At 43.8% G+C, this 144,179-nt stretch overlaps 1 protein-coding gene across 1 annotated transcript; it reads right to left on the reverse strand.

The window, feature by feature from the left end:
- Positions 1-2,088: 2,088 nt before the first annotated feature.
- Positions 2,089-92,978, reverse strand: PTPN1 (protein tyrosine phosphatase non-receptor type 1). Its single transcript, XM_088472208.1, has 9 exons — positions 92,765-92,978; positions 21,679-21,769; positions 18,717-18,817; positions 17,812-17,910; positions 7,211-7,348; positions 5,633-5,842; positions 4,854-5,015; positions 3,873-4,099; positions 2,089-3,698 (listed from the first exon to the last, which is right to left on the reverse strand). Exons 1-9 carry the CDS (start codon positions 92,825-92,827, stop codon positions 3,497-3,499), a joined length of 1,293 nt encoding a protein of 430 aa, XP_088328334.1. The 5' UTR covers positions 92,828-92,978; the 3' UTR covers positions 2,089-3,496.
- Between the last annotated feature and the right edge of the window lie 51,201 nt (positions 92,979-144,179).

Genomic DNA, 144,179 nt, shown 5'->3' on the forward strand with positions numbered 1-144,179 from the left:
GGGACAAGCATAAAAACTAGCGAAATAGACTTCTTAGGGGTCTGCAAGGATGGGTCAGGTGTTTTTGGGATTGCAGGTGGATGTAGCAGGTACGTTTTTGAACTTTTTTAAACATTCACTTTAGAAACATTAAAATATGCTAACACCCATTTTCAAGTACCCCAAATTTGACTGAACTACTTATTTTCACCAAAAAATACTGCTTAATGCCATTCTTCTCCACTTTTTCAAAGACGCTAATAAGAAGCAATTTAAACTACTTAAATACCCCAAACACTTATTAGGGCTATTACACATCTACATTGATTCACTATGTTAGTGCATCTTTTTTTGGGGTACAGACTGATTTCCCCACTTCTGACAGTACTTTCCACCTGTTCCGCTTTCACGTGTTTAGGAATTGAATATAGCTATAAGTGGGGACGCGCACGAAAAGTTTTCGCCTCTGAAACAGGAGAAGGAGGTGGAAAGTCGGACAGGCGAAACTTCTGACTTTTCGCCTCTAACGGAATACGGCCCCAAGTCTGTAAATTGGCAGTTATGCTGGGTACACACTGATTCAATTGAACGGCCGATATATCGTGTGTGTGTAGGTCAGTGTGTACGGACGATATGTATGTGAACAATGTGGTTCACAGACATATCACGTTGGTCGCGCAGCACAGCTCATGGCAGATATATCTGCACATTGTGCTGTGTGTACGGGCTGTCAGACAACCGCCCGTACACTTGCCGCACAGGCCAAGGCAATGGGACTCCTGGCCAGACTGCAGTGATGGTTGTTCAGTGTATATGAACAACGATCATCTACAGATATATCTGCAGATCAGTCGACCTGCAGCTATATCTATCTTTCAGGTGTGTACCCAGCTTTAGGAGCGGATGAGTTGTTACTTTATCTCTCTCCAAGACTTCGTACATAAACCCCTTGGACTTTTGCACATTGCAATGTAGGGAATGCCTTCAGGCTTATGCATCCTCCCACTTATAGCCCATTTATCTTGTTTGTAAGTATATCATTATTTGTATGGAGCATTCTGTTGTGGCTCATACTACAGAACAGCCCATTGCATCTCTGAAAAAAACTACAAAAGAGATGATCTCTCTATTTATATATATTTCTATATCTCCACAAGAAAGGACGATACTCCGGGACTTTATCCAGCAAGAATAAAAAAATATTTATAAATTCGTATTACATGTACCACCAACATTTCGGTGCACCGTCTTGAGGGTACTGTATAAGATCATGTAATGTAATATTGAAATACAAACATTATCGCGTTGTGATTTTATAAAGTACACTGAAGACGTTGCACTAGCTACACCAGAATGTTGGTGATATATGTAACATGAGTTTATTAAATATACTTTTAAAAAGAAAAAATACGATTAAGTCCCGGAGTGCCGTCCTTTCTTGTGGATGTATGCTGTACACAGCCAAATGGTGTTGGGCAGTACACCACAGCAGTTTGCATTTACTGAACTGTGGGGGGTGTCTTTACCAAGTCTTGAATGGAGATAGTGAATGGAGATAAAGTACTAGCCAATCAGCTCTTGTCAAGTAACAGTCCGTGTTTGAAAAATTACAGTTAGGAGCAGATTGGATGGTACTTTATCCACTTTATCTCCACCCAAGGCTTAGTAAATAGACCCTTGAGTGCTGGATTGCACAGATTGCTTTTTATGTAACTTCCTTTGGCAAATATTAAAAGTGAAGTGCATAAGAAATAATAAGTAGTCATACCTGTTTATATGACTATTCTGTTTATACAATGGTGCCACAAAGCCTGCTTTCAGAGCTCACCATTCTAGAGACTGGTCATTGTTAGTTTTCGCTTTCCCACAATTCTTTTATCTACTCCCAGCTCCCTCCTGTGAGCCAGATTCATGTGGGATATTGCTCCAAAATAAATTAGTTAAGGGTAATTGTTAACCATGAAGACAACTCACCCATCGGACCTCGGATCGCGTATGGAATGTTTTGGTTGGATTTTATGATCTAATTACAAAACAAACTCCCTTTAATACAGCACTTGGCTTATAAAATCGCCCACAATGAGTAATCATGTTGAACACAGAAAGATGGAAGGGAGAATAAAACTTTTTATTGGACCAGCACATAATACCAACACATTCAAGTGTCACAAGTGCATTTCTGTATTGCGTCAGGTTTAAACAGTATTGTAGAGTTCACTAAATATTATTATCCACCCCCGCCCAAACAGCGTTGGTTACACATCCCAACACCTGTACTGTGTATAAATGTAAAAGGCAGAAGAAAAAGCTTATACAAATTATAGACACGACTGCCATACATCAGACAGACACAGACCTTCCGTTGTGGTGGTAACTGAAACCACGTTTACATAAGACAGTCCCAGTAAGTGGTTTGAAACTCCGAAGCACCAATCATGGGATCTAAGAACAGCCACAGCATAAATATTGGCTTCGCTGGCGGAGAGAGGTTCTTCGACAATAGATCTCACACTAGGCAAAACGCGTGCAGTGCGATGTTTTAGCACTCCACTTCTGAGGCACCGTACGGTTGAAATGCTGGTGGATAACTCCTTTTTGTTTATTTGTAGCATTCTGCAGGAAAGCATGTATCAGTCAGTACTACAGTAGAACGTGCAAACAAAAGTCCAACATGTAACACAAAATAGAAATAAGAAAAACAATTAATGGGGAAAAAAATACTGTTTGCCCGACACTGAGCAATAGGGGGGGGGGAAGCTACTTTTCCTACTCTTTACAAAATGTGTGGAAATGACAACGAAGCCATTGTAACAGTTATATCGAGGTTAAGAGTCAGGCACAGCCCACAAGCTCAATTCAATTCCAAAAAAATGAAAATCTTCTATACAATTTCTGAGCCACTGCTTATACCCCATAGTCAAAACCTATAATAATACAAACCCCCCTATCTTCCTCGAAAGAGAAAATAAAAAATACATTCCTTTTATGTGTTTGATTTTGGGAGGGGGACATAAAGGCGAGTGAGTCCGATACAAAGAACCATTGATTAGGTTACAAGAAAAAATGTCACATGCTTGTATATCACTTGTGACAGAAAACATAGTAACACAAAATAAAAAAGGACACTCTTGTGTCTTCTTAAAAACAAAAAGGGAAAAAAACCTGATCGAAAAGTAAAAAAAAGCCCCTACAACAACAACAACAACAACGTGTTGTTATACAATTATTTTATTCCAAAAAAGAAAAAAAAAAATATTTGGCATTTTCTGTGTTTACTCCTGAATAGATGTAGGCCCTGAGATGTGAGTAATCTCTCCTTGGGACTTCAGGGCTCCTCGAGACCCCTTAGTGCATTGAGACTCTTGAGCTCGAGAAAAGTCCAGCTGTTAAAGCTTAGATCTGTGAAACTGAAGCTCAGCTTTAATATTTCTTCTACTCATAATTTGTTTGCAATTATGTCTCACTTGCTCCTGTGTGAAGAAATCTATAACAGACAGGGCAGAAACTGGAGAGTCCTTTAATGGTACCAAACTCTGTAGCAGAGGATAGCTCCGGCGGTCAGCACAGTGAACATGCAGATGTTTAGCACCAATGACTTCCATTCCTGGCTGTCACTTTTGTTATCTATGTTGTCAGACTTGATCTGTTCTTCTCTGTCAGATGAGGAGTGGATTTGATTGCCAGCATTTCTTCTTCTAAGTTCAGTGTCTTGACGAGTGCTGCAGAGTCAAAACAACATTTAGTTTTAGGAAAATAATTCATCATAATATGAAGATGTATAATAAATAAATACTTTTGATGGCAGTCCACATACACATCCTACAGTGGAAAAACCCTGTAAAAAAATCGAGTGGGGTCACAGCGCCACAAAGGCCAGCACCTAGCGCACTTACCTTTCAATTGGAGGTGGAGGAGGAAGGTGGGCTTTTCCATCAGGTACACTCTCCTCCACTGTACTGACTGCTTGTCTTATCACCTCCTCCACCACCTGTTGTGAGAAGAACTGTTCGTGCATTCTACCATTAAATGAGTCTGTGACACGTTTGGGAGGCCTGGGTGGAGGTGGAGTATGCTCTGGTGGAGGATCCATATCTTCATTGGACAACTCTTTCCATTGTTCCTGCAACAGCAACAGAAGCAGTTAATGCTGTGATCTGTTGGACTACAACCCCTCTTCTTACCCAGACATGAGATGCTGGAGCCTAAAGGTCTTAATAAATTAAAGGTGATGGAGTGTACGTTTTTGCATTAAAAGTTACCTCCCACCCCCCCCCTTTTAACTGATGGAAAGTGGTGTACGGTATGGAAATGTTGTGGTGAAGCTGATTGAGGCAGACATTGGTTCTGCCATGCACGGATAAGTTTGTGGTAATGGTGTGGATCGGTTGGCTGTGATCGGTGCCTAAAATAGAGTTCTGTATATCAATATACCAGTAAGATGACTCCTGAATAGTCTCAGCCAAAGTTACATCAACATATATCCACAAATCAGACATCCACTACTTTGGTGCCATTTCTTTCTAGTCACAGACTTAAGCTGGCCACACACTAGAACAACTTACATCCAACCAGCCAACTTGTTGATTGGTTGGAATGAAAATCTGGTAAGGAATGGGAGTAAATGATGATCAGAAATTTACTCCTAAATGCCAGAAAACAGATGAAAATGGTCGTCAGACAAGTTTGTTAAATGTTTGATTTAAACTATTTGTTTATACAACAGTTTTGGTCCATTTTTCAGCGTCTGGGAGCAAGTTGCTGATTGTATTCCTTACCAGATTTTCATTCCAACCAATCTACTAGTTGGCTGGTTGGACAGATAATCTTTAGATGTGTGGCCAGCTTTACTCTGGCATCCTATGCACTGAACTCACCTGCACCGAGGAGTCTCCCATGATAAACTTGGCCCCTTCAATCACAGCTAGGTAGGAAAATCGCAGCTGATCCGCTGTCTGTATGAGACCCATTCTGTATTTTCTCATTTCCAGCAAGACCTGCTTGATTTCCACAGAGGACGGATCATTTCGTTTGTCCATCTACACAAGGTCACAACATAACAGAAGAAAGTATCAATCTGTCCAAAAATACTTCAATAAATTAACAGTACATTATATATGTTACAAAGAATTAGCTCATTATTTTATATTCTACTCATTGAGGCACGTTTATGACAAGTTCACACATTGTTCTCTCTGTGGGCACGAATAATTCTGCTTACATCTCTAATAAAAATAAGAAGGTTAAGAGTAGTAGATGAAACTGACATGGTAAACATTCTACCAATATACGGTAAGAGCTAGGGTAAACACATACCATAACTTCTCTTTTACTTACATTAAGTACAGAGCCAGCAAACAACAAAAACTGATCCTCCTCTGGCACACATTATTCCTCCTTCCACGACTCCCCCATTGTGCCGGGCATACAAGGACTTGTACAGCCAAAACCCACCAAATGTATCCACCCCATCCCCTCCTTTTTGACAACAGGGAGTTGGACTCTTATAATATTGACCTCCAGCATTATTATAATGTTTTGAAACTACTTTACCAGAACAGGACTTTGGGAAAAAGAGTTCTGCAGCATCACTGATGCTCTTAACTAAGTTTTATTTTAATAATAATTGCCTTTAAGACAAAGTAGTCATACTTACCAGAAGTAAGCAAGTGTCCGCTAAACAGAAGGTGCCCGACCGGCCAATGCCAGCGCTGCAGTGTACCACTATGGGCCCGTGCTCAGGGTTGAGAGACCCTGACTCGCGCACCTTAAAGAGGAAGTTAAGGAATGATGCCGGAGATTCTGGTACCCCAAAGTCCGGCCACGTGGTGTAATGAAAGTGCAGGATTTCTCTGGTCTCCTGTGTCTGTAAATCAATGTTAAAGGATTGTAAATAAAATGGATCATCATGATGTTAAATAAATGTCACACACATACAATTATATTGTGCTGACATTCAGTGCCCAGAGAGTAGAGAGTTTGCTATCTGCTGTGTCTAGTCAGTCATGTGTAACCTTATCAGATTAATTGCTTTTATTAACATCAGTCTTTTAATCTTAAATTTTTACAGCTCAATATTATTTGAATGAACCAAGATATTTTCTAATGCTGGGTACACACTGGCCGATATATTGGCCGATCAATTGATCTGCCAATATATCGTGCACCCGTCGGCCAGTGTGTACAGACGATATGTCTGTGAACTACGTCATTCACAGACATATCGCATTGGCTGTGCTGCACAGCCAATGAACAGATATGTCTGCAGCCATATCTGTCCATCGGCAAGTGTGTACAGGCGATCAGCCGATCGCCCGTACACAGGGGTGCAGAGAGGGGGGCTGGGAGACTGTCAGAGGCTGCTAAAGCAACAGCCCGAGCAGTCTCCTAAGCCAAAGAGGGAGCGATCATGCTGATCGCGTCCCCCTTTGGCTGTGTGCCGGGCTGAGGGGCACACAGCGCCCTCCTCCCCAGCGTCGGAAATAGGGTTTTCCCCCCCAAAGGGGGTGTGGCCACGGCGCCTGCAATTAGGCCACGCCCCCTACCCGCCCCCAGTCCGGCTCGACCCGTTGCAGCAGCAGATAATGGCCGTTCAGTGTGTATGAACGACCATCATCTGCAGATATATCTGTTAGGTGTGTACCCACCTTAAGGATGATATCCAATTAGCCCTGAACATTATTCGGGCGCTAATGGCTTCCCCAAGGCTATCCAATTAGCCCTGAAAGCCGCAACTTATCTGGGATTATGTTCCATACTGCCTCAGGCAAACAGAACAAAATAAACCAGGAACGGCCCCGTTTTTGTGCTGGCGATTGCGAAAAGACACATGTTTCACGGATCCTGTGTGTTTTCTCATGAAAATGGGAAATTTTTCTTATGAAGAAAAAAAAAAAAACGGGCAAAAATCGCGATAACAGCCAGTTTCTTTCGTGAGAAAAATTATCGGGGCTAGTTGGATACGCCCTAAATATGCTAATATCATGCCCCCCTGGAGGGGAGCTTATTACCTACCTTTGCTTTAGAGGTAGCCTGCGCCCAAATTCTACACTATTCTGTGAAACAACATAAAAAGAAATGACCTTTCCTGGAAACCTTTTGTATATTTAATCATTGCTCCAGTAGAGGCGCCAATTGTTCTGTAAAACTGATGAATCACTTTTGCAAGCTTGAAATTCCAGCATTACATAATGTTCATATATACCATAGACATCTGAGAACTCTCACAACTTACATCGAGATTTTCCAGCTGCAGGACACGGATTGTGTAATACGATTTGACGTCTTCAGAAAGCAGGGTTAATTTCAAGTTCGCATCTTCAAATACCATTGGACTGTCCTCTCTCTTTGGCCAATACTGGGCACACTTGATCTATAGAAAATAAAATACATCCTCTAAGCTCTGAGATGGAAAGAACGCGGCAGAAACAGAGCAACCAACAGAATTACTGAACCATCTACCACTAATTGATGCCAGAGTGTGATTATTTCAAGGCTATGCTTTGCTTGTTTTGTGGAAGAAATAGGAAGACACTGCACATGGTAAATGGATTAATCTGCACCATATGTTACATTAATACGAGGCATTCCACGATTCCTAGTCGGTTTCATACATTTTCTGTATGAAGAATGATATAGCATTATTTATCATCATAGTCATGCAACAAAGAGGACTTTGGTGTTTACATTTTCTGCAACATTCAAGTTCTATAAAACGATTCTCTCTCCATGCCCTGGGTTTGCGTTGCACGCTACATGTACATGAAAAATCGCCTCCTAGCTCTGAGTGTGTCAGACCAGTCAAAGCAGAAGACATTGCAAAGTCTATAACCCGCAGTGAATCAGCAGTTTACACAGACTTATAAATACCTCACTAGGACAGTGCATTCAGGAAACATGGATAAAAGTATTCCAACCTCTGATAATCCCCCTGTAATTTCAGTGTGTGGAAATTATACAATTTCCAATAAGGCTGGTGTAGGGAATCATTGGGATTACCCTGCAGGGGAGACAGGTCTGAACTGTGACTACTCAGCACCAGCAAAACCATTACTGCGTGTTTAAGAATGAACAAGACTACAAAACCATAAATACAGAGAATGGCAGGGCTCACAGAAAAGTACACCTACTGTTGGACACCATACATACAGAAAATCACATGGATGTACAGTGATTATACAGAATTAAAAAGGTGCAAGGCACAGAAGAAAAATTAAGGGGTCTATTTACTAAGCAGTGTTAGGAGACAGAGTGAAAAGTGATAAGAAAGTGATAAACCACCAGCCAATCAGCTCCCAACTGTCATTTTTCAAACACAGCCTGTGAGATGACAGTTGGGAGCTGATATTTTTATAAACAAATTTTTTATTGACGCGTCAAGTGTCACATTTACAGACATCACAATGAACAATAATACAAATGCAATGATCACAGTAGTTGTACAGTAGTGCAAATGGTGTATATATTATCTGAACAGCAGAAGAGAAGAACCAATAGGTTCTATTTACATATGAAATAATTGCCATACATAAGAAATTTAGAATAGTACAACAAATCATTGTAAGGACATAGTAGAAATATAAATAAACTAGATCGCTAACAATCCCCCCCCATACTCCACCTTATCACTTTCCACTCTGTCTCCTAACACTGCTTAGTAAATAGACCCCTAAGTGTGTAAGAGGGGTTAAACGTGCAAAACGCATCAGTGCAGCAAAGCTGCTTTCTATAACAGAAGGGAAGTGTTTATTAAATCATTACAAATATAAAACTATTCTCCATCTATAGTTTTTATAAACTAAATGGATAATTAAACAAGGAATTAGCTTTTAAGGATAATGGTGCGGGCAAGTAATTAATTATTTCCCCCCCTTCTGGTCTATGAATTCTGAGACGCAATTATAAAGCCCTAGTATGTAAAGCTAATGTATCTAACTTGAACACTGGTTGCTTAAATAATAAACTAGATGTAGACTGTAAAAGATAATCAGCAACAACTTGTACGATTTACAGCCCTGTACGTGGAATTGCACTCAATACATGTCAGTACAGGCAGCTGTGAGACCAACTACACAGTGACGCCACACACTAAACACTGCCTGATATATGAAAGGTAAATTGTAATTTCCTAACAGTCATTGCTGTCATTCTTTGAGGATTGCTGGAATTCCTGCCTGAAGCTCTAATCGTCATCCCTTCTCTATGTAGCAGTGCTTCCTGCCATCTCCCGAGCCTCCTATGATGTAGACACACCAACACCATGCATGTACTATACCCAGGAATATATCCCAAGCATAAAGCAATGGCGAGTCAGCCCGTCACTGAACAGAAAACACATCATTATGCTTACTAACATTACATGAAAGTGCAAGTAACCAAATGCTTTAATTATCTAACTTGCACTAGACATTTAAATGCTAACTGCAGTTTGGTTACTGTGGTTCAGTTCATTTGACGCATGATTTTGTTAGACTCATTATAGGGCATCAAAGTTGCCATTTGCCCAGACCGTAATGTGCAGTGTTTGACCAGCATAAAACAGTTAATCATCATCTTTGGCTTTATACTGAGGTGCCACAAAGCTCTGCAGCAATAGACAGTTTGTTACAAAATCATACAAAATACAACTCACACACAGAACAAGTGAAGACGGGGTTGACAGAGGAGGTACAGACACGAAACAGTAGAGAGGGAACTGGTCATGAAAGCTTACAATCTAAAAGATATCATAGTGCAAGTCAATAAGAACTGACACTTCTTTTATACCTACTGTAGAAGTTAATTGAAGTTTACGATATGAGATGTCTACATTTGTCTCAAATTCATCTTGCACAGAAAATGTTGTCAGATCATATATGCCCAAATTGGCAAACCTTTCTCAATGCAGTTGACGGATGGCCAAGATCACTGGTCATCAGGTAACTGTGCTGATTGGGCTCCTATATTTTGCCTCATCATTGAACAAATGTATCTGACCACAAATACAGCCCTCTGGCCCAAACAAAACTTGATCAGCTCTAGATTTACCAATAAAGAAAATCAATCATCTGTTTGCAGTCACTAAAAGAAACTCTTTACTTGAATTATGGTGTATTCCCAGATTTAATCTGGGTCCTCAATTAAGATGGATTACAAATAATGGTCTTTGCAGCAGCTGGAAAACAAGTTCTGGTAGAACATACTGTGACCTGAAGCTCCACAACAGTTATCTATGCCTGGTCTAAACATTTTGTCAATTGCAGGTGACAGAGAGCCCTCTGATGTACAAGATAAAAATGGCTGCTCTCCTGGTAGTAATACTGTGCTAGTCACACGACAAAAGTGGAGCACAACAAGAGATGGTTCACTACGAAAGAAACCAGTTGTATGCCTCAAAAAGGATTATGCAGACACATTTAACAGTCAGTGTTAAAATAAATTAGGCCAATTATTACATTTGCAAACCTGCATGAGCTATACAGCAATATGAGCAGAGCAAGCAATTACATATTAGCAATTGAGGTTGCCATTACAGGTTATGTTTTTCTAAGCTATCAGCAATGTATGAAACAGTTGGGGTGACGACTGTGGTTTCTCTGCCATGTGTAATTCATCTAGCAGCAACATCATTTCAGTCCCTGCTGCCTGCAAATATCATTTGTATGTTGGTAGCAGAGGGAATAATGCGAAACCCAGTAACTCAATTCAAGATCAAAGATACTAAACAGTGTTCTGGAGTGAGATACTGGCGGAAAGAGCAGCAGCACATTAAAAGGACTATACCCATAAATCGGATTTTCCATTTAAGCTTTACTGATTTGGGATCATTGTACTGTATGCTATGGATCACCTTGTCTCTATAAGAACCTTGTACAGCAGTCAGTGTCACCTGCTGGTAGCTCTTGCTAGATTCACCAGTTATACTTGTAAATACTACGTAAACTATAGACAACGATATAAGCTAATTAGAAGCAATGCAGCCACCTAATGTGCCTCTATAAGAACCTAGAACAACAGTCAGTCTCACCTGGTCATGTACTGTATCTTGTACTAGCACTCATGCATCGTGGTTCAGACTACTAAAGACTAGGCACGCTATTAACGCTATTAACTAATTATTGATCTACTATTGTATAATTATAGAAACTTTGAACATATGCCTATATCAATTGGTAATATCGCTTGATTCATTTACTCAATTATCCCAGCCCAGACTAGCACCAAAGACTAGACCATCAAGTAAGTTGTGATAATACAGCCAGCTAATTTCTTGCTGCATATACAAAAACAACAAACTACTGTAAAGGTGCATACACACGTAACGATTTTGTAACCAATGATTTTCTGCCAGATTTTCCCTTGAAAAAGTGAACGATTTTTTGAAGTGTAATGAACGATATTTGGAACGATGAACAAATGATGTTCCTTCACTTAATGAAAATTGTCATGTTGGACAGTCTGAAATGGATGATAACTACAAACGGGAGTGCGCATTTGTGATTATCGTTCATCATTATAACTCATAAACTGAACGATTTTTCTGAACGAATTAACGATGTCGTTATCGACAAATCGTTCAAAAAATCGTTACATGTGTATGCACCTTAAGAGTTAACAAGTAAACAGCAGAATCCAACAATACAAGATTAGCTTTAAAAAACTTTTATGCAAAAAGGAGGTATCAACTTCACTTAACTTTCTTTGTAATCAGTAATCTATTTAAAAAAAAAAAAAATTCTTTATTCATGAAATGATCAAAATACAAAGATGGACAGCAAAAACATTACAATTAACAAAAGGCAAGAAGTAAAACAGCAAAGTTTGAAGAATAAAGCAAGGACCAAGATCATTGGATCCATCTTTCAATTTTCGGGAAGAAAACAATGAAAGGAAATAGAAGGATAGGCGAAACGGGTGGCGGCTAGTAAAACTAAGGTGATATGAGGAGGAAGAGAAACAAAACGCAGAAGATCCAGGTGACTTATAGCGAAGAAAACAATGGGTGGCAATTAAAGTGAGAAGGACAAAGTGGCCCTGATTCAGAGCCAGACGCTCTGAAAGAGCGCTCACTCAGAATCTGGGCGTTTTTTTTTTTTGTGTGGGGCCTCCTGGCTGCTCGCATAGCTGTGGGTGACCATCCACAGCTATTGCGAGCGGCCAGGATGATTGTCGCGATGGTCAAGACCATCGCGACCATAGGGCTTGAGACGAGACCCTTGTGGTAGGGTCTCGTGGCCGCAAGTCCCAGAGAGCTTCTGGCTCTAAGAGAGCCGGAAGCTCTCCCGATGGTCGCGATGGTCTTGTGATGTCAGTGGGGCCGCCCACAAACGGCAGGCGTTCGCTTGGGAACTCCTCCGTTTGTGAAGCCACCCCCCGGCCACGCCTAACACACGGGTCGAGCTGTCACTCACCATCGACAGCTCGCCCCCTTTGGTGCGAGACCCGGAGCGACGGAGCACCCGTCGCTAGCTGGGTCTCGCACATGCGCACGACGGAGCCGGCTCAGTAGTGCGCATGCCCAGTGGGCAAACATCGACCTGGTTGCGAGCGCTCAGTGCTTGCGACGGGGTCTGAATCAGGCCCAGTGTGCATGTTTTAAAAGAAAAATTTTGAGGAATTATGTAGGATGCTAGTCATCATCTCCATGCAGTATGTGTACCAGATTATTTTTAAGATTGACTGCACTGGGGGGTTATGCTGATCAGTCTACCACAAACTGACAGAAGCTACATGTCAAATTAATTTATATTGGTGGTACATGGCTGAAAGAATCCCATGAGACAGAAGGAAGAATTTGGTAGAGAGAGGAATATCTATCTGTAATAATGACTGTACTAGAGTGTTAATATAATTCCAGAAGGCCTGGAGTTTGTCCCAAATTCACCAGATGAGGTTGAACAAGCTTCTGCAAAGCATCCCCCAGGATACACTTGATACATCAGGGTTCATTTTATGAAGTCCTGAAGATTCTTAGTTCCACCAATATAGGAGCTTTTATGTATTTTCACAAATGACACTGGAAGCCACATTCACTCAGTCCCAAGCAAACACACAAGGTTTAAGGTCACCTACAAGGTAGAGACCAGCCTTTTAAGCAATGCCTGACTCCAGCATAGTGACTCAATGGTGGAATGTGGATGAGAAGTTAGCTGGTCTTTGACTTTGCCATGGAAGTGTTTACAACTGGAAACTACTCGGCACTTCGGTAATAATTTTACTTGTGGTAGGTATTTTTCAGGTGTTGAGCTCTAGTTGTGACTCAACACCTATCTGTTATGGACAGGTCTGTGTCTGTGAGATGTGGCCTGGACCCAGCCCATGTGGTCAAGAAGGTCGCTCTGGCACCGAAAGGCCTGCAGCGCCATTTTGAGTGTCTAATCGGCGCTATGTAAAAATGTGACAAACATGAAATTAATTGTATTTGCTTTAAGCCATATTATTTTGCAGAGCCAGGCCACAGTCTGACAGCTGCAGTAAAAGGGGCGATGTTGTGCCTGAGTAATGCCACCATAACTAGTGTTTCTTCGCCATTCTAACAGCTTATTGCGGGCATCGCTGAATTGGCCCCATGTGCCTTCAGTAAACTTTGTTTAAGAACATACATTTAGAGCCTCTTAAATACTCTTTTTTTAACATCTATATAGGACAAGCGTTCGACAGCCTCCATAGACAGAGGGGTCTTGATATGGCTTGTATCCCCATTGCCATAATAGAGGCGGTTAACCGGACCATGATATAGGAAAGAGAAAAATCTCTATTGTGCTGAAGTATCCATTCATCAGTTAGGAGAAGGATATTTACTCATTCACTGATATCCTGTGTGTTATGCTCAGGAGAGTGAAACACCTCATGGCTGGTCCACACATCATACAGGTGTTTGGGCACATGTTCTGATGCAGTAAAGAGGTTTCCTTTGATGTAAAGAAAAAAAAAAAAAACTTCTTTTGGAGCAAATAGCTGTAGAAATATGTTTTTAATAAGGAAGTCTGTGAAATTAATCTATGTGCAGATCCTAATCTGTAGGGAGGAGTTTTCCTAAGACTTCGTAAGGAGATCCGGATGTGCACAATTTCAGGAACCCCGCTAAATCAGATGTTATAACAGTGTGACCTCATCTTGGAGAGCCCTTTGGTACTCTTCCTAGATGCTGCGGGACCCGGCGCTACAGGGCAGACGGCTTCGGAGTATCAAGAAAAATGGCCCGGCACTCAGACATGAAGGCGACCTAAGCACCCTGGCAGCATAGAATGCTGGCACACCCGACATGAAGGTGGCTCTGGTGTTATACAGGCGGCTACATGGGAAGCAGAGTAGAAGACTGTCACACTGCACGTTCCTGCATTCTCTGACCAAGGAACAAGGTAAGTGTTTAATAAGCAGGTGGCAGGCGGACAGGGGTATCTTTTGGTGCGGTTTAGCTAATAAGACAAATAGGGTGGGGGCTGGGATGCCGCAGAGGCTAACACTCTGTAATTAATCAATGTGGCAGACGCGCAGGGGGTTCAGAGGGTAGTCCCACAGGACTGTCATTTAGTGTTCAGTCGGCACCTTACCTCTTCCCTACCCCCAGCACTTGCCTGCACCTAAAACCCCTCCTTGCCCCCCCAGTACTGTCCCAGCTGTTACTCTTATACTCTTCCTATCCCCAGCACTGTGTGCCCCTAAACCCTTCCTTGGCCCCCAGTACTGCTACCCTTATCCCCACAGCACTGCCTGCTCCTAACCACCTCCTTGCCCTAGCTGTTACCTACCCTTATCCCCCCCTACCTCCAGCACTGTGTGCCCCTATTCCCCTCCTTGCCCCCCAGTACTGCCCCAGCTGCTGCCCCCCTAGTACTGCCCCTGCTATCTACACTTATCCCCATCCAATTTCCAGCTCTGCGTGCCCCTAACTCCCTCCTTGCCCCCCAGTACTGATCCAACTGCTATCTACACTTAGCACCCTTCCTACTCCAACTGCCACATACCCTTACCCCCTTCTACCACCTCCCTGCACCAACTGCTCCCTGCCTCAACCCCCAGCTCTAGCCCAACTGCTGACTCCCCTTACCCCCCTCTACCCCATGTGTTACCTGCCTCCAGAACTGTCCCAAATGCTGTCTGCACTTACCACCTCCATATCCCCAACACTACCTTCCCTTACCCCCAGCTCTATTCCAACTGCTTCTTGCTACCTGCCCCCATCACTGTTCCAACTGCTGCCTGCCCTCACCCCCCTCCCTACCCCCAGCACTGCATCTGTTGGCTATGTGAGATCAAGGCAATGTAATATCTTTAATGACTTCACATAGTGTATGTGTAGGGCATGTGGGGTGGTCTGATGCTATGGAGCTCAAAAGCATAATATGTGATAGGACCCAAAAACTGTGGAGTAGGACCCCAATCTTTTAAAGTGAGGGGTCCCTGGGACCAACAATTTTTTTAGCAGAGCGTGATCACTACTTACACCGTATTCCTGTTCATGCGGTAAGTGATCTTTTTCTGGCTGCATTTTAACGATCCTATTGATTTGGATAGGGTCACTATCATGGAGCCAAAAATTGAGATATGAGGTCAATTGTAAGCACTGTGCATGCACAAGAAAAGGTCTGTATAAATTCCCAGCTGTAAACATTTTTACATATTTGAAAGTAAAACAAATATCTATAACAAAATGTCCAAGTCTTGCTATATAATCAGTCAGCTGTGTGCGGCCCATATAATTCTTAGCACAAACAATCTATGGGTGAACTCTTCTCCATACATGCAATACAGAAACAAAATCACTCCATCTGTAATTTATGTACAGCATGCAAAATGGTAGTAGACACTGTAGGGTTAAAGCAGCAGTAAAATACAGAGATCTGCCATCAAGACAGAAACAAACTCGGCCAAGTTTAGTTACAACATGTAATTTTATATAGCTCCAAGGTGTCATGGCACTAGGGATTTGTTGATTCGGGATGGGGACCCTTGGGCTAGCTGTAGGAGCTGGAGTGTGGATGAAGCTGGCTGGTTTAAGAATCCTCATGCAGGTTTATTAGTAGCAGAAGACTGATGCTGGAGCTTGGTATAGGATACAAATGCAGACTAGCAGGATTACCTGCGACAGCAGGATAGTGTAGAATGTTCAGAGGCAGACTGCAATGAACTAGAACTGGATGCGGCAAGTACAATTGAGTCAGGCTGCAGCTAAATATTCTGTGAAGCAATATTGGAGCAGGTTTTTTGGACAGCACTAAACAGAATGCTGGAAAAGGTTTTCTGGATAGCACTAAAAACAATGCTGTGAAGCAATGCTGGAATATGTTTTCTGGATCGCACTGATACTGAATCAGGAGCTAGCATACATATCCTCAGAGAGTGATGTTGTTCTGGCAATTAGTCAGCAGTTCCTGGTTTAAATAGAGTGGCATTAGAACCGATAGGCTGGATGAATCATGTGCCCAGAGTTGGTGTCTGTTTTGCCAGAGGATCATGTAATAGTCTGCAAGATGGCGGTGCACGTGATGAAGTTGGAACTGCATGCTAATAGGCGAGTGCCCACAGGCCTTAAAGATGCCAGCAGGGACATGGGTAACAGGAAGGTAACAGACCTGAACGTAGTAACAGGGACTCATATCACGTGACACATGGTAGCCAATATCATGAAAAAGGAATTGAATCATTTCATCTAATCAGCCATTAATACCCCTTTCAGACATACTGAAATTCCCGGGATTTTGGCCTGCCTCGGCCAAAATTCCCGGGTCTCATGTCTGTGTGAAAGGTACCTACCCAGGAACACGTTCCCGAGTAGCCGCTCCTGCAATCGACCAGGGTTTTTACCGGGACTTAAGTCCCGGGAAATTACCCTGCTTCTGTCTGAATGGTGCTACCCGGGAATTTACTACTCCCGGGCAGCACCAAGCAGCTTTTGCATGCAGCTGACAGCGCAGAGCGTCCTATAGGACGCTCAGCGCTGCTGCTTTGAGCTGACAGCGCAGAGCATCCTATAGGATGCTCAGCGCTGCTGCTTTGGGCTGACAGCGCAGAGCGTCCTATAGGACGCTCAGCGCTGCTGCTTTGAGCTGACAGCGAAGAGCATCCTATAGGATGCTCAGCGCTGCTGCTTTGGGCTGACAGCGCAGAGCGTCCTATAGGACGCTCTGCGCTGCTGCTTTGGGCTGACAGCGCAGAGCTGCTGCTTTGGGCTGACAGCGCAGAGCATCCTATAGGACGCTCAGAGCTGCTGCTCACCACCCCAAGCACCGGCCGGCTGTGCCACAGCAGGCCGCCCGCACTCCCACAGGACCACCAGGGAATTAAAATAAATGTTAAAAAAAGAATAAAAAAAAAAAAACTGCATTACGATTGGCCGCTTTTGGCTGCTGAATGATGACATCATCATCATCAGCCAGAGAGGGGATAGGCTAGGAGGAGCAGATGGCAGAGAAGAGGCAGGTAAGCAGAAAAACCCTGCTCTTCTCTGAAAGGGGTCTACCTGGGAATTTCCCGGGTAGACACTGTAGTGTGAAAGGGGGGTTTCGACCAAATACCCGGGAATTTGCACAGGAGAAATTCCCGGGTCTGAGCAGGAAATTTCCAGGATTGTATATCTGAAAGGGGTATAAAATGTTTTTTTTTTTCTTTGTTCTGGAAATGAAGTTAAGTTGTATTACATCTGTAAGAACTAGTGAACCCTAAAAATGACCCGGACTCCTTCAGCCATGTCAGAGAAATGTTTGTGTAGTTCGGATTATTCCATTAGCTGCTCTAGGTCAGCCGGCATGTCCATCAGGTAAGTGCAGCTTAGACAACAAATGAAAGGCATGTCCATCAGGTAAGTGCAGCTTAGACAACAAATGGAAAAGTTATCTTGGGAAAAACAATACTTACTGATCCTTTTTCAACAACTCTGTTCAGCATGACAACCCCACTGCTCTTCTTCTCCCACACCATCTCCCAGAAGTGACCACAGGTATTTGGCAATGGACCCTGAGCACAAAAAAGCAACAACTTATTGTTTTACTTGAGTGAACACAATCAAAGAAATAGGCAAATGTAGATAAACTTGTGAGTGTATAATCGAATACAAGTAATGTGAAAGGAGAACATGATTTAGGAACTAGTTTACAATCATGTAATAATAATTTGATTTGCATCCATGGATGTGGTTCTGTCATTCAGGGAACTCAAACTTGTAAAATTAGTATAAAACAGGTTTAGGCAGAGCCTGCACTTCTTCAGCTGCTGAACTACAAGTCCTAGAATGTCTTGCCATCCCTAAAGAAAACTGGCATGAAAAGAGCCCTACACACTCCCTTCTGCAGCCCTGGATTTGACATTTTTTTGGTGGCCTGTTATTTTAGATAGCCTGGCTCCATTTCTACAAACAAGATACAGTATTTGGTGTGGTCTTGGTGTGAATTATTGTATAGTAGTGCAAATGCAATGATGCATTCTGTAGTATCCAATACATTGCAAAATACTGTACATACAGCGCACAGGACTAAATATATTTGCTCTGACTTTCAAACAAAGACCGCGGTCAAAGTACTTTACATGCTAGCAAAAAATGGGCTCAACTATAAACTTTTTTTTCCCCATTACTATAATTTTTCAGACTTTTGCTATCCCTGTTTTACTGTATCCATTCAGGTCTAGGAAACACTGAATACGGCATTCCTGGCCTGATATTCCCATAAAACAACTTGATTCCATGTATCAAATACAGATAAAATATATAAAAAGCGTTACCAACTGTATGCAGTCCCTTTGATATTCAATCAGAAACCACTTACCTGTGTCAGTATGTAGCTTCGCTGTGCCTCCTCCATCTTGATCAAACTGGCGTTAATATAATCATTGTCCTCTCTGTGCAGTTTTATCCGGCTATGATCAACTGGGAGAGAAATGTAAAATGAGACAGCCAGATCAGGGGATAATTGAAGCAAAATGGGATAATATTTAGCTATGCAATGAGAGTACTTCATAACACTTTTATATTTGGAGGTGCAACTTTTTGAGGTCAATTGCTGAGAGTTGACCATGATTGTGACAATGCACTAGCTCTCATTGTTTCATAAATGTCACAGCAACTTTCATTACAATAAGGTGCTGATTTGTGCAGTGGATATAAAGAATATCTATTCCATGCCATGTAATAACCTGACCAAAATCAGTTGCATCATCACATATGCTGGTTAATGTGGTAGAAAGATGACAGCTACTGACCTTTAGTAATTGTCTAACGTTCTGCATTACTGCTGTGATACTGTAAATAATATGGTTATTCAAGCTGGCCATACACCAGACCTAGTTGTTTGTTCAACTAAAATGGTGCTCAACACATTTAACCAACTTTTTCATCAGACCAAACAACTTCTATACAAATTGTGATGTCACCGAAATGGACATTCAATTAACCGCACAACCCAGCGGAAGTACTGTGGCCCATGCCATGGACCACAGAGGCCTCACAAGGCACGTCGGAAACTATAGCCAGTGAAGGAGCAGAGGCAGTTCCAGGGAGTGGAGCTCGTTGCAGTAGCGACAGAAGTACAGCCGTAACAGCAGTGGACAGAGGTCCCCTTGAGAGTCTGGAAGCTGTCCCAGAGCAAAGAGCAGAGTGTGAAAAAAGTAGTAGGGGGGAGTTGGAACACACAAGTTCTCTTCAGAGAAAAGAATGTGAGAAAACCTCTCCAGTAATTAGTGCGATTATATTTTCTCCTTTTTATTTTGTTAAGTTAAGTGAACTCACCAAAACTCATTACCACAATTACTCTACTATATCGAACATTTATAGGTACACCTAATATACACAAAAATGCTCTGTGAAAAAAAAACAACAACATTGTATTCAAAAGGTCAACTTGTTTTTTCCCACCAGCTGTTTGGTGACGAACAATGCTGTTTCCAGCATGATGGAGCACCTTGCCACAAGGTAAAAGTGATAACTAAGTGGCTCGGGGAACAAAACATCGAAATTTTGGGTCCATGGCCAGGAAACTCCCCAGACTTTAATCCCATTGAGAACTTGTCGTCAATCCTCAAGAGGTGGGGGGACAAACAAAAACCCACACATTCTGACAATCTCCGAGCATTGATTAGGCAAGAATGGGTGGCCTCAGCTTGTGGCCCAGAAGTTGATTGACAGCATGTCAGGACAAATTGCAGGGTTCTTGAAAAAGAAGGGACAGCACTTCAAATATTGACTCTTTTACTTCAGTATACCATAGTAACATCTGACAAAAAGGTCTAAAAACAGTGAAGCAGCAAACTGTGAAAACCAAATCTTGTGTCATTCTCAAAACTTTTGGCCATGGCTGTAGATCTATTACCCCTAAAAGTTATGTGCCAACAGTACTTGATTTAACTTTGACTGAACTAGTACATTATGATTGCACTAGTTTTGTTTGTGAAAAACAAACATTAAACATTCATTATTTAACATTATACAGTATCAGATTTTTGGATGCACAAAAATTCACTGAGCATTTGTTTGAAGTTCCATATCTGGCAGAGACAGTGGGGGAGATGTATTCTAGCGGCACACATTTTGCCACTATGAGTGATCCAACATCGCCTCTTTACCGAGGCGAAGCAGGAAGCAATACCGATGAGATGTATAAACATCTCATTTGCTGGAGTGGGGCCCCCTCCGGCGATCCCTGCCAGAGCACACAGCGCATCAGCTTAGTGCTGATGTGATACGCCTCCTGGTTGGCTCCACTTGGCATGCGCGAGATATTGCAAGATTCGCAAAATGTCACGAGCAGTCTGGAGCCCGGCAGCCGCTGCGACAGATCGTTCCCCACTAGGCTGTTTCAGCAGGGCACCGCATTTTGCCCTATTTCTAAAGGGCAGAAAGCACCCTGCCCTCTGGCGCGGCGCCCCGCTGAAACAGTCGTCAGGTTCTGTCCCCTCCCGAGGGGCGCAGTGTCCTGCAGGTGGGGAAAACGGTGGTGCAGCGGTCATCGCCGGTGAATGGATGCCGGGCGCATGCCATTCACAGTGATCGCAGCGTTTGGAGGCTGCCCGGTATGTCCATAAGTGCCAGGCACGCCCCCAAGAGGTACGAAAAGGGGACACGTCATGCCCCCTTTTCGGGGGCACACGCAGAAGTGTCCTTTCTCTATGTCCGGTGCCGGAACTAGAGTGAACACTAGGGACTGCGGGGTCCCTGCTGCTGTGGTGATAGGGCAAGGACAGTTGCAGCTGTCGATATAGATAGCTGTCGGAACGGTCAGCACCGCTGACCGTTCATACATTGCCCATTACCCTATCTTGTAGATGGCAGCACCGATAATGACATAGCACCCCAGTCATTTACCACCTAACCCCACAATAATACATAAGCTGCTCTGCCCCTTCATACAGTACATCTCCCCCAGTGTGAGGTGAACTTAAAATGAGGAGAATTAGAAACAGGACATCTCCTATATTTTCAAACTAGCAATGATTTAAAATACACTCTTAAGATCAATGATCTGAACTCCTCATGGGGCTCTGCATAATCTGAAGTTTACAAAAGTATTTAAATATTAACTTGGCTTAGGTTTTGTGTTTTCCTGTTGCTGAATACACAAACAAGTATGCGTGGGAATGTATTTATTTTTGTCTTTATTGCACCCGGAGATCCTAAAGAGAATATCAGAAGAGAGCGTTATGAAGACAAAAGGGAGAGAGGAACTAGGCAAAGGTCTAAATAATTTACTGCAGTATAAAACCAAGTCAAACCTATGAGTAAAAGCGAGGACTTACAAGGACTAACGTCTCTGTAACGATTACGGGATTTATTTTCAGGCAGTCTGGCCACTTTACATGGAAAGTCGCTGGCTTCATGTCGGATTTCCTGCAAGAGAGAACAGGAAGCTTTTCAGGTCCCCAGTGCTTGTCAGTGCGAATGATGATGATGATTAAATAAAAAAAAAAAAAAACACAGCGATATTCCAGTTAAGGAAGTATTTAAAGGATAAATACACACTATTTCAAGTGCGTGTGTAAATAAATATTATATATATATTTATATATAAAAAACACGTTTGTCCCAATAGGGTTCAACAAGATTTATATTTGCATTTAAGAAACACAAGATACAAAATTAGCTTAATAGAAACGAGAACTAAACGGTTGAGTCTTCAGTCTGTTTTTGAAGGATTCCATGAGTTGGAGTCGTAAACCTAAAAAGCTTGACCCCCAAATAAATTAAGAGAAATTCTAGGTATGGATAATAATCCTTCATCTGCAGATCGCAGTAAGCCAACAGGGCAGTAAGGAATCAGAAGCTGCTTCAGGTACCTTGGGCCCTGGTTATGTCAGGCTTTGAAGGCCAGTAAGCCATTCTTTAAATAGATTTGCCATCTTACAGGCAGAAGAGAATGGGTTATGTGTGGCAGAAGCGAGGATGGTTAGTCAACACCTTGTCAGCTGCATTTTGTACCAGCTGCAAGCGGTGCAATTCTTTTGCTTGAAGACCCAGATTGAGGGCATTGCAGTAGTCTAAGCATAATGATACCAATGCATGTGTGACTTTAGGCAGATCATCTGAGGGAATTAAGTACATTTATACATACATAACATTTGTTTTTAAATATTTTTTTTTACTTTGACCATGTTGTTCAGGAAAGAAAACTACCTTAAAAAAAAGCAAACAAAAGCTATTGAAATTAGGTGCATTTCCCTTTAATAAATATTATGACAAAGCACACATGGGCTTGTTAGACCCTCAACAAATTATTAGTACAATTATCAGGATAAAATCACTAGAAAACTGACACAGATATGGCTTTATACACCATGGGGTAAATGTACTAAGATTCGAGTCTGATCGAGTTTTTTTTTTTTTAAATTCTATTGCCGAAACTCTGGTGATTTTCCCGTTTTTAAACTCACAAATTTACTAAGAAGTGAGTTTAACTGAAAGTGAGTTTTCCGATGGTGAAACGGAACAAGAGCAAGTTTAAATGAGATTACTCACCCAAGGTTGCAGCGTTTTCTCTCTGCAAAACTCTCAGCCAGTCCTGGTTCCCAAACTTACAGGGAACAAAACGAGTAGGGTTCCACCGTAATTTAGGAACCAGCATCTGGCTTCAGGGCCAGTCCTGGTTTTAAATATAGGGGGAAAAAATGCGTAGGGGTCCCCCTATATTTAAAACCAGCACCAGACCCAAACCGACCGGAGTGTAATGCCACAGCCAGTAGACCCTATTACCGAATCTCCATGGCCAAAGCATTTGCACCTGTCCGTCTCTATGCCCTATGCTACAGAATATTATAGATGGCCAATACCACCACCAGAAACAGCTATCCGCCGAGGCCATAAACACAGAACTAAGGGCCATATTTACAAAGAAGAAGCTTACTTACCAGTGGATTTGAGTTAAACTTGAAAGTGCTATTAATATTCATTGCAACACACAAATAGACAGATCTGGCCACACGACCTATCCCCCAAGTGTCTGGATCTATAGCTGTATAGACAAATTTGACAGCTAGTGCAATCAGAAACAGTGGATTCAATTCAGCGGAAATTTGGGAGCGCAACTAATTTTCATGAAGCACGCTCTCGCACCTCTCGCAATTCAATTTTTAACGGCCATTCCAGGGAATTGTTGAGTGTTAATTGAATTCTACAATTCTACAATGTACAACCTGGAAAAAGTGTATGAAAAAATGAGGAAAGCACCCTGAACCCCCCAAAGTATTTGATGTTCTTAAAAGGTGTCAAATGGTTGATTTTTAAATTTTTTTTTCTTCTTAGTAATGGTGGAAAAATGGCAAATCAACGCCTGTACAGTAGTGGTTTCCAAACTGGGTGCCGATGCACTTTGTAAAAAAAAAAAAAAAGTTGTGCACCATCGTTGCAACTACTGCAAAGTGGAATTTCTAATTGGAACTTGCATTTCTTGGGTGCATGCATTTGTGCGATGTATGCAAGTTTCATGAAACAAACTTACTCGAACGGAGCGACAATTACATTGCTCTATCAGGCGATCATTAGTTAAGGAGCTCGATAAAAGAATTGAATTGCTCCCAACAATTCTTTTACTAAATAAACATATTAGCTAGAACTTATATAAACTTATTGTGCATATTTTACCACCACTTGAATTTTAATCTCCAAACTTAAAAAAATAAATAAAAATAATTTGGCATTAATTCTAGGCTTAAAGTACAGATGTGTCCTCATACAACTAGCCTCCTTGCGCGTTAAACAGCCCTTCTAATCGCGCCATGCAGTGGCGTGACTCTGTAGCGCCGAGCGTCTTTTTGTGCGACTTTTTACCTTCAAATGCGTCTTAGCCACACTGCGGGTGTATATGCCTGCGAAACACTACGTTACAGCCACTGACACTATAACGTAGCATTTCACATGCAGTTACATCCATAGATGCAGAGAAAATGGGCATGCTGCATATCATTTTAATCAGCAGAAGCTGCTTGTCCTAGCTATTCGCATCACTGTGTGAATAAGACGCATTTGTCCTTAATAGAATACATTTCCAGTCTGACACCTAATAACTTACCATAGTGTTTGGTGCCCTTCTTTTTTACTTTAAATCAAGGAAATGTTATTACTTTTAAACAATAAGGGGGGAATTCTATTGTTTTTGCCAGCATTTCCACACCCTCCTGAGGAAGCGAGTGAAAATGTGCGATAAGTCCTGGTTTGGACACCCTTAACCTGCACTTTGGATTGTTTTATGCAGCTAATCCAGGTCTAATTGGGCACAAGTACTATAAATTAGTGGGCGCTCAAAAGCAATTGAATTTCATTGGGCACCCATTGATCAGCGCGCCTTTAAAAAACATTGAATCGCCCCCAGGAAAACACACAAAAAAGTATAAAAATAACAGACATACAAAATACAGTCAAAAGTAAAGAGGCAACCTGAAATCAAAAGAGGATAAAGCAGTGCAATTTTTACTTAAAAAAAGGCATAAAAGCAGAAACAGGTGAATGGATGCCGGGCACAAGAGTGACGAAAAGGGGACGTGTCATAAAACACGCCCCTTTTCATTGGCCACACCCCCTTTTGGGGGGCTCGCGTGCCTTTGCTCTTGGTCCACCGCTCTGCCTGCCGCCGGACATAGGGGCATATGTATCAAAGCTTGATGTGAGATAAAATTGTGAAATATATATCACCAACCAATCAGCTCCAAACTATCATTTCTTAAACACAGCCTGCAAAATGTAAGTTAGAAGCTGATTGGTTGGTGATATATATCTCACATCAAGCTTTGATACATATGCCCCCTAGAGTGAACACTACTGAGGTACTAATTAAGTCACCTGTGTTCAACCATGGATCTCTCTAAAACCTGAACTGTTGGGGAGCCTTAATGACCACGTTTGGGAACCTCTAGCATAAAAGAAAGAAAGAAAAATCCTGTGGAAACAGTAGTAAGTAGTGTTCCCTCTAGCTCCGGCGGCAGGCAGGGCGCCGGACCTAGAGAGGGCAATCTTGTGCGCGCGCCGAAGGCGTGTGCGCGCCCAAAAAGGGGGCGTGGTTATGAAAAGGGGGCGTGTCTATAAGACGCGTCCCCTTTTCGTCATACTTGGGGGCGTGCCCGGCGCTTACGGACATGCCGGGCAGCCCCCAAGCGCTTGCAGAATGGGAGAATAGATGCCGGGCGCAGGCGTCTATTCTCCGGCGGTGACCGGATCACTGCATGTTTGTCCACCCGCGGGACACTGCGTCCCGCGGGTGAGAACGGCTCCCGCAGGCTGTTAGGGCAGGGTGCTTTTTGCCCTCCAGAAGGAGGGCAGGGCGCCGCGCCCCGCTAAAACAGCCTAGCGAGAACACTAGTAAGTATGCGTCGACTAAAGTCGCGTATCCATTTGCCGATTAAGCAGAGTGATTGAACGATTACGACATTGTAATCGTTCATTAATCGTGCATAAACTCTGGAAGTTTAATGTTGAAAACGACCAGCTATGCCCGCTCCCGCTGGTCGTTTCCGACATCAATCATCGCCTGAACATGCCGGTCAATCTGCTGATGACAGGTTGGCCATGTTCGGGGATGAGGGAGGGTGCCTGCACTGAACAACATATCATTCAGTGTGGGCACCTATAGGATGAGGAATGACTGAACGATTATGATGTCGTAATCGTTCAAACATTCCTCAGTCGGCAAGTGGATACGCACCTTTAGAATTACTGTTCTGAATTAAAATAATACATCATATAACATCAAATGGACACAGAAAGGATGCAGGGTATGACATCAGGGAATCAAGTAAATACAGATCAAAGGGAATTATCTCAGCACAAACCTAATCCTCACCAGCATCAATGGTCCAGAATGTTATGCTATTTGTGGACTGCATTTCGAGTAGTATATACAGTATACATGTCATGATCAACTATCATTCACAGGTGTCTTCCATTTAATTTAGTTACAATGATTCACCCTTGCCAGTATGGAGTAATCCCTGTGTGTGGATTTCCCTCTTTCTATTACCATAGTATGGTTTGTATGGCATACTTCTTTATTATGCTTATCCTTAGTCCCATAGGTTTTTTATACACTGATTTCTAACAAAAGACAGTCTAACGAAACTATATATACCCACATGTGAGTTTGAATCAATCTAAGGCAGGGGTGGGCAATAATCAGTCTTCCAGCTGCTATAGGACTACACATCCCAGCAAGTTCTGCCACCGTTTTGCTATCAGGACATGCTAAAACGGAGACAGGACATGATGGGATGTGCTCAACAGCAGCTGGAAGGGCCACTTATTTCCAACTCCTGATAAGGTCTACTTAATTTGTGATTAAATCTTTATGTGATATGTACAATATTATTGACCCTATTGTGTTTTAACGTTTGTTCATTGATCGCTTTTTTTTTTTTTTTTTTAATCTCACTCCATTAATTATAAAAGTATTACAAAAATAAAAAAGCATGGGATACACTAGATACTCCAGTTATCCTAGTTTCACTATTATAACAGTATTTGCATAAGATTAAAGCAACATCAGTGAGAACCCCCTTGGGAAACAATGAAACCATTTAACTAAATGAAGTCAAATTCACCACAGAAAATAAGTGAAATAACTCCTGCAGCTCCATCTCTGTAATTTATGTTGTTACACAGGGGCCTATGTATCAAGCCGTTTTTTTACATACAATTATGCAGAAACTACAGTTTCTGCATAATTTTATGTATTGATCCTATGTACTGATAGCACAATGCAGGAGGTTTCACAGAAATCTCCAGCAAAGTGCTAAGTAGCACTTCAGATCGCAGTTTTCAGTATTATCAATGAGTACTACGATCTAACCCCTATGTACTAAACTCCAAAAACCGAAGCTTTTCGGATTTTAGCCCTGGTAGTGTACAGCATCTGAAGATGGTGTAAACTACTGTTTTCCTATGAGGGCTCCAGGAGCAGGAGAGAGATCTTTCGATCTCTCCCCTGCAGCCACCGGCCAGTTCCGTTGTGCGCATGCAGTGTCTGCTTCCCCTGTGGGAAGATTTTCACTTCAGTGAAAGACTTCTCCTAAATGCCGGGCACATATCTCGGGGACAGAGGTTACCGCAACCGATGTCCCTGTGAGTTCCCCGTGGTACATAGCCGGGATATTTTCATTTTAAAATTAAAATATTCCTGGCGAGTTAGGAACATAATAATCGACAGTACCGCAATTATTATTACATAGACCCCACAGAGTTAAAACCATGCTTTTGTTTCATTGTTTGGATTTCATTCTACTTACAAAGCTTAGAATGATGCACAAAACTGTATCAATGGCGATTCAGTTTCTCGTTTAGGAGTGAAAAGCAGAAGTTATGATGAGGTATGCGACAAGAGGTTAATGAAGAGTGACTTCTACAGAGGATGTTTTGGGAAGTGCAAGTAGACCTTCCTCCTCTGGGGCTCGTCATGCGTCATTTATGTAAATGTGGTCATTTATGGGAAATATCTCAGCAATATATAGACGGATGGCAGGAAGATTGAGCAAGCTGCATAGTGAAATATCCTGCTGCAGACCAGCAACAAGATTACATACAGAATGATAGCTGCAGTGTGTGAATCTTACTTACTGTACATCACACCTTACCATATACATGTACAACTACAAAATACCTTAAAAAAAAAAAAAAAGCAAATTCCTGGCAATATCAATCCTACCCACTCACCTATGGTACCAACAGCTATACCCAACACAGTTACACACAATATATTGCTTTATTACAATTAAAGTGCCTGCATACTTAACATTGGGTAAGTAGTGCTAGGAACATATTAATTATGGAGGATTTTCCTCAGAGAATTACAAACAATAGGTATGGGCTCATGTAATGGATATTAGGTGGGTAGTCCAAGGAGTTGTATAAAAATGCTGTAAGTTATGGCAACCCATCAGAACATTTTTATTTTTAAAACTGGTATGGAATGGAATGACAACTACAACCTGAATAATTGCTTGCTGTGAGCATCTGCATAGTAAATGCAGTGTTACCAATTCTGATAAATGCTTTGCAAGGCGAGCTTTAGCAGCCGGAGTGCAGGTTCCTACATGTATGAGTGTCACAGTAGTCATTGGAAAGGGAGGAATGCAAGACAAAAATCCCAGAAATCTAGCACTTACTAAGTGGTAATAGCAAGCAGCATTTTAGTGCAAGAAGACGGTGACTTTGTACATGTCAGCTATCAGAAGATTTGACAACCATATTATGTTTTCCAGAAAAATATTACCGAAAAAAAAACCTAACCTGAATGATAGTTTATTTTTATGAATGCCAAATGGAGTATATTCAACCTGGGTTTTGTTTTCAATAAATGGCAAGAGAATTATAGGAGGGTAAAATTAACTTATTGGCAACCAAAAATGAAGTATTCAAAAACATTCTCAGCTTTGAACTAATCATATGCAGCGCTGTACATAGAATATGTAACCATTACCCATCGGGCCATTTTGTCAGTAGCTAATAAACTTGACCATATATTTTTAGCGTGTTGGAGGAAAGAGGAGCAACAGATAACACACGCAAACACAGAGAGAACATACAATAAATCTGTCTTTCAAAGGAAATGATAATGGAACAATGTTTTCTAGACACCCTCCTCTAGCATTTCTTGTACTACTGCCGGTGCCTGTGAGCCTCAATGGTTCCTGAATAATGAATCAATCTCCCAAATGGCTCCCTCAACAAATGTTGAAGACACAGAAAAAGTGTAGCTACAGATGTGCCCTTACACATCTTTGCTGCAGTCAAGCCAAAAAGCCCCTCTCAGTACAGCAGGTCCCGTGAGACTCTGCTAGCGCCAGGCGTCTTTTTTGACAAAAATGCACCAAAGTGACAATGCGATGTGACTAGGAAGCACCAGCAGACTGTGCTGATTAATTTGATATGCGACACTTGTATATCTGTGTTCAACTGAGTCCCTGAATATGTATACAAAGTGCTACAATGTAGCGCCACAACTTTTTTCCACTCCAAGTTCCATTGTGCTTCTTAAGATGCATACACACGGTACGATTAAAATGCACGATATGTACAATAACTATATCGTTCATATCGCGCATTTTTCTGTGCCTCCAACCCACCTACGACCTGCGATGCGTGGGCACATATGGACGGTAACTATATCGGCCCATGCATGCAGGCTAACCTTGTCTTTCTGACAACAGTCAATAACCTTTTGCCTGAGTATTACCTCCATCAATACTAGGTTTCCATTGGAAAAAAAATAGGATTATGGTACTTACCGATAAATCCCTTTCTCCGATTCCACAGGGGACACTGGAGCCTCAGTACAATGGGGTATAGGAGTGTGTTAACCGGGAACTGGCACCTTTAAATAAAAAACTACTGGTAGCTAGCTCCTCCCCCTCTATACGGAATACCCTTCTTTCTGAGGACGGCCCTTTCAATAGCCAGGCTGTCAAACGAAGCCGCCTTAAGTCGCGATAAACAAATGGATCCTGACGAAGGAGGTCGTCCTGAAGAGGCAGTGGCCACGGCTCGTCTATCAACAGATTCTGTATCTGGGAGTACCACGCTCGTCTGGGCCAATCTGGCGCTATCAGAAGCACCTTAATCCCTGCGTCCACTGCAGCTGCCCGTGGATCCCTTGTTCTGGAGTAGTAAACTGGTAGTAGGTGGTTTAACCTTGACGCCATAAGGTCGGCTTGAGGACAGCCCCACCTCAGAGTTAGTTGCTGGAACACCTGAGGATTGAGTGACCATTCCCCTAGATCAGTGTTGGCTAACCTTGACACTCCAGCTGTTGTGGAACTATATATCCCAGCATGCCCTGCCACAGTTTTAGCATGCCCTAATAGCAAAACTGTAGCAGTGCATGTTGGGTTATGTAGTTCCATAACAGCTGGAGTGTCAAGGTTAGCCAACACTGCCCTAGATGAACGTCCTGCCGACTGAGGTAGTCGGCCTCCCAGTTTTCTACTCCTGGGATGAAAATCGCAGAAATCGCTACTGCGAATTCCTCTGCCCAAAGCAGAATCCTGGTTACCTCCCTCATGGCGGCTCTGCTTTTTGTGCCGCCCTGCTTGTTTATATATGCCACTGCAGTGGCGTTGTCCGACTGGACTCTGATGCCTGCCCCTCCAGCAGCGGATGCGCCAGCTGGAGAGCATAAAATACCGCTCTCAACTCTAGGATATTTAGGAGCAATCTGGCTTCCTGATGCGTCCAGTGCCCCTGAAAATTCTTTCCCAGAGTCACTGCTCCCCAGCCCCTCAGACTTGCATCCGTGGTGAGGAGGGTCCAATCCCACACCGCAAACCTTTTCCCCGCCCGCAGGTGGGAAGGGTTCAGCCACCAAATGAGAGATGTTCGAGTCTGAGGCGCCAGGAGAACTCTCTGATGGAGAAAAAGGTGGGATCCTGACCACTGGGAGAGGAGAACCAATTGAAAAGGACGGGCATGAAATCGTGCATACTGAATCGCCTCGAAGGCCGCCACCATCTTCCCCAGAAGGCGAATTCAGAGATGCACAGAGACTCGGCGATGTTGTAAGACCAGGCGCACCATATGCTGAATGGAGGCAGCCTTGTCTTGAGGCAGGAAAACGCTTTGCTGCACTGTGTCCAGTATCATTCCCAGGAATAGTAAACGTTGTGTGGGGATCAGGGAGGACCTTTTGAAATTTAGTATCCAACCGTGTTGTAGGAGGATGCTCTGAGTTAAGCGAATGTCCCTTAACAGCCGAGCTTCCGAAGAGGCCTTTATCAATAGATCGTCCAAGTATGGAACAATGACGACCCCCTGACCATGCAGTAGGGCCATCATTGCCGCCATAACTTTTGTGAAGACTCTTGGAGCTGACGAAAGTCCGAAAGGTAGGGCCTGGAATTGAAAATGCGACTCTAGGACCGCAAAACGAAGAAAGGCCTGATGGGGATGTGGAGATAAGCGTCCTTTATGTCTAAGGTCACCAGAAACTCGTTCCTGTCGAGACCCGCAATAAAGGATTGGAGAGATTCCATCTTGAATTTGAAAACTCGAAGGTGAGGGTTTAAATCCTTGAAATTGAGTATGGGTCTCATGGAGCCGTCCGGCTTGGGCACCACAAACAGGCTGGAATAAAACCCTTGACCTCTCTGATGGATCGGAACATGCACTATTACCTGGGACAATAACAGTTTTTGTATTGCCCCTAGAATTTCTCCTCGTTTTTCTGCAACCAGAGGTAAACCGGTTTTGAAAAAACAAGAAGGAGGATGGGCCCTGAAGTCCAATTTCAGGCCGTGAATAATGATGTCCCTGACCCAGGCGTCCTGGCAAGACTGGATCCAAATGTCCTTGAAACGTAAAAGGCGCGCCCCCAACCCTGGGATCCCCCAAATGAGAAGGAAGGACGTCATGCGGCAGGCTTGGAAGCTGCCTTGTCCTGCTGAGTATTGGAGGCGGCTGATGCTGAAGCTCTACCTCGGCCTCTGGAACCTCTGGAGAAGGCCGGACCTCCTCTGGAACGCCCCCTAAATCTTCCAGAGGCACGAAAGGATCGAAAGGAGGGACCCACCAAAGATCTTCTAGTAGGAGGAGGAGCTGCAGATGGGAGGTAAGTGGATTTCCCACTTGTAGCTTGTGAGATCCACTTATCTAATTCCGATCCGAAAAGAACCTTCCCAGTAAAGGGAAGGGCCTCTACCGCTCTCTTGGACTCTGCACCTGCCTGCCATTGACGCAGCCACAGAGCCCCTCTAGCAGATATAGCTAATGCAGAAGATCTGGCGGATAGATTACAAATGTCCTTAAAAGCTTCTCCGAGGAAAGCAGCCGACTCTGCGATCTGTTCGGCTAACTGAATCAAGTCGTCAGATTGCGTACCTGTCTTAATCCCCTCTGCCAGCTGCAGCGCCCAGGCTTCAATGGCCTTAATCACCCAACAACTGCCTAGTGCTGGCCGCATCAAAACCCCTGCAACTGTATACAAGGATTTCAATGTGTGTTCCATCTTCCTATCTGAGGTTTCCTTTAGGGAAGCACAGTTTTCTTGGAAAGACGGGCTACTGACGGGTCCACTGCTGGAGGAGTTTCACATAATCTCCTACTGTCAGGTGGGAAAGGGTAATAAGACAGATATTTCTTAGAAATTTGAAATTTTTTGTCTCTGTGATTCCATGCGGAAAAAAGAATCTCATCCAGCTCTTCAGATGCCGGAAAGGTAACAGACTGTTTAAATCTTTTACCAAAAATCAACGGTTTTTCTGTAACCTCTAAATCCTCTACATGCAACACCTGGCGTACTGCTGAAATTAAAGCATCTAGGCCCTGAGATGCAGGTTCGGGGTCTTCAGGAATGTAGGTTTCCTTTTCCTGAACCTCGCCCTCTTCAGTGTCCTGCAACTCCTCATCTGACTCATCCCAGTGTAAGGGATTATGAATCAATCTCTTACTAAGGACTTGAGCAGGAGAAGAAGCAGCAGGTGGAGCCTGGGACATTGCTTTTTTAAGTCCCTCTACAGATCTGGCCAGAGAGCGAGCCCAATCTGGTTCAGCTGCTGTTTGTCTCAGCCTCTCCCTGTCCTTACGAGCTGCTTCCAGCTCTGATGACAGATTTGATATAACTGCAGTCAATTGTTCAGACCACCTAGGCTGGACTTCAAGATTAGTATCCTGAGGTAAAGACACACATTTATCACAAGGTAAGGAAGCATTAGATTGTCCCTGTGTGAATTTTTCACCACAAGTCTTGCATGAAAAAGACTTCTGTGCTGCTTTTGACCCCTTGGTAGACATGTCTGTTACAGACACCACACCCACACAGAGAAAAGGACAGTAATGCAATAACAGATTTTTCAATCACACCACACAGAGACCTGAAAGGGGCACAGAGGGAGATAAACTATAATGCTTGCAGCGCTAAGCGAATAGTGCTGATAACAAGAATAAAAAATGCAATTGCTGATACAGAGAGTACTAGCCTGACTCCTGCACAGCTCTCTCTCCACCCTGCAGTGCATGTGCCTTGTGCTTAAAATGGCCACCAGGGTCCTTCTGGAAGCGCTGAGGCTGCTGGGAGGCAGGAGCAGAAGGGAAACTTAGGCTCCGCCCCCCCCCCGCTATGGCGCTCTCAGCGCTAGCGGAGCGCACTGTGAATGCCCGCCTAAATAGAAGTCCTGGCTCCTCTGCTAACCAGGGAGCCAGGAAACACTAACCTTAGCCCTGCCTGTGCTGCCGGCGGCGGGCATATGCTACTGGGTCCCGTGACGTGCACTGCATGCAGCGCGTCTTTGGGAACCCTAGAGACTGAGGTCTCTGTAGCAGGAGACCTCAGCGCAAACCGCATGCAGCAGCGGTGAGGATCTCCCCGGCAGCTCCCTCGTCGCAGACAGACAGGGGCAGTAGGCTACCTGTCTGTCCTCAATGCTTGAGTATTTTTCCGGAGCCCTAAGGAGGCTTACGTCCAGCTCCCAGGGCACATTTTTTAGACTGACCTGGGGGGGGAGGGGGGTATAGAGGGGGAGGAGCTAGCTACCAGTAGTTTTTTTATTTAAAGGTGCCAGCTACCGGTTAACACACTCCTATACCCCATTGTACTGAGGCTCCAGTGTCCCCTGGTGGATGAAGGAGAGAAAGAAAAAAAGTCTGTAACAATATAATAAGTTAACCATAAGCTATACAAATTGGTGGCAGCCATTCTATTGACTGAACCATTACTTAAATTGGTAACTACACTGAGGAATGATGTGCTTTTGTAGCCTAGTGGATAAATGAGTCTTATTCTCATATATATTGACTGGTTCAGCGGGACGTGGTCTCAACCCATTGAATAATAACCATATTATGCTTACAAGTTTGGTCTAATTTTGGGGGAAATTCAATTAAGCGGAAGGTGAATAGCGCCGGGAAGTTGGTCCCGGAGCTCTTCAATTCACTGAGCTGTTTAGTCCGGCTATTACAACTTTAGTCGGAGAATGCTGGTTTCCGCGACATAACCTGGATGTTTAGTGGCAAGAACCAGCATTCTACAACTAAAGTGCCGACCACGAGGTTGTTAGCGCCACAATAAGCCAGAAAACAGCCTTGTGGCCGGGACAGAGGGTGCGAGAAGAAATCCTTTAGTCGGCCTAACAGCGCGCTGAATTGAATAGCTCCGTGAACTCCTTCCCAGCGCCATCAACAGCATGCTTAATTGAATCGCCCCATTTGTTACAGTTGTTTTTAATTGTAAGCACTGTGGAATATGCAGGCACTATATAAATAAAATAATAAATAAAATAAATACTCATGTCACTAGTGTAAGTTATTTTAAAATTAAAAATCACTGGCGGCGATTCAGCCGGCAATGTGATTTTGCGTGTAAAAGTCGTCTCCAGCAATCTTGCAATTCCCCTCGCGTTACAGAGATTGGGAAAAGGTGGGGAAAATAAAAATGCCAGGACACAGTGCAGAACCTCTGGTACACCACTGACAATGAATAACCAGGCATTTAAACAGAACAAAATGGCTATTACTGGCAAGACAGTGTTCAGATGAGTTTCTCTAAAAAGCTAAAAAACTGAGTAAATTATTGCAATTATGGGAAAGTGCTTTTGAACTTGCATGATTTTTCTGACTTCCTTTTTTGCCTTTAAACCATGTAAGTGCCAAAAAATGCAGCTAAGTGTCAAATCCCTTTGGGATAGAGCATAAAACATTTGACATAAAAAACATGGCTGATAGCTCTATTCATTTAGTAAGCATTACAGAAGGACTTGTACAAGACTGATGAAGCACACCTATATTTGGAATGAACATCCGTAACGGGATATGGTCAATATCCTGACAGTCGGGATGCCGATGCTTAGAATACCGTTGTCAGAATTCCGACAGCTGTCAGAATCCCGGTGCCAGCATCCCAAAGGTAAGTAGCAGGGTGAGGGTTAACGTTAGGTAGTGTTCACTCTAGCTCCGGTGGCAGGCAGGGCGCTGGAGCTAGAGAGAACAACTTTGTGCGCGCGCCGAAGGCACGCGCACGTCCGGAAAAGGGGCGTGGCCATGAAAAGGGGTGTGTCTATAAGATGCGTCCCCTTTTCGTCATACTTGGGAGCTTGCCCGGCACTTAGACACGCCGGGCAGCCCCCAAGCGCTGCAGACAGTGAGAATAGATGCCGGGCGCATGCGCCCGGCGTCTATTCTCCGGCGGTGACCGGGTCACCGCACATTTCTCCACCCGCGGGACACTGCGTCCCGCGGGTGAAGACGGCAGCCGCAGGCTGTGAGGGCAGGGCGCTTTTTGCCCTCCTTCTGGAGGGCAGGGTGAAGGAGGGCAAAGCGCCGCGTCCCGCTAAAACAGCCTAGCGGGAACCCTACGTTATGCACTAAGGGGGGAGGCTTAGGTTTAGGCACTAGGGGGAAGGTTTGGTTTAGGCACCGGGGAGAGGTGGAAGGTTAGGATACCTACTGACAGGTGTCTGTAACCTAACCCTGTCGGGATGCCGGCGTCGGGATTTTGACAGCTGGAATCCTGAGCGCCGGCAATCCGTACCCAACCCTCTGTAACATCCCTTCCGATGAAAGGTAGATCTACAATATTTCTGCAGCACAAGTACAATGGCCGCTCCCAGTCAACATAATAAAATGCATAAAGTGGAGAAACAATTTTCTCTCTGTAGATTAACTTTAGTATAAATGTTTTACTGAGTATTTAGGGCAAAATAAGAAAATAAACACAACTTTTTAACAGAGTACAAAGTAACAACAGTAGATTCAGTTTTTCTTTAAGACATTTAAAACAGTTTACTGGAACTTTGCTGTAAACCACAATAACCCGAGTTCTCAGTAAAACATAAAGAGCAGAGATGATAATTTTTCTATTCCTGGAAAGCAGATCGGTCAATAAGATTAACATCTTATTAAAGGGCAGTTATATGAAAGAGTCTGCACAGGCATATTTGGGGCAGGCATAAAATGAGCTCAGTCTGCATGCAACAAACTAAAAAGGTGTTCCTAAAACTTTCCATTTCAACATCCAACCAGAGGCAGCATAGGGTTGGAAAACCCTGATCCAGAAATGTATTTTACTGCCTTTCAGATGTTTTTTGCCTCTGTAGATGGTAGAAATAATCCAGGGAGGAGGACAGCTTGGCGTCGTTACTTGTAAACTATCCAACACACCAGAGGACTGTCTATCTGTCCATGAAGTTTAGTAAATACGACAAGACAGGTATAAAGGGCCACCTGGCAATGAAGTTTGTCCTAGAACTTTGTGAGCCCTTACAGCTTGAGAGAGTTCAACCACCCAAAGGGGGAATTCAATTCTGTGCGATGTCTGGCTGCATGTAGATATCAGCCCGTTACGTTTGTGCCGACAAAGGAAAACCTGCGACGACAATGGACGCAATGTGCCATTGCAGACCACCACATTGCGTTAGATGCCAAGGAATTGTTAGGTCAACATGAGAATGTCCACATGATAGAAATTTTGAAATGCAGTATGTCGATATTCATCCCGTCTACATGGATATCATGTTGACTTGATGGAATGTTGACCTGACGCCCCTGGTGGCCCATGGTCACTTACATGGTCCCAGCGGCTGCAGCAGCACCAGCATCTACCTTCAGGTCCTGGCTGGCAGGTAAGCAGCAGTTCCGGCAAGTATAATCCCTGCTCCGCCTAAAGGGTATGTCTTAGAGGAGCCCGTGACACTTTGCAAAGATTTCAAATATACTTATCTATATGCCATGGGACCCTTTTCTCTGCACCAATAAGCTCCCTGTAGTATTCTGGCTTCTTAGGCAGAAATGGATGCAGTAGTGTTTACTACCAATTCCAACCTTCACCATCATATCTAAAAAGTGAAACAGCACTAACACGTACCACAATATTATTTTCAAAAGTCATAACATGGGAAAGGGATGTGGTGACAAAATGCAGATAGAAAATTTAAATGTACAGTAATACAGCCAATAGATAACAGAAATATTAAAGACTGGTAACCTTTAAACCTCTTTAAAAGGCATTGTGATGTGTGTGAGACATTGACTTCTGAATAACTTGTATCTGGTTTATTCCTAGTTTCTGTAACTAGGAATAAATGTTTTTTAAAAGGACAATTTTGGAGTTAATATACACTTGGTTTCAAGATGCCTGCATCTGCTTGTATCCTATAACTACCAGATAAGCGCTTATCACTTATCACACCCTGGCTGTCCCAAATTTGATCCCAGTATCTCCAAACTCACCTTCAGCTTGTCCATAGTAAGGAAACAGTGGGCATTTAGCCATCACCATCCTGGAGCTGCTCAGTTACAGATTATGGAGCATGGTGGTGGTAGCAACATAGGGGGGGGATTTAATTAGCTGTGGTAACTTACCGCAGGCTAATTGATCCCCCAAGGCTATCCAATTAGCCCCGAAGTCAGCCCACAGCACTGCACTTAATGCATATTTCTCTTCTCTCTGAGCTATAGTTATCGGGTGCAAACAGTAGCTTAACACAGTAGTGTTAAGGCCCGATAACAGATAATTTATTGGGCAAGAAAAAAGGGCTGTAATTGAATAGTCCCGGGTGTTAAAGCCAGAGGCTACCATCTTTCTTCACCTCTGATAAATTATCAGGGCTAATTGATTTCTTGCCTTAACCTCTTACAACGTAGTGGGAGAAGCCACTAACAAGCAGTTATTGATGGTGAAGGGGAATCCATATACCAGAGCTGCCCATCCAATTACAGTGACAGATCCTCTTTAAATGTCTATTTAGCAACCCTGCAAGAGTTGGTGTGTATAAGAGAGCGAAAGATAATCTGGTAAAACAAATACTGGAGATCAGAAAACAGAAATGGGGCCAAGAGCAGCCAATGGGTCTAGAACCCTGAGGTATAAACCTGCATAATAAACAAGGTGTGACAAAATGTAAATTTTCCTCTTACATACACAGCATCTGCTACCAAGTTTTCTTACTACCACCTCAAATCTGAATATATATACATCTGTCTCCTTCCAACAAGATTGCTTAAAAAGGAGTGCAGCGCTGACTGCAGATGGTACAGAATGTGGCAGCCATGCTCTTAAACAACCATCATTATTGCCAGACATAAAGCTCTTATCAGGGAACCTATCATATTTAAGATTATTTTGGTTCCTCATATCACCTACATTGGTAGCACTGCCAGTCTCAAAATTAATCAAGTTCTCTGAAGTATTGTGGCGACTTGAGAGAGTATTTCAGACATATGCACAGGATGGCACATTCTCCATTCAAGCTTCTAGGAGAAGAGAAGCATATAAAGCCCAGTGGATCCCTTAACATCTATAAAGTGCCACCTGTTTTGCTGCTCCCTCAAGCTGGAAAATCTCACCTACAGCTGTCAGTTTTATTACAATATATTGACAGAAACATTAAGGCAGAAGTGATCTGAATCATATGGGAGAAAATCTCTGTATAAATATAATTTTTATTTCAAATCAAATGCAAAATAAAGTCACATATTGCAAATATATGTTAATAAAGTTAAAAGTACTGTTTTCAAGCACAACCTATCAATTAAGTAATAATCTTTCTTACTTGGAAAAAAACATTACAACAGCAAGCATACTTCATGCATGAAACAACCCAGAGCTTGCTGTTCTTAGTGTAAAGTTACAAATGACAGCCTGTGAGCTGAAGGCACTGGCACAATATTGGTGAATTATCTGCTAGATTTAAAGCAGCAATTATTTAAATGACACAACTAACCTGGTTTTACCATTAAATTTAATGCTGCTTTAAATTTAGTGACTAAAATAGTTCCAGGGCCTGCAACTCGCAGGAAATTACATTCGGACCAATCCTCAGTACTGTCATCTCACAGACCTTTATGCCAATTCTATCATTAGTATGTTCACGGGCCGATTACCATCCAAAACCACAATATTATCTCATCATTGAGCTGCACTTTTTAGCATAGCCAATACCCAACAAGGCAGCATTAAATATTCATGAGAGTACAGCCAATCAACTTGTTAGGAGCTAGTGATATACTTTGCATGATTATTGACTGTGACCATAAAACGGGCAGTTCAATGTGTATAGGCAACAGATATGGTTTAACAATGTTTAGGCAAAATACCCTCGCAAATACTCAAAGTAAGGACCCTCTCCGACATTGCAATTGTTGGTTTTTCAAATTGTGAAAATAGTCTTTATTTGGAGAATAAACAACTCTCAGTCATGTATCAATCTGTTCTTCACAGCGGCTAACAAGCTACTGCCATGTACAGTAGTAGTGCCAGCCATTGCTTGAATTAAAAAGATGGGTCCACTTAATTCTCCTAAGTGACATGGAATAAACCAGTTTGATACATGTGTAACAGACCAAGCAATGCTGCATTCCACAGACAGAGCAGCAAAAGCTCCCTTTCTCCTTCTGCAAGAGGAGCACTGACAGTACAAGCTTAAACTTGTTTTTTTTTATTGTACAAGAGAATCTTGGATCATCTCCAGTATTTGTATAGGTTTCTCTGTAGAAGTGCACAGGAAAAAACCCATTGTACAGACCTGAATGTTTTCCTAATCTGCAACAGGCTGTGAATCTACTTCAGAGCAAATAAAGTTACTGTTTCAGCTAAACAATAAATGAAGGGTAAAGGATAAATTCACATATGGAGAACACTACCCACCTGGCATGTCCTGACACCAGGTAGTGGAAAGGTTTTTGCTCTGCATTACCTTAATACCACGGCTTCACAGTTCCTATAGGCTTCATCCCACCAGCTGCCAAAGTGTATTATATGAATTAGAAAGTCTAGGTGGCACATGAAGGAATGACCGTGTGCTTTGGCCATAAAATATGAAAGTCCCAAATACTAAAATGTGGAAATTGTAATTTGCTGCCAATAACTTATGGAGCATACACACGGTCAGATTTGTCAGATTTCTCAGATCTGTCAGATGAACGATTTGACAGATTTGTGACTGCATTAAAATGAATTAAAATGAATGGAATCGTCCAAATCTGACTGCAAACACATCAGATGTCAGATATCGTTATCTGACCATCGGGAACGCGCATCGTTCATCGTCCATCGTTCAGGCATGTCAGATTTTCCTTCAGATAGGAACGATTTTTTAAATAGTTATCGTTCAGATCTGAAGAAAAATCTGACCATGTGTATGCAAAATTAGAAATACATGCTTAAAGGTCAGATCCTGGTGGAGCTCCCAAGTGAGAGCCACGGATTGCATTCAAACCAGATCCGTTTTATATACAAATACCACTCTAATATTCTTATTAATCTAAGACATAAGCTAGGGCTGCTCTTCACTGTAACCAGCATTAATGGTGAAAACCCCAGGTAGCCAACTATAGTGAGCACCAGTTCAAACAAATATCACAAAATGGAGTTGTTAATGCTGATAGTAGGTGGGACATTATTTGACTACAAACCATCTTTAATACAATGTTAATTTTAAAAGTCACAAAGAAGTGGAAATTAACAGTTACCATGCTATTCTATGTGCCTTGAATAACTGACGAGGCCTCAATTATTTCTATTTGGTAATCTTCTATACAAGTCTCTGCCTGTTCTCCAGAAACACACTTCAAAGAACCATTGAACATACAATTAAAGATTTTTGTGAAGCTCTATTACCTCCCCACTCTACTACAGACAGCTGACGTTCCCAAATTTCTAAAATGAATAGGTTAAAAAGCTTAAAATGCTCCAATTTGGGTGCTGTAACATAACCGGACACAGTGGGGGCAATTCAATAGCTATAGACGCCCCCTGCTGGGCATCTATACGAATAGAAGCCAGATGGAGCAAATCAATTGTTGCTCCGTTCGGACTCCTAAAGCTGCGAGGGGGGACACATTCCTTCTCGCAGTCTGCTGAGGAGCGATAAGAAATGTGTCTCAAGTCCGTTTTTTGGGGCGCCCCGACGGTGGTTTGGGCGCCCTAACCACTACTTTAACCATTGGCTAAATCCGGTCCTTGTGTCCTTTAGAACTACTTATGGGCGCCAGAATGGAGAAACAATTGAATTGCTCCAACGAGCGCCTATTAGTATAGATGCCCAGCAGGGGGCATCTATAACAATTAAATCGAGGCCTATGTACGAGTCAACCAATAATCATAGTGCATCGGCCAGAGTGGTCGGTTATACAATGTTTTCTAGAATATGAGAATAATTATTTCCTAACTTGGCAGCCTTCTGCAAAGACGTAGAAAAGATATTTCATGTATATTATTAATTGAGCAACCACCATTTGCATCATATGCAGCAAGGCAAATACATAAAATAGTCAATTGTGAGGACAAATGTTGCTACATCATTGGTGAAGGCCGTTAGTGGACAAATCTGTGCTTTTTAGCAGTGGGAACATGAAAGCCCAGTTTCTTGGTTACCACATTACATAAACATCACATACAGGTCCTACAGCATACTTCCAATGCAGAGATATGGTTTGTTGTACAGGTCACTCTCATGTGACTATCCCAGCACCCATTCATTTTATGGCTGAAGGGGTCTTTAATGTAGCACCAATCATGGATCATACGTACTACTATATGAATGCCCAGGGTTTGATATGTTTAAAAAATGTAAAACATTTCCCGTCTATGTAAAACCACTTAACTAGACTAGAAAGAATGACTGCAAAACTTCAGCAGATCACATTTTTTTTTTAATTTTAGGTTTGTTTCACAGAAATATTTTCTTGGAATGGTGAGCTGTAGTAGCATATTCATATGCTAAAGTACAAAAAAAAAAGTTATTTATGCAAGTAAAAATTATTTATATATTCCTGCCGATAGTATGGTGGCACAGTGGATAGCACTGCTGACACACAGCTGAGGAGGTGGGTTAGAATCCAACCTAGCCATTATCCGTGCAAAGTCTATGTTCTTCCAGTATTTGTGTTGGTCTCCTTGTGTATAAGCTTTAACTTGGCATGGACGATAATAATAATTAAATATTTTGTATCAAAAACTCCATGATATGGTGGGGTGATACAAAATAAAATCAAGCAAAGTAAAAAAAAATATATATATATAACAATTTAAAACTTTGCATTAAAATTAGAAAATGTAGCTGAAAAGGCACAATATACCCAGACAAAAGCAGCGATAACCGCAGACATCTATCCAGTCTACACAACACACTCTGGCATTACAAAGTGCTAAGAAAATATTTCTTTATACATATACTTGGGACTTGACTTTATTTTTGCTGCTTTGAGAAAAATGCCCCACGTACATAATATTAATACACAGGGATAGACTACAGGCCACTTAGGCCTGGGGCTGAAATCGATCAAGGGTCTATTGTGAAAAGAGGAGAAGCGGTGACCTGTGCTTTGTGGGTGTGGTCTGTGCCAGTACATGTACACCCCTTACACTATTAGTCCCAATGTCACCCCAAATTATTAGAGGTAAAAAAATTGCATAATTTGCAAGCAAAACAGAAATACAATTTTAATACATATGATTTATGGCCAACTGGGTGGCTAACTAGGCAGCTAGACTGTATTATGCAGTCATGACGATGGGCTGATTTATATTTATGTGGAGGCCTGGAGCTGTAGTCCCAACAGCCCCTTTGTTAATCTGGCCCTGTTTATACACTGAAGTTTTCAAGAAAGAAAAAGTACATCATAAACATTGCCAACATTTACCTCTATCACAAAGGTTTCTATGGGGGCGTTTCAATTCAACGTAATGCTGAATAGCCCTGGGAAGGATTTCCCGGAGCTATTCAATTGACCGCGCTGTTAAGTCCGACTAGAACCACTTAAGTCGGAGAATGGCGGTTACCGTGCCTTAACTATATAACTAACTTAATTATTTGGTTGCGGTAACTGGCATTCTCCGACTAAAGTGCCGGTCGCGAAGCTGTTAGTGCCGCACTAAGCCGGAAAATAGCATTGTGGCGATTTCTGCTAACACCCTCAGGAGGTGCGAGAAGAAATCCTGTAGTTGGACTTAGCGCAGACAATTAAATAGCTCCAAGAACTCCTTACTAGGGCTATTCAGCAACCACTCCTTTGTGTCTGTCAGACGCAGGAATACAATTCAATCTAATTGTTCTAACCATTCAGAGAATATAAAAAGGGGCTTCATCCAGAATTATTTGCCTCCACTCTCCTGTTTAACCTCTCCAGTATGAGGAATGATCCTGAACTGTACAGTAACAAAATCCTTTCCTAGTTGACTTGGAATGGGACCAGCATGACTCCTCTGGAATTTCCTATCATTTCCCTTGCAGCTAGAGGACAGGGCTGTTCACAAAATGCTTTTCTTAGAATTCATGTTATACCAACATCCGATTAGAACTGCATCTGAAAGAATAAAGATACCTATTTTATGATGGTGCACAGCCTATTCTGCCCACAGTGGGACATGACTTGCCAACATCCTCATCCTGTTCTTTCAGCAGCATGCCCTTTGAACCTTTCCAGCACATTTAAGAGGAACGTGCATTTTCGGATGCATTTCAACCAATCCAAAGAAGAAATACAAATATACCTATAGTGACCAGAAATAATCAATGCTCTATTGTCTGCCCACTACTATGATTAATTGAAGACATGCATTAGGTTAAACTGAGCATTGTAGGAGATAAATGTAAAAGGTTAAACTGGATGAAGCAGGGATCCTTTAATATTAAGCTTTTAAGTAGCACAGGGCTACACAACATTTTTATCCAAGTCCAATAAAACTGGCTAATAAAGGAGGTGTAATATATGTGGCAGTCCACCATGAGCACAAAAGGAATTATATTTGTTATAGCGCACAGTGACCCCACTGATGAGATTACAGGAAAACGCTAATGAAGATATCAGACAAGCAAATAGCAGAGTTGGTCATTGACCATGTTCCTGTTAATAGCATAGGTTACGACGCCAATTGCAAATGCTGTTAGCTATACTAGGACAACTGTGCTGTAAAATATATATATTTTAAATATAACTACACAAACAAACACAGTAACAATGTATACATGTCTTTACTTGTAAAAACTTGGACAGCACAAAACTGCTTGTTGACAGTTAAAAACCAGTAGACAATGCGAGGCAAATATGCCACAGGTAACAGTACAAGAGGCCCATAGCAACTGCATTCCAACCGACATTTCTTCTAGTGAGATGAAAGCAAACATCTCTCCATACAATTACGTGAAGATACATTTATAGATGTTACTAAGCTATGATCTATTCAAACTTATACAGTATGTTCTAATCAATGTAAGTTATTCACTGAATATAGTGATATTGGTAATTTTAGTAGCAGCTTTACTCAGATAAAAGCAGGAGAAGGTCCTTAACTTTTGACCAGGAATTCAACACTAGTCACCTGGTATTCAAGAAAGCTTGGAGGGTGATAACATTGTGAAAGATAAAGTGCCAACCAATCAACTCCTACCTGTCATTTTTCAAACACAGCCTGTACGACGACAGTTAAGAGATGATTGGCTGGTACTTTATTCTCCCACAATTCATGAATACTCCCCCAAGCCACAGTGCACTCTCTTATACCCCTTTTACACCAAAATCCCGGGTCCGACCCTGGAATTTGAACACTGGTCAATCCCAGGTCGAACTCGGCTTCAGACCCAGTTTACACTGCAACTTGACCCGGGTTATTCTCGGGTTTGCCCCGTTCACACTGAACCCGGGTAATCCCTGCTTTTCTCTATAGAAGTCATTAAAAATGGTCTGTTTTACGGTCTGACAAAGATGGTCACAAAAGAGAGGGGTGGGGACTGATTACAGCATTGCTACAGGGTGCTGTTCTGGCTGTGGCAGGCTGTTGCGTTTGTGGCTGCTGGTCAGGCTGCAGTTCTGGCTGTGGCAGGCTGTGTGCCTGCCTGCTTTTGTGGCTGCTGGTCAGGCTGCTGTGGTGCAGGAGGTTAGGCAGGCAAGCGATGGCTTCATGTGCATCTCTCTGCAGGGCACTGACAAATTACATCATCTGCCAGTGCCCCAGAAGCTCCAATCAGCATCTTTCAGAGCTAGCCGGGTCAAATAAGCAGGGTAGCACCCGTTCACAATGCCGCATGACACGGGAACAACCCGTGTTCAACCCTGCTCTCAACCAGAGTAAGATTTCCAGGTAAATCAACCCGGGAAATTTTTCTGGAAGCCGTTCACACAGAGCATCGACCCGGGTCACAATAACCCGGGTTATTCGGTTGGTGTAAAAGGGGTATAAATAAACATAATGACCAACTGCAACAGGACTCTACTATTTATTCTATTTAAACCCCTCCAAGTGCATGATTATTAATAAGGGTAGGGACGTGTTTACTGAGGTTCTATACTGTGTCCTAACATTTTTATCTTAAAACAACGGCTTGAGGGGGGTGCTAGAAAAAAAACAAAAAAAAACAATTTTACTTTGACAATTGTCTTGTTTGGAATTAAATTACAAAGAAATTGCAGACATGTCTGCTACCTGCAAATTAATTTTGCGCAACCAATTTCTCGGCAAATCAAACAGAACTGAATCACCCCCCTAGTTTGGTCATTCTGCTAATGATACTAAAATTTTGAGAACAGCAGCTTCATGTGAATTACCTTCCACCTTACAGTTTGTCTCTATTACTGACTGAGGGCCTGATTCAGAGATGTATGGTAATGCCATCTCCGCTGCGATCGCGTGTGCAATGCTGTGCGAAAATATGCTAAATGTGTTGAGACGTCCATTGCGGCTGTGCAAATCCAAGCATCTGCGTACAAAGCAGCAGAATCGGTCGCAGATAATTAGATGATCGATCTTCTGAATAACCCTATGGTCACACAGAATGACCACAGGAACAGAAGCGCTGGAGCCACTTTTATTGCATACAGGATCACAGGCTGTGAAATGCCCCGAAAATGGTCGCGTTAGTACACGCAATAGTAATTACTGATAAACCATGGAAGCTGCGGATCATCGGTAGCTTTGTAAACTTGACAGATCGTAAATCTACTCCCAAGTGTGAGCTAGATAGAAGGGCAAAAAGCAATGAATATTATATTGTTCTATGCTTTCTCGCTTTGAGTACTGGTTGTAGCCCCAAAAAGAGGCTAGGAGCCACATACATTTTCCCTACTCTGCAGTCTTACCTTAAACCTCCACTCTCAATTGCCTGATATGCCATCCTCCACCAGTACGTTATACTCCTCCACTGCCACTGCAAAAGGGTCTTTGAAAAAAAAAGCTGGGAATTCAACCCTGGACGCAACCAGGGTTTAACCCGGGAAGGGTTTGGGTAACAGTGCAAAGGTCATTACTCAAACTAGCGGATTAACTGCCTTCAGTAGCGTTCGGAGAGGACATCTCAAAGCATCCATTGAAACGCCGGACGACCCGGGTCTGGTGTGAAAGGGGTAAAACCCGGCTCCAAGCCAAGCTCAGTGTCCCAGGTTGGAGACAGGTTTTCGGTGGAAAGGGATATAAATGTAAAAGGTTTTTCAGTTTTCCCGCCACTCTAATGGATGAAAAAGCGGGCACCTCTAATTATCCCTCAGCTGAAACACAGCTATGACTCGCATATAAAGAAATGACTGTAGACAGAAGGTGTGATGGTTGCAACTCACAATCATGAGCATTGGTGATTAATTCTTTGATTGTCCTGAAATAAAAAAGGTGGTTTCCGCACGTATATAATGCAAACATAATACCAGGGTTGAAAAAAAAAAAAAAAAACTTTTTTTTTTGTTTACACCTTTTTTTTTGCATTAATGTTTTACTGGAAAAAAAATAATCCTGCATAATAATACTGTAAAACATTGCTATGTATTACAGGTTGAGTCTCCCATATCCAAAATGCTTGGGACCAGGGGTATGTTGGATATCGGAATATTCCGTATTTTGGAATATTTGTATACCATCTTGAAATGTCTTAGGAATAGGGCCAAAACCTAAACACAGAATGCATTTATGAATCATATACACCTTATACACTCAGCCTGAAGGTAATTTTATACATTATTTTCAATAATTTTGTGGCTCAAACAAAGTTTGTGTACATAGATTAAATTAATTTGTGTTTCATATACACATTATACACAGAGCCTGTAGGTAATTTTATACTTTATTTTTAATAATTTTGTGCTTAAACAAAGTTTGTGTACATTGAACCATTAAAGCAAAGGTTTCACTATCTCAGTCATGCTGAAAATATTCTGTATTTCGGAATATTTGGATATGGGAGACTCAACCTGTAGAAATCTTGATCAACTATGATTTAATGGTTTCTAACCAGGGTTGGGGAAAAAAAAAACCTTAGTGTATCCTCTCAGCTGTTTTAGAAGGGATCCTGTTTCCAATCTTTTGGAGTTTAGAGGTGGAGCTTCGATCCCAAGTACAAACTAAATTAGTTTGTGTGAGATCTAAAGATTATTTTGCCCCCTAGACTCGGACGGTAGAGCTTGGAGGGGACCAAGTTGCCTGCACTTTTAATTGTAGCTCTAGGTTTATATTTTTTTTCTGTCTGGTTATATAGAAAATAAATATTTCAATAGTGTCTACAACTTTATGATGGTTTGCAAGTGTTACACCTTTTACAATTCCCAGATGTTTGAATAGATACAAATATAGATTTTTTTATTCTTAAAAAAATAAACCCTTGTTGCCTAGATGAACCTCCCTTCCTACTTGGTACCACTTACCTCCACCCATTTCCTCAGGATAAATCATATTTATGACCGTCCAATCCTTGATGTGCTTTACAACTGTATCTAATCTACTCCCATGTCAATTTTTAAAAGGGATGTGAGGTTTTAGAAATGGTCTTTTATTTTAGACATAAAAAACAATTTAAATGGTCGAAACGTAATAAGACAGTTGGAAACCAGAATTAAGGAAGATTGTGTGTAACCTCAAACAAGTTCCCCATTCCTGAGATACATTTGTTTTTGCTATTTATAAAATTGCACAGGTTAACAGCAGCATTGTGTGATTAAATAAAGTTTCCCAGTAATTAGTGGAAAGCGGAACAGGCTGTGGAAAGTCCGGTCACAAGAATTTGTATAGACAACAAAGAGGTAATTGTGTAACATTTATTATAAAAATAATAATAATGCATTTTACAGTATAGTTTTAACACCTTTATTTTAGAACTCTACTTAATGTAAATGATCAAGAGTAATCACTACATGCTCCCAAATTAAGGTGTCTATCCACTAGACGATTAAAATGAGCGATTGAACGCTAACGATATCGTTCGTTCGATAATAGTTTGAAAATCGTTTGCAGATTGTTTAAAAATTGGTCTTTTAGACAGCTATCATCGTGCAAACATGCTGGTCAACCTGACGATAACGTCAGGTTCAGCATGTTTACAGATGATTGATTGTGCCTACACTGAGTGACTGCTCGTTCAGTGTAGGCACATCACAGACTGACAAACGAGTGGATAGACACCTAACGCCACTGGTTCCACTTGGTATGACATCTTCTTCCACTAGACTACCATACGATGGGATTTGGACTTTGCCTCTCACTGGTCAACAGATTCGAGATCAGAGAAATAGCAGCAGATAATTCCACAAAATAAAAAATAAAAAAACTTGTATAACGCATTTGGTAACAATTAATTACAAAACTCACCCCTGTAGCCAAAACTCCTACTCATCTGCAATGAACAAAAGAGTTCAGTTAAGAAAGTAGAAATATGGGCTCGATTCAATTGAACGTGAATTAAATAGCGCCGGGAGGGAGCTCCCGGAGCTATTAAATTCAGTGCGCTGATAGGTTGGAGAATACCCGTTCTCCCGCCCCTCGTGCCTTAAACAGGGTGTTTAGCTGTGAAAACGGGCATTCTCCGACTAAGCTGTCCAGCGCGATGCTGTCTTCGCGGCGCTAAGGACAGAAAACAGCATTGCGCCTGTACTTTTGTCGGATTTCTGCTCGCACCCAAAAGCACCAATGTATGGGCACTAACCAACTTTCTGTTAACTGGCCTCTTGGGTCACCAGTTGAAACATAAGATACTACAGGGTTGTAGAGAAGGGACACAAAGACAAGACCAAAAGTTAGTCGCCAACAGTAATTGTTTAGGCACACTTGTTATCTGGTTCCTGGGATTTAGCTAGCCCTGGCCTAAATGGTCAAACACAGAAGCCAAGTGGGCATACACTTTATTCATAGCTTTTAATGTTTCATAAAGCCTTGTATAAGCCAATTCAAGCTAAGTTACTCACTTAATAACTATGTTTTTGAGTTTGTACCCACAGACCCAAGGAGCTGTCAGGGGTACAAAATGTGGTTGAATATGGAGAACCTCCTGCAAAAATGTCTGAACATCAGGAATCAAGGCCAACTTGGGTTGGAAGAAAATAGATTAAGCAGAGACCTGGACCTTCAAAGATCCAAAGCGAAGGCCCGCATCCAAGCCTGACTGTAGATACCGCAAGAGGCGGCCCAAACGAAAGACGAGGTAGACAAACCAAGCCACGTAAGATTTCCAAATACGATGATAGTGGGCTGAAGTCACCGGTTTCCTAGCCCCGAAGCATGGTAGGAATAACAGCCCGCGGGATGTCCTTACGTCTCAACAGCTACGCTGTCAAACGCAGCCGCTGTAAGTCGGGGAAGCGGAACGGACCCTGTTGAAGGTCTGGCAGTAGCGGCTGAGTCCAGGGATCGTCTGCGAGGAACATCTGCAGGTCGGAGTACCAGGCCCTGCAAGGGCAGCTCGGAGCCACCAGAATGACAGTGGCCCTCTCCCTCTTGATGCACTTGAGCACCTGAGGGAGAAGGAGAAAAGGCGGGAAACCGATAAAAACAAATTGGAACTCCCACCGAGCTGTCAGTGCATCCACTGCCGGATCCTGGGTGCGGGAGCAATAACGAGGACGTTGATGGTTGTGTCTGGACGCCATGAGATTTTTTTGAGGCGTGCCCCAACGCTGAACAAGCTGCTGAAATACTTGAGGATGGAGATCCTAGCGGCTGATGCAATCAGCTTCCCTGTTGTCTACCCCTGAAATGAAGACTGACGGACAGCGCTGCAGTGGAACCACAAAAAGATTTGAATATATTACCTCTTTGCGCTGGTGAAGTGGAACCGGCATGAGAACCTCTGACTCCAGGAGTTTGGCGATAGCCTGCTGAAAGACCTTCCTCTTCAAAGCTGAGGATGGGAGACCGGTCGTGAAGAAACCAAGAGGATGAAATGCAAAATCTGTTTGGTAACTCTGAGAGACCAGATTTCAAACCCAGGCGCCGGAGCAGGTCTGTAACCATACGTCCTTGAAACGAGAAAGACGAGTTCCCACCGTGGGGGCCCCCAGCTGGACAGGCAGCCCGTCATGCACTGGTTTGTCGACAGGCTTAGGGCCCTCCCTCTACCCCTTGCTCCTCTAGTAGCAGAGGAGGAGCCTCTTGCACGACCTATAAATCTAGTGGGTAAAGAAAGTTCCTGAATAAATTCTCCATGGTATAGAAGCTGAAGAGGAGGAAGAAGGCTGGAAAGCCGACTTGCTCCCCATTGCCCGAGAGATCCACTTGTCCAATTGAGGGCCGAAAAGAATATTGGCCTTCAATTGGAAACTGCATAGTTATATGGAACTTCTTGTCCGGATGTTTCCAAGAAGCTGAAAGTTGTTCGTCGAGCTCATGGGAAAAGGGAAAAGTAATAGAAGACTTTTGTGTTTTAGCAAAAAGGGACGCCTGAGCCGGAGACTCTACGTCAGTCACCTTAAGAACCTGACGTACAGCGATAATGATGGTCTCCAATCCCTGAGGGCCCACATCCACCTCCTGAGGAGAGCTCGGAAGGAGCTCCTCATCTGAGTCCTGTAAAAACTCTCCTTCCTCCATAAGGGATGACCGGTCTTCCTCCGACTCTTCGGACTGCAAAATTGCCAGCAGAGCTTTTTCTCTGGGCGGCGGTTGTGGTGGTGCCCCTTGGACCTGCGAGGAGGAAACCACCTGAACCAAACTTACGATAGACCGGGCTAAGGCTTGAGCCCAGTCCAGCTCAGCTGTCTGCCAGGCCGCTAAGGGTCCTGAACTGGTACAATGCGGTCTAGATGCTAACTCTGCTAACTCCACAGAGAGATCAGACAGGATGCCAGTCAGAGTACAAATCCAAGGAGGGGAGGGGCCCTGGACTGGGGTAGCCCCAGCAGGAGCAGGTTCCCCCGAATCACAAGAATCACATAGCAGAGCCCCCGTGTATTAGAGTCTATATATCCATATTATTTGAATTATTGTGTGAGCCCATCATCTACCTCATTTGATTAATCTCAATATATAACTTATGGTACTAGTTTAAAAGAGCTGTTCATCTATTGTACCCCCTCTGAATAAGCCTGAGTGAACTTAAGAGTTACACTTCTTATAGGTATAAAGCTTCTGTGAAAGCCATACTTAGGAGCATATTCAATTCCAAGCGAAAAGTCACGGATTTTTCGCATGCAGGACTTGTCGCCAACTTCGCTGGTTTTCAATGCGGAAAAGTATCGCGTGCGTGTCCGCTTTTTGCCGTATTCAATTAGAAATCGGCGACAACAGGAGCCGGCGATACTAATAGGTGAAAAGTACTGTCAGATTTGGGGAATTCAGCCTGACACCCCCAAAAAGTTTGTGACATTGGGGATCACTCTAGATGCCCCCAAATAGCCCTGCTGAAGGTATTTGGGGTACTTACATGCTCTCAATAGCTGCTAATTAGCGTCTTTGCAGAAGTGGTGAAGAATAGCATTTAGCAGTTTTTTTTTTTGCAGAAAATAAGTAGTCCCTGCAAATTTGGGGTACATGAAAATGGGTGCCAACATATTTTTAAGTTACAAATGTGTACTTTTATAAATCGCTAAAAATCCAACTGCCGCAAGCACCTGCAAACTTAAAAACACCTGGGGCATACTTGGGGACCCCACTGGAGTCTATTTCGCTACTTTTTAAGTTTGTCCCCACACTTTGGACTTTTTCGCCTCCAAAACGAAAAAGTACTTTTTTGGGGGATGACCTAAATACTTTTTTCAACGCAGTTTACCTTTAGGGGACTGTCACAAGGGTGGAAGGGGGGTTCCCACAGCTTTGCACCCCAAAACCCAAATTCTGCACGTTTTTCGACACCTATTCATAGGCAAAACTTTTTCGTAGGTCCCATTGTATTGAGTTTCCGCACCGGCAAAAGTCTTTGGAATTGAATACGGAGGAAACTTATCACATGGTGATATGATGTCACTCGCAATACTTTTCCGTAGAGATAGACTTATCGCGGCTAATTGAATACGGCCCTTAGATGGCAAATCTGTACCTGCCGTAGGGCTGTTGCAAGTTTTTATGGTGCGACCAATGGTGGCGTCCAAAGACGTACCTGGAGGTAAAACAGCATCTACAGATGCTCACAGTGGGCGTCTCAGTCCTTGCACATTCCTACAACAGAGATGGGCTTTGTTGCAGTATTTGCATAAAGTCAGACGGGCAACTGCCAAAAGCCTAGTTGCATCTGAGTTTACCTCTGAATCAGGCCCAATGTGTCAATAATGGCAATATAGATTGAAACTATTCCTGGGTTTTCTGCCTACAGAAGAATCAATTCCAACAGTGGTGTGCAACTGCCCAACATCATTTTACGAATGAAATGTTTCATTTACCTACAGCTGAATATTTGCGATTTAACCATTTTCTGTGGCTAATTGCATTTTGCTGGTGTCACGTAGCATGACTATTTTAGGTATAAGGATGTTTATTCCTTTAAATAGTTTATTCCATGAAAATTTGTGTTTTCCAGTGATCGGTCAGTGGAAGAAACCATGAATTCCGATCCCCAGCATTTATAAACATACTGATAGAGTCTGCTACAAACTGCTATCCCCCACAAATAAACAGATCTGTCGCCTGTATCCTCTTACATTTTTTTTCCGATAAGCAATTTAGTAACAGTTAATCTTCCTAGTCCTTGAAACAACCAACAGTTTGTGTTGCATGTAGAACCAGTGATAACCTTCAACTGTTCGAGGTAAAGGAAATCAATGCACTTCCACAGAAAAATACACATTTCTTTTGAGACAGACGCAAAGAAATAACTACCAGAGTAAGTCATACATACAATTCTGGACAGGCCAAATGGATTCTTAGAAAATGTATTTATGACCAGCTCCAGATTCAGTCTGCATTTCTGTGTATAGAACTACAGTATATGCATGCAAGCACATCTCTGCGGCCGGACAACCTTTTCTGTATGCTTGGTTTGATACTGATCATCACCATCAATGTGCACTAACAGCCTTATCCTTAGAGTAAAAGATCTAAGGATGAAAATATGCTGAAAATATGCTAATTTATGCTTACACACAACTGTGTGTAGACCAGAAATCTAGCGACACGATCTCAGGGAACTTTGCCTACGTGAGAACACCATGTTAAAGCCCAGTTACTGTATGATTCTGTTTCGTCCACCGTAGCGTATGTTTATTTCTGGAGTATGCACAAAGAAAATGGGATTTTGGTACCTACCAGTAAATCCTTTTCTCTGATTCCACAGGGGACACTGAAGGTGCTTAGGAGATGGAGAACAAGCGGAGAGGAGAGTAGAACACACAATAACTGAATCAAACAACATACGGAACAAGCCGAATAGGCAGGCCAAGAGCGCAGAGGTGGGTGTCCAGTGTCCCCTGTGGAATCAAGAGAAAAGGATTTACCGGTAGGTACCAAAATCCCATTTTCTCTTTCATCCACTAGGGGACACTGAAGGTGCTTACGCTGGGGACGTCCCAAAGTTTTCCCACGGGCGGGAGCGCTCTGCGGCACCTGCAGAACAAGGCGGCCAAAACGGGATGCCAAAGTAGCAAACGTATCAAATTTGTAAAACCTGACAAACGTGTGAACTGAAGACCAAGTGGCCGCATGGTATAATTGTGACGTGGAGGCTCCTCTACCGGCCGCCCATGACGCACCCAGAGAACGTGTGGAATGAGCAGAAATGGACGAAGGAGGCCGACGGTCGGCACTAACATAAGCCTGATGAATAGTCAGCCGGAACCAACATGCCAAAGTCTGCTTAGACGCTGGTCAACCCCTCCGAACAGCATCATAGAGGACAAAAGGCAACTCAGACTTACGGATGGATGCTGTCCTGGCAAAATAGATGTGGAGAGCCCTAAACACATGCAAGGTAGAAGAATCACCAGAGTCCTCTACCAACGATAGTACCACAATTGATATGGAAAGCCGACACAACCTTAAGAAGGAAGGCGGCTACCATACGGAGTTCCGCCCTATCAGCATGAAACACAAGGTAAGGTGGCTTATAGGACAGAGCACCCAATTTCAAAACTCTACGAGCCAAAGCGAGAGCCAGGAGTAGGACCGTCTTCCCAGACAGGTACTTAAGATCAACCTCTTCCAAAAGGTTCAAACATGGGCGACTGAAGAAACAAACACTAAGCTTAGGTCCCAGGGAGCTATTGGAGGTACAAAAAAGAGGCTGCACGCGCAAGACCCCTTGAAGAAATGTCTGCACCTCAGGAATGAGGGCCAATTTCCTTTGAAAGAAAATGGAAAGGGCAGAAACCTGCACCTTTAAGGTTCCCAGATGAAGGCCAGAATCCAGGCCCGTCTGAAGGAAAACCAGAAACCAGGACAAATGAAAAGTCCTAGACGGAAGACCCCAAATGGAACACCATGAGATATAAGCACGCCAGATGCGATGATAATTCACAGCCGAAATTGGCTTCCTGGTGCGTAGCATGGTGGGAATAACCGCATCTGGGATTCCTTTGCACTTTATGATATCGGTTTCAAAAGCCACCCCGTTAAATGCAGCTGTGCTAAGTTGGAGTGTATGAAAGGGCCCTGCTGTACAAGCTCCGGGCACAGGGAAAGGGGCCACGGATCATCTGACAATAGGAACCGAAGGTCCGAGAACCAACTTCTCCGAGGCCAGTTCAGAGCCACGAGAAATACAGAGGCTGACTTCTTTTATCCTCTTTAGAAGACTAGGAAGAAGTGGAATCGGGGGAAAAAGGTAATGGAAGTCGTAGACTCACGGACTTGTCAAGAGCGTCTACTGCTTCCAGCTGCAGATCTCGAGTTCTTGACACGTATACTGGGAGCTGACGATTCAACCGTGATGCCATGAGGTCCACCTGAGGACATCCTCATCAACGTATCGGCGTGTTGAACCCATCTGTATGAAGCTTCCATTCCCCGGGATCGATATCCTGTCGACTTAGGTAATCTGCTTCCCAGTTGTCCACTCGGGATGAATAACGCCGACAGGATTACTGGTTCTCGGCCCATGGCGGTATGTAAGTGAAAGGCGTCATGTTGTCGGACTGAACTCTTACCGGACGAGCCTTTAGAAACTCTGTTGCCTTTATCAGAGCATTGTAAAATCGCTTTGGAGGTCCAACACATTTATGGGCCACTTCTGTTCTAGAGGGGACCATCGACCCTGAAAGTGGTAATCGAGGACTACTGCTCCCCATCCTCGAAGGCTGGCATCCATTGTTACGATGATCCAGTCCCACACTCCGAATCTTCTGCCCGCTAACAGATTGTTGGATTGTGTCCACCAAAGAAGGGGCCACTCTGGTAACCGGGCTCAGATGGATCTGTCGATGTAGAAGCAGATGAGACCCTGACCCCTGTGCTAGCAGGTCCAGCTTCAACACCCTGGAGTGGAACCGGCCAAACTGTAGTGTCTCGAAAGCAGCTACGATCTTCCCCAAGGGACACAGACAAAGAAGTATTGACACCTTCTTTGGTCTGAGGACCAGCTGAACTAACAATCGGATATCCCTGGCCTTGTCTGTTGGAAGAAAAAATCCTCTGTGATTAAGTATCCAATATCATGCCTGGAAACAGAAGTTTCTGGAGCGTATTGAGATTCGACTTCTTGGAGTTGATTAGAGTTGGATTAGAGTGTGATATGTCAGTAAGGCATGATGTGATAGAAGAGATACCAATGGAGCCTTGAGTAACAGGTCATCCAAATAAGGGGTTATGTTCACTCCTGATGACCGAAGGAGAGCGATCATGACTGACATGAGTTTGGTGAAGATGTGGGGAGCCGAGGATAACCCGAACAGCAATGCCTGAAACTGATAATGATCTTTCAATATGGCGAAGCGCAGAAAGGGGTGTGGTTCCCAAATGGGAACATGGAGATAGGCATCCTTGAAATCCAGGATAGTAGGAACTCCCCTGGTGCCAAGCTTGCTATGACTAACTGCAGAGTCTCCATTTTTGAAATGATACATCTTCAGATACAGAATCAAGAGGTTTAAGCTGGGCCTGACTGAACCATCCAGTCTGGGCACTACAAACAGGTTTGAGTAAAATCCCAAACCTCGTTGATGCTCTGGAACTGGCACAGGTGATACTATTAGAGACTGGATTGCCTCCTGTAGAACCCTCTTGTCTGCAGGTACTGGAAGACTCGTAGTGAAGAACCGAGGTGGAGGGGGGACATCGAAGGTACTCCAGGGAAATTAGTCTCCACGGTTCTAAAGAGGTCTGGTTCCGAACTTGTTGAAATTTCTGCAAGCGGGCTCCCACCGCAGAGGACCCCAGGTGGGACGGAAGACCATCATGCCACCTGTTTCTCAGCTGGTTTAGGCTCCTGTCGAAAAGCAACAGTGTGTGGTCGACCTCTACCTCTGCCGCTTCTTGCTTGCGTGGGAGCATCTCTGGCTCTACCACAAAAGGAATGTGGCGCACGAAAGAAATGAAGGTCCAGTGTAAGATCTTCTGGGAGCCGGAGCAGTAGAAGGGAGGAAAAAAACTTTACCCCCATCCCCCTCCAATTTTCGGGCCAAAAAACAAGTCACCAATGAATGGTGAACACTCCACCGCATGCTTGGATTCTGCGTCTGTTTTCCAAGCGCGCAACCAGATGGCTCTACGGGCCGTCTCTAGAGGCTTCTCCCAGGTAAAATGCAGACTCACGTATGTGTGCTAGTAGACATAATTCTGCTCTGGAAGGACTTGGGTCCAAACCTGTATCAACTGGTCCGCCTGACAAACCACAGCCCTGTTAACCCAGGCGGTAACAAGGGTAAGTCTAAGTTGAGCTTCCACTGCAGTATAGATAGATCTTAGTGTTGTCCCATTTAGAATCCGAACGGTCTTCTAGTACAGTAGCTCCTGCTACTAGAAGTGCTGTTTTCTTAGAAACGGGAGATAGACGCATCTACATGAAGAGACGTTTCACACTTTTCCAACCTGGACGATGGAAAATGATAGCCAGCCGGAAACCGACGTGGAATTTTGAACCGCTTATTCGGCTGTTTCTAGGTCACAGAAAGCTGCTGTGACAACGGAAAAACAGCCGAGTACATGAAATAATTCATACTCTGGGACGCAGGAATTATATCCTTAGGTAAATTGAGGATATAACTGACTGCCAAAATTAGAGATTCCACCCCGGGAGAGGCGGACTCTAACTCCCATTAATGGTGTGAATTGGAGGGTACAGACACCACTGTACCCATAACCTGTACCATAGTGTCTAGAGACCTGGTTAACCCAGCCACCCAGGGAGGAAATAGTAGACGCAGATATGCGTGTACTGATAACTAATATCGAGACCTGCGTACCTCAGCTAACTGTCAGTCATAACTCCTACCATGTCAGCGGCCCTTGGAGGTGAGTTAGTAACTGCCATAGATGGATCCATTGTTGTACAAGCGTCACATGACGTGGACCCAGCAGCATGCGTGTTACACTTAGAACAGACAAACAGCTTTTGAGAAGACTTTGTGTGTGGGGGAGGTCGGAGTGGGAAATGTGCAGCCATTACTCACTGCGTTCCCCGGAGGCTCTCACAGCTGCAGCACACTCTTTTTCTTGTTAAGAGTTGGGCTGTGGCGATAAGGAGCTATCAGTGCTTTTGTAATAAGCACTGTGCACTCCTTCCTGTTCTACTAAGAACAGGGCGCCAGGTACCCGGACCCCACCTTTAGAGAGGTGGCGAAGGGTACCTAATATAGTGCAAAAGGTGTACAAAAAATAAATAAACCTAAAAAAATAAAATAATAAACATATATGTGTTGCTGGATCACAGCAGATTGTGACCAGCTCCAAGAGGCACATTTTCTAAACTGAGGGCTGATGGGGCATAGAGGGGGAGGAGCTTCACACTACTAAATTATTTAAAGTGCCAGCTCCAGCTATCCACGCCTCTATACCCCAGCGTAAGCACCTTCAGCGTCCCCTAGTGGATGAAAGAGAAAAACACGCGAGATAAGCTCTTCAACGAGAACTGCATTCAACTCTGCCTGTCTGATACGATGTATTGTCACTATGCGATGTGCTATAAATTAGGTGGCTCTATCACCACAAATGTTATCTATAGACCAATTCTTCTGTGTTATGGTGGGTACACACCTGACAGATATCTGCAGATGATGGTCGTTCATGCACACTGAACGGCCATCATCTGCTTGTGCCCTCGGGTCCCGGCGGCCAGGGGGCGGGACCCGGTGGCTGGGGGGCATGTCTGGGCCGTGTCCCCCTCCCTACGGCTGCCGCTGTGTGTGTACGGGCGGTCTCCAGACCGCCCGTACACACCTGCCGATGGACAGATATGTCTGCAGACATACCTGTCCATCGGCTGTACAGCACAGCCAATGCGATATGTCGGTGAACGACAGTGTTCACCGACATATCGCGGGTACACAATGGCCGACGTGCAGCAGATATATTGGCCGATCAATTGATCGCCCAATGTATCTGTCAGTGTTTACCCAGCAAAAGACTTATAAAGACACAGGGGACCAACACACAAGCAATTCAAAATACATAAAATACAGTAGGAAATTATTTTAGATTACCTGGTGATTGAGGACTACTGTACTATCACAGCTCTGTCCTTGCTGCGGGGGCTGCCAGCTCCAGGGCTGCACGCAGGATCTCGCAATATTTGCGAGATCCTGCACATGCTCAGTGGAGTCGACCAGGACTGAGACACAGCGCATCAGCACTAGGTAGGGATCGCCGGAGGGGAGAGTTACCACTCCCCCGCTTCAGCCGATGAGATGTTCATACATCTCATCGTTGATGCTTCCTGCTTCGCCTCAGTAAAGAGGCGAACCAGAAAGCGTTCTAGCAGCACGTGCAGCTATAATACATCTCCCCCAATAGCTCACCAGGTGATAAACATGTATGTATGTGTATATATATATATATATATATATATATATATATATATATATATATATATGTGTGTGTGAGTGTGTGTATGTATATATTTTAGGCACTATTTCACTTGAAATTACATGAGTGAATCACATTTAGCAATGTGACACAGTGCATGGATAGGAGAATGCGGCTTCTCAGATATTAAACTGGAAACCGTAGCAAGCTTTCTACCATTTGCCTGGTCTACAAGATAATATAATTTTGTTCAGTAAACAGCAGTTTTCTGGTCTTGAGCGCTCTAGTCGCCAGCAACTCATGGTTAAGGCACCGCTACCTCAAAGTAAGCACTACACTGGCATTGTAAAACCCCACATTAGAAAATACTCTAAAAGATCATTCCATTAGCCATTTTACCACCTATTGTAGCTTTTTTAATCTATTGCATATAATGCCTCTTAATTTACATATTGCAACCCAGTAAGAAAATTCTGTAAGATCACAAAAGTACAAACCCTAGGGCCTTTAACCTCCCCTTTCTGTGTCAAAAGCGATATCTCCATAGAGTATTTATGGTGACCTTAGCAGCTGTGGGGATGTAGTAATAATGGCAACATTCATAATGTCGACTTTGTAAAAATGACGACATTATTAAACTGTTGGTCCATGTACAATGCAGACATGTGAAATGATCGACATTTTGCATGGTCCGGACGGGGAGGGTTAGTGACACTGTACGAGTGGAATGTTAGCGTTACGCTACGGGAGGACAGGTTAGGGCTTAGCGATATACTCACTGCCGGAAGCGCCACTGGAAGTCATCCACACCTGACCCGGAAGACACCTCTAGACCACCAGGAACATTTTGTAGAGATTCTAATCATGTTGACATTTCATCAGTGTTGACGTGGTCAACATGCTGCAGGTCAACATCAATGTCAACAAAACATACCATACCCATGTAAGGGAACCTGCTTACTTCTCATAGAATTAAGATATTCTTTGTCATTCTTTTAGAGTTTTTCTTCATCTCAAAAAGCTAGGGGCTAGTACACTGTATTTTGTAATTATTCCATGCCTTAAAAATAATAATGGGATACTTGGGAAGAAAAGCCTGAAGACATGCATCCTGCATAAGGATCGAAAAATTATTCCTGATTTTTCTTAACCTCATACAGTATATGCTGTATTATGTTTTCAGGTAAATGAGACTCCAGTTAAAATGATCGTTTCAATTGTTCAGCTGCTGTATAGCTATTGCTTTACTTTTATTTTTGTATCCATACTCTGTAAATTCAATATTCCCTCCAGAGATTTTCAGAGATGTTCTCTCCATTTCACACAAATGCTTGGGTTACTAATCTGGGAATGATGCCCCTTCTCAAAGTTCAACATCACTTCTAATACTGGCATCTGAAAGTGCTTCACTGTACAGAAGTTGTACTTACTGTGCATCAAATGACCTTCAGGTACATTTCCCTATTTTCTATAGTGAGTACTTTCATAATGTAGACACTAACTTGTTTATACTGGTTTTCTATTTGTAGCTGTGCCAATACAAATGTCAACATCTAGTGTCAAGAATGCATAGTGTTCTTTCCAATGTCCCTTTTTAAAAACCTTAACAAAATGTGCTTAATCTAGGATATAAGACCTCAGAGAAGGGACCTTAGGCTGTAAGACAGAATCAACTTTAAGAGAAGGTGGAGGTAAGGGGAAAAACGGGAAGCCCAGTAGCTGAAATTAAACTCTTATAGATTTTGGTAAAGTGATAGTACACTGGGAAAAAACCCAGTTAAAAATTTGCCAATCCTTCTGGATATTACCCACCAGCCAAAGCACCGTCTAATTCTTCCTTACAAAACAATTTCTTGCTATAGAGTAGCCTGGAAGCTTCCATTCTGGAATCATCCAGGTCCTCAACAAGTTTACAACAATGTATTTTCTTTTTACACTGCCCACTATCGCCTTCCTTAAGGACAACAGTCTTTTCCACAGGGATAGGGATTCATAAAAAGTCCTCTGGTGCAAGTAGGTGACTGGTTCTACAGCCAACATATGAATAAAATAAGGGAGGACAGTTCACCTAAAACAAATCTTGTTCCCTTTGACTCAGTAGTACAGATTTTAAAGGGCTTATCCACATGAGAAGTTTCTCAATCTGCCTCAGAAAAAGCATGGCACAGAAATTATGCTCAGTCTAAAAGTCCTAAAACAAACATTCTGTGTGTAGTTAACAGACTCTTTTTCCCCTGTCTGCATTATGATCTATTGATAAACATTTCACTCTTCAGAACTGTGGGGCTGCAGAGGTTTTTTTCACACGTTTCTCATATCTGTCCCACTCATCCACTCCATCACCCATTTTTGTCCCCTTGCCGCACTCCCCATCTCTCTGTACCTCATCTCTGTCTCACTCACCAACCTCCCATCTCCTCTCTATACCCCTACCTCCAACTCATCTCATAATCACCCTGCCTCCTTATCTCTCATTTCTGTCGCCCTCGCCTAATTTCCCTGGATCTCATCTGAACGGCTCACCTCCCCCCATCTGTCAACTCCAACCATATACCTACCTTTAGGTTTCACTCAACTCTGGTCTCGCTGTCTTGTGCCCCCCCCCACCTTCCCTATCTCAGTCCCCTTCACTTTCCATCTCCCTCTCATCTCTGACCCTAATGTGAGTCTCTCCCCCTGGGGCATGTTGAGGGAGTTCCAAGGACAGGACTGTTCCCTCTTGTCTGCAACCCCTCTCCACAGCGGACCGCAGGTGGGGGGGGGGGGTGCTGGCTGTAGCTGTTGACAGGAAGGAACAGTCCTGTCCTAACAGCGCTGGGGACAGAAGTGAGGAAGAGACTGAAAGTCTGCCAGCGAGTGAGACAGGCACTCTGACACTCCCTCTGCATAAACTCCTGCCGCTGAAGGAGGGAGAGGAAAACAGAGCTCCTTCAAAGTAGGGGCCAGTGCATTTTTATTTATTTTGTTACTGTGGGGGACAATGTGCGTGTAATTACTATGGGGGGCCAAAGTGTTTGTTTTATTACTGTGGGGGCCAATCTGTGTAATGGGGGCCAATGTGTGTAATTACTGTACTGTGGGGGCCAATGTATTTAATTACTGTACTGTGGGGGCCAATGTGTGTAATTACTGTACTGTGGGGGCCAATGTGTGTAATTACTGTACTGTGGGGGCCAATGTGTGTAATTACTGTACTGTGGGGGCCAACTTTGTTATTACAATGGGGGCCAATGTGAGTAATTACTGTTGTGGACAATAACAGTAAGGGACATTTCTTTATTACTGCAGGGGACAATTTTTTGCTGTGTGGGGGGGGCAATGTGTGTGCTTGTTTTTCTGTGGGGGCCAACGTGCGAGTAGTTTTTTCCCATCGGGCCAACGTGTGTTTTTTTATCATGGGGGACAATGGGTGTGTTTTTTTTCCCCATGGAGGACTGATGGTGTGCCCCAGCAATTTTAAAATCTTGTTTGGTGTGCCGTCAGTTGAAAAAGGTAGAAAATCACTGCCATATTTATTTTAGCAAAACATATTCCATTTCTTTATCTATGGGTCAATCCAAATAGGTGCGAGTTGGATCCTGCGAGACACAGGGCCCGATTCTTGAATCAGGGCGTTTTTTTGTTTGTTTCGGCCTCCTGGCCGCTCTCAAAGCTGTGGGTGACCACCCACAGCTAGTGCGAGCGGCCTGGCGATGGTCGCGATTATCGCTACCATCGGGCTTGCGTCGAGACGCTGCGGGAGGGTTTCGGCTCCCGCAAGCCCGAGTGGACTTTCTGCTCTAATAGAGCAGGAAGTCCACTACTGACATCATGAGTGATGTCAGTAGGGCCACCCACAAACGGCAGGCGTTCCTAAGGGAACGCCTGCGTTTGTGCAGCCACCCCCGCTCCCAGCCTACAAAACAAGGCTAGGTGTCAATCAACATTGACAGCCGCCCCATCTTGTAGTGAGCCCAGGAGCGACGGAACTGCCGTTGCTCGCTGGGGCTCGCACATGCGCCCGCCCGAGGTGGCGCATGCGCAGTGGGGGAACATCGACCCGCTTACGAACATTGTGCGCTCGCGAGCGGGTCTGAATCAGGCCCACAGTGCAGAACCCTCTGGTACATCCCTCCCAATTAATAATCACACAATTGGTGGGGTTTAAATAGCATAATTTGGCCAATGACAACATATCAGTTTTCAGGCAAATTTCTCTAAACAGCTCAATAATGGGGTAAATGATGTGGAACAGGTATGTGGAGATGTAAATAAATAGCTCCCGGGCACTTTCCACATTTAGCCATAAGGCCGCACTTAGGGCCTGATTCAGTACAGGACGGAATTGCAAAGCTGCACGCAAGCAGCTTTGTAATTCCGTCCCTGCAATTATGGTACTGCAGGAGGAGTCATGCCTACTGCATGCATTACTTATCCGAGCTGCTTCCAAGGACGCATCAGATCATCGGCAATAACATCGGCCAGCTAAGTTACCCATGGGGACATGCAAGCTGGCCACCGCAGTTACAAAAAAAACAGGAAATCTCAGTCAGCTGACGAAGCTCCTAGCAACAACGGCGACACGTCTCCGTTTTGGGAAACAGAGGCAGTCGCCGCCCCCTCCCGCCCACAGACAGCAGCAGACTGTCAATCACTTACAGTCTGCACCGATCTGAGTGCGATCACGCTGGACTGTACTGCACATGCGCAGTGCGGGTACGGCACCTGCGCAGATTCCCGACCATCGTGCACTCCTAAACCAGGCCCTTTCTAAGGTACGAGCAGAAATCCATGTTACATAGGGTTTCCAGGCCAGTCATGACCTAACCACTGCATCATGCCCAGCAATTAGCCCTGGAGCTGCAACTTAACTGCAGAATCATTTCAGTTTGGGGGCTATTTATTATGTGGGTACCTGCTGTGACCCCTCTGTTTAGATTGCAAAAATTAGTCCCCATAGCTTTCTATGGGGATTGCAAAAGTGGCTAATTTACTAAGCTCAGAAAATATTAGCTTTTCAGAGCTTGGCCTACATATCTCATGCCATCTTTAGATGGTGTTAGACATTCTAGCCTATATGCTACAGTATTGCATTTTTTAATGGAGAGGGATCTACGGATAGTTCCATGGTACCCTAAACTTTCACATTAATGGCCACAGCACAGAAAACAAGCTGAGTGTGAACCCAGCTACATCACTTTAATATTTACACTGGGAAAAGTAAAAAACACAAAAACTTTAGAAGTTTGATTGGTGTTTTACCACTTATTTTTTCTGCTAAGGACCTGTGTCGCCATAGTGCCAGGCCGCCAACAGTCTTTTTACAACAATATCTTTCTTGGGTAAAAGTAGCAGCATGATGTCATGAGGCACAAGAGATTTGAGAGATGACTGAGGGACAGATGATTGCTGCCAGCTGACTTCCCTACGCTGAGAGTGGCATGTATTAGTGTCAAAGCAGGAGTGTGAATACAAAAAGACTTCTGTATTACAAAGAAGGAACCAGGAATAAGGGACATGTGCAAGTGGACTCACTATAAGCAGCCTAAAACTAATATACACCAAAGCCAAAGTGGCACATGAAGTGAAATAAGCAGTAAGCCCAATAAAAATATTATTATGTAAACTGCTAAATTTATTTTTGTTTCTTTTTAAAGTGGGACCGCCAAGTACACACTGACGGCTTTAGTGGCGTCACTAGCTCCTAGTAAAATGATAGGCAGCATTCATTTAACAGTGTTCTTCCCTGAAACTCCGGACAGCAGCATGAGGAAACAGGGGAGTGATAGAAGCCACCGTCTAATTTAACCAGTGCTTGAAGACACAATACCACCACACCTCAGAAGTCTGCATTGTAAATCCGCTCCCGTGGTCTTCAGGATAAGGAATAATGAGACAAGGGCACCCATAGACAACGTACCAGAGAGTTAAAGTTATATCACACTTACATAAATGATTATCACCCACTAATGGGACATTTCTCGAAAAAGCGGTTGCAATGCCTACAGAGGAGCAGTCGGGTATAAACATCAGCCACACTCAGGCAGGCACCGCAAATCGCCAGCAGGTTGGCGCTAAGACAAATTATACTGTAGGTGGAGAATAAGCCGCATCTTCCAAGTAGGCTACAGCGCCTTGCTGCTGCGCCTGCTTTCCAAGGAAGGTGGTGCCCTAGCCATTACAGTGCTTGCAGCCCACCTCGAGCACAGTGTGGGTCGGGGCCCAGTGCAGTGAGCACCTCCAGCCCGGGAAGTGTAAGAAAAATGCCGGACAGAATGCAAAACGAAAAAGACCCTGTGGAGGACACTGCATAAATAACTGTTCAACCCACAACAGGCTGCTTCCATCGTGTGCAAGTGTCAGGTATTAATTGGACAAAGCAATAAGCAAATGTACTGTAATGTAGTCTATATTCTCTTTATGAGCAGCTCTGAATGAGAGCAGAGGGTGCTATATCAGACCTGGCCAATCTATGGCTCTCCAGCAGTTGTTAAACTGAAAGTCCCAGCATGCATTACCAGATGATCGGTGAGAGGGTATGCTGGGACTTGAAGTATCACAACTGCTGGGAGAGCCACAGGTTGGCCAGGCCTATGCGAGCTACTTCCTTCACCAGTAACTGCTTACCTCCACTAACACAGTTCACGCATTTCTCCAAAGCACAGTGAAGAACATCCTCTCCCACATATGAACACTTAGTTCTTTATTTCCAGATCTGCTTATTTCACACGGTCAAACTGTACGGTTTTTGCAAAAATTCAAGCATGCTCAAGTCAATCATTAACCAGAAACAACTTAAAATTATGTGTACAGACAAGTAAAAATTCCAGACACAAGAGAAAGAAAACAGGTTATCTGATAGGGTACAATTCTAAAACTGCTAGAGAACAACTCAAATAGGGAAGTGAACATTTAAAGATGTATTTTTTTTTGTAATTCATCTCTTGATCCTGATTGATAGCAGTATTATTGTCCTGATTGATAGCAGTATTATTTTCAAACATTGCCTTTCATTTCTTATGCAACTTTAAAGCCCAGACACACAGGCATTGGATGAAAATAAAACCTGATACTTGGCCTTCACTAACAGTGTGTTCTCAGGCTCCCTTAACACTGCTAATAATATTTGCAAAGAGAAGCAAATAGGTGCACACAGTGCATGTGTACGGCTTTGCTCACTTACTTTTTAGGTCGATCAGCATTTGAATTTCTAACTTCTACATCCTTCTGTACAAGCCCTTGCTGCAGTGGTTTCCAAGCTCTTTCAGGGGTTCCATCGATTGGTGTTGCAGGACCAAATCATAATTTTTTATGGTCAATATGATAGTCAAAATCAGTACTGGGGGTTGCCAATCATACAATATGTGGACAAACAGAAGTAAGGCCCTGTCCATCACCACATATCTGAACCTATAGATGAAAATTTACTTAAGTTAATAATTTTGCTTAATTTCTCAATACAAAACTTTAGGTCTAAGTGTGGCATGAAAAAAATGCCGATACTATAGAGCACAGCGATTCAAAAAACTTTGGGAACCACTGACTAATGCTGGTTACACACTGCACAATATATGGATTGTACAGCCAACGAACGATATATATTTTTCAGTGCATCCACAGGTGTGTACACACGATAAATCTATGACATTGTTCACAGATGTATAAGAATTCAATCGTTTCCAGCCCTCTTCGCCTCGACGGAGCTATTCAATTCTTGCTCCTGTCGAGTACGATCAGCTGCCAGCGCACCATTTCAGCTCGCAACCTCCAAGGAGTGCGAGCTGAAATGGGCGAAAAGTGAGCTGTGTGATCGCGCCCAGCTCTTTGGTCGAGGGTAGCCGTTTTATGCGGCTAAACCTGACCTCATTGAGTGCGATCATCGCGATATTCTAATCAATTGAATCTCACCCCTCGATCTCCCGTCACTTTAGATGGGAGATCAGGCGCGAGAAAACAATTGAATTCCGCCCATAGTGTCAACTGTGTTACATAGCTGATGAGATATATCTGAAAGATAAATCATGCACATCTGCCTGTGTGAGACAAATGTGACCAGTTATGCTGGCCGCAGGAATTAGCAACAATGATATCACAACTGGACGGGCAAATTTAAATGCTCATAGAATATTAGATAAACTATCTATAGTATAGGTGCAGCTCACTCACAGGGGATACCACAAATTCCACAAAAAACAATAATAAAAGAATATGTGAATAAGCGCTCCCACTGTTGGGATTAAAAGTCAAATGCTGCATACACATGGTCAGATTTCTTATCAGATCTGAACGATAATGATTGTAAAAATCGTTCAATGCCAGGGTTGCAAAAAATTGGATTTTTAAAAAAAAAAAAAAAATCAAAAACGGATTTGATTTAAATCAGATTTTTTTTGTACTTAAAAAAAATTATTAATAAAAAAATCCTATTTAAGTAAACGTTTTAAATGGTTAACGTTTATTTAAAAAATAAAATAAAAAAAAAATCCCATTTAAATCAAATAAATCCGTTTTTGATTTTTATTTTTTTTTTTAAATCTAATTTTGTGAAACCCTGGTTCAATCGTTCATACCCAGTGTTCTCCCCAGGCTGTTTTCTGCGGGCGCATCGCCCGGCAGAAACAGCCTACTGCCCGGCACTTTCCCCCGCCGACCCCTGCTGTGTAACGCTGGCCTCTGAAGTGACCGGAGGCTAAAGAAGCCTCCGATCGCTTCAGAGGCAAGCATTCCTAGTGATGCAGTACGCGGGTGACGTCATGACGTCACTCGCAACGTAAGGAGCCTGCCCCGCGCCTCCTGGATCTAGTTAGATCCAGTCAGAGCGAGGCAGCGGGAATGCGAGCGCGAGCAAGTTAAGGTAAGTTCTGGGCTGAGGCTGGGACCAGTCTGGGGCACTGCCTAAGGGGCACTCTTTAAGCCTGGGGGCACTGCATAAGGGACCAGCCTGGGGGCAATGCATAGGGGAAACTATTTAAGCCTGGGGGCACTGTATAAGGGGCCAGTCTGGGGGCACTATTTAAGCCTGGGGGCATTACATAAGGGACCAGTCTGGGGGCACTACTTCAGCCTGGGGGCATTATATAAAGGGCAAAGCAAAACTACAGAGGGCACTGTATAAAGGGGAAAACTACAGGGGGCACTGCATAAAAGGGGAAAACTACAGGGGGCACTGCATAAAAGGGGAAAACTACAGGGGGCACTGCATAAAAGGGGAAAACTACAGGGGGCACTGCATAAAGGGGAAAACTACAGGGGGCACTGCATAAAGGGGAAAACTACAGGGGGCACTGCATAAAGGGGAAAACTACAGGGGGCACTGCATAATGGGCACTTTTGCCTGAGAGCCAGTGGGGGATCAGCCTGAGACATGTCACGCATAAATGCGAAGGCCCCCCACCCGGCTACGTCTTGATGCCACCCCGGCTGGAAAACATTTCTGGCGAGAACACAGATATCTTTGACATGTTGGGCATGCATCGACCAACAATACGCGTTCCCATATGTCAGATAACGATATCCGACATCGATTTGCAGTTAGATTTGGGCGATTTCATTAATTTTAGTAATGTCAGAAATCGTTCACAAAATCGTTCAAATCGTTGTTGAAATCATTCAATCGTTATAGTTCAACGAAATCGATGATCTGACAAATCTGACCATGTGTATGCACCATAAGAAACACTGCACAGTTCCTTTCAATCTCATTTGGAGAGTCTTCAATCCTCCTGGAAAATCTTTCTGATTTTTGGTTCCAGCGTCACTTAGATCTCAAAAAAAAAAAAAATCAGAAATAGATGCTTCCCATAGTGTAAAACTATTTTCCATTTATTGCACAAAGTTAAATATGTGTCAAGACTTACACAGTTGAAACGCGTTGGTGGAACAGGAGGACTGCTGCCTTAAGGGGACACTGGAAGGTTTTCCATCTGAAACCTGGAGGTGCTGTACCCAGGACTTAACCCTTAATGCTTTTCACATGCCTTTATCCAAGGTCCTTTCTGGTACGCGGTCATTTCTATTGGTGGAACGAATACGTTTTTAATGGTTTATATATTTACCTATGTGCAATAAATGGAAAAAAGTTTTACACTATGGGAAGCATCTATTTCTAATTTTTTTTGGAAGTCTAAGTGACGCTGGAACCAAAAATCAGAAAGATTCTCCTGGAGGATTGAAGACTGTCTCCAAAGGGGATTGAAAGGAACTTTGCAGTGTTTCTTAGACTTTTAATCCCAACAGTGGGAGCACTTATTCACATTTTTTTTTGTTAAAAGTTAAATGCTCGCCCAGTTGCGATGTCTGGCCAGATATATTGAGTGGCTGATCAGTAAATGTGTATGCTTACAAAATCGGTCACTTGGTCGGCCACTGCATTGGTCAGGTGTGTAAGTTAATACTGAAACCTAAGGGGGGTATCCACTAGGCGATTTTAGCAAGCGATTGCACGATAACGATGTCGTTATCGTGCAATAGCTTGCAAATCGCGCATGCATCGGGCATGTTTTGGTCAGAAGCAACGAGCGATGCGCGTGCACGCTGGTCGCTTCCGGCATCTATCATCGCCCGTACATAATGGTCAACCTAACGATCTCGTCAGGTTCAGCATGTGAGGGGATGATGGATGTGCCTGGACTGAACGAGTGAACGTTCAGTCTAGGCACATCACTAAATATACAATCGAGAGCACGATTGCAATGTCGTAATCTAGTAGTGGATACTTGCCTTTAAAGATTACTGCTACAGAAAAGCTACAATATTGTTTCAACAATATAAATTAACAACAAAAATCCTGGATTCTTGCCAAGTTGAAGTCATTTGACATCTCCAACATACTAATAGATGGTTGCAAAGAAAATATAATTTTCTCATCTGAAAAGGAAATGTAAAGTAAGCTCTCTCAGTTGGGGGATTAGACTTTCCATAAAGGGTGGCCTTCACATTGAAAACCTATGCTGCATACACACGGGCTGATTTTCCTGAGCGATATAAACGATAACGATATAGTTCAAGGATCATTCATATTGTTCATTTTCATGCAGTGAACGATCGACCAACGATGCGCGTTCCCACATGAACGATATCTATGGTCGACCGTACATCCAGGCAACCTTGGATGATTTTGTCAAGATTTGCCTGTAAAGACATGACTTCACTGAAATGTCTATCATAGATATCAGTGTACACCCAAAATAGTTTGCCCTGCACTACAGAAAGTTGGAGGGAAATCTATCAGCGATACCTTTGGTTGTGCAGCTTGTACCATGTGTATGCAGCATAAATCTGACTTCTGTCTTTTTATCCTACAATGGGAAAATAATGAAATGTCACTTGTTAAAAGTTACAACAATGGTGTCTGCCTAGTTACACACTTCCATATCAAATATGTTTTCCCATAATAGTACAGTTTCGCAACGTAATACTTAAGTCAGGTATCAACTGAGTTATGTAACTAAACGCTGCCACCTAATTTAAATTCCTATCATAGTTATGCATTAAACAAATCAACACTAAAGGTTATAGAAGGAGCCAGTGTTGTGAAATAACACCCTACCATACTGCAACAAGCTAGATATAGCCAAATGCATGAAGTTTTCCATACCTTGAAAAGTGATGATGTTGTCAGACGCTGAATAATTATTCAGCATTTTTTGTAAACACGGCCATAAAGATTTTGGAAAGCTAGGTTCAACAAAAGAAAAGTATATGAATACATTTCCTCAGAATATATGATGAATCATGAAGGTTGACTGCTTACATCTTTACAGACTAAGGGCCGTATTCAATTAGAAGTGAAAAGTGGTTAACTGCTAAAAAGTATCGCGGGATTGGAACTTATCTCCGTATTCAATTCCAGCCGGTTTTTGTCTATGCGGAAAGTAAATACAATGTAAAAAGATTCGCCTCTGAATAGCTTGTGAAAAGAAGTGCAAAATTTTTATTTTTGGGTGCAAAGGTGGTTAAACCACTCAGAACCCTTGGGTCAGTCCCCAAAGGACAACTGTGTCAAAAAATCCCGGTGAAAAACTTAACACCCCAAAAAAGTACTTTCATTTTGGGGGTGAAAAAGTACAAAGTGGGAGGACAAGCACAAAAACTAGCGAAATAGACTTCTTGGGGTGCTATAAGGAGGGGCCAAGTGTTTTTAGGATTGCAGGTGCATGTATGAGGGTGTTTTTTTTTACATTTTTTAAAAGTTCACCTTAGAGAAATGAAAATATGCTAGCACCTATTTTCAGGTACCCCAAATTTGACAGGACTACTTATTTTCACCCAAAAAACTGCTTAATGCTATTCTTCACCACTTGTGCAAAGACGCTAATATGAAGCTATTGAAACAACTTAAGTAACCCAAAAAGTTTTATTAGGGCTATTCGGACACATCTACATTGATCATGCATCTTTTTGGGGCTGATTTCCCCTATTCTGACAGCACTTTCTGCCTGTTCTGACTTCACCGCTTGCCGTTTCCGTGTAGTTTGAAATTTAATATGGCGAATAGCGGGGACGTGCACGATAAGTTTTCGCCTCCAAAGCATGCGATGTCCGCGGAAAGTCAGACAGGCAAAACTTTTCCGCGGAAACAAAACTAATTGAATACCGCCCTAAGCCTAGGAAAATAAGAAAGGCAAAGACCTGCTTTTCCTCCACGTAGTGTAAAAAAAAAAATTAAGCACAGAAGAGAGGACAAATCACTTGTCAATGAGATGTGGTGCTAATGCTTCTCAACAAAGTCTTATTACACTATGCTTCGCACCAAGGTCTTCTAACACACATACGGTCTTGCCATTACAGGCAACACTTTACCTCCAATTTTAGGACCGCAGACTAAATGCATTGTGATTTACAAATGTTGTTCCCTACTATACAAAGGGAGATCAGGTTTCTTTACAAAAATAAAAATAATGCATCAGTGCGACATTCCACATACTTGTTCATTATTGCAGTACTGCAAACTGAGGAGACTCGCTGGGGGGGGGGGGGACTATTGCTTTTTAGCACGCTTCTCAGTAATGGGCGCCTGACAGAGCAATTCAATTGTTGATCCATACGTGCGCACATATCTGCAGGCGTTGACATTCTGCTTGCAGCCTCATGAGGTTGTGAGCTGAAATATGCGAAAAGTCTGGTTTGGGCACCATAACCAGGACTTTAGACAGTTTTGTCTGATTTACGCGGCTGAACCTTGTGCTTTTGGGCGAAAAAAAGGGCGATAACTAATGGGCGCCCAAACAATTGAATAGCTTCTTTGTTCACCCATTAATTATCTCCGCCCAAAAAAACAACTGAATCGCCCCCTCTGATAAACATTTAGTCACATGTGGCTACACTTTAAGAGAAAGGGATGATCCTTGAGATGACAGCTCTTGAGGTTATATAAAAATAATGCAAAAGCAATAACACCATTGCTCTAAGCACTGTCAGGTGCTTAAAATATCTGGTCACCAAGCACATCCCCCACCTTCTCCCCCTTTCTAATAAATAAATCACTTTTGCTGCCTCCCAGCGTCCATCTGCTTTGCTACTGGCTGAAAATGTCATGCTTCTTGCCCCAACCTGAAGGCCAAATTATAGGAGATCATGGCAGGAAAAAAAAGGAAGATCTCCAGCACGCAGCTATGGCATATGAAAGGATTAAGAGAGGTCCAGTTAGAGAGTATATTTAAAATTATATTTTGGTGACATATTCTAGGTTTATGAACAGATTCTAGCCCCTACTTTTTGGTGTAGATTGTTCGATATTGGACCAATTTCTTGTGTTTTCCGACAGTCATTGTTATGGTATGTTATGTTATGATAATTAAAGAGACTAAAACATTTTCCCCATCCATTTCCACTACAGTACTGCAATTCATATATTCCTGATTTTGAAGTCTACCACATCATCATCCTCAGTTAGAGGACACCTTAGTGGGTAGTCAAGGATGGTGCTAAAACAAAAATTTACTTCCTTACAAGGGCTAAAATAACCCCATTATTTTAACATTTGCACTCCATTTTAAATTATATAAGCACATCTTTCCAAGACTGACATGAAGAGTGCAGTCATGTGAAACTACATTTTGCACAAACTAAAGTCATAAGTCATCCAATCCTTTTTGCGTCACCTGATGGAGAAGATATTGTAGTAGAAATTAGATCAGCTTCCAAAATCTCAGTAATCATCCAGTTGACAAAAGCAACCCAGCAGACATTCTGCTAAGCCATTACAGGTGCTCATACAACTAGACTTGCCTCTTGAAAGAAGAGAAACCAGTATAAAAGGTGCACCCGTCACACACATTGGGGGGCTGCTGTCGATGATGAGCGCCCGATGGAACAATTCAATAGTTGCTCCATTCAGGCCTGATAACCGCCAACGCTTACATTTTTGTTCGCCGCCTCCTTAGGTGACAAGCAGAAACGTGCAATTAGTCCATGGTTTGGGTGCCCAAACTCCCGTTAGGGTGCCCCAACCAGGATTTCAGTCGGATTTAGCCATTTTACGTGGATAAACCTGGTCTACTAGGGCACGTTAAGCATCATAATTGTTGGGCACCCAAAATCAATTTAATTGATACACTGGGCGCACATTAATTACCACGGCTAACTAAACAATTGAATCACCCCCATAAAGAAGCAAACCTTGGTATGGTCTAAGAAATGATGAATGTGCTACCTTGGTATGGTCTAAGAAATGATGAATGTGCTACCTTGGTATGGTCTAAGAAATGATGAATGCGCTATGACGTAATATACTGTAACTAGATCGTAGTTCATTGGTAGTCTACATTTTCAATAATAACGTTTGAATAACATTTTCAGGAAAGAAGAAAAACATCATATCCAACACAGGAAAACAAAAGAGACTGAGGTGGAAAACCTACTGTAAAGATTCCACAGACAAAAGAATCTGAACACAAAATTCTAATTATTACGGATGCAGAAGTTAGAGTAATGAGCACTGCAGCAATGAGCTCAATTTGTTTTACATATGTTTATGTACAATGAACAAAGCACAGCAAAGGGCTCCCAACAGCAGCCATATGCAATTTAATTTCTATCTGATATCAAAGAAAAAGGCATAGAACACATTATGGGAGAAAAGTTAGCAAATGCTTGAGAAGAGTTGGAGTGTGTGGTTAAACAAAGGTTTTACCAGTTATGTAAAAATTTATGCAATTTTCCACATTAAATACATGTGAAAATCCAGGCACAAATGTAGCCAATTTTGCCACACACAAGGCCCGATTCACAAGCGGACAATGTTTTCATGTCTGCGCATGTGTCCTCATTGTTACTGCACAAAGACGCAGACCGAATTGCAGGAAGATTCATTTCTGGGACGTAACAGCGGTGGCTAGCCCGATGTGGGAGTGTCGCTGTCAGCTACTGCATATTAATACGCAGTTGCACTCACCTCGGCGCCCATGTTCAGAAGGAGAAATTGTACCTGCCATAGGGTAGGTGCAACCCCCAATGGTGCATATTAATAAACACGGTGGCGGATTTGCAATGCAGCCGGTGGTCGTCCCTGTAGGAAGCCCATCTGCTGCGGCATTAGCATAAAAAAAACAGATGCGGCTGCAATAGCGTCCACCTCTGAAACAGGCCTACAACCTTTTGGCCTTGGATTACAGCATATCGCTAATAAGTACAATAAAATGTATATATTGTACATTTAGTCTTCCCACTAGGCTGTTTTAGCAGGGCGTCGCGCCCTGCCTGGTTTTAAAACGGCAAAACAAGCCCTTACCTACCTGCTAGAACAGCCTGCTGAGTGTGCGGGGTACCGTTCCCACCCGCTAGCCGCAATGTCCCGCAAGGGGGGGGAAATTACCGGTGCAGCGCTCACCACCAGTGGATAGATGCATCAACTAACAGTGAGGGGAGTGCTTGGGGACAGCCTTGCATGTCTTAAGAGCACACACCCACACACCTTTTCTTGTGGCCATGCCCCCTTTTTGGACGCGCTCCGATAGTGCCTTTTTTACGGTACAGCACCTTGCCCAGCGCCGGACATTATACCCTTATTCGGTCTTATCAATGGCACATAAAATGCAGATATAATGCTACCAGATAGTACTATACTCAGCACTAAAGCGGCCCATACACGGTGCAATATGCCCGGCATATTGGGTGGTCCCACACATGGTGCGATGTGGTGGCCGACCACCCGATATGCCGGCACCTTCCTCCCTCACCCGTATAGCGCAACATGGGGTCGTACATTGCAATTCACCTAATCGAGTGAATTTTCCGTAAGATCCGTGGATGCGATGTACGACCCCATGGAAGCACGCACGGGATGATGTCATGCCCATACACAATACGATGTAGCAGCTATATCGCACCAATCCATCAGATCGGCTACTATATCGCACTGTGTATGGCTGGCATAAGTCAATATCTGACATACTCTACAATATATTGTGCTGCATTATTGACACTTCTAAAGGGAGAGAAATATCACCCAACTACAAGTGTGTAGCCACATGTCCCCGTTTTCCCGTGACATCAAGGGACTGGAGAAAAATAGTAGCACAGTGAAGGAAACTTATTTATTACCAGTTATTTATATAGCGCACACATATTCCGCAGCGCTTTACAGAGAATATTTGGCCATTCACATCAGTCCTTGCCCCAGTTCAGCTTGCAATCTATATTCCCTAATTGTTGTTGGGAGCCAAGTAATCTACCAGTATATTTTTGGAGTGTGGGAGAAAACGGGAGCACCTGGAGGAAACCCACGCAAGCACAGGGAGAATATACAAACTCCACATAGTTACGTAGTGGGAATCGAACCCATAGCCTCAGTGCTGTGAGGCAGTAATGCTAACCATTACACAGTCTGTGCTGCCCCGTCTGCCATCTATGAAGCTAATCCCCAAAAAACACATTTCTTCCTTCTGAACTTAAGGCATGGGGGGTGATTCAATTCAGCTCGATGTCAAATAGCCCCGCTGTGAAAACAAACTAGAACCATTTAAATCAGCGAATGCCGGTTACCGCGCTTTAAGCGGGGTATTTAGTCGCGGTAACCTGTATTCTCCGACTAAAGTGTCGGCCGCGAGGCTGTTAGCGCAGTCCTAAGCCGAAAAACAGCATTGCAGCAGGCACTTAAGTCATATTTTGCACCCAACACAATAATGACCCTCACAGCACAAGTCATTTATTTTGCACCCAACAAAATACTGATCCTCACATCATGTTAATGTATTATAAGCATAAATATGTTACGGGCTTCTAGATGCATTTAAATGTGGCTAAACAACAACAAATGGAGGGGGGGGATTAATTTGGCACAATGTTCCACTTATTCACACATATTGGGCCCTTACGTTAGTGCTGACATCGGCAGGCTGAGGCTGCAATATGCCGTTCTGGGAATTCAAGAGTCACAATTTACATCAAAGAAACTAGTTCCAAAGCACTGTGTGGGGTTGGTCTGCTCTCCCCGTGCATGAGTGGGTTTCCTCTGGGTGCCCCACGTTCCTCAAAGTTCAAAAACAGACATTAAGGTTAATTGGCTTCTGGCAAAATGGGCCCTAGTGTGTTGTGTGTGTTCTGGCAGGGAAATTAGTGTATGTTCCAATGGAGCAGGGACTGAGGTGTTTTCTCTACACAACAATGTGCAATATAAAAGCTATAGAATTAATAATATTGATAATAAAGCAGACACCTTGACTCAGCAGATTTGTCTAGCCCTTAAGCTGACCTTACATCAGACCAACTTTCCTCCAACTAGTTGCTGATTGTCATTTGCTCCCATGCATTTCCGATTTCATTCCAATCAACCAACTAGTTGGATGGTTGGAGGAAAGTTGGTCTGGTATATGGCCAAGAAAACAGTAATACAGGGTGCAGGGCCATCGCAGGCTGTATGCTCTGATTCATGTAGTCTATCAAGGTCTGTAATTGTGTATGAGAGACGCAGCAACAATCTGCCACCGTAAAGTCCCTCAATTGACTGTTGAATGGTTATGGAGAACACTATCAGGTGTTGCTCCACAACATCCCTTAAATGCCTGACAGGATTCCAAACTGGTGACTGAAAATTACATATGTATAACATCAGTGTTACCATCAAACCAATGAGTAAGTACATATGCTCTGAGGGTATAATCTGTCTGGAAGACATCAAAGAAAGACATGCTTCATCGAAGGAGATGGACAAGGTTGATTACCATACAATAGCAATTAGTATTATCGAACAATCACAACCCTTAAATGTTGTAAGCAAGCATTCAAGGCTGTAGATTCTTTAGTTTGAAGTGCACTCATTCATTACAGAATACGGCGGATGATTAATCTGACACAACATCCTCACCTGCACACTTAAGGTGCCTATCCATTAGGCGACCTGAAAGTCTGAAGGTCCAGCGTTCAGACCTTCAGGTCGCCGAGGTACGGGCGCCGCACTGAACGGCGTTCACTGAACGTCATTCAGTGAAGTAGGCTGGCCTATCTCTGAACATGCCGAATCCGACGAGCGTCGTCGGGTTGACGTGCATGTTCAGTAGATAGTCGGGGTCGGCAAGGACCAAGTGTGCATGCGCATCGCTGGTCCTTGCTGGCTATCCATTACCCGACTTTGTGAACAATGCGACCAAAACCTCCTGCTTTTGGTCGTATTGTTCACAAAGTCGGGTAATGGATAGGCCCCTTTAACCTGGGTACATACTAACAGATACATTGGCCGATCAACTGATCAGCCAATGTATCTGCTGCCCGTCGGGCAGTGTGTACCCACGATATGTCGGTGAACGTCGGTGTTTTTGCAGACATATCTGTCCATCGGCAGGTGTGTACGGGCGGTCTGCACACCGCACGTACACACACAGCGGCAGCCGCGAGGAGGGGGCGGGACTCGCAGCAAGACACAGATGATGGCTGTTCAGTGTGTATGAACGACCATCATCTGCAGATAGATCTGTCAGGTGTGTACCCACCTTTAGTGCTGCAAAGAGCAGGTGTGGCAAGCACAACAACACAATTAGGATAACCTGGGCATTATAATGCTCATCTAAACATTTATGATCATCACTCCACATTCAAAAAAAGGTTACATCTTGCAGCCATAATAGTCTTTAACTACAGGCAAAAGGGATAGTCCAGACCAAACATTGTATTGATAAAGATTTCCTTAATTATATAATGCGCAATACCTGGGTGAAAGCACTTGCTTTCAATCTGTATGGTATCGCCATTCTGTTATACCCCTTTTACACCAGAGCTAAAACCCGGGTTATTGCAGGGTTAACCTGGGTAGCTCCATGGTGTAAAAGGGGAAAGGGTTGGATTGCCAGGTCGAGTGACCCGGCAACCCAACCCAGGTAACTTGCAGGGTTTAACACCGAAATAACCCGTAAGGGTGACCTGGATCGTGCTACATGCCTGCCGATTGGCCGGCTTCAGTGGCGCTTGGAGATGACGTAATCTCCAAGCGTCCACTTCAATGCCGGATAAGCCGGGTCTCTGCAGACCCAGCTCCGGTGTGAATTGCGCCGATTCGGGAATATCCTAGGTTGGCGCCGGGGAAATTCCAGATCTGATCTGGATTGGAACTCTGTTCCAACCTCCGGGTCAGATCCGGTATAAAAGCGGTTTTACTAACAAAGTCTGCAGAAAGTGGCAAAACACTAAAGTAGAAATCATCACTATTCACTACTGAAGCACATTCACAAAAGATGATATTGTTAGATGCAACAACTTTATACAGCCTTTGACTGCTTACAAAAATCAGTGATTTGCAGCCAAGTACTGTTGCTTATAACACAACCTATAGTAAATGCATTACACACTTGAACACCTCCATAACAGAGAAATGAAACTGGCACATACAACATTCACCACAAATGTGCTGTGCCATCAGAAGCAATTAAGAGTGACATATTACTGGAACAGGGCTCTGAGTGGTGCTGGTGATGACAGCTTGCTATGTCTCAGCATCCTAATTACCCGAGAGAAGGGACTGCTGACATCAACACATCCGCACCTTCTAAGAGCTGAACTGAATGAAATTAGCAGCACATCAAGGACAATAAAACCAAGACAGTAAGCTGCACATATCACAATGACAATATTCTTCAAAGAAAAACTGAAACCAATTAAATGAGGCTGTTTTACGCATCTGAAAAAGGCCACTAAGTCCCAAACAAGAGCTGATTCAAAATGAAAGTGCACAGTGATCTTGGCAAAATGCAACATAATATAGGTATTCCTGCTATATAGCTGAGTGCAAACTATTGTTTTCAGGAAACAGCAATTATGGACATTTGTATGGAGCCTTGCGGTGTGCACTAACCACTTAACTTTTCTAAAAAACGCTCAGAAATTGTTGGGGATTTTTTATGAGCGAATTAGGTGAAGAACTACTATTTCAACTTATCTGAAATGATATCATTAAAGAAAAAAATTGTTTTTTTTTTAAATATTTGTAACAAATCGTTTTTTGAAACATCGGACCTCCATCGGAACACCTGGAACATTGGGACTTTCCATTTCAAAGCGGCTTCAGGCACCAGGTACACTTGGGGGCGAGTGGTGTTTGGTTTACCATTTCCCAGCGGCTGCTAATCTCTGCAGCCGCTGGGTGGGGTATCCTGTTGTGTTGACCGAACAGCAATGATCTGCAGCATAGCAGACACTGGGCGAGGATGCAGGCAAGCAGAAGGACTGGAAGGTCTCTCTGATAGCAGCAGCTGCAGTAAGATTCTCTTCCTGCAGCCGCCCACGCTGTTTACCTGACTGGTCGAAATATTGCGACTGGATCAGATAAAGCACCGCCTGGTGTGGTCGGAACAATGTGACCATGCCAGGCAAGTGGTTAAAGGATTTACGAATAGTAAAAAAGTATTCCCCTATAATAAGCTAGTGTTCATTCTAGCACCCTGCACCTGTCATAACCTGTGCAGTTCCTCTTTCCTGCCTGGAGTGTCACATTCTGTTCTGATGCTTCTAGCACACTCTGGTCTGTATCTTAGCAGTTTGTTGCATCAGCTGAGTGTGCTAGAAGAACCAGAGCAGAGAGCGACACCCCAGACAGGAAAGAGGAACTGCACAGGTTGTGACAGGTGCAGAGTCCTCGAATGAACTATAAGCCATGCTGTATCTGAATTCCCTATTTTGATACTAATGCAAGCAGACAAGAATATTGGCATTGCATTTGAAACAAAACTCCACGCAAGTATACTGCTAGGTACATATGGTAGGCAAGAGATCCAATGATCATTATACCATGAAACTATTATTATCATCATCATCATTTTCTTATATAGCACAACATATTCCATTGCGCTTTACAACTGGAAACATTAAAAGAACAAAACTAAGTAATAACAGGCAGAGGTAGGAAGGCCCTGCTGGCAAGCTTACAATCTATAGGACACAATAAAAACTACATGCTGCGGACACAATTTTTCCTGTGATAAATAGATACACTTGTGACACTATACATTGCGATACGTAGTCTTTTGTGAGCAAACCGTTAGCACCAACATATTCCCGATATGTCTGCATATATTATACATTTTTAATAAACTACCCATTACAGATATACACACACACACATACAAGTCATTAATCCTACCACTATATTTTCATCTGTGACACAAGGACACAGATCAATAACTACAGAATAACTCTTGCACACACTAGTGTATTGGAATACAATAAAATCAATCATTAGCCTTTTCTACAAACTCCTTCAAGCAACATGTGTGACCTGATGAGAAGTATTGCAAGACCTTTTTTTTAATAAGATGCTTCATTCAAGTAACAATTATGTATACCTACTGGCTTGAAGCTTATTTCAAGAAACTAATTTACTGTATACTAACAGCTTCTCTTACTATTTTGGTCCTTGAATGATTCATGTACCAATAAGTTTATTGTGTGGATCTCTTGGCGTTAAACATAGCACAACCTGCAGCCGATTATATCATTATATGCAGATATCTGTGCAGAGATCATCTGACTCGAGAACTGTAATCTGTGGCCAACTCTCTCTCCCCGTAAAACCCTTTTTGTCTCCCAGTAATGAAATGGTTACAGTAGCAGGTATGTTACGGATGGCCTGGGGAGATGGTAATTCAGTATTTAATTATTTATCACTTCCTATACTAGGGGTATTTAACATGTGGCCCTCCATCTCTGTGGAACTCCACATCGCAGCATGCTCTGCCACAGTTTTGCTACTAGGGTATGCCAAAACTGTGACACGATGGGATGTGTAGTTCGAACGTAGCTGGAGTCCGCATGTTGCATATACCAGTCTATACCATTGATTATATGGCCCCCTCTACTGGCCTCAAGTTTGCATTCCCTTTTACATTGTATTGTCTGTTTATTACACGTCTCCTTCATGTTTAGCACTATTTTCCTGTATTTATTGCATGTGTGGAACCTGCAGATCCTTTCCCTATGTTCTATTTCTCCCTCTCCCCTTTCTTTTGTTCCCTGACATTGCTTCAAGACACCACTCAGAACGGGCTTATAGCCTTACCCTGTCAAAGTTCGTGACTTCTGAAACTGTTGTACGCCCTGGTCTCCATCGGGGCTATTCAATTCACATACAGGACTTTAGCTCCCATGCTAATTGCCCAGGATCTATTCAATTACTACCCGCGACGGCCAGTACTTCCCACAATAATGCCCGGGGTGAGCTGCCAAACATGATGCAACTGTCATGTAGCAACTAAACCCGAACCCTTACTTAACGCATATTTCTGTTTGTACCTGCAAAAACCTGTGATAAGTGCAGTCTCAGGGCTAGTCGTGGGAAGTAATTGAATAGCTCCTGGGCCCTTATCCCGGGAGCTAAATTCTCGCATAAAAATGTAATTACCCCCTAGAACAGGAATGGTAGACAATGCTGCCACTCCTGTCCACTCACAGAACCTTGATAGGCCTACTTAGGACACCAGATCTTGGATCCACCTTTTGACTCCCCTATCTATGCCATGTTATAGCATTGTTAACTCTATTGCTCAAGAGCTCAGCCAGTGTGACACCCATTGTTACGTATGGGGCTGCATCTAGTTGCCTCAGGTGTCATCACGTCCGCCTTTTCATGATAATGGGAGTTTGGAGCCTTACTTACTGCTGTAGGTGACCCTGATCCCTTACAATAATCTGGCTATATCACTGAGGCTCTCTCACCTGCTGGTGGAGGCTTTCTGCTCTACTGCATTCCATAAACTAGCATAGGTTCCTTAACAAGGAGGCGATAGATTTATCCTGTTTTGGTAGCAGCTGAATGCTGAGGACTTCGGCTGTTCCCCTGACCCCGGAACTAGTCACTGACTGCTCTGTGAGGATGTGTTACCTACAGCTGTAATATGTGATTGGGTATTCAGCACTGAAGCATGTAGTTTGGGTGTGCTGATACATGGCTTTGGACTTTCCTTCATCAAACAAATTTCCAGGTATGACTTTAATTAACATTCTAGAGCTAATTAAAGAAAAGTTGTGAAAGTTTTTGTCATTTTTCATAAAAAGTTTGTGAAAAAGTTGTGTGGGGACTGATAATACTTACGTCTTATAGCAGAACACACTTTCCCCACCAGCAGCTACAATTTTTATTCCGCTGCCCGACGTACCAATTGTTAATCACACCTCTTAGATTGTAAGCTTAACTGGACAGGGCCATCTTTACCTTCCATTTCATATCATTATATGTATCATGATTATCCATAAATGTAAAGTGCTTAATAAATAAGCACTACAATAATAAGTGCTACAATAATAATGGTGTAGACAATGATCAGATTCCATATAGGCAGGATTAGGATGTGTAGTTTGTAGATAAAACAGGATTTTGGTACTTACCATTAGATTCCTTTCTCCGATTCCACAGGGGACACTGGAGTCTCAGTACAGTGGGGTATAGAAGTGGGATAACCGGGAGCTGGCACTTTAATAAATTTGAATAGTAGCTAGCTCCTCCCCCTCTATACCCCCCCTACAGGTCAGTCTAAATAAACTGTGCCCGAGGAGAGCTGGAAATAGAATAACAGAGGAGAAGAGAACTAGAACATACATAAACAACAAGCAAATATGCAAACAAATCAAGCAGACCTTGAAGAAAAACTTGACTGTCCAAACCTGGCAAAATAATAACAAGTGCAGATGGAACAGCGCCGGGTGGGTGTCCAGTGTCCCCTGTGGAATCGGAGAAAGGGATTTAACGGTAAGTAACAAAACCCTGTTTTCGCCTTCATCCACTAGAGGACACTGGAGTCTCAGTACAGTGGGGACGTCCCAGAGCTCACATCCCGGACGGGAGAGCGCTGAGAACCCTGCAAAACAGCACGGTCATATGGTGAAGCAGTAGCCGCAAACGTGTATAACTGTAAAACTTAGTAAAAGTATGCCGGCCCGACCAAGTGGCCGCTCGACAAAGCTATGTCAGGGAAACCCCGCAGGCAGCCGCCCACGAAGAACCCACCGAGCACGTAGAATGCGCTGTGATTGAAGTAGGTGGTTGCTTTGATGCAGCCAGATAGGCTTGTCCGATTGTCAGACGAATCCATCTAGAAATAGTAGCCTTAGAAGCCGACCAGCCTGGCCGTGCCATATCATATCGAACAAACAGCGTATCCAACTTCCGGAGGGATGCTGTGCTATCAACATAAATCCGAAGAGCCCGGACAACATCTAGGGATCTGGAAGCCGAAGACTCCTCTTTAAAACACCGGTACTACGATCGGTTGATTGATGTGAAACGCAGACAAACGCAAAAAGGATAACTGCGTCCGTAGCTCAGCCCTATCCTCATGATATATTAGGTAGGCGGACGACAAGAAAGCGCCCCTAGCTCAGACACACGCCTAGCAGAGGTAAGCACCAACAGGAGAACCACTTTCCATGATAAAAATTTTAATTCCACTGTTTGTAAAGGTTCAAACAGGGAAGATTGGAGAAAAGAGAGGACCAAATCTCATGGGGCCGTAGGAGGTACAAACAGAGGTTGTAATCTGACAACCCCTTGTAGATAAGTCTGGACATCCGGTAATAATGCTAGTCGCTTTTGAAAGAAAAATCGACAAAGCCGATACTTGAACTTTTAAAGATCCCATACGAAGACCTGCTGATAAACCAGCCTGTAGAAAAAGAAGCAGCCTGGCTAAGTTGAGTTCTGACGGTGGTGCACCCTTGCACTCACACCAAGCAACATATGCCTTCCATATGCGATGATAGTGCTTAGGAGGTAACTTCCTTTCTAGCCCTTAACATAGTAGGAATCACCCTGGAAAGGATACCCTTCTTTCTTAAGATAGCCCTTTCAACAGCCACGCCGTCAAACGAAACCGCTTTAAGTCCTGATAAATAAACGGACCCTGTTGCAGTAGATCTTCTTGCAGAGGAAGAGGCCACTCGTCGTCTATCAGTAGAAGACGTAGGTTGGAAAACCAGGCCCGTCTGGAGCCACCAACAGACCTTTACCCCTTCTCGTTTGATTCTTTGCAGCAGACGAGGAAGGAGTGGGAGTGGTGGAAACAGGTAGACAAACTGAAACCGCCAAGGAGCTGTTAGAGCATCCACCGCCACTGCCTTGTCCTGCTTTGGATCCCCTGTCCTAGAGCAGTAAAGTGGCAGTTGATGGTTTAGTCTCGACGCCATAAGATCTACCTGAGGGAGACCCCAACGCTGAATCACTTGTTGGAAGACCTGCGGATTGAGCATCCACTCTCCCGGATTAATGTCCTGTCTACTGAGATGAAAATTGTTGATATCCCTACCGCATATTCCTCTGCCCAGAGAAGAATGCGGCTTACCTCCCTCATGGCGGACCAACTCTTGGTACCACCCTGTATTTGATGTATGCCACAGCCATGGCGTTGTCGGACTGCACTCTGATGGCCTTGCCCTTCAACAGAGGATGTGCCACCTGAAGAGCATAGAACACGGCCCTTAGCTCCAGAATGTTTATGGGCAGTACTGTCTCCAGCCGAGTCTTCCATGAGTCACTGGCCCCCATCCTCTTAGACTGTGGAGTCTGTGGTGAGGAGAATCCATTCCCAAAATGCAAACCTCTTGCCTGCCAATAGGTGAGAGGAATTCAGCCGCCAAAGGAGAGATGTTTGAGTCCTGGGTGACAGTTGAACTCTCTGGTGAAGGAATAGGTGGGACCCTGACCACTGAGAGAGGAGGTCCAGTTGGAATGGACAGGCATGGAACCTCCCGTATTGGATGGACTCGAAAGACGCAACCATCTTTCCCAGAAGGCAAATACAGAGGTGCACTGACACCCTGCGATGACGCAGTACCAATCGCACCATGTGTTGGATGGAGGTGACTTTTTCCTGCAGAAGAAATACCTTCTGCTCCACTGTGCCCAAAATCATCCCTAGGAAAGGCAGACGCTGTGTAGTCTGCAGATGAGATTTTTGGTAATTCAGGATCCATTCGTGTTGCAACAGCAGACTCTCAGGGGTATTCAATATGGGTGCGATAACATAGTTTTTGCGTTAATATCGGAGCTATGACGTCATTATCACAGGTTTTAGTTTTACACTGTCTTCGATATCAAAGACTTATCGCAGTTTTGAAAAGTCTTTGATAAAAAACGGGGATAACTTTTCACCATTGAATAGGTGTCGAAAAAAAGTGCAGAATTGGGGTTTAGGGGTGCAGGCTTAAAAAAAATAGCCTGCACCCCTGGGACTGACATTTAAAAAAGAACTGTGTCAAAAAAAGTTTTAAAAAAAAAAATAGGGGCACCCCAAAAAATTGATTTAAAAATTGGGGTGCAAAAAAAAAGGGGGAAAAATTGTTTAACAATAGGGAAATAGGTTCAGGGCTATTCTGCAAGTATGCGGCAGGTGTTTTGAAGAATAGAATTATAGCGGCAGGTGCGCAAATGCAGAATTTTTAAAAACTTACTTTAGGGACATCAAAATATGCTAGTACCCATTTTCATGTACCCCAAATTTGATGGGACCACTTAAAAAAACGAAAAAAATAACCTAAGTGCTCTTCTGAATCACTTCTTCAATGTCGGGAAAAAAACACCTGCTGCGGCTATTTAAATCCCCGACTTTCAATTAAAGGCTAAAACGGGGTTACCCATAGTGTTCCCCCATGTTTTTACAACTTTAGGGGGGTCTTACAATTATTTTAAGGAAAAATTTGTAACTTTACGCAAATCCAACTTCGGAGTTTCCCGTTTTCGTTAACTTTATATTGAATACGGGGATAAGCGGGAGCGCGCACCATACTTTAACGCAGGTAAAAACTCCGATATGAAACGTTAACTTCGACAGTGAAGTTAACGTTTCATATTGAATACCCCTCTCTGTGTTACCCGGATGTCCTGCAGTAATTGAGAGATTGACGGAGCCTTGAGGAGTAGGTCATCCAAGTAAGGGACGGTATGTCTAAGGATACGAGAAACTCGCCCCTCTCTAGCCCTGCAATGACGGATTGCAGGAACTCCATCTTGAACTTGAAAGTCCGCAAATAAGGATTGAGATGTTTCAAGTTCAGAATGGGTCTCACCGAGCTGTCTGGCTTGGGAACCACAAACAAGCTGGAATAAAAACCTTGGCCCTGCTGGTGGATAGGGACATGCACTATTACTCGAGAAGACAGTAGCTTTTGTATTGCCTACTGTATAACAACCCATTTGTCCGCAGATGCCGGCAAACCGCAAGCAGCGGCGGTGAGGTCTCTAGGCAGCTCCAACGAAGCAGACCGGCAGGGGCAGTGAGCTGCCTGCTCATGCTGATCAAGGATCCATTGATTTTTAGCAAAGAGCTCTTGTATGTGACCAGCTCCTTTGGCACACTATTTGGCTACTATTCAAATGTATTAAAGTGCCAGCTCCCGGTTAACACACATCTATATGGAGACTCCAGTATCCCCTAGTAGATGAAGGAGAAAGTAGATTTATATGGCAGCGATGTCACTAGTTTGCAGTGACTGAACATGCTGCATTTTCATTTATATTTATTCAGCGGAAAATAATCCTGCCCTCGCAGTGTAAAGCTGGCATGTAAATTTGAAGTCAGAAACCGATCAGTGAAATTGAGGAGCCAGATGGATATTTTTAAGGTGCCAGGATTGATGAACCTCCATTTACATCAAGGGGTGCTTCCAAAAGTTAAGACGCAAACATTACATTTTGGCAAATTGACTACCTGGCTCCTGGTATTTGTAAAGCCTTGTTAACAATCATACTCCCAAATCAAACAAAAAAAAGTGTTAGAACACAATTATCTAGCCGATCCGCGGTATATCAGCGGATTGCCCACGTAATTATAGAGTGTTTTGCCATGACTGACCACTAAATGGTCTGTCAAACATGCTGAAATTATCCATCAGGTCTGAAAGATTTCATAATTAGTTGGCCGTATCTGGCAGCATATTCACTGCTGTGGCTGACATTTCCCATGTTCCTTCATAGGGGAGAAACAAGGAAATGTTTCCTACCCTGTGAAGAAATGCATATATTGTGACCGTAAAGTGTGAAATCTGTATGGCCACAATATCTGCTGCTTTTAGCTCATCGGATTTAGGGGACGATTCATGTGATTGAGCCGACGGCTGTCAGTGCTGGGCACACGTTGGAGCAATTCAATTGTTGCTACTTTCTGGACAAACAGCGGCTGCCGGCGGATTTTTCTCCCCCCCTCCTGAGGAGGCATGCAGAAATGTGTGAAAAATCTGTAGTTTGGGCACCCTAACCAGGACTTTAGACAGGTTTGGCTACTATACGTGGCTAAACCCTGTCTATCTGTCAGTGCAATAATTAATGGGCACCCAAAACAATTGAATCACCCCCAACATGTCCATCGGTCTGATAGACATTTTATTTCACAATGTATGCCCAACATAAATTTAAAAAGGTTTGTAATAGTACAGTACAAACAATAGTTTCCAGTGATAATAATGTAAACACATATCTCTCAAACTTCTATGGGGGCGATTCAATTCAACGCGATGTTGAATAGCCGCGGGAGGGAGCTCCCGAAGCTATTCAATACACCGCGCTGTTTGGGCGTGCTAAAGATTTTTTCTCGCACCCCCCTGGGGATGCGAGAAGAAATCCGACCAAAGTGCCGGGCGCGCAGCTGTTCTTCTGCATAGCGCAGCGCTAACAGCCACACGCCCGGCACTTTGGTCAGAGAATGCCGGTTAACGCGCCTTAACACCCTTGTTAGGTGCAATAACCGGCATTCTCCGACCACACAGCGCACTGAATTGAATAGCTCTGGGAGCTCGCTCCCGGCGCTATTCAATTCACATTGAATTGAATCGCCCCCCTATGGATTAATTTTGTATTTTAGATTTAAAGTTAATGCAGGGATATATGTTACCACATGAAATGTGATGGTTTCAGTTGAGAACATGTGGATTCATTGCTCTCGTCACCACACAGAAGTCAGTTCACCTCACAGGGGGTTAGTGGAGCATTGCTTGCATCACCAGACATACAGTCAACTAGGAAAAACACTTTTGGTTTTCAAATGACAACAGAAAACACAGGCAGGACCCTTCAAAATAAACCTTGTGTAAGACCTGTGTAGAAGTTTTGTGTATGAGAACAATATTTCACTAATATGAATTCCACTACAGTGGTTTAATGAAAATAAAGTAATTCCCAGCAGGTATGCATGTAAACATTGGGGGGGGGGGGGTTTAATTCTTGGCAATTTGTCACACAGTGCCTCTGGTACAGTCATGAAGGCATTCAACAGCACTGTATCTTCGCCCAGTTTTCCTCATTCCCCATAGAAGTGCGCAGCTAAATAAGCAAGGATTCAGTACTATTATAAACATAAATGAGTTTGTGCTCCCGAGATGATATAATTGCAATATTTTAAAGCGTTTTAATGAACTGCATAAGAATAATAAAACCATGGCGAAGTGAATTTTGTGGGGGGGAGGGGGGTTAATTAATTTCTCGGAGCAGGCATGTAGCTTCCAGGTTAAGTGTCCGGAGCTATACAATCCGCAACTAGCGAATCTCTGCTCACATCCTCTTGAGGTGAATAAAGAAACCTGTGCTAACTACTGCCTCGGGGACTAGTTGGGGTAACAGCATTGCGCCCGCCACTTAAGCCGGGAGCTGCACCTTAAAGCAGCTAAGCCCCGTGCATTAGTCACAGTAAGGAGCATCTCATGGCGTGAAGTGACAGGCGCGATGCAGTCAATTGAATAGCTCCAGGCACTTAACCCAAAAGCTATATCCCCAAGAAAAGAATTTAATTAATCCTAGAAATTCAAAACTCTTATTCCTAGTGAAAGCGACTTAATGGCAATTTCAAATTGCAGCCTCCAGATGTGGCAAGCAGAAATGTGAGAAAATTCGGTCTGTTTGGGCACCCAAACTACCATTTTGGCAGTGCGCCCAATAGTTTAAACGGGTTGCATTTGGTCAATAATACCCTTTTCAGACAGAAAACCAAATTACCGGGTTAAACATTTCAAACCAGTAATTTGATTTACACGGAACCTTTTTCTGTCAGAAAGGGTCATCCCAGGTCTAAATTCCAGGGACTATAGACCAAGGTATTTACCAGGGTCGGAGACATGGGAATTTAGTCCCTGGTTGACCCTTTCAGACAAAAGAAATACACGTGTAAATCAGTAATTTGCTCTTCTCTCTGAAGGGGGGGGGGGGGTACAGACAGAGATTGGCAATACAACTCGGTATGCAAATGTCGTGAAAAATAAGTAATGGACACTCGTGCCTGCAGTGACAACAATTGAATAGCTTTGTCAGTTGCCCATTCTTTTAAATGCACAAGAAACAATTGAATTCTCTCCATAGAATGAACACATGTAACGAACACATGTAATAATAATCAAATGTAAAGGTTATAAACAGGCAGATCAATCAACTTACTGCCAGCAAAAGATGAAAATCCAGCAGTACCATACATTTCAGAAACATGCATGTAACAGCCATTTGACACATTTTAAGAGCCCAAATACTTTAATTAGGGCCACTCATAAACATGCGGTTATCTTTATGAGTTTTGCTTTTTTTTTGCGGTACAGGCAGATATCCCCATTTCTACCTATACTGCTCGCAGGTACCATACCACCGCAAAAAAAAGTTGTTAAAGCCATATAGATATTTGCCTTCACAAATTACTGTTAGGAACACAGATTTACAAGTAAAATCACTAATAGATTCAGCTTCATATTTACAAATTATAAAAAAAAAAACAACTTGCTGGTAAAGGAAAAAAAAACAAATGCGGGATTGCAAATTTAACATATATAAGACTTGTCACATTACTGGCTTATTTCAGTAACTTTAACATTTTAAGATACAATCAGAACAAATGAGATGTACTTGATGTAGCCAATTAGAGCATCAGAAGCAATTTTCTGCAGAAATGTTATTAATTTTCCTGTGCCAACAACAACAAATGAGACTGAAATGATGCAGAACTATTAAGACATTCTGTAATTATTCTAAAAACAATACCAATAGCAGCTATTGATTGCTTATTCAAATGAGCTCCGTTTGCAAAATCTAATCTGAACATCCCAAAAGGATATGGCGGTAGATATCAATGGAGCGGCTGTAACTCACTTACTCAACACAGAAACGGGAATCACTGTCAAAACAGCAAACAAAGCACACAGCCCCGTCCATTAGGGAGTCATAGAGAAAATTGATTTCACAGTGAAAGATAAAAAGTGCCAGTGCAACACAAGGCCTAGGAGGAAGATCAATGGAGAAAAAAAAAAACCTCAACCCCATCTATCAATAATAAAAAGGCTTTGTCGGGGGGGGCAGGTCTGATAAAGCTAATTCAATCACGGAAAAGACAGAGTTTGGTCACTCCATCATCTAACAATATTGCTGGAAACCGGTGATCAAGTTAGCTATTAAATATGTGCAGAAAAACAGCAGTCTGTCACTGTAAGTAGAAACTGATGAGAAAGTCACGGTTACTGTTCTTCCAGAACTGAAGTGGACATAAAGTAGAATCCAGTGACATCTAGGAGGAGACAGTGAAGATGAGCGTCTATTTACATCAATAAGACAAAAGCCTGTGGCAGTAATTTGTAGTCTCTTATGACTAGTCCAATCCTTATTCAAGTGTCAGACTAATGGTGCATACACACGGTCAGATTTTTCCTTCAGATATGAACGATAACGATTTAAAAATCGTTCAGTCGTTCATATCTGAAGGAAAATCTGACATATCTGACATGCCTGAACGATGGACGATCAACGATGCGCGTTCCCGTTTGTCAGATAACGATATCTGACATCTGATGTGTTTGCAGTCAGACTTGGACGATTCCATTCATTTTAATGCAGTCAAAAATCGTTCAATCGTTCAAAACTTGGTAAAATCGTTCAAACGTTCATCTGACAAGTCTGACAAATCTGACCGTGTGTATGCTCCATAAGATAAATTACCTAGGAACTACATATAATGCGGTCAGCCTTTTGTGGGTTGAACCAATATTCAAGCCTATCAATTTAATATGAAACAGTGACAACAATGGAGGCATGAGGTACAGAGTGAGGCCACTAGCACCTAATGGTATGAGGAGCTTCCTTTTGGAAAACTTGTACACTGGAGTACACCTGACAAGACAGGGACAATGGCCTTAATGATGACAACCGTCACACTGTCAGTAGTGTAAACATATTCTGTTGCACAGCAGATTTACTAGCTGAAAGTGAGTCTGAAAGGCTGTGGACAAATATAACACAGGCTGACCACAGAGGTATTAGGATACCGCTCAGATCCCAAGGAATGTTATGAATGAAGACCTACAACCAGCTGAAGATGAAATGCCAGGAAACAATAGAGATCGCTTCCATTGCTGTAGCCATCACTTGCAATGACCTCAGCTCCGTACTCAGCTTTATGAACACAAAGCAGACACTACATAACTGGAAAGTACCATCACCGGAAATTTTTTATTTGTTTTCGGGATAAAACACATATATAGGATTAAATCCAATCTTGCAAACATCTAAATAAATAGCATTAATTAATTTGTTTTTATAAAATAGTCACTGAATCTACAGTACCAGTGGCCACAGAGCTTAATGGGCTCACAGTGCACTTCTTGGAAATACTCTTCCTAACAGCAAACTGATAGAGCTATATATGTGACAGGATATTACACATCTGCCTACAAAGCCCATCCAGTTGCAGCTGTATGCCCAGGATAAAGTACAGCCTGATGGGGCAATCTCCGTCACACAGCACAAAGAGGTGGCACATGCAGAATAATCACTCAGCCTCTCACTGACTGATGTACTACATACTACCAGGGCCGAGTGACAGCTGTCAGTCAGTAGCCCCCGTGCGTAGCGAGGGCAAGTGTGTGTGTATTTGGGGTGGGGGGAGCCCCTGGTCGACAGGGGGATGTGGGGGGGGGGGGGTGCGGAGGGAAGGGGAGGCGCTGCTCTTTACCTGGTAGATGGAGCCCCAGCTATTGTTCCTGTCCGCCTCCTGAAACTCTCTCTCTATGTCCATATCTGGGCGCCGCTCTCTCCTCTCCCTCCCGGCCGTCTCTTCCTCCTCCTCCTCCCGCTGCTGCTGCTACTGCCTGACACCACGGCACGCAGCCGGAAGCGCGCACTCCCACCTCCCTCACGGCCGGCCGCGTCACTTCCGCTCCAAGCGCAGCCAACCGTGGCAGCACGCGCGGCGGGGGCACCACTCACTTCCGGGAATTCCTCCCGTCCTATACCCGGGCTGCTGGCAGCTGCTGTCCCTCTGTGTGACTGCCAGCGCCCTCTACCTGTCACCCCTAGTACCTTCCAACTTGCCCTGCCAGTGCCACTGTGTCACTCCCTATATCTGCCCTGCTACTGTGTGACCCTCCCCATTACCTGCCTGTCACCGTGTGACACTCCATCTACCTACCTTGTTACTGTGTCATTCCCATTAGCTGACTCGTCACTGTGGGTTCCCAATACCTGTCCTGACATCCTCACACCTAAATATGTCTTATCTTTCTGTGACTCCACAATAACTCACCTATCACTGTGTCATCCCCAATCCCTGACTTATTACTGTATGACCTATATCTGTCACTGTCATGCCTATCAGCTGTACTATCTCTATGTTCCAAATAACTGGCATAGTATAGTGTACCAAATGCCGGACCAATCACTGTCATCCCCAGGACCAGATTAACAATGGGGTGGATGAGTCTACAGCTCCATGCCTCCACATAACAATAGTTCCATTATCAGCATGATGATGACCAACTGGTCCCACAGACAGCCATAAATTCTAAGTATTAAAATTGATTTTCTAGTTTTCTCACAAAATTATACTTTTTTTCTCCTATTTTTATGATAGAGTAGGGCCTCAGGTTGGTAGTCCAGCACCAAATCAAATAATTTATGGCCATTTTAATGTAAATATGTGAACAAACAGAAGTGTAAACCTGTCCACATAACTGAACCTAAGAATGACAGGTAAGCACAATTTACTGCACTTTATTATTTTACTAGATTCTTTTCTTAGTTTCTCTATAACAAACTTAGGGGTGCTGTGAAACCAATGCTGATACTCTAGGGCACCGTGATTCAAAAGAGTTTGGAAACCACTGGTGTAGGGGGTATATACATGCACTTGGCTCTGGTCACACCCACACAGCACTGGCTGCAGCTCCTCCCTTTCTCAGCATAGGCTCTTGAACATTTTCAGCCCCAGGCCTATGTGACCCTTAATCCAGCACTGAAAATGGTGACCTTTCTACCAAAACTGAGTGACATCACAAAGGCTGTTTATGATGTACTAAGTCACATGGTAAGTATACTCAGGTGAAAAATCATATCCTGCATGTATTTTACTATTGCTATCTTTTTATAATCTATCCTTTATGTTAAAATAAGCATACACTACGTACAAGGTCAATAGATATAATAACAGATACAGTTGAACAATGACAGTTCTAATGCAATTCACATGAGATTATAAATCACATCCTACCTGCATTTCACCATATGATCTATCTATTATTTAGGTTAAAATAATCTTATATTACACAGGCAATAAACATATTAACAGATACAGATGATAACTGAACGTTGTATTGCAAGTTACATGATCAGTCTTGATGCAATTCACCTATGCTATTTATTAATCTATCTAACATTATTTTCATATAACTTTTGGGTTAAAATAAGCATACCTTACATTGTGACATGTCATATCAGCAGATAAAGTTAATAACTGACAATTCTCAGGGCAATGCCGTATCAAATCAACACACTTTTTGTTAAAATATTACCTCACCAGCTAAGATTTTATTCAAATTTGGTATCTGGAGCAGTGGTCGAAGTGGGGCGGTATACGGTGGTATGACATACCGCCACTTCCCGGCCCCACTTCATTTTAAATGCAGATGAGAATGTACAAGCGCTGGGATCCAGTATGGGATCCCAGCGCTGGAACAGCGGCGGCTATGTGTAGAGATGTGTCCCGCAGGGGACACATCTCGATCGGGGTAGCGGAGGCGCTGGCATGTAGCCGGGACAAATTACCGGGTCCCGGCTGCACTAGAAGCTCCACCACCACGCACTGGGCCGCCTCCAGCCAATGAGGAGGCTCGCGGCCGCCAGCCAATGAGGAGGCTCGCGGCTCCCAACCAGTCAGGAGGCTCGCGGCCGTCAGCCAATGAGGAGGCTCGCGGCCGGCAGCCAATCACGAGGCTTGCGGCCGCCAGCCAATGAAAAGCTGCCAAATGGCAGCTTGTCATTGGCACGCATCGGCGCCAGATAACTGCAATGAGGAACAGAGGCTCACGGTGGCTCTATTCCAGCAGTGCAGGTCAGAGGGAATTAGAGAGAGGGGAGGGTGTGAGAGAGGGGCAGACGGAGGGAGGCAGGCAGTGTTAGTATTGTAGGGGGTGAAAGAGAGGGAATCAGTAAGTGAGAAGGACATGGTGTGAGAGAGGGGAGCAGGCAGGGAGAAGTGTGTGTGGGAGGGGGGTGAGACGAACAATGGGGTGTAATGGAAGCAGGGGCCCAAAGGGGGGGATTCAATCTCCATACCCCCACCTCTAAATTCCCACTTCGAGCACTGATCTGGAGAGTATATATATGTAGTCTGTAAAAAATACCAAATTTTATTTAACTATCTCATTCCGTTTCCAAAATGTGTAAAGTTTTCAAAAATCGGTCAAAAATGCACAACCAGCATACAGGTTGAGTCTCCCATATCCAAAATGCTTGGGACCAGGGGTATTTTGGATAACGGAATATTCTGTATTTTGGAATATTTGCATATCATAATGAAATATCTTGGGAATGGGACCCAAATATACACAAAGAAAGCATTTATGTATTATTTACACATTATACACACAGCCTGCAGGTAATTGTATACAATATTTTTAATCATTTTGTGGCTCAAGCAAAGTTTGTGTACAGAGATTAAATTCATTTATGTTTCATATAGACTTTATACACACAGCCTGAAGGTAATTTTATACAATATTTTTAATAATTTGTGCCTTAGACAAAGTTTGTGTACATTGATCCATCAAAAATTAAAGGTTTCATTATCTCAGTCATGCCAAAATTATTCCATATTTCGGAATATTTGGATATGGGAGACTCAACCTGTATTTTCAAATCGCCATAGCAGCTCTCCTAATTAAGCTAGAGAGGTGGGAGTGGTGTCATTTTGCTGTTTTTTTTTAATGCCTTTTCCTATGATATACATAACAATAGGCTTTGTGAGGAAAAACTTTTTCCAAATTCAAACTGAAATTTTTGATCATGATAATCTCAAAAAGTGCGTAGACAAAAAGTAAAAAAAAAATCTGGAAATAGTCTATACTAATGTTGAATGCTTGTCAAAATTTAAGAGTGGGAGGATAATGGGTTTATAGTTAAAAATAAATTTAAACAGGAGTAGGCACTACGTTTGAAAACATCAGGGCCTACTTTTAAATCCGGTTATATGAGGGAACAACTAAAATTAGCCCAACACTCAATATTTGAATTAAATAATATTTTATATTCTCACATGTAGAGATTGTCAAAAAGTAATTAAGAGAATTTACAAAAATTTAAATATTGAATGCCTAATTATAAAAGTTCCTATATGACTTTACTAACTAAAAACAATGAATAATGCTTGCAAGAAAAAAATAATGATCTTCAATAATGTTAATGCATTGTTTATGAATCATGCTCATGAATCATTGTTCTCATGAATCAATGATAATACACCAATATAGTTACCAACTTAGCGCAATCATATATAAAGGTACATATAAAAGTGTCAGGACTGCGACTATTTCATTACATAAAGATAGATTACTTTTTCCAAAGTTCCTTTGTGGTCGTTGAAGGAGCTATCCTGCTTGCTGGCGTTCTTCACATACAGGGAATAGAGAGTTAAGCTGGCCACACACTAAACCAACTTTCATCCAACTAGTTGATTGGTTGGAATGAAAATCTGGTAAGGTATGAAAGGAAATGACAATCAGCAATTTGCTCCCAACCGCCAGAAAATGGACAAAAACTGTTGTTTGAACAAATTGTTTAGATCAAACATTTAACAAACTTGTCTGACGTCCATTTTCATCTGTTTTCTGGCATTTAGGAACAAATTGCTGAACATCATTTACTCCCATACGTTACCAGATTTTCATTCCAACCAATCAACTAGTTGGATGGTTGGATGAAAGTTGGTCTAGTGTGTGGCCAGCTTTAAAGTGATCATCTGTTTCTAAGATGTTGTGGGATTCCTAGATTGCTCATTATTCAAACCTGATTCCATTTGGGTCACATGTTCTGAAACTTCCTATGGGTCTCAGACCTCTAGTATAAAGTGTCGAAGCTGGATTATTGGCTGAGACAAGATCAATTTAAAATTGAATCGCAGCGACGCCATCTTGCGACTGGCCGCAAGACGCCATCTTGGAAATGAGATCACAAGATGCCATTTTGTGAATGGCCGCCCAAGCGCCATTTTAGATAAACTCACACTTTAGTACATGTGGCGATATTACTATTAGCATCATGCGATTGCATCTTTCACCATTTCTCATACACACATTAATACGCACAATTGCGCTGTTAACTAGTCGCATATTAGCGAATGCCTAGGTCATGCACACGCATCTGCCCCAAGTTAACTAGCGTCTTTACATCAAACCCCACATACTCACACATTACATATTCACATACAGGGTTCCATAAGCTTTAAGGTATAAGATTCAAGTATGCACATTTACTATAATTGCTATGAAATAAAGATTATTTTGTAACTAAGGTTTTATACGTGATAAGTAAGCCATGTTTGGTATTGTACTGATGCGTACTCTCTAAACAGTATTCCGGTAACATCGATGTAGAGATCACAACAGGCATTCTCAACTTATGGACCGCAGAGACTTCAAGCAACAAAATGTACATTATATGACCAACTGTTAGGATTTGCTTGAGGCAGGAAACCAGAGACCACCAGTTGTTAGAGGCTGGACTGTGTCTATTTGAATTTTGAACCAACTTGTTAGATGCCTTGTAACATATGCCCTCTCCTTTAGGACCAACGGTATTAGCAACAAACTTCTCTATTGTGTTGTCTATTTCTGGGGGGTATAAATATGTGTGCTCTGACCCTGGGTTCCTAGTCTTCGTGCTGAATGCTGATTGACGGGTTTCTTGCAGATGCCTACATCTAGTCCAGAGCACTGCGTATGTATAACTGTACTTGGGTCTGTTTAATTCCTTTGCGCTAAATTGTACTTATAACTTGCGTGTAACTGACTGTACTTTTACTTGAATAATACTTTGTGCTTTGGAACCACAGGTTCTAGGTCTGGAGTCTTTATTTACTGTATGACTGCGTACGCAAAATTAGCATCATCCTTAGAGGTTTATAGGCAGGACATTAGAAGGTATAGGCAGGAGTGTATAGAGGTTCAAATATAGTTTCCTTAGTTGGGGGCTCGTAGTGAAATCACTTACCTACTCACACGGCACATTCGGTTATCGATATCTCACCAAAGGGTGGAGTGGCCGCATGCAGGGTTTACCTGCAACCACTCGGTGCTGAGAGATCGCTACCCGTTTTCATGTGAGCCAAGGACGCTGACTAGAATCCAGGGACAAGAGAAGAAAAAGTTTTCCTTTGTTGATAGAACCTAATGTTTAAAGGGGTGCCGCAGTATTGAACACGCGGCTGAGTCACAGTTTTGCGCACAGTAAAGACGCACTTTTGTGTACGCAGCTAAAGGTTGTTATACAATTGTGTGGTAGTCGCATTATTGTGTATGCGACTGGTTGCACAATAATGTATACGTACTTCCGGCTGTGCTGCCACGTGTTTAAACAAAGCCATTGAGGTTTACATTCTTTTCAATTGTTGCCAATAATTGGGTTAACCTGTAGTTTTCTGCACAGGAAAAGAGTGTGTGATTGTGAGTATTTGTTTAGGGTGTAACACGGGACCTAAAGGTTAAGGGTATTGTATGACCCTTAAGTACTAGGCGCAGGAGTTGGCCTAGTAGCTCGGTAAGTAGTGTACCGTTCTATACACATCAGCAGGTGTACATGTTGTCTTTGTTGTAGGGACCGGCTCTCAGTGTGATTGCAGTGTTCTATAATTAGGTTGAGTTATTTGAGCATTGTAGTTGAGCCACACTAAGAAACTTGTGATTGTGAGCTGAGAGATAATAGGTGAGCGGGGGCATCTAGAAATTTCTTCCATAGGTGAGCGGGGGCATCTAGAAATTTCTTCCGTAGGTGAGCGGGGGCATCTAGAAATTTCTTCCGTAGGTGAGCGGGGGCATCTAGAAATTTCTTCCGTAGGTGAGCGGGGGCATCTAGAAATTTCTTCCGTAGGTGAGCGAGGGCATCTAGAAATTTCTTCCGTGGGTGAGCGGGGGCATCTGGAAATTTCTTCTGTAGGTAAGTGAGAGTATCTAGACTGTCTTTCACCAATTTAAATCTTTATTGAAAAACTTGGGGTTCTCCCAGGATGAGGGCCAAGCAATCGGTAGAGATGTTAAATGATTTGCTGCTGTTGGAAGCGCCACTTGGGTTGGTGCGGCATATTATGCATATTAGGTATGGTGCCAATGCAACCAGGTATCGTGATTTATGGTTTAATATGACGAGGAAGAGTGTTAAACCATTTCTTAGAATTGGTAGTTTTGATAAAGATGTATTGAATAATGTCCGAGACCACATCAGTCTGATGCGCTCTCGAGGTAAAAAGGTAAAATATTATGAATGTTTAAAGTAGGGATGTGCAGGCTCGGATAGGTTCGAGTTTGCACACCGAGTTCAGATTTGACCCCAAAAAAAACGGAACTCAGAAAGAGGCAAAACGTCATCTTGCATAGACAAACATCATCATTCTTGGACTTTGAAGGGGATGCGTGGCTTAAAAATACGCAAGCGACACAAACTAGCGTTGTGAGCGCATTGCCAGAGAATGCATCCGCAACGCTAAATTGCAATACGAGCGAGCCGTAAAATGGCGGGCACGTGCAGCAAAGTAGCGTTGTAGAAGGTATTGCCAGCAGTTCACGCACACCACCTCCACCTTATGTGGATGGAGGTGCAAGTACAGTTATCAAAAATGCCCATAAAAATGTAACAAGTAATTTGTACCCTCTCTTAAGCAACTGTAAAGAAAATGTTCATGATGTGGATGATGAGCCTATTGTAATGTCTGCCATTTCCCATGCTGTACAGATGATAGATGCTGCACCACAACAATCACGAGTGGTGCCATCATCTCCATCAGTAACAGTAAGGGAAGTGCTAGCCCCCACTACACCCGTAGAGGTGTAGTGTTAATATCATGCGTAGCAGCAGCAGACTTAAACCCCCAGCCAGGTAACAAGGTCAAGGTAGCAGCGCTACCGGTCTGCATCCCATTCGGACAATAACTGTTCCGAATGGAAATGCAGATGCGAACGGTGTAGTGCCCACGAGGGAAGTGGTAATGCATTGTCCTTGGACAAGAGCAGAACTAAATTCCATCATAAATGATTTCCCCGATCCCAAAAAGGAACTAGCCAAATGTCATAGATTTTTGAGGAATTTGGGTAGTTCTCATGAGCCAACTAATAAAGATTGGCGAGTGGTGTTAAGGGCCTGTCTACCACGCAATATCGACGTGACAAAATTTATCACAGATTGTGTATTTGATGGTGATGTTCCCTTAACAGACCAAGTAAACCAAGGTAATATTTCCCGCATCATAACTCAATTGGGTATATATTTTCCAGTAGTAGTTAACTGGAACAAAATTTTCACCATAAAGCAAAAGGAGAGTGAATCTGCAGAAGATTATTGCGACTGGACTCTGCAGACTATCACCCAGTATACTGGGTTAGAAGATATTAAAGATAGCACTCATCACAGGGGAATGATTGTCACCATACTCATGGATGGCCTTAAAGAAGACTTAAAGACCCGGGTTCAGACCTCACAGCCTGGCTGGTAGGGAGTCACAATAGATACCCTCATAGAATCTGCCATAGAACATGATAAAAACATCTCAAAGAAGAGAGAGACCCAGAGCGAAAAACTAATGGCTGTCAGTATCCAAGCTCTGGAAGGAATGACTGTAACATCACAGCCAGTAGACACACCTGCACCTATACACACACTTGCACCTGAACAGTTACACGTCCTCACCAATCCCACACCACAGCAAACACATCCTTACCCCACATATCATACACAACCACAGGTCCCATGCTACCCACAAACTTCATACCTCCCACCATACCCTTATCCTCCATATTCCTACCCATACCCACCATCTTTCCCTCTTGCTCAACTCCCACAACAATCCTTTCATCCACCCCGTTCAAAAAGATGTTTTAACTGTCACCAAGTGGGACACATAAGTACTGCAAAGTGAAGAACACCACATATGAACACGGGTTTCCCATGGGTTCATAGACAACCCCAGTATCTTCTCCCAGGCCTTATAGGACTATTTACAATCTTTTTAACCTGCCAGTGGATCTGTTCTAATGTAAAATGTGGACAATTTATTGTATTTAGGTCATGTTTAAATGATATTAAACTGTTGTGCTTTATCTCTCACACACAGGACACTAAGGACAAACGGCAACCATGCCAGGCTAAGGTCATACTCGGAATATTGTCCAACCCAGAGGCTCAGGCAATATTTAGAGCATTAGATATTGATAACAGAATTTAAATTGCAGGAATTTGTGTACAAATACAGTATCCCTAGAATAATTGAATATAGGAGGGATACTCATTTCACATCTAATGTCTTCTATAACCTGTGTAAGGTGATGGGTATTAATATCAAGATCATCTCAGACCATCTGTCTACCTGTCCCGCTTTGAGATACTGTTTAACAGGCAGCCTTATGTGAAAATCTGATAATGAGGTTACTGTGCAGTGTCTCACGAAGATGAGTAAGAACAACTGAAATAGAAAATTTTATTTTCCAACATATCTGATGCAAACTATCATGATATCAAAACCTGGGGAAATAGTTATGATCCGAATTTTTTTAGCTCAGGTTGTTTGACTGATCGGTGGAAAGGTCCGTATCTGACTTTGTTGACAAAGTACCACATCCTCAAAGGGTGGCCGGGGAAGCTATGTGGGTCCATTCCACTCACTATAGGGAGGTTAACCAACCGGTGGAGTTACAAGGCGGAGACGAGGCCGATAACGTGGACCTGTCGATTGCGAGCTTGTGCCGGGAGGATTAAAAAGGTGACAGTGAGAAACCTGAGCTAAAAGAAAACTGTAGATCAGTGTCGCAGCAAGGGATTGTTCTGCTGTGTTCATTTTTGTATTCTATTTCCAGAGTTTCCGTCATCTTGGTTTGTTTGGGGATACCCAGTTTCTGTGATGGAGGACCGATAGAGGAGATAGGAGCTGATGAAGTGGAGTCAGGAGGAGGAGTGCTATGCCAAATCAGGGGAGTGTCTGACCAATCTTAGTATAGTAATTGTTATGTTATTTTGGAAGACTACTTCCAGAAATTATGACCCTTACACATGGTGAAATGCTTGGTATTTATAAAAACACACCATCATCATATCTTCACACGCAATATGAACACAGAGGCAAACGAAATATGATACCTGGTGACGTGCATAAAGCCACTCGGTTAATTAGTGAGACAATTGGCTTTCAAGTTTTAGTTGCATTGGATCCCACCAGGATCGCTCGGGGTACATTACATTTTAGATATATTCAGGAACTTGCTAAATTAATAGATAATATCACCGAGATGTACGATGACACATTCAGGTATAAAGGGAGAGAATTGCAAGCATACAAGAAAGAACTGGTGCAACACAGGCTAGTGTTAAATTATTTAACTCATGTTACTGGAGGGTATTGCATAACGTTGGCCACTCAATTTGGAGTAAAATGTTGCACCTATGTCACCAATGATACCAGCGACCCCAAGGAGGTGATAGTCCGAAAAATGGATGAAATTCTGCAGCTAAAATGGGAATTTCGTAAGAACCATAATGCTTCAGTGGCTGAAGTAGGGGAGAAGATAGAAGGATGGGTTTCATGGCTGAACCCAGTGAAATGGTTCTCAGGTCTAGGGGAATGGGTCCAGGAAGTGATCGCCAGCATAGGCAAATTCTTGCAAAACGTGACCTGTGTGGGGTCCTGAGGACCGAGTTTGAGAACCACTGCCTTATACTGATTGTCATCATAGTAATTGGCCTATGTGTCCGGTATGTTCCTATTGTATTGAAGTGTGGAAAATGTAAAAATAGAGTAAGATGAAAGAACGAAATTATGATGGTGGTCAGTAATGGCAATATGAATACTGAGGTAAATATAGAACTGCATTACAACCCTGAACTAGGAAATACCATCATCTAATGTATTATATTTAGATGTGCATAGAATGTATTATTGAAATGTTACTTTTGAAACACCTCAGATAATGAAAAGTCTCAGTTTCCCTTCAAGACTGCCTTTATAAGACTGGTGCATCCCCACACCTTTCACATGATCTTCCAAGATCCATGGTGTGCGTATAATAGTAGTTTTATGTCCCCACTCAGAGACACATTATTGATGGATTAAGAACCACCTTGTGCCATCCCATAATAACACTAAATAATATATAAATGTAAGCCTAAATTAAATTTTAAAATCAGATTGTGATAGCATGTTGTTCGCTATCAAAGGGTGGACTGTTGAAGCTGGATTATTGGCTGAGACAAGATCAGTTTAAAATTGAATCGCAGCAATGCCATCTTGCGACTGGCCGCAAGACGCCATCTTGGAAATTAGATCGCAAGACGCCATTTTGTGAATGGCTGCCCAAGCACCATTTTAGATAAACTCACACTTTAGTACATGTGGCGATATTACTATTAGCATCATGCGATTGCATCTTTCACCATTTCTCATACACACATTAATACGCACAATTGCGCTGTTAACTAGTCGCATATTAGCGAATGCTTAGGTCATGCACACGCATCTGCCCCAAGTTAACTAGCGTCTTTACATCAAACCCCACATGCTCACACATTACATATTCACATGCAAGGTTCCATAAGCTTTAAGGTATAAGATTCAAGTATGCACATTTACTATTGCTATGAAATAAAGACTATTTTGTAACTAAGGTTTTATACGTGATAAGTAAGCCATGTTTGGTATTGTACTGATGCGTACTCTCTCAACAGTATTCCGGTAACATCGATGTAGAGATTGCAGCAGGCATTCTCAACTTATGGACCGCAGAGACTTCAAGCAACAAAATGTACATTATATGACCAACTATTAGGATTTGCTTGAGGCAGGAAACCAGAGACCACCAGTTGTTAGAGGCTGGACTGTGTATTTTTGAACCAACTTGTTAGATGCCTTGTAACATATGCCCTCTCCTTTAGGACCAATGGTATTAGCAACAAACTTCTCTATTGTGTTGTCTATTTCTGGGGGGTATAAATATGTGTGCTCTGACCCTGGGTTCCTAGTCTTCGTGCTGAATGCTGATTGACGAGGGGTTTCTTGCAGATGCCTACATCTGGTCCAGAGCGCTGCGTATGTATAACTGTACTTGGGTCTGTATAATTCCTTTGCGCTAAATTGTACTTGCGTGTAACTGACTGTACTTTTACTTGAATAATACTTTGTGCTTTGGAACCACAGGTTCTAGGTCTGGAGCCTTTATTTACTGTATGACTGCGTACGCAAAATTAGCGTCATCCATAGAGGTGTATAGGCAGGAGTGTATAGAGGTTCAAATATAGGCCCTCATTCAGACCCACTCGCAAGCGGGCGCACGTACGTTAGGCGTACGTACAAAATTATTTAAATTCAATGGCTCGCTCGTATTTTCGTTCGCATCTAAAATTCCTCCCTAAACTCAGGCGACCCCTCCTCTAACTAACGAGCGTGCGAAATAGCGAGCGTACATCCCCGAAATGGCTTGAAGGGAACGCACGCACAAGTGAAACCAGAAGTGGCCTTGTTAGATGTCGATTACCTGCTCCTTTATTCTGCCTACCTCCCTCAATCGTATCATGCCAATCAATGTATAAATTAGCTTAATTGTTTTTTTTTTTTTCAACACAATGCAAGAAACTTTACTCTTGTCCGTGTTTGTGTTTACCCGCAGAATACGTACGGATGGAACATTCGCTTTTATTGTTCAAAAAACATGTGAACCACAATTAAACAATTGTTCTATTGGTGTGGATCCCCGCATATTTTCCGGGGTTCATTTCTTTATTTAAATTTGCAAACGCATGTCACTGCATCAAGCCTATCATAACTCTCCAGAGATTTCTGGCCCTGTTGAACACATGACTCATACACTAACCAATAAAATTGCTCCTGTTAATTTCCAAAATACATTAGCCAATCAGAAATTTTTTGCACACTTTATCAAAAATGTTTTGTATGAAAAACTCCATTGCCATCATGAGAGCCTCCGCATTCACCAGGCGCGAGCTGCTGGTGCTTACGGAGGTGATGGATCGCCGTATCACCAGCCAGCCTCCACCCATCACCAACCGGCAGAAGCGCTCCGCGTATGCGGAGGCACGGTCCCGCCTGCGGTCCTTGGGTTCACGCCGCAACATCGGGCAGCTGGAGCGCAGGTGGTCAGACCTGCAACGGCGAACGCCCCGCTTGCTGGCATGCTTTCGCATGCAGATCCTGGAAAGTAAGTGTTATGTATTGTGGTTTTCATGTTTGTGTTTGTGGGGCAAACTGCGTGTGCATGTTTTCCTGTCTGTCCTATTTATTATTTGTCCTCATATCTGCGTGTGCATGTTTTCCTGTCTGTCCTATTTATTATTTGTCCTCATATCTGCGTGTGCATGTTTTCCTGTCTGTCCTATTTATTATTTGTCCTCATATCTGCATGTGCATGTTTTCCTGTCTGTCCTATTTATTATTTGTCCTCATATCTGCGTGTGCATGTTTTCCTGTCTGTCCTATTTATTATTTGTCCTCATATCTGCGTGTGCATGTTTTCCTGTCTGTCCTATTTATTATTTGTCCTCATATCTGCGTGTGCATGTTTTCCTGTCTGTCCTATTTATTATTTGTCCTCATATCTGCGTGTGCATGTTTTCCTGTCTGTCCTATTTATTATTTGTCCTCATATCTGCGTGTGCATGTTTTCCTGTCTGTCCTATTTATTATTTGTCCTCATATCTGCGTGTGCTTGTTTTCCCTCTACTTCTGTTTTTTTCATTCTACTCCTATTTGCATGTTTTTTGTTGGTGGTTTTTTTTTTTTATTTGGGCCCCGGATTTGCCCAGAAACTAACCTCAATTTGTTTGACATATTTTAGGAGGACAGCTAAGACTACGCCGTCACCGTCCGGCCAGACGGCGTTCCCGGCCACTATCCCCAACCCCCAGCCAACACTCCACCCCAAATATTTCCCCTATACCCCACTCCTCCCCAGCCGTCCAAGACCCTCTCCCAGAACTGTCGGGCCTCCTTCCCCTCCGTCCCACTTCCCCCTCTCCTCCACCCACCCCTCTTCCAATTACCCCCTCCCCGGAGTCCGTCATTACCCCTCCCCGTTCTTTGGGGAATGAAGGCTCCTCCGAGGAGGAACATGGAGGGACTTCCGGAGCTCCCGTTTTGGCTCCCGGTATGTTTTTCTTTCACATTTTTTTTAACCACAAACTGTTTGTATGTAATCATGTGTCGTGCCTTTATTCGTGCTTGTTTGGTTTACTTTTGGTGATTTAGCAGTTTGCCTTTACCTCTTCCTGCTGATTTCAACATACACATATCACACCTGTGGGAATTTGTACATAGGCCTTGTATTTTTGGCAGCACCCCCTTTTTGTTTTGGTTTTTTTTTTTTAGGTTTAGGAGTGATTTCGTTGTGTTTTTGTTTTTTTAATGTGGATTCCCTATTGTTTTATTAATCCACACACTTTTCTCACCCACAGAGGAACAGAGGCGTCGACAAGAGGTGGACGAATGTGTTGGCCAGATGCGCCAACATGTCATTGGCATTCTTGTGGGCCTTGACCGGCTGTCTGGCATCCTTCGCCAGTAGTTTTTTTTGTTTATTTTCGTTTTCTAAATACATTTTTTAGTTCTAATATACGTTCTGGCTCATTCTTTTTTTCCAAAACAAAAATAGTTTTCCCTGACATAAGTAGACTGTTCCTGCAAGGATTTCCCTTTTTTAAAAGTTAGATTGTGTTTTGTATTTGTATGTTAAACAGCCACAAGAAACACATAACAGTAAGAATGTCATTTCCCTTTTTGGGTGTAGTGTCAATTAGATATTTCGACATTTTACAGGTTCCTAGTTGGTGTGCAAGCTGCTTAGGCCAATCTTCAAAATCCAAAGGTTTGGACAGGCTTCCTTTTGGTGTGGGTTGGGAACCTGAAAACATATTTCAGTTTACATCAACTGGTGTCAGTACTGGATTACCCCTTAGTCAAATGTAAGGTGTGTTAACCTGGTTACACTTGCTGTTAACGTCCAAAAAAAGGAAGACCATTTCACTCTCCAAACATTTATTCACAACATAAATGAGAAATCAAAGTGGTCACTCCCAAAAAAAAAAAACAGTGATAATCTCAAATACAACACATACAAATAAAATATTTATATAAAAAAAACAATCAAGAACTGGTTGACGAAGGACCATGCCAACATGATTCCACAAACATGGCGTTGCGATATGGGTTCCAGAATATATGCCCAAAATCACCAAATCCAGGTTTGGTAAGGGTAGCAGGAAGTAGTGAGCGTTGGAGTGGCAAAGATTATGTGAACAAACAGAAGATGGTGAAAAAAATAAAAATAAATTAGATGTTCGCAAACAAACACAAACACATTAGGTATAAACACTGTAGTTTGGGTCAAACTTACCTAAAAAATCTGGCCACCACATCATCGCGTATGGCCCCCCACATACTGACCTCCGACCAACCTCGGGGGGGCCATCCTCAGGTAAGGCATCCTCTGGCTGCATTGGGACACCACTCCTTATGGCGATGTTGTGAAATATCCCACACAGGACCACAATTTTCGACACCATATCCGGCAAATACATGAGCTCGCCACCAGAGCGGTGGAGGCATCTGAATCGGCCTTTTAAAAGGCCGATACAGCGCTCCACCACTTGCCTGGTGGCTGGAAGTGCGGAATTATACTCACTTTGTGGGCCTGGTGTGGGAGCCAAATAAGGAGTGAGCAGCCAGGACATGCAAGGGTATCCACTGTCTCCTGTGAAAAATAAGAAACAACATCAGGAACACTGTGTATCAAGCTTAACATTGTTATGTACTAAAGGTCTCCACTTACCCAGAAGCCACGCATCACCAGCTTGTAGGTTGGTTAATTTCTGCCATATCCCTGATTGCCGGATGACAAAGGAGTCATGTGCACTTCCTGGTAATTTAGCATTCAGGGACAGGATCTGGAGGGAGGCATCACATACCACCATTACATTCAGGGAGTGATAGTGTTTCCTGTTTCTAAATATTGCCTCCAGCCGTGCTGGAGGCTGAAGTGGTATGTGAGTACCATCCACAACCCCTATGATGTGTGGGAAGCCAGCTATTTGGTAAAAATTGGCCTTGGCCACACTAAGGGCACCCATATCCAAAGGCATTTGAATAAAATGATGGAGGTGCTTGAAAAGTGCCTCCATCACTGCCCTCAGGATCCGGGAAAAGGAGGATTGGGAGATGCCCGCCACTATTCCCACCATTGTTTGAAACGATCCTGAGGCACAGAAATGTAACACCGCCATAAATTGCGTCAGTGGTGGTATTGCTGTTGGACTGTCAATTTGCCGCTCAAGATCACTTTCTATTAATGAGAGAGTGTCTATGATGATTTTGGGAGGTAGACGGTAGCGTCTTAAAACCTCATCATCGGGCATTCCAAAAAGGGTGACACGTGTTCGAAATATCTGGGGCCTTGCATGCCTACGATGCCTACGCCTGGGATGAGATTGAGGTTGGTCGGCTTCCGGGAGCATGGCCAGAACAATCCGCCCCAGATCAACCTGAAATTCAAAGATTTCAAAGTAAGGCTTTTGACCCACCCCAAAACTATATTAAAACAACTTAGCTTGATGATACCATCCATTGCTGCTTACATGCCGGGGTATTGTGATGATACGTCCAAACTGAAAATAAACACCAAAATTACTTGACACATTTCACTCTGTGCATTTTTGTTTCTAAATTTTGTGCTAGACCAAAGTTAAAATATGCCAAACACCCATTTAGCAAAACCAGAAAGCGACATTTAACACAGTACATCAAAACGGGTCGAAATGTTGGCCCAAAAAGCGAAAGAGAAACCACCAAAAAGTTAGAATGATTATTAAGCTGTTAAAAATGCGCTAATTAGTTCGCTAATACAAGTCACAAGAGTAACTACTAAAAATGCGCTAATTAGTTCGCTAATACAAGTCACAAGAGTAACTACTAAAAATGCGCTAATTAGTTCGCTAATACAAGTCACAAGAGTAACTACTAAAAATGCGCTAATTAGTTCGCTAATACAAGTCACAAGAGTAACTACTAAAAATGCGCTAATTAGTTCGCTAATACAAGTCACAAGAGTAACTACTAAAAATGCGCTAATTAGTTCGCAAATACAAGATAAAAAATGGACTTACCAAGATCAAATATATAAGAGTCAAAAACAAAAGGTCTTTTGGGTCGAAAATTAACAAAATCTAAAATAGAAGAAATTATGGATCCAAAATTTAAAAAAAATAAGAAACACAATGAAACAACAATTGAACAAAAGTTAGACTTCACAAAACTTACCAAATCAAGAAACGAGGTCCCAAAAATATAAACCAACAAAGATAACGGAAAAAAAAAACGCAAATCAAACCAACAAACGAATCTACAACCGTCAACTCCTTTCTACGCAATCAATAAACTTCAGCCAAGATAACCTCCAACAATCCAAAAACGCCACCTCGACTTGAGACACACCAAGCCATAAATAGTGTTTCGTTTCCCGCACAAATTAAGGAGGGATCATAGGGCCGCACAATCAATGATGCGGCCGCAAAATAAGGACGCATGTATAAATACGTCACGAAAACACATTCAAATTCTGGTGTATTTCTTGTTTGGACCTCAGACATGGCGACAGACCAGGGAAAAAATGCCCAAGAGTCAGGCGGTAAGTCTTTCATGCATTTTCTATCAACGATTAATTTGAAACATAAGATTAGGCAAGTTGTGATTTTGTGAATTGTGTAAATTTACACAAATAGGTGAGGAGGATGACATGGAAGAGGCTGCTGGGCCCAGTATTCCGGCCAAAGCGGACAAAAAAAAAAGGCAGCCACATTTCACAAGAAAGGAGATGGAGGTTTTGATCCAGAAGTGTGTGGACATCCTGCCACAGGCAGACAGGAATATGAGTGTAAGCCAGAAGTGGAGAATGTGGGAAGAGGTAGCCGTTGCTGTCAATAGGGTGGGTGATTATGTCCGTCTAGCCCGGGATGTCAAACGGCGGTAAGTAAACCCTTGCCCCCCCTAAAAACAAACCCCATTTTAAACCAAAGGATAATGGCTTCCATTTTTCCCCACAGATGGGGCGACTTCAAATATCGCCTAAAGCAAAAACTCGCGGACAGGGCTAGGCATGCAAGGGGGACAGGTGGGGGTCCCACCCCTGTGTCATTGGAGTTGACGGATTTAGAAGAGCTGGCACAGGGGTGTGTGCAGCCTGTGGAGGTGTTTGGCGTGTCCAACATGGATACGGACATGCCAGACTTTGCGGCTCCTCATGTTGGCCCAGGTAAGTATTGTGATGTCACCAACTCTGAAATGCTATTGTGCCAAAATGTAGATTCTAATGTGACTCTTTTCTCATTTTTCCAACAGAGACACAGGCGGATGAGTCTGCTCCAGAGGGAAGCCTTGGCCGCAGAATTTCTGCTGGCTCTGCAGGGGAGGAACCAGTACATCCGGCTGAGGACCCTGCAGAAGCCAGTCCAGGGCGTGCCCCCTCGCAGGCAGTGGGCCTCCTCACAGAACTCAATTTAAAATCGGATTTCCATACGGAGATTCTGCAGAGGATGGACGCCAGTCTGATACGGGTGGCTGAGGCCCTGGAGCAAAATGCTGCGGCCAACGTGACCATTGGTCAGGCCCTGGCGGAAAATACCAGGGCCAACATCCGCATCGCCGATGCCCTGGAGCAGCTCGTTCGCCAGCACATGGTGGAGCCGACCTCCCTTCCTGCCGGAACATCAGGATCCTCCACCTCTGGCACAACATCAGCCAATCCTCCAAATGTGCCTAGCCCTGTGCCTAGTCCAGAGGCCACAACATCTGCCTCTGGACAGGCCAGCCCGATGGCATCCCGGACCCGGTCTGGCGCCCACCCTCCCCCATCCAAACGGGCGAAAAAACGGTGACAGCAATGGCGACTTTTCCCACACTCCTTCTGTGCTTGGCTCATATTCCTTTCTGGTCAAAACTTCCCTCTCCTTTCTTGTGAAATGTTTTTAATTTATTTTTGTACGTTTATGTTAGCAGTTATTGATTATTTATTTTTGATAAAAAGTATCTTTGCCAGAAAAAAAGAAAACAAAATATTATGCCAATTGGTTTGTGTTTAAACAATAAATTTATGATAAAAATCTGACATTGTATTGTGACATTATTGTACAAATGGGTTACATTTAATCCTGGCCCTAAAGGCAAAAAAGGACACAAAAAACCATTTCATTTGTAAAAAAAAAAGGCCTCTTGAAGGAACGTTTAAAAAATCACATAACGATGCAAATTCCACATTAAAAAAAAAAAGGGGAGCTAATTAAAACATGATGACATTATTGTCACAATAGGCCATAAACAACAAATTGAGGCCAAAAAAAAACCCAAAACATGTACGCCAATTGATTGTGTAATCCTGACATTAGCAGGTATGATTTCCACCTGCGTACGGTTTTGTGCTATCCCAATAAACTGCTTTCCAAACACATACCAAGCCGGTTTTCAATACAACACTAATTGCTTTTGTGACCACCCGCGATTAATCGCTGCAACATCATGGAGTCCCGGGACGGAGGAGAAGGCCATCGCCAATGTGGTCGAGTAATCCAGACCCTAAACTGTGCGAGCATTTTGAAGGGAAAGAGGATGTTCCAGTGACGTATGTGACGGTCCGAACACATTTGACGTTCGCATCTGCTAATGTATGTACGCCCCAAAAACGCCTCGCCACGCCTGCGTTTTTCCATCTCCACCCCCGTCAACACCCAAAAACGCCCTGTTCTGTCAATCACATTTGACATGTCACTTCCTGTACGCTATTTTAGGAACGAGAGAAAAAAAGCTCGCAATCTGCCGTACGCACATGCGCAGTGGAACACCGACGCATGCGTGGTTAGTCAACATCGGAACGCAACGAGCGTACTGTTGGTAACGTGCGGCTCTGGATGAGGGCCATAGTTTCCTTAGTAGTCTGTTACTAACTGTGTCTCAATGTCTGTGCAATGTTACTTTCAGGTCTTTCTTGGACTCCTGCCAGATCCCTGCTGTGCCTGTGGGTTGCTGTGGACTTTACTATATCTCCGTTCATGTTCCAGCTAAACTTCTGATGCCAGTTACCAGCCGCACTACAGAGCTCAGCGTAGCCATTGCCTAAGTATTGCTTTCTGCTCCATTGCTGTGATTTCACCTTCTGCTGCACTATTTACTTTGGCTATTTGCCTCTCACTCCTATGGACATTGAATTCATCTTCGTTACAGTTGTCAACTGCACCATTACAGTTATCATCACCACATCGCGGGGCTCAACCCCGTTCCGGATTCTAGTCACACCGCAGGGCTCAACCCTGTTCCGGAACCACACCGCTTACAGGGCTCAACCCTGCTTCAACCTTCTTTGCATCGCGGGGCTCAACCCCGCTCCGGATTCTAGTTACACCGCAGGGCTCAACCCTGTTCTGGAACCTCATCGCTTCACAGGGCTCAACCCTGCTCCGATCTCACCGCATCACAGGGCTCAACCCTGCTCCGACCTCATTGCATCACAGGGCTCAACCCTGCTCTGATCTCACCCCATCACAGGGCTCAATCCTGCTCCGACCTCACTGCATCACAGGGCTCAACCCTGCTTCAACCTCACAGCATTACAGGGCTCAACCTTGCTCTGTCTTTCACTGCATCACAGGGCTCACTCTGCTCCGGATCTCCATCACTACAGGGTTCCACCCAGGTGAAGCTCCTCTATACCATCCTGAGGTGTTAGCCTCATACTGGACTAGGGTTCCCCACCATATTAACTTTTCTGTGTTAAAGACTGTATGGGGGGTTTTCTCCTATACTCATTATTGCTTATGTGAACCTCCGTGTTGTTGAGACTTTATGTGAGACGTTGCTATTATATTTCTCCTGTGAATAAATTCTATTTACTTTATTACGTGTTATCGAGATTTCATGAAAAGGTCATTCCTAAAGGCACCCCAGTTTATTTTCCCTAGTAAGCCTGCCTACTTCCTGTTTTATTCCCTTGTCACGATCAGTATTCCTTAACATCGATTAGTGATCTCAAATGAAAGAAATTTGCAAGAGATAGTGCAGTGATGTCTTAAAAAATATAACAATTTTATTTATAAGATAAACTCACATTCTCAATTAAATACATAAGCATATAGCATCACCAAAAGGATGCAATACAATAGGATAGGGGTACCAGTGATGTTTTTCTGGATGTAGCCTAGTGGGGAGTGGTGGTCCCGGTCACCAAACGGCACCTCAATTGATCCACGATTACCCCGGGCACAATGTCCAATGTTTCACCACCTTAACGCGTTTCGGACGTCTCAGTCCTTTGTCAGACACATGGTGAGTGCTAATACTGCAGGCTTTAAATACCCCTAAGTAATACAAATCCCTCCCACAACATCGTCATCAATTCCCGCCTGCCAAAAAAGTTTGGGGACTGCGCATTTTCCCCGGGGTTCTGACACCCATCTCACCACCGGGGCTGGTGCAGGATTATCACACGCGGGCATCAGGCAGTGGGGTCACCTCACCCTGTGGATATAGGCATCTGGAGCCGCCTGGGCACAGCTGCCCCTAGTGTGGGCTCTGGGATATCTGGCTGGGGCTGAGGGGTAAGTGGCACATTAAATTTATGGGGTAAAAACTGCTGGGGTGGGAGCTCCTGTACTGGGCTCACAGCTATAGGGGCTCCACACTCCCTGGTATCTCATATAGGGGACCAGGAACTTATAGATACCCTCCAATGCCATGCTAACTCCTGGGGAGTGACCTCAACACTGTAGCTAATGGGGGTTATTGACATATTCTCCCGAGTTTTGCTTCGCTCCTTTTTGGCAGGGGGGAGCAAAGTGTTTTGTTACACCACTGGCTGTTTATGATGTAACAAGTCACATGGGCAGTATACTGAGGTGAAAAATCACATCCTGCATGTATTTTGACATTGCTATCTATCTTTTTATAATGTATTCATAATCTATCATTTAAGCTAAAATAGGCTCTAATTACAAGGTAAGTAGGCATATTAACAGATACTGTTGATAACTGACAGTATATATATATATATATATATATATATATAGCAATAGCAAGTCACATTATCAGCCTAAGTAGGTTATAAATCGCATCCTACCTGCATTTCACCATTATCTATCGATCATTTAGGTTAACAGAAGATTAAAATATACAGTCAATAAACATATTAACAGATATAGCTGATAAATGACAGTTCTATTGCAAGTTAAATTATCAGTCTATTGAGGTCATAAATCACGTCATAACTGCATTTCACAATACTATCTATTTATTTATCTATCTATCTATCTATCTATCTATCGTACCAGTCAAAAGTATGGACACACCTTCTCATTCAATGGTTTTTGTTTATATAAATTATTTTCAACATAGTAGATTAATACTGAAGACATCAAAACTATGAAAGAACACATATGGAGTTATGGGCCTGATTCAGAGCCGTTCGCTATTTGCGGTCGTTCGTTCAAAAACAAGGGGTGGCTATTCAAATGATCCGTTCGCAAATTGCAGTCTGTTCACACCTCTAAGTCTGAACGAGCGAGCAAAACATACGCTCGTTTATTTGATAAAAACGCCCCCTGGCCGCACGCACCATACGTCATGTCCGCTATTTATTAGCGTATGAACTGCTCGCTATTCTTGTGGTTGGTGTTTTCAACCGCTATTTTGCGAGCAGTTCTGAGTTAAAAAAAACCAAGTGACGTGGTCAATGACGCTGCTGTATTAATTATGCACTCCCTTAAAACGCCCGTTTTGACCTTTAAGCACGCCTGCGTTCGGATCTCCACTCCCCGTTTTCAAGCACCTTCCCCTGTTACCACCCACATACGCCTCATTCTGTCACTCAAAATAGCAGGCACTCGCTATATTGCGTACCAACGATTTTTGGCCGAACTGACTGGTTCGCGCATGCGTACTAAAAACCGTACGCATGCGCAGATGTGCGAACATCGCTCGGAACGAGCGTACTGCCGCTAGCGAGTGGCTCTGAATGAGGGCCTATGTTGTATACAAAAAAGTGTTAAACAAATCAAAATATGTTTTATATTTTAGATTCCTCAAAGTAGCCCCCTTTTGCTTTGATGACAGCTTTGCACACTGTTGACATTCTCTCAATCAGCTTCATTAGGTAGTCTCCTGGATTGGTTTTCCAACAGTCTTGAAGAAGTTCCCAGAGGTGCTGAGCACTTGTTGGCTGCTTTTCCTTCACTCTGCGGTCCAACTCATCCCAAACCAGCTCAGTTTGGTTTAGGTTGGGTGATTGTGGAGGCCAGGTCATTTGATGCAGCACTCCATCCCTTTCCTTCTTGGTCAAGTAGCCCTTACATAGCCTGGAGGTGTGTTTGGGGGTCATTGTCTTGTTCTAACAAATAAATTACCACCTCTGTGTTGCAGCTTAACTTACTTTGTATTTTGTGTGTTGTGGCCCCTTGTTTTGGAGACTAAATTATTGATTTGTTTCGTGGTGGATTCTCTCTCCATCCCAAATGAAGAGGACATCATCTATGAATCATATCCACTTCATTAGCTGTTCTTTAAAGGGATTGTTGGTCCAGATAGTGTCATCCTCCCCTTTAGTTACAAATAAATTTGCGTAACTTGGCGCAAAGTGACTTCCCATTGCTGTCCCAGTTACTTGTTTAAAAAAATTATCTTCATACCAAGACGTTGCATCCCCCCAGAATCACGTATTCCAATGCAGAAGAGAGAAGGGTTCATGTACTGCAATAATTGTGTAGGATGCAAAAATAAAAAAGAATCCACCAGGAAACTAATCAATAATTTTGTCTCCAAAACAAGGGGTACAACACACAAAATACGAGGTAATTGTATTTGTTAGAATGCTCCTGTGGGCAACAATATGTGGGTCGCACGAAACAAAAATTAAAAATTAGGATAGGTGAGCATTTAAACAACATCCAAAAAGGCATACGCACTCATAGTGTATCTAATAATTTTCTCACTGTACATAATAAGAACCCTAAAGGATTAAATTTTCTGGCAATCCAAAATGTGGAGCAAGACTGGAGAGGCGGAGACTCTCTGGATAAAATCTCAAAAGTAGATACAGAATGGATATATAAAATGAAAACTCTACACCCAGATGGCTTAAATTTGGATTTTGACCTGGGCTCATTCTTGAATATATGAATAGATTTTTACTTTTACTATATGACTCTGAATATGTGTCTTAGTGGATTTATATATATGTATATATATATATATTTTTTTTTATTTATTTATTATTTTTTAGTTATATATTTTATTTCACCCTATTATTACCTGCTCATGTTTTAAAATACATTTTAATAGGTTCTATACATTTTAGCAACAAACTATTTTAATATGGTAAATAGTGCACTTTAAATGGATCTGCTATAATGTTAGTGTTATAGAGACTACTGACATCTATAACTTTTAAGCTTAGTTTTATGTTTCCTTTTTTCAACTAACTTTTCATACTTTAGATCAAAGAATCTTAAACTGATAATTTTTGAAGCTTTTAGAAGTTTTTAAACAGCTCTAAATAAAGTCTGATTTTAATTGAAAGAACAGGGACTGCCTTAGAATGTAGCCAATGGCACACTAACAGTCCTGGTTTTAGTGATATCCATGGTTAAGCATGGATAGTTAAGTCAAAATAACTGAGGTACTAATTAAGGCCCTCATTCAGAGCCGTACGCTCTGAGCAGAGCGCACGCTCTGAATGAGGGCCGGGCTCCATTTTCATGGAGCGTCCTCCTGGACGCTCGTATAGCTGTGGGTCACCACCCACAGGCTATACGAGCGTGCTTTTTGATGGCCGCGATGGTCGAGACCATCGCGACCATCGAAATTGCGAGCCGGAGCCTGCGGTTGAGGTTTTCAACCGCAAGCTCCGGAGTGATTTTGGCTCTATCAGAGCCAAAATCACTCCCACTGACATCACTAGTGATGTCAGTGGGCCGGCTTCTGACGGGAGGCGTTCCCGTGGGAACGCCCCCGTCAGGGAGGCACGCCCCCGGCACGCCCACCAAAGGAGGCGTGCTGTCAATCAACATTGACAGCACGCCCCCTTTGATCGGACACAACGAGCGAAGGACTTTCCTTCGCTCGTCGCGTCTGGCGCATGCGCACCACGGAGCTCCCTCCGTCGTGCGCATGCTCAGTGCATAACATCGACCCACTTGCGAGCGGACAGCCGCTCGCGAGTGGGTCTGAATCAGGCCCCAAGTCAGCTGTGCTCAAGTATGGTTATCCTTAAAACCTGGACTGTTAGTGTGCCTTGAGGACCGGGGTTGGGAACCCCTGCGGTAGGGTAAGACAGGGAAAGTTTTTGAGTACATATTGTGCCAGAACCCGAGAGGTTAATCACCACATTCATACAAAAGGGGCTATAAACATCTTTTTAGTGTGCATTTTATGTGTGTCCTATTAACTCATTACACCATGCGGATCCATTTTATTGGACATTATATATATATATTTTACTTTTATTTATATAAATATATATCTTGATATTTTTATAATTTTTTAAAAAAAACTTTTTTTTTTAAGACATATTTATTGTATTTATTACACTTAATTTATAGCGCTTTCTGGTCCCACACATAATTTAAGACTATTTTGTTTAAGAAAGCTGCTTTGGTTACAAATTAGAAGCGCTTGACCACATTCTATGTGACTGCTTCTTATAACTTAGCCCAGGCAGTCGGACGCTGACTTCTCTGCCTCTAAAGCCTTTTAGGGGAATTCAATATGGAGTGAATACTCAGTTTTTGTGTTAATATCGCACCTATGACGTCATTATCGCAGGTTTTAGTTTTACACCGTATTCAATTTCAAAGACTTTTCGCAGGTTCGAAAAGTCTTTGAAAAAAAACGGGGATAACTTTTCACCACTGAATAGGTGGCGAAAAAAAGTGCAGAATTGGGGTTTAGGGGTGCAGGCTTAAAAAAAATAGCCTGCACCCCTGGGAATGACATTTTAAAAAGAACTGTGTCAAAAAAATTTTTTACAAAAAAATAGGGACACCCCAAAAAATGTATTTAAAAATTTGGGTGAAAAAAAAAAATGGGAAAAAGTGTTTAAAAATAGGGAAATAGGTTCAGGGCTATTCTGCAAGTATGCGGCAGGTGTATTCTAGAATAGGCTATTAGAGGCAGGTGCATAGTTGCAGAATTTTTAAAAACTTATTTTAGGGACATAAAAATATGCTAGTACCCATTTTCATGTACCCCAAATTTGATGGGACCACTTAAAAAAATGAAAAAAATAACCTAAGTGCTCTTCTGCAACACTTCTTCAATGTAGGGAAAAAAACACCTGCTGCGGCTATTTAAATCCCCGACTTTCATTTGCAGGCTAAAACGGGGGTACCCATAGTGATCCCCCATGTTTTTACAACTTTCGGGGGGTTCTACAATTTTTTCAAGGAAAATTTCATAGTTTATCGCAAATCCCACTTCGCCAGGTCCCGTTTTCGTAGATTTTATATTGAATATGGGGATAAAGCGGGGGCGCGCGCCCGATACTTTATCCCTGAAAAATCTCTGATGTGGAGCGAAAAGTCCAGCACGGACTTTTCGCTCCCATATTGAATACCCCTCTTTGTCTTTTGTATGCAGATGCTGACCTCTCTTCTGCCTCTGGGTGGGGACTGGGGAAGCTTGGACATGTGAGATTCGCAATCTCAATAGCTCCGAGCTCCTCCACGGGTGGGCCACTCACTTGCCGACAGGCCACCTGTCATACAAGAAGGGTGACACACTACTTAGGGAAGTGGCATATGTGACAGATGGCCCCAAAGTCCCATCAGCCCACTGGGAATCATCCCGCTGAGTTACAGTATACGCCCAATCCGCCCATGTATCTATTTATCTAACATTATTTTCATATAACATTTAGGTTAAAATAAGCATACATTACATTGTGACATGTCATATCAGTAGAAAAGTTGAAAACCTACAGATCTCTATAAAACGGTGCCCTTTCTACCAAAGTTGAGTGACATAACAAAGGGGTTTATGATGTAACAAATCACATGGTTAGACATTACTATCTATCTATTATCTATCATTTACTTTTAACTACTTGCCTGGCACGGTCGCATCAGATGCGACCACACCAGGCTGGGCTTTCCCTGACATGGTCGCATCTGATTCGACCAGTCAGAAATGCTCACTAGGTGGCTGCAGGAAGCTAATCTTCCCGCAGCTGCCTATATCAGGGACATCCAGTCCCTCTGCAACCCCGGCTCCCCCTCCTTTGGGTCCCGATCACTGCTGGCCACAGTGATCGGGACCCAGCGGTACCCCCTCCCAGCGTGGCTGCAATGGCAGCCGTGACTACCATAGAAGCAGCAGCTGCGGCTCCTGGTAGCTGTGGCTGCTGCCATGTCCCAATCACTGTGGCCAGCAGTGATCCGGAAGCCAGCCTCCCCATGCTCGGCGCGACTGCAGGGCATCTGTCACCCAATTAGAAAGCAGCAGCCACGGCTCCTGGTTGCTGCAGCTGCTGCTGTGTCCCGAGTACTGTGGCCAGCAGTGATTGGGAAGCCAGCCTCCCCCTGCCTGGCGCAACTGCAGGCCATCTATTACCCCCGTAGAAAGCAGCAGCCGTGGCTCCTGGTTGCCACGGCCACTGCCGTGTCCTGATCACTGTGACCAGCAGTGATCGGGGAGCCAGCTGCCCCCTTCCTGGCTCGACTGCAGGGCAGCCACCACCCTCACAGAAAGCAGCAGCCGCGGCTCCTGGATGCCAGCCGCGGCTGCTATGTCGAGCCGTCAGCACCTCCGTTCGACTACATTGTAGAAGCGCAGCTAACTCATCCCCATTACTTCCGGCCAGCAGCAGCTCCGCCTTTTCTGTCATGTATATATGTGTGTGTATATATATATATATATATATAATTTTTTTGTCAGTCAAATACCAAAACTGAATGAAGTACAATAATAACAACTTTCTGTATGTTTAAATCATATTTTATATTTTCCATTATACTTAAATATTGCTTTTCAATATCACGCATTATTATATATTAGTGTTTATATTCTTTACGATATTTGCACAATTTCCAATATAACAGTGTGTAAATATAGCACTGCACTTCTATGTATGAAAATATATTTGATTTTGTAAGTGATCACAGATTTGTGATCACTTATTTTATTCAACATTGCTTGTAGTTACAGCTTGTTTGGTAAATGCATATGTTTTCCATAAGAACCTGTATTTAACTGTAAACTGTTATCTGCCACTTTCCCACTCTGAGTGGCGAGCGCCTGAGGACATAAACACACATGGATACAACAATGATGACAAGCAAGAGGTTACCACAACTCAGGAAGACAGTTGAAAGCTTGACCAGTTGCATTGTTTTTACCTGTAATCTATTGTGTAGTGACCAGTTTATTTAAACTGTAATATATGTTACTAAGGTTACTCCTATATGGTTTGCTGTTTATAAAGGTACCACACTGACCCTTACAGTCAGTGCGTCCAGAATTGAAGCCTTGTGTTGGTGCCAACCATGCATGCACATTGTATGGGTGGTACTCTTTATATTTATTTAAACAAATAAATATTTTTTACTTTGGAACTCCAAGTAAGCTGATCGGACTTCACAATTATTTTACTTTAATAATTGGGGGCTCGTGAAACGTACTCTCATTTCTCTCATTTCTACTCGTAGCCACATGGAATTCGGAGTATTAAAAAGGGTGTAAGAAGCATTACAAAAAAGGTAAGAACAATTTGTTCTCTATCTTAAACCATCTGTGTTGATACACTGAACTCCTGCTGTCGAAGCAGGATGATTGGCTGAGACCAGATCTTAAGTTAATATCGGGCGACACCATCTTGTGTTGCCCCTGATGACGCCATCTTGCGTCATCAGCGTGAAACCATTGTGTGCGATGCTATATGCGATTATTAGCGTTGTGCATCTGCATTGCTACCGCATATTGTTGAAAGTCCTACCATACCCCATACGCGCATTAAATAAAACATAAAATATATATGACGCACAGTGCACAGTTGCACTGTTTATCAAAGCACTCTACACATAAACACACCACGCATATTAGCGACTTTACGCAATATTCTCACACACATACCAAAACTTATAAAAAGGTTCCTCCACATTAAAAGCTAAATATTATAGGTTTTATTAGCGAATACTTATGTTGTGAAATGTAATGTATACGATATTTAAGGTACATAAGCTAGTAGACATATCATGTTTGGTACCATTCTAAATCACTGTTTATTTGCAGATTTCCGGTTCGACCCACAAGGAAGTCGCATCATGCGTTCCCAAGATATGAACTATATGAAATAGTGGTTAGAATGTGAAGCTGTATGAAGTGTTTTTTTACTAGTTTAAACCAGTTCTTCAGCGGGAAAACCACACAAAGCAACATCTGAGGAACTGGGACATACCCCTAGTGATGCTGTATGAACTGTCCAATGACCTGCATTGTACCAGAATGTCCAGGAGCATGACCCAATGGAAACCTGTTAACTAGTTTCATTGTTCTTGGAGGGTATATAGCTTGCATACTGGTTATAGCATACAGCCATTCTTCTTGGATGACCACAGGCTTTTGGACTGATGACTGGATGCTGGGACCAGTGCGTACGCGTATGTATTGGGCTGTATTGTATATTCTGTATTTAATTGTCTTTGCGCTAATTGTGCTAGAAGAAAGCGTGTAACTTCTATTGCAATAAGAACTTTTTGTGCGTTGGAACCACAATTATTTGTCTGGACAGCAATTTAAGGGTATTCATACTGCTTTGTGAGTTGAAAATGTGCAGAGAAGAATTTGGGAATAAGGTAAAATAAATTACTTACAGTAGTTACAAATAGAGCACCAATCCCGCAGCAACCATCTATTATGTAATTTATAGTTTACAGTTTTGTTTGTCCTCTCTCCAATAAGCTGTTACTCAGTTCATCTGTATCTATAGATTAAATATAAAGCTTGCTGAGGTGCTACCCTCTACTTAAACATTATAGAAGTCACATATACAAAGAAGAAAAGTAAGTAGTTTTAATGGGTGCACTGGGACCCACGTTGGTAATTTAAATTTAATATTTTTAATAGGTATGCATTAAAATATCTCACTGTATTAAATTTGTTAAGATGGTGAAATATAAAAAGATAGAATTGTGCAAAAGAGATGAAAATTAATGTGTACAATAAAATATGCAAAACGAAACCGTTGTCAGTTTGTCATTCATTCAATATGATCAGTGTTTAGTAACACAGTAGTTCATTACTTATTATAGTTTATTCTGTTTATGTTGCAAATGATTATTTCTTAAGGCTAAATGCCTTCATCGGCTTCTAGAATAAAGTATCAAATTGTATCAAACAATGCAGTGACTAATAATGTGTATAGTCAGTATTCCAAACTGATAGTCTCTTCTCTTCCTATGCTTAGATGTTTTTCCCTTTTGTATTGCCATGCAATGCTTATAGTATTAATGGGTCTACACTACATGTTATATATATTAGTAGTTCCCATTATATCATATGTGTGTGAATCACATACAATGAAAAAGGTTTTATAGGTAAAAATGTTAACCTTTGCAGCTCTGAGTATTCATGTATACAATAATGCAGCTGAACCTTTAGGCAATTGCAGTCATTCCCAGCACTGCGTATAGGACATGTATCATTTTATACATCAGTAGCTAGAGCATAGTCCTCATATATTTAACATAGCTTTCAATAATCTTAGGCAATAGCAATTAGTCTCAGCACTATGTATAGCGCATAAATCATTTTAACTTAGACATCAATGGCTGGGGTTTATATCCATTTAGCAACATGGCATGCCTTGAGAAAGCCTGACTGGTGAAACGGCCGTAGGCTATCTGTAACCGATTGTTAATGTCATATAACTATATTCAATGTTAATATGTTGCTAAAAGGATATAAACCCCAACCATTGATGTCTTAAGTTAAAATGATATATGCGCAATACATAGTGCTGAGACTAATTGCAGTGGGGTATTGATGTGTGCTAACCGGGAGCTGGCACTTTAAATTTAGAAAGAGTGACTAGCTCCATCCCCTCTATATTCCCCTATAAGCCAGTCTTAGTATTGTGCCCAAGGGAGCTGGTCAGACTTTTGGCTTCTCCTTACAGCCAAGCATTGAGGACATGACAGGCAGCTACTGCCCCTGCCTGTCTGCGACATTGAAGCTGCTGTGGGCACCCTTGCGGAAGGGTCCTCGGCCTCAAGAGATCACTATCTCTGGGGTTGACAGGACGTGCTGCATGCAGCGCACGTCGCTGTCCCCCATTAGCCTTACCGCCATCGGCAGCCTTGACAGTTACTGTTTAGCCTGGCTCCCCAATTAGCGGGGTTGCCAGGCACAGAAAAACAGTGGTGTTTGCTAGCAGGGCAGTCCGCGCAGCCCGTTTAAAATGGGCGCCATATCAGGTGGCGAAGCCTAAGGCGGAGTTCTGTTCTTGCTCCCAGCTGCCCCGGGCCTTCCAGAAGCAGAGCCGATGACCAGCTAGTGCTGCTAGCTGCACTGAACAACAGCACTGAGACAGTCTCCCCAGGATCTTAAGTATCAGTGGGGTTTAGGCTAGATTGGAGGCACAGTATAATTATTACTGTCATTATACACAGCGCTTTTGGCACTGCTAACAGCGCTGTTTTTGAGGCGTGGCTCTCTCCCCTCTCTGCCCTTAACTCCTTCCTATCTATATCATATCTCAGTCTCTATTATTACACTGTCCTCTACATTACTGTATTGTTTGTGTTTCAGTGTTTGTGTACAAGTCCTTTTCTTGCAAGAACTGTACAGAAATGTTTACACAGGGACAATCACCTTGCTCCCTGCTGTGTGACACATTGATTCAGAGTCTCGGGGCTCAAGGATCACTCCAGACACAGGAACAGCTTACTTTGGCGGCACTGTCACACCTGTCTGCAGAGTCTTCTCGTAGGTTTCCAGATCTCAGACGTCTACTATTTCTCTACCTGAACCAGCCTGGGCTCGTTCACTAGCTAAATCAGTGGAGGGGCTCACAAAAGCCATGATGTCCCGCATCCCCTCCGCGGGGACTTCCCCACAGGTCTCCAATAAAAGGCTGTTGCCCTCAGTCTTACAGTTGGATAACTCTGAGGATGAGGATATGTCCCCTCTAGAGGAGGGAGAGTTTCAGGATTCTGGGGAGGAACAGGTCCCGGAACCTTTGTCCAGGGCGCAGAGGCGTTGATTTTAGCAATCTGCCAGGCATTAAAAGTGGAGGAAGCAGATCAAGGTTCTGCTCGGCCCTCTGTCTTTAGTAAAAAGCAAAGAAAGACTGCCTCCTTTCCTGCTTCAGGGGAGCTGGATGCTATCCTCACCTCTGCTTGGAAACACCCGGATAAAAAGTTCCAGGTCTCCCGTAGACTTTTGTCCTCTTACCCTTTTCCTGCAGACAGCAGCAACTTATGTGAGACACCACCCTCGGTAGATCCCTCAGTGTTTCGTCTGTCAAAAAAAACGGTTCTTCCAGTACCAGGGGCCATTTCCTTAAAATAAGCATCAGACAGGAAGTTGGAGAACCCCCTAAAGTCCATCTACACAGTAGCAGGTGTGATTCTTCACCATGCGCTAGTAGGCTGCTGGGTCAACAAGGTGAGTGAAGCCTGGGCAGACAGATTTCCGAGGGATTAAGGCAAGGCTTCCAGCTGAAGATATAATTCCTTTAGCAGAACAGATCGGGGAGTCGGCTGATTATTTGGGCGAGGCATCTAAAGAGGTATGTAATCTTGCCTCTAGGTCTTCTGCTGTAGCAGTATCATCCCGCAGAGCTCTTTGGCTGTGACAGCGGCAGGCTGATGCAGACTCAAAGAGGGCGGTGGAAGCACTTCCATTCACTGGCGATATCCTGTTCGGGCCTAAACTGGACAAGTGGATCTCTCAGGCTATGGGGGGTAAGTCAACTTATCTGCCCTCAGCTGCTCCGGCTATCCGTAAGCCTTCTTCAGGACCGTCCTTTTGTGCCCCAGGAAGATTCAGAGGCTGTTCGAAAGGAGGACCTACCATTTCTCGTGGCTCCAGAGGTAGGGGTAGAAACACAGCAACCTCTACACTCCAGGACAATAAGCCCTTGGCCAAACCCAGTGTATGACAGGTTTCCCTCTCACCTTGAGGACCCCAGGGTCGGAGCCCATCTTTGAGATTTCAGGGTAGAGTTGATAACTGACAGTTTTGTACAAAATGGTGACCTTTCTACTAAAGCTGAGTGACATCACAAAGGCTTTTTACAGTGGCATAGCAACGGTCCCCGTAGACCCTGCTGTGGCTTGGAGGCACCGGCAGGGCCGGATTATTGGGAGGGAGCGGGACATTGGAGCCTCAATGTTAGATTCCCGATATATACATCACACACAGCCCAGGTGTTGGATCCACGGTGGTGATAGAGTCCCGGCATTAGTAGATCCCCACTGGTGATAGATCCCCGGTATATACACCGCGCACCCCGCGCACCCGCCGATGTATTTATAACAAGCCTCATGGGCAGTATATTGGTGTGAACTTTTTTTTTTTTTTCAAAATTATGTGATGTCATTAAAATCCATCCACTGGAAGGCTCCCTGGGTCAAAGTCTTGCCCGGGGAACTCTGCCAGGAGGTCCGTGCGGTACCCCAACACTCCATTAGGCATTCCAGGACCAATTGCCACCCCTCTGTGAAGTTTTTTTATCCAAATCCATCCAGTGGAAGGCCCAGGCTCTCTGGGTCAAAGTTCTGCCCAGCATTCCAGGTTTAAAGTTCTGCCCAACGTACACCAACAGGTGGTCCGACTGGGACCCTAACACCCCCTAAATTCTGTCCATCATACAACTGGACCACCTTGCGCTGATTTCATCCCATTTGGTGTAGGTGTGTCTGAATGCATAACCAAGTAAACAGACCAATGAATTTTATATATAAGATTTCCTAGTTAAATAAATAAGAGGAAGCTCTTCAACATCTTTGCTTTGAGACAACACAGCACCTATCCCTAAATATGATGCATTTGTCTACACGACAAATTAATTTTTAAAGTCAGGTATCATCAAAACATGTTGGATGCACAACATTACCTTCAACGCCTGAAAAATCTTTTTTGCCTTAGGATTCAACTTAAAAATAACTGACTTTACCCTTGGAAAGGTCAGTCAGAGTGACAGCAATGGTGGCAAAGTTGTTTATAAATCTTCTTTAATACCCTGTGATTCCTAAAAAAGCTCTCACCTGCCTCTTATTTAGGGGTTGTGGCCAATTTTGTATTGCCTCAATTTTATTAAGTTGGGGCTTTATCACACCTCTGCTTATGGTCTATCCAAGATACGTTAATTTTACAGGTATGTCAGAAAAGAAATCTCTATTTCTTATGAAAAATTCTTTAGCCTCATGCTGTTGAATAGTTTGGCTACTGTTCAGGTACAAAAGGTACTGCGGTTACCGGAGAGATCGGGGTGGCTGACAGAGCTAATCTATTTTTCCAAGGTTTTATAAGATTTACATGGTATATCTATTCTGGCTTTCTTTTCCCAGGCTGGTACACCTCATATAATTAACCTGACCCACTTTTTCTATGATTTTAAATGGTCCTTACCACTTTTACAAAAATGTACTTTCTACAGCAGGAACCAAAATAAGCACTCTGTCCCCAGGAGCAAAAGTTGTATGTGCCTGTTGGACCTGTTCCAAATGCCATCTACTATCGGCACCACTGCAGCTATTCTTTCCTGCACCTGAGAAACATGCTTAATAACCATCTGGGTTGCCCCTCCCATTTCTCTTTTGCATTATCCATCAATCCCCTGGGGTGTCTCCCATACAGCAAAGCAAAGGGTGTGACCCCTGTGACCAGCAATAAATAGGGTAACAAATAATCCCAATCTTTCCCATCTTTATCCACCATGTTTTTTAAGCATATAAAACCATCAGTTTGAGGGTAATACATAAAGGTTTTTAGCTGAGTAACCTTAAACAGGCGGCACACCTCTTGTGCCGCCTGTTTGTCTTTGTTGACAATCTGTGTAATGGTATTGCTTCCAGGTATCTAGTAGTGTAATCCATTGCCAACAAAATATACTGATGACTCTGGGCAGACTTTATCCAACCAAATCCATAGCTATTCTCTCAAACAGAACCTCAATAATTGGTAACGGGACAAGCAGACTTCTATAATGTGACCTGGGAACTAGAGATGAGCGGGTTCGGATGTAAAAGATCCGAACCCACCCGAATTTGGGGGATCTCCCTGCCTGTCCCGGATCCCTGACCCGAGGCAAAACCTTGCGACCCCTCTGTCGAGTCGCAAGGTTTTGTTTTCAGCAGGCTTAACGCTGATTGGCTCTCCGTGAACGACTGAGAGAGCAGTCGTTCACGGCTCTCAGCCAATCAGCGTTAAGCCCATTGAAAACAGCATAAAAGAAGATGGTGCCCATCATCCTCCGCCGCCTGACACCATGGGCACCCCCCGCTGCCGACACCGCCAACACCCCCACTGGCAGCATCCCCCGCTGCCGACACTCCTGCACTGCTGCCCAACATACTGAGGAAACAGTCAGCGACCCCCACACTGCCAACACTCCCACACTGAGGACACCAACAGCACCCCTGCACTGCCGACACAGCAAACCTGCACTGAGGATACCGCTGGAACCCCCGCTCTGCCGACACCACCGGCATCCTGCATTAAGAACACCCGTGCACTGCTGACACAGTCAGCAACCTGCAATGAGGTCACTGCTGGCACCCCCACACTGCTGACACAGCCTGCAAACCTGCTCTAAAGACACCGCTGGCACCCCTGCACTGCCTACATAGCCAGCAAACCTGCACTAAAGACATCGCTGGCACCCCCACACTGCCGACACAGCCAGCAAACCTGCACAGACATTGCTGGCACCCCGCACTGCTGACACAGACAGCACACCTGCACTAAGACACCGCTGGCACTGCCGACACAGCCGGCAAACCTGCACTAAAGACACCACTGGCACCCCCGCACTGCCGACACAGCCAGCAAACCTGCACTAAAGACACCGCTGGCACCCCCGCACTGCCGACACAGCCAGCAAACCTGCACTAAAGACACCACTGGCACCACCGACATCACCGGTACCCTTCACTGAGGACACTGCCAGCACCACAGCACTGCCATTCCATGTACTGAGGAGGACACCATCATCAGCCACGCTCTGCCGACGCTGATGTCACAATAAGTGCACTATTGGTGTATCCAACCCACACTGTATAACACACTGTATCCGTGTTGGAAATTAGAAACTGAGCTGCCACATGTTAGTGCCGCCCACTGTGTCACTTAGCTTAGTCAACCAGCTAGCTGGATGCAACCTTTTGGCCTTATCTAGATGAAGCAATTAATATTGTGAGGTGGTCAAAATTGATTGGAAATTTCTGGAAATAAATGTTATTGAGGTTAATTATACTGTAGGAACAAAAACAGGCCCATTTTATGTGATGTTAGCTGTTTTTATGATTTTTTAAGAAACAAATCCAGATCCAAAACCAAAACACGAAAACAAAACACGGAGGTGAGGTTTTGGCAAAACCAATCCAGATCCAAAACCAGGGTAGATCCAGATCCAAAACCAAAACAAGGGGGTAGGCGCACATCTCTACTGGGAACATGGTACTGACACTCAGAGCAGGATGCACAGTGGTCAGAGTCATCTTTATGGATCCCTGGCAGAAAAACCACTGCAATATTCTCTCTGATGTTTTTCTACCCCTAGATGTCCTGCAGTTATGTGCCCATGAACCAGGTCTAACTCCATTCTTCTGGACATTTGATACAACAAATCTTGACATACTGCCATGTGAGGGTATGACAACCTATTATCTGGCTCCACTGGGTTTTCATCAACCATTTTTACATTCTCTCTAGCCTTTACCAGAGTAGGGTCTTTTAACTGTTCTGAGGCCAAAATATATTTTGTCACTTCAATGACAGGCATATAGTCAAACATTTTCTGCTTCAGTAGGGGGTAACATCATGCTTCGCTCCACTGCTACTCTCATCATTTTCCGGCTTCTCAATCATTCCTGGAAAAGAGAATACTTCAGACTTAGGGAACATTCCCAATACCACTGTATGAGTAACATTAATGGGTCGGGTATGGTATAAAAGATCGACAATATAAAAGTTGAGAGTCAATAGGTCGATAGGTACAAAAGGACAATTGACAAAAGGTTGACAGGTACAAAAGGTTGACAGAGTTAAAAGGTAGACAGGTTCAAATGGTTGTCACACGAACGATTAACAACCTTTTAACCCTGTCGACCTTTTGCACTGTTGACCTTTTGTACATGTCGATCACCTGGAGTCGACCTAGTAACCGTTGACCTATTCATTGTCAAGCCTCTATCCGGATACCAACGTGTTTGGGTTATTTACATCTGTAACCAATTGGGTTTCCCACAGCTTCCAGAAGTGGGGAAAATCTCTCCCCAATATAGCATCAAATATCAAATAAGGAATCAATCCCACAGTAACTACCATGGGACCACACTGTGCTTCTATGTTCACTTCAGCCCATACAGATTTACACTGTTGTGGCAGGGTGGAAATCTGCCACATTTGAAGAAAGGGTTAACCAGTGCTTAAAGTGGACCTAGAGAAGTGGTGGAACTCACTCTTTCCCCCTTTAACAATAAAGGTACGGAAAAAAGAGACGTGGTCTTGAAAGAAAGGGGCATGGTCACACAATATTATTCCCAATTCAAATGACGCCACACAGTAGCACAATCTTATCCACATTACACTGCACATAGTGCCCCTGATTCACATTACACCACATAGTAGTGTTCCTTATTCATGTTATGACACACAGTAGTGCCCCTTATACACGATGCCCACAGTAGTGCCCCTTATACACAATGCCCACAGTAGTAGTGCCCCTTATACACAATGGGCCTGATTCATTACGGATCGCAGTAGTATGCTAATCCATTGCAATCGCAATGCAAACTCAGCACTACATAAGGACGCCGACTTTACATTGTATACATCCGTAATACTTAGCAGAATAGCGAAACCATTGGTACAATCGAGTACCATCACAGCCTCACGCATACTTGCACAAGCTCTGACCTTACTCAGAAATTGCTAACAACCACGCACGCTATGAGACCTCACACTGCGTATGGTATCGCAGTGGATAATTTATGCACGCCCCAGCAACGATGTGCGAACACACTGGCACGCCTGCGTTTCCCCGACCACCCCCCGTCACCACACACAAACGGTGCTTCCTGTCAATAACACTGCTATGGATCTTCGTAGTCACTGCAATCGCAGTCCCTATCGCAGGGGCCAGGTCGTGCACTGCAATGTGTACACATCCTTAGTGCGAAACAATTGGCCGATTGCGTGCGTATTCACAGTTGCGTATGGTAGTGAATCAGGCCCAATGCCCACAGTAGTAGTGCCCCTAATACACATAATGCCCACTGTAGTGGTGCCCCTTATGCAGTGCCCCCAGGGGTGGTTCCCCCTATGCAATGCCCCGAGTAGTAGTGCCCCCAATAGTAATGCTCCCTATAGTAGTGCCCCAATAGTAATGCCCCCTGTAGTAGTGCCCCCAATAGTAATGCCCCCTGTAGTAGTGCCGCTTACTCACACACACTTAAAAAAAACCCACAATACTTACCTTAAGCCCCGCTCCAGCGTCCGCGGCCGTCTGATGAGCTGCTCCTCGGAACTATGGGAGAGACGTCATGATGTTTCTTCCATAGTGTACACTCCGGGTGCCGTTGCCGCTGTGGGAAGGAGCCGGGCACCCAGCAAATGGAGCCTCCCTACGCGCACCGGGCTGAGCCGGAGAAGGCAGAACTGGTTCAAACAGAAGTGACGAAACGCAGTTCCTCCTCGTTTCGGCCCACTTTAAACCCTGGAGTTAACCTTCTGTGCTACTGATAGGAACTACACCCTTTCTTCAATTAAGAGTCATTAAGGTATATAAATCTGCTTGTATGGGTCATGCAGGGAGAGTCATGAGAGTGTGCGCCTTTGGCACCTCTCTGTACTGGATCTTGCATACCCTTATTATATTGCTGTTTTCCTGTGTTGTTATGTTCCTGAGTTGCTGTACCTTTTCGCTGGAATAAAAGCCTATTTGTTTTAAAGCACTTCATTTTACAGTGGTCACATGAATCTACCCACTACAAGTATTATGTGCTACTTCTCTTTTACATGCATGGAGCTATTAAAGCAAGTGAAACTGGTTAGACATCTCCATTTTTACTTCAATTGTGGGACATTATTCATTATTATTATTGTATACTCCCTTTGTTATATTGTGTTGAATTTTGGGAGTTTAGTGTCTCTCATTCTGTATGCATAGGGCTACTTTATTGGTTGAGTTTAGAGCATACTTGCCTACTTTTGAAAATTAGTTTCAGGGAGACTCGTGATGCGCAGTGCTGCACCAAGGGGGCATGGCCAGCTCCGCCCAAAGGGCGTGTCTAGCTCAACCTATGGGCATATTTATTGGCACTCAGGGGTGTGTCTTGCAGTGGAAGTTAAAAACCAAAAGCAGCAAACTGCCAGAGAAGGTTTCCCACACATTATGCTCCCCTTCCCCTATCCACATCCCACACTGTGCCACCTTTCCGCTATTCACATCCCACATACTGCTCCCCTTCCCCTATTCACATCCCACACTGTGCCCCCCTTCCCCTATCCACATCCCACATACTGCTCCCCTTCCCGTATTCACATCCCACACTGTGCCCCCCTTCACCTATCCACATCCCACACACAGTGGTTCCCTTCTTACATCCACATCTCAGTCACTGCTCCCCTTTGTGCTTACTGCTCCCCTTCCCCAATCTAACATGCTTCACTGTTCTCTCCAGTACTTCCACCTTGTGCTCCTCTGCCCTTCCCCTCCTCCTAATCCTATGGCTCAAAGTAACCCCACGCTCCCCCCTCTCCTTCCGTGGCACTTACATTTCATAGAAGTCACTGGCTGGAAAGGCGAAGTTGACCAGGGTGCAGCTGGCTTCTGCTGGGCCCTCCGACCCTGCCTGCTGCTGGCCTCTGCTGAGCCCTCCGACCCAGCCTGCTGCTGGTACTGAAACCGCTGACATCAGACACGGATGTAGTTACTGGCTCCGGGGAAGGCAGCAGCAGTGACTGAGACTTTGTGCTTGAGCCGGGCGACCACCGCGGGGATGTGGGTAGCGTACTAGCGGTGGCCGCCTAGCGAATGACTAGGGAATGATGTCACACGTTATGACGTCCTTTAGTATGGCCCCGCCCCAACAAACTTGCGCATGCGCAGTACGCAGTCTTGACAGGGCAGTGAGGAAACCGGTGAAACCTACATACTTTCCGGGGTAGTGGGAGCTCCTAGCTAATAGCTGGAGGCTCCCGCGGGAAAGCAGGAGGATAGGGAAGTGTGGTTTAGAGACATTTCCATAGCTTTGTTTTTAAATGATTATCTAATTTATAAATCCACAGCTCTCTCAAAAGATTCACTTCTATTCTTAAAGCATATTTACTGGTTGAGACATGGGGGTATATTTACTAATGTGTGGGTTTTTAGAAATGGAGGTGTTGCCCATAGTAACCAATCAGATTCTACTTATCATTTATCTAGCACCTTCCAGAAGATAATAGCTAGAATCTGATTGGTTGCTATGTGCAACAACCCCACTTCTAAAAACCCGCACTTTGGTAAATGTACTCCTGCAGTTAGTTAACAGTGAACCAAGAGTATATGCCTTTTCTTCAGCACCACATGGAGTCTGTTATCGTATGTTATCCCCTTAAGTGAATCAAAATTGCATAGAGAGTGAGAATATAATTGTCAATCTGCGCATGTGTCTTAAGTCACATTGCGTGTGTGTCAAGGTACATTACCTTAGTCACTCGCAGTGTCTATTTACTTACAGTGTGATTGACAGTCATGGAGCGTTTGAGGGAGAATGCAGGCGTGACGCGACCGTTTTGGAGGCATGTCACACACTGCGACAGCGATACAGTAAGTAAGGAATATGGCTCTGGCCTCCCAATTTCCGAAGTCATAGACCAGTGCTCGACAAATCCCGGGGGCTAGGTTGCCATGGCGACCAAGATTTTAGTCCTGGCGACTAATGTTTACAAGGGCCAGGTACTTCTATTAAAGCTAATTGTTAAAAAAACAAAACGCTCCCCTGAAAGTGGTTACAGGCATGGGCGTTTCATTATGTGCCTGTTATACGTAGTGTAGCATGTTCCCGCCCCATTCAATCAGTGTGGCTGTGAGCTCTGGATAAAGAGCAGCGCCAGCATGAGAGACAGAAACCTCTACTACGACATGAAGGATGTGGATTGTGGAGACCGGATGGGGTAACCAGGTGCTGCTGATCTCTTAACAGGGGGGATAGCTTGCTGCTGCTGGATACAAGTTAAGCGGCATGGGGTGGTGTGGGGACCGAGGGGAAAGGCATCCAGGAGAGCTGCAGGGAGAAGCAGGGGGCAAGCATGAGCTTGTTGAGAAAGCAGCTGTCTTATAGCAGCAGCCAATGCAGAGCAAAACTAGCTGTTTAATGTGCTGGAGAAACTCTGGGGCTGGGGTTTCATTTACCACGTATTCATGTGAGTAAATTTAATCACTTTCTGAGCTATTATGGATACTGATGTATCCCTGACTTATGTGCTATATAGTTATAATGTCATTTGATTAGCTGGGATACACCTGACAAAATGCACAATCACCTGGGATTTATATATATAAGAAGAAAGGCAAACCTTAGAAGTTATTCTTTATTAGCATGGCTCCCGTATAAAGTATTTATCCATTTACAACATGTGTGCTGTAATAGTTTGTTTTCTTAAATGTGTGCACTGATTAAAGCAAAGTCCCAGAAGGTTTGCCCTTGAAGGCTGCTCAGTGACCTGTGATCATCACACTGTGGACCAGGGTCCCTGTGTGGAAGTATCAGCTAGTTACGGTAGCATCTACTAGTGTGTCTCTGCCCCCCCAACCCTCCCCAAGTGTGCCTTGATCCCGCTCCCCAAGTGTGCCTCTGCCACCATCCCACCCTAAGTGTGCCTCTTATCGTCCCTCCCAATCATGCGTATGCTTCTTTCCTGCTCCCTCCCCAAATTACACGTCTCATCCTATGCTGACCCGCCAAGAGCCGCGGCGGCCCCAGGTAAAAGGGGGCGGGGCCTAATCGTGCCGACGTCCCCTTTGGTTTAAAAAAAAAAAGTAAAGTTTTTGATGCTGGGGAGGGGGTCACTCTGAGCCCCCTCGCCCGGCACATAACCAGTGGGGGCCGCGATCAGCTTGATCGCTCCCCCCACAGGCATACAGTAGGAGACTGCTGTGGCTGCTTCTTAGCAGCCGCGAGCAGTCTCCCAGTGCAGCCCAGCACACAGCAGCGTGTGCTGGGCTGCTGTGATGTAAGAGGGGGGGAAGCAGTACCAGACCCAGGGCCGGTTCTCCCGTTACGCATGGTACGCAGCTGCGTAAGGCGCCACATAGTGAAGGGCGCCTCAGCTGCGTACCATGCGGGCCGCGGTGCAGACTGTGTCTCTGTGACACAGCTGCACCGCGTGTGTAGCGCTGACCGGATGGCGTTCGGTCAGCGCTACACAGCACAAACACACAGCCGCCGGCGCCGGCAGCTGTGTGTTTGCTTTAGCAGCTGATGAGAGTCAGACAGACTCTCATCGGCTGCTGCTCCCACTGCCAGAGCCGGACATCTTCCGGCTCCCGCAGTGGGTAATGGGAATGACGTCACGTCACTCCCATAATGCAAAGCGGCGGGACGGAGGAGCTGGTATCGGCGGCGGGACCAGGAGCGTGTTTCAGGTAAGTGTTTTTTTTTTATTTTCATTACGTCTCTACTGCGGGGGGGGGGACGTGTAATACTACTGGGGGCACTACAAGGGGGGATTACTGGGGGGGAATACTACAGGGGGTAATACTACTGGGGGCACTACAAGGGGGGATTACTAGGGGGGGAATACTACTGGGGACACTACAGGGGGTAATACTACTGGGGGCACTACAAGGGGGGATTACTAGGGGGGGAATACTACTGGGGGCACTACAACGGGGGGAATACTACTGGGGACACTACAGGGGCTAATACTACTGGGGGCACTACAGGGGGTAATATTAATACTACTGGGGACACTACAGGGGGTAATACTACTGGGGGCACTACAGGGGGTAATACTACTGGGGACACTACAGGGGGTAATACTACTGGGGGCACTACAGGGGGTAATACTACTGGGGGCACTACAAGGGGGGGATTATTACTAGGGGCATTACAAGGGGGGGGACCACTACTGGGGGCACTATATACAGGGCACTGCATAGTGGGTACCACTACTGGGGGCACTGCATAGGGGGGGAGTACTACTGGGGCACTATATAAGGGGAATACTACTGGGGGCACAAGGGGCACTGCACAGGGGGGACCACTAACGGGGGCACTGTAAAAGGGGCACTGCATAGGGGGTACCACTACTGGGGGCACTGCATAGGGGGACTACTACTGGGGGCACTATATAAGGGGAATACTACTGGGGGCACAAGGGGCACTGCACAGGGGGGACCACTACCGGTGGCACTGTAAAAATTTGGGCTAGGGCCGGCCCTGACCAGACCCATCCCCTCCAGCAAGACCGGGCCTGGGTAATTAGTACCCGCCCCCCCCCTCTCGGCTCCCCTGATCCTATGTACTTATATTACTCATTATCCCACATTCATAATATGAATTTGGGTCCTACTGTGTAGCATAATATGAATTCGGGTCCTACTGTGTAGCATAATATGAATCTGGGTCCTACTCATTGGCATTGCAAGTTGTTTATAAATCTTCTTTAATACCCTGTGATTCCTAAAAAAGCTCTCACCTGCCTCTTATTTAGGGGTTGTGGCCAATTTTGTATTGCCTCAATTTTATTAAGTTGGGGCTTTATCACACCTCTGCTTATGGTCTATCCAAGATACGTTAATTTTACAGGTATGTCAGAAAAGAAATCTCTATTTCTTATGAAAAATTCTTTAGCCTCATGCTGTTGAATAGTTTGGCTACTGTTCAGGTACAAAAGGTACTGCGGTTACCGGAGAGATCGGGGTGGCTGACAGAGCTAATCTATTTTTCCAAGGTTTTATAAGATTTACATGGTATATCTATTCTGGCTTTCTTTTCCCAGGCTGGTACACCTCATATAATTAACCTGACCCACTTTTTCTATGATTTTAAATGGTCCTTACCACTTTTACAAAAATGTACTTTCTACAGCAGGAACCAAAATAAGCACTCTGTCCCCAGGAGCAAAAGTTGTATGTGCCTGTTGGACCTGTTCCAAATGCCATCTACTATCGGCACCACTGCAGCTATTCTTTCCTGCACCTGAGAAACATGCTTAATAACCATCTGGGTTGCCCCTCCCATTTCTCTTTTGCATTATCCATCAATCCCCTGGGGTGTCTCCCATACAGCAAAGCAAAGGGTGTGACCCCTGTGACCAGCAATAAATAGGGTAACAAATAATCCCAATCTTTCCCATCTTTATCCACCATGTTTTTTAAGCATATAAAACCATCAGTTTGAGGGTAATACATAAAGGTTTTTAGCTGAGTAACCTTAAACAGGCGGCACACCTCTTGTGCCGCCTGTTTGTCTTTGTTGACAATCTGTGTAATGGTATTGCTTCCAGGTATCTAGTAGTGTAATCCATTGCCAACAAAATATACTGATGACTCTGGGCAGACTTTATCCAACCAAATCCATAGCTATTCTCTCAAACAGAACCTCAATAATTGGTAACGGGACAAGCAGACTTCTATAATGTGACCTGGGAACTAGAGATGAGCGGGTTCGGATGTAAAAGATCCGAACCCACCCGAATTTGGGGGATCTCCCTGCCTGTCCCGGATCCCTGACCCGAGGCAAAACCTTGCGACCCCTCTGTCGAGTCGCAAGGTTTTGTTTTCAGCAGGCTTAACGCTGATTGGCTCTCCGTGAACGACTGAGAGAGCAGTCGTTCACGGCTCTCAGCCAATCAGCGTTAAGCCCATTGAAAACAGCATAAAAGAAGATGGTGCCCATCATCCTCCGCCGCCTGACACCATGGGCACCCCCCGCTGCCGACACCGCCAACACCCCCACTGGCAGCATCCCCCGCTGCCGACACTCCTGCACTGCTGCCCAACATACTGAGGAAACAGTCAGCGACCCCCACACTGCCAACACTCCCACACTGAGGACACCAACAGCACCCCTGCACTGCCGACACAGCAAACCTGCACTGAGGATACCGCTGGAACCCCCGCTCTGCCGACACCACCGGCATCCTGCATTAAGAACACCCGTGCACTGCTGACACAGTCAGCAACCTGCAATGAGGTCACTGCTGGCACCCCCACACTGCTGACACAGCCTGCAAACCTGCTCTAAAGACACCGCTGGCACCCCTGCACTGCCTACATAGCCAGCAAACCTGCACTAAAGACATCGCTGGCACCCCCACACTGCCGACACAGCCAGCAAACCTGCACAGACATTGCTGGCACCCCGCACTGCTGACACAGACAGCACACCTGCACTAAGACACCGCTGGCACTGCCGACACAGCCGGCAAACCTGCACTAAAGACACCACTGGCACCCCCGCACTGCCGACACAGCCAGCAAACCTGCACTAAAGACACCGCTGGCACCCCCGCACTGCCGACACAGCCAGCAAACCTGCACTAAAGACACCACTGGCACCACCGACATCACCGGTACCCTTCACTGAGGACACTGCCAGCACCACAGCACTGCCATTCCATGTACTGAGGAGGACACCATCATCAGCCACGCTCTGCCGACGCTGATGTCACAATAAGTGCACTATTGGTGTATCCAACCCACACTGTATAACACACTGTATCCGTGTTGGAAATTAGAAACTGAGCTGCCACATGTTAGTGCCGCCCACTGTGTCACTTAGCTTAGTCAACCAGCTAGCTGGATGCAACCTTTTGGCCTTATCTAGATGAAGCAATTAATATTGTGAGGTGGTCAAAATTGATTGGAAATTTCTGGAAATAAATGTTATTGAGGTTAATTATACTGTAGGAACAAAAACAGGCCCATTTTATGTGATGTTAGCTGTTTTTATGATTTTTTAAGAAACAAATCCAGATCCAAAACCAAAACACGAAAACAAAACACGGAGGTGAGGTTTTGGCAAAACCAATCCAGATCCAAAACCAGGGTAGATCCAGATCCAAAACCAAAACAAGGGGGTAGGCGCACATCTCTACTGGGAACATGGTACTGACACTCAGAGCAGGATGCACAGTGGTCAGAGTCATCTTTATGGATCCCTGGCAGAAAAACCACTGCAATATTCTCTCTGATGTTTTTCTACCCCTAGATGTCCTGCAGTTATGTGCCCATGAACCAGGTCTAACTCCATTCTTCTGGACATTTGATACAACAAATCTTGACATACTGCCATGTGAGGGTATGACAACCTATTATCTGGCTCCACTGGGTTTTCATCAACCATTTTTACATTCTCTCTAGCCTTTACCAGAGTAGGGTCTTTTAACTGTTCTGAGGCCAAAATATATTTTGTCACTTCAATGACAGGCATATAGTCAAACATTTTCTGCTTCAGTAGGGGGTAACATCATGCTTCGCTCCACTGCTACTCTCATCATTTTCCGGCTTCTCAATCATTCCTGGAAAAGAGAATACTTCAGACTTAGGGAACATTCCCAATACCACTGTATGAGTAACATTAATGGGTCGGGTATGGTATAAAAGATCGACAATATAAAAGTTGAGAGTCAATAGGTCGATAGGTACAAAAGGACAATTGACAAAAGGTTGACAGGTACAAAAGGTTGACAGAGTTAAAAGGTAGACAGGTTCAAATGGTTGTCACACGAACGATTAACAACCTTTTAACCCTGTCGACCTTTTGCACTGTTGACCTTTTGTACATGTCGATCACCTGGAGTCGACCTAGTAACCGTTGACCTATTCATTGTCAAGCCTCTATCCGGATACCAACGTGTTTGGGTTATTTACATCTGTAACCAATTGGGTTTCCCACAGCTTCCAGAAGTGGGGAAAATCTCTCCCCAATATAGCATCAAATATCAAATAAGGAATCAATCCCACAGTAACTACCATGGGACCACACTGTGCTTCTATGTTCACTTCAGCCCATACAGATTTACACTGTTGTGGCAGGGTGGAAATCTGCCACATTTGAAGAAAGGGTTAACCAGTGCTTAAAGTGGACCTAGAGAAGTGGTGGAACTCACTCTTTCCCCCTTTAACAATAAAGGTACGGAAAAAAGAGACGTGGTCTTGAAAGAAAGGGGCATGGTCACACAATATTATTCCCAATTCAAATGACGCCACACAGTAGCACAATCTTATCCACATTACACTGCACATAGTGCCCCTGATTCACATTACACCACATAGTAGTGTTCCTTATTCATGTTATGACACACAGTAGTGCCCCTTATACACGATGCCCACAGTAGTGCCCCTTATACACAATGCCCACAGTAGTAGTGCCCCTTATACACAATGGGCCTGATTCATTACGGATCGCAGTAGTATGCTAATCCATTGCAATCGCAATGCAAACTCAGCACTACATAAGGACGCCGACTTTACATTGTATACATCCGTAATACTTAGCAGAATAGCGAAACCATTGGTACAATCGAGTACCATCACAGCCTCACGCATACTTGCACAAGCTCTGACCTTACTCAGAAATTGCTAACAACCACGCACGCTATGAGACCTCACACTGCGTATGGTATCGCAGTGGATAATTTATGCACGCCCCAGCAACGATGTGCGAACACACTGGCACGCCTGCGTTTCCCCGACCACCCCCCGTCACCACACACAAACGGTGCTTCCTGTCAATAACACTGCTATGGATCTTCGTAGTCACTGCAATCGCAGTCCCTATCGCAGGGGCCAGGTCGTGCACTGCAATGTGTACACATCCTTAGTGCGAAACAATTGGCCGATTGCGTGCGTATTCACAGTTGCGTATGGTAGTGAATCAGGCCCAATGCCCACAGTAGTAGTGCCCCTAATACACATAATGCCCACTGTAGTGGTGCCCCTTATGCAGTGCCCCCAGGGGTGGTTCCCCCTATGCAATGCCCCGAGTAGTAGTGCCCCCAATAGTAATGCTCCCTATAGTAGTGCCCCAATAGTAATGCCCCCTGTAGTAGTGCCCCCAATAGTAATGCCCCCTGTAGTAGTGCCGCTTACTCACACACACTTAAAAAAAACCCACAATACTTACCTTAAGCCCCGCTCCAGCGTCCGCGGCCGTCTGATGAGCTGCTCCTCGGAACTATGGGAGAGACGTCATGATGTTTCTTCCATAGTGTACACTCCGGGTGCCGTTGCCGCTGTGGGAAGGAGCCGGGCACCCAGCAAATGGAGCCTCCCTACGCGCACCGGGCTGAGCCGGAGAAGGCAGAACTGGTTCAAACAGAAGTGACGAAACGCAGTTCCTCCTCGTTTCGGCCCACTTTAAACCCTGGAGTTAACCTTCTGTGCTACTGATAGGAACTACACCCTTTCTTCAATTAAGAGTCATTAAGGTATATAAATCTGCTTGTATGGGTCATGCAGGGAGAGTCATGAGAGTGTGCGCCTTTGGCACCTCTCTGTACTGGATCTTGCATACCCTTATTATATTGCTGTTTTCCTGTGTTGTTATGTTCCTGAGTTGCTGTACCTTTTCGCTGGAATAAAAGCCTATTTGTTTTAAAGCACTTCATTTTACAGTGGTCACATGAATCTACCCACTACAAGTATTATGTGCTACTTCTCTTTTACATGCATGGAGCTATTAAAGCAAGTGAAACTGGTTAGACATCTCCATTTTTACTTCAATTGTGGGACATTATTCATTATTATTATTGTATACTCCCTTTGTTATATTGTGTTGAATTTTGGGAGTTTAGTGTCTCTCATTCTGTATGCATAGGGCTACTTTATTGGTTGAGTTTAGAGCATACTTGCCTACTTTTGAAAATTAGTTTCAGGGAGACTCGTGATGCGCAGTGCTGCACCAAGGGGGCATGGCCAGCTCCGCCCAAAGGGCGTGTCTAGCTCAACCTATGGGCATATTTATTGGCACTCAGGGGTGTGTCTTGCAGTGGAAGTTAAAAACCAAAAGCAGCAAACTGCCAGAGAAGGTTTCCCACACATTATGCTCCCCTTCCCCTATCCACATCCCACACTGTGCCACCTTTCCGCTATTCACATCCCACATACTGCTCCCCTTCCCCTATTCACATCCCACACTGTGCCCCCCTTCCCCTATCCACATCCCACATACTGCTCCCCTTCCCGTATTCACATCCCACACTGTGCCCCCCTTCACCTATCCACATCCCACACACAGTGGTTCCCTTCTTACATCCACATCTCAGTCACTGCTCCCCTTTGTGCTTACTGCTCCCCTTCCCCAATCTAACATGCTTCACTGTTCTCTCCAGTACTTCCACCTTGTGCTCCTCTGCCCTTCCCCTCCTCCTAATCCTATGGCTCAAAGTAACCCCACGCTCCCCCCTCTCCTTCCGTGGCACTTACATTTCATAGAAGTCACTGGCTGGAAAGGCGAAGTTGACCAGGGTGCAGCTGGCTTCTGCTGGGCCCTCCGACCCTGCCTGCTGCTGGCCTCTGCTGAGCCCTCCGACCCAGCCTGCTGCTGGTACTGAAACCGCTGACATCAGACACGGATGTAGTTACTGGCTCCGGGGAAGGCAGCAGCAGTGACTGAGACTTTGTGCTTGAGCCGGGCGACCACCGCGGGGATGTGGGTAGCGTACTAGCGGTGGCCGCCTAGCGAATGACTAGGGAATGATGTCACACGTTATGACGTCCTTTAGTATGGCCCCGCCCCAACAAACTTGCGCATGCGCAGTACGCAGTCTTGACAGGGCAGTGAGGAAACCGGTGAAACCTACATACTTTCCGGGGTAGTGGGAGCTCCTAGCTAATAGCTGGAGGCTCCCGCGGGAAAGCAGGAGGATAGGGAAGTGTGGTTTAGAGACATTTCCATAGCTTTGTTTTTAAATGATTATCTAATTTATAAATCCACAGCTCTCTCAAAAGATTCACTTCTATTCTTAAAGCATATTTACTGGTTGAGACATGGGGGTATATTTACTAATGTGTGGGTTTTTAGAAATGGAGGTGTTGCCCATAGTAACCAATCAGATTCTACTTATCATTTATCTAGCACCTTCCAGAAGATAATAGCTAGAATCTGATTGGTTGCTATGTGCAACAACCCCACTTCTAAAAACCCGCACTTTGGTAAATGTACTCCTGCAGTTAGTTAACAGTGAACCAAGAGTATATGCCTTTTCTTCAGCACCACATGGAGTCTGTTATCGTATGTTATCCCCTTAAGTGAATCAAAATTGCATAGAGAGTGAGAATATAATTGTCAATCTGCGCATGTGTCTTAAGTCACATTGCGTGTGTGTCAAGGTACATTACCTTAGTCACTCGCAGTGTCTATTTACTTACAGTGTGATTGACAGTCATGGAGCGTTTGAGGGAGAATGCAGGCGTGACGCGACCGTTTTGGAGGCATGTCACACACTGCGACAGCGATACAGTAAGTAAGGAATATGGCTCTGGCCTCCCAATTTCCGAAGTCATAGACCAGTGCTCGACAAATCCCGGGGGCTAGGTTGCCATGGCGACCAAGATTTTAGTCCTGGCGACTAATGTTTACAAGGGCCAGGTACTTCTATTAAAGCTAATTGTTAAAAAAACAAAACGCTCCCCTGAAAGTGGTTACAGGCATGGGCGTTTCATTATGTGCCTGTTATACGTAGTGTAGCATGTTCCCGCCCCATTCAATCAGTGTGGCTGTGAGCTCTGGATAAAGAGCAGCGCCAGCATGAGAGACAGAAACCTCTACTACGACATGAAGGATGTGGATTGTGGAGACCGGATGGGGTAACCAGGTGCTGCTGATCTCTTAACAGGGGGGATAGCTTGCTGCTGCTGGATACAAGTTAAGCGGCATGGGGTGGTGTGGGGACCGAGGGGAAAGGCATCCAGGAGAGCTGCAGGGAGAAGCAGGGGGCAAGCATGAGCTTGTTGAGAAAGCAGCTGTCTTATAGCAGCAGCCAATGCAGAGCAAAACTAGCTGTTTAATGTGCTGGAGAAACTCTGGGGCTGGGGTTTCATTTACCACGTATTCATGTGAGTAAATTTAATCACTTTCTGAGCTATTATGGATACTGATGTATCCCTGACTTATGTGCTATATAGTTATAATGTCATTTGATTAGCTGGGATACACCTGACAAAATGCACAATCACCTGGGATTTATATATATAAGAAGAAAGGCAAACCTTAGAAGTTATTCTTTATTAGCATGGCTCCCGTATAAAGTATTTATCCATTTACAACATGTGTGCTGTAATAGTTTGTTTTCTTAAATGTGTGCACTGATTAAAGCAAAGTCCCAGAAGGTTTGCCCTTGAAGGCTGCTCAGTGACCTGTGATCATCACACTGTGGACCAGGGTCCCTGTGTGGAAGTATCAGCTAGTTACGGTAGCATCTACTAGTGTGTCTCTGCCCCCCCAACCCTCCCCAAGTGTGCCTTGATCCCGCTCCCCAAGTGTGCCTCTGCCACCATCCCACCCTAAGTGTGCCTCTTATCGTCCCTCCCAATCATGCGTATGCTTCTTTCCTGCTCCCTCCCCAAATTACACGTCTCATCCTATGCTGACCCGCCAAGAGCCGCGGCGGCCCCAGGTAAAAGGGGGCGGGGCCTAATCGTGCCGACGTC

This window comes from Taudactylus pleione, unplaced genomic scaffold, assembly GCF_031769625.1.
Source record: "Taudactylus pleione unplaced genomic scaffold, aTauple2 ptg000121l, whole genome shotgun sequence".
Taxonomy (NCBI): Eukaryota; Metazoa; Chordata; class Amphibia; order Anura; family Myobatrachidae; genus Taudactylus; species Taudactylus pleione.

What these genes read in the sequence shown, in the direction of transcription:
- PTPN1 (XM_088472208.1), bottom strand. Translation starts at nt 92,827, where the DNA reads ATGGACATAGAGAGAGAGTTTCAGGAGGCGGACAGGAACAATAGCTGG. An exon ending in GCTGGGGCTCCATCTACCAG is followed by an intron (nt 21,770 to 92,764) that starts GTAAAGAGCAGC and finishes TCTCTCTTGCAG; the next exon opens with GAAATCCGACATGAAGCCAG. An exon ending in GAGTTGTTGAAAAAGGATCA is followed by an intron (nt 7,349 to 17,811) that starts GTAAGTATTGTT and finishes TATTTTCTATAG; the next exon opens with ATCAAGTGTGCCCAGTATTG.